General features: G+C 48.3%; 1 long non-coding RNA gene across 1 annotated transcript; it reads left to right on the top strand.

Moving 5' to 3' along the window:
* Positions 1–38,405: 38,405 nt before the first annotated feature.
* Positions 38,406–115,385, top strand: LOC138582794 (uncharacterized). The gene is made up of 3 exons (XR_011305080.1): positions 38,406–38,475; positions 38,580–38,612; positions 114,178–115,385. It is a non-coding gene; the product is annotated as an uncharacterized lncRNA (long non-coding RNA).
* The last annotated feature ends 17,438 nt before the right edge of the window (positions 115,386–132,823 follow it).

The raw sequence follows: 132,823 nt of genomic DNA on the forward strand, positions 1-132,823 counted from the left end.
GGACTCCATGCTTAACATGGGCCCGATGCTCGGCAGAGCCACAGAGGGTGTGTATCACCTGGGGAGGCGTGTGCAGGAGGGGAATGGAGTGATGTCTAGTATGTCTGAGTCCATTAACATGTCGGTGACCGCTATAGCCGAACAATGACACATCATCACCCCACTCGCCCAATCCTCTAGCACAACACAGACCAGCTCCATTCAGAGTAGCCCTTTGCGTCACAGCGACTAAATCGGCCACCAGAAGCTCACCCCCATCCTCAAAAAAGGGCCCGTAAATAGGCCAAGTGACTACTGCATGTGGGGATGGAGTAGTTGGGAAGGAGTAGTTGGGAAGGGGTAGTGGGGGTAGTGGTGGAGGGGGTGTTGGGGTATTGGGTGTGTGGGTAGTGGGTCTTGGGGTATGGGGTGTGGGGGTAGTGGGGGAGGGGGTGTTGAGGTATTGGCCATGGGGGTGTGGGGGTAGTGGGTGATGGGGTGTTGGGCAATGGGTGTGGGGGTAGTGGGGGAAGGGGTGTGGGGTCAATTAAATGGGCTAGAAGTGTTAGGTTAAAAAGTTCAAATGTGTACATAGTTAATCTTCATTCAATACACCTGGTGTCGCAAACAAACATGACTGGACATTGCTTCTTGAGTGTGTGTCACTTTAATCATGTACAGCGTCCAGTGCGACCCATGCCCAGTGCCGTGTCTTCTCCAGTCCATCAAAAGCAGTGGTCAATTAATTCTTGACGTGTTGCCCATCCATCAATGCTATTGTGTCGCTGAAGGATTCCAGCATCTCCTTCATCCTCACCCTCATCCTCAGGTGGCATCATGTCCATGTCAGGGGGCAGGGAGATGTTGCGCCGGATGCACATATTGTGTAGCATGGTACATACTAGTATGATTTTTCCCACCTTCTCTGGCCCGTATATGAGGGCTCCCCCCGACCTGCTGAGGCAGCAGAACCAGGTCTTCAACAGGCCTTCATCTCATACTGCGGCAGTGGGACCCTGACCAGTATATTATTAACAGTGCGGTCTTGTTTGAGGTGGCAGTATGTCTGGGGATGAGGCAGCAGGGCTCCTTGGCTCCCCTCACTGAGTTGGATGTGGATGGCTCTCCTACGGGCCTAGGCCCATGGTGGAGTATGTGGCTTGAGCGCCTTGACATGTACTTTGATGCCACGTGGGAGCTCGAGGTTCGGGACAAAAAGTCCATGCTAATTTATTTGGCTGGCCCCGCAGTTCATAAGACTCTTCATCTGACTGATGACTCCTATGTGGCTGTTTTTACTGCTCTCAATGCATATTTTGCCCCCATTGTGAATACTGACTACGAAGGATTCGTTATGAGTTCAGTCGCTCAGAAGACCAGTTAGAGTTTGGATGCTTTTCACGGGTGCCTACTCCAACTCGCATCCACGTGTGCATGGACCAATGAAGATGAGGAGGTGAGGCAGCAACTCATACATGGCTGCCTCTTGGTCAGATCCTGCGTGAGCCAGGCATCACTAAGGCAGGCATTTTGGAGACAGGCTGCTCACATGAACTAGCAGACTTGAGAGCGTCCAAAACGGAATCCGCCCTCACGTCCATAAAGCTGGAGGACGCATGTGTGGTAGGCAAGCAATATACTGGGAGAGCACGTAGGAGGCCTGGCGGGCCAAAAAGGAACCTCGACCTGCTCCCAGTCTGGTGTGCGCTCAATGTGGCTATGATCTTCCTCATGCAAACGAATGTCCGTCCAAGGGACACACATTTGGTTGGTGTGGGATACCAAACCATTTCGCTTGGGGGTGCGGAGTGTCAGTGCCGACCACTCATTCGAGGGCAAGGAACACCCGAGGGTGGCGTTCCAAATATGTTCCTCTCAGGTAGCGACTGTCGAGCTGGCGGTGTGTGATGAGGACCCTCCTCCTCTGGGTGATGATGACGGAGTGGATGTGTTCTTCATATCGACTGTGATAAACCTTATGGGTAAAATGAAGCGCCAACCCAGGTGCATGGTAGAAATATTGAACACAAGCACCTTGGTACTCATTGACACTGGTGTGTCAGTCAATGTGATGGCTGACGCGCACTACAAAGCATTGCACCATCCTCTGCCACTAAATGACACCAGAATGCGCATATTCACTTTTGGGGGTAAGTCCCTGTTGCCCCTCAAAGGCATGTTTGTGGTGTCGGTACAGCATGAAGAAGAGACTATTAGAGCACATTTCTTTGCATCGAAGGTCAGTGATCAGACCCTGTTGGGGTGTGCAGCAGTGGAGGCACTCAAATTGGTCCAGTTTGCATTTGGTATTTTTGTGGAGGATGTGCAGTCACTTGTGGGGCGATTCAAGGATGTCTTCACTGGCATTGGACGTCTGTCAGGAGAGCCTAACCAGCTTCACATTGACGAGACTGTGCAACCAGTGTCGCTGAAGCACAGGTGGGTGCCATTTCATCAGCGTGAACAGGTTGAACAGGAACTTCAAAATCTTGTCCAACTGGACATCATTGAACCCGTGGACGGGCCCACCCTGTGGGTTTCTCCAATTGTTAATGTCTGCAAACCTAAGCAGCCTGAGTCAGTCAGGATTTTCGTGGATATGCACCTCCCTAATAAAGCGATCAAAAGGGAGTGCCAAATCACACCCACCATTGATGACATTGTGGCAGACTTGCAGGGCGCCACATTTTTCTCAAAACTGGATCCACGGGCTGCATACCAAGAGCTGGTTCTCCATCAATATTCAAGGTATATAACGATTTTTACAACTCATATGAAACTCTATAATTACAAGAGACTCTGCTTCGGAATTTCATCGGCTGACAAAATCTTCCAGAATGCCATCCGCAGAGCACTGGTGGGTATCCAAAGGGCACTGAACATCGGTGATTACATTTTTGTGTTTGCCTTGTCTGAGGCTGAGTACCTTGTGCACCTAGAGAAGGTCTTAGAAAGGATTCGCTCATTGGGATTGACACTTCATGAGGACAAGTGTGAGTTCTTGAAAAGACAAATTGCGTTTTTCAGCTTTATATTCCAAGAGGGAGGCATCTTGGTGGACCCTGCTAAAGTGAAAGACATTCAAGAGGCCAAGGCCCCTGAAACTGTGTCTAAGGTCAGGAGTTTTCTCGGCATGGTCACGTATTGTGGCCGGTTCATCAAAGACTTGAAACCATTTGGGAGCCTTTCAGGCAGCTCACAAGGAAAGAGTCGACGTGGCAGTGTACACCCCGGGAGCACAGGGCTCCCGAAGACATAAAGGCAGCCCTATCGGCTGAATGCACATTGGCTTTCTTTGATCCCAGTCTGGACACTGAAATTGTTGTCGATGCAAGCCTGTTTGGTCTATGGGCTGTTCTCACTCAGTATGGTTGGAATGGGGAAGTCTAGTCAGTGGGGTACGCCAGTAGGGCATTGTCCACGACAGAGCAGCGGTACTCCCAGATTGAACGGAAGGTGTTGGCAATGCTGGGGGCTGTCACCACTATCATCTGTACATTTTTTGGAAGACTTCCCATCATGACTGGGGCATCGGCCAAACCCCCGGTACGGATTTAGAAGTGGCTCCTTGCTCTGCAGGAGTATGATGTGGCATTGGCGTATCGGCCAGGCTCAGGGAACGCTGCTGATTCTTTGTCGAAGCACCCGGTGCTCGAAAGAATTAATGGGGGATGAAGCTGAAACAGAGAATTTTGAGAGACTGGTCACTACAGGGATCGTCCCGAATTCGATGGAGGTGGCAGAACTGAGGGAAAAATCTGCAAAGGATGAATGCTTTGGCCTATTGAGGGATGCCATGATGAGGGGTGAATGGAAAACTGTCCTGGGGAGTGTCGAGAGAAGAACACAAGAGGCTAGGATGACGCTAGAACAGTTGTGGCATGTGAAACATAGGCTCACGTTCACGGATGAGGGTCTTCTTTTGCGAGGTTCCTGTATGTAACTCCTGGACAGGAAAACAGCGAGAGGGGGGACTGCCACCAAAACCAACACCATTGCTTCGCATCCCACACCCTGCCAGGGAACAAAAACTAGAAACGTAGAAAAAGCACGGGCGTATTCAAAATGATACACACAAAAGTATGGCCAGGCCGTGCAGGCTAGCAACCAATTAAAACATTGCATCACAAAGCTCTTACAGAAAAAGTACTTGGCAAAAAAAAAAGGAGGAAAGCAGCAGCAACAAGCTCAACCAAAACACAAACATCTACGACCACCTACTAGAAGGCGATAATAGACCAGTTCTTGGTAATCGAGGCCTTGCTCTCAGAAGACTACACATTGACACAGTATAAAGCTACGCCTCCTAATGTCAGGATCGCTCTAGAGAACGGTGAAGGGAAGAGAGAAGGTATTGCTCTCATTCACAAGGTCCATATTCCCACTTAAATACCTGCTACCGCAAGGATTCCAGACTGTGACTCGGCCCTAGTAAAATGCACCAGAGGCCACTGACACACACAGTCATACACCTTGTAGTGGACTCCTAGCCTCCTAACCTGACAGCCCGGCACCTCAAGCAAATAGTGACAGGAGTGACACATTAAGCAGGACACATGCAGAATAGAATGATCTGCAGTGGGGATCACATCACTGTGACCAAGCTGCTTGAATTACCCCTCGGGCAACCACTTCACAATCTTCTTACAACCTACCAAACTACAAGAAAGCCTCCCCAACAGCTAGAAGAGCATGGAAGAATCTTAATCTAGAGGTCATAATACAAATATGGAGACTCAAAGCAAACTACACTGCCTTGGTTCCACCACTGGCCAGGAAGGGTATTGCACTTAATAAAGAATAGCCTCTAGAATCCTCTGCAATTGTTCTGACCCCTGAAGAAACACAACCCTCCGGAGAGGAGCATATGGCCACATGACACACCCCTGTACTGAACAATCATAAGAAAATAATTGGGAATTAGATTTAAACTGGAGAAAGAACAAAAATAACAAAGTGTTTGGATGTCATAAGTATAGAGAACACACTAATCCAGACACATAGAACGTTGCCTGGCCCACAAAAAGAAATGTTCAAACTGATGAAGCCAATATGAAACCCGCCCTCATGGAGTACAAGCTCTTTGCGATGCCATAACCACTCGTTCATAACGGCAGAGTTCAACTGAGTCACCAATGCTTAGATGAAAATCAAGCAAAGGTCCTGCAGCCAGTTACAGTCAACAACATATATGTGGCACACACGACCAAGCCCAACTTAGAATTTGAAAATAATGATGCTTCAAGCAAAGAAACTCACTTCTTCTGTGGAATCAGTGGCAGGGCGCAAAATCTGCACTCCCCACTAGCCATTGGCTAGTGACAACCAACTCTTGGCGAGGAAGAAATGTGATAAGTGTATGTGTAGAATTGAGGTGGCAAGCGACATTTTATGGTTGGCTACTAGCTTACAACTTGAACGTTTTACCCCTGCCACGAGTTGTACTCCTCGACTTAACATCAGCAAACCTTGTGTAAAGAGCATGATAGCAACACCACAGGACCTGCTTAGCTATTGTCCCAAATCCACAATATCCTTCCTCACCAACAGAGCAAACACCAGTTTCCTACCTCTTTTTTCATTCGAAGCCATGCAACATCACCTGAGGAGTCCTTTAGGGATCTAGCCTATCCCATTTCACTTACGACAATTATGCCAATGATCCTCAAATGGTTGGCTGGACCTTACCAGGTATCTTCCTAAGTGGACACTTAGATGACCAACAACAGGCTAAAGTGATGTAGCACCACTAAATCAAGAAGCACTGCAACGATGTAATGGCCAGAGGGGATAGGACATTTCCCTGAAACCGACAAGTGATATAACAGAACTAGGAATTCCCATGGACAGCCCCTCAATCTGGAGGCACAGATCAAGTCACTGGCCATCAAATGCCTTTTCTTTGTTTAATTGGCTTATACAAGCTTTTAAAAAAGACAACATACATATACAACAACTCATCCAATCACAATTTCGAAAAAGATAAGAATTCCAATTCAGTGGGCAGAAGTTGTATGGGCCATCATCCATATACATTACAATTAGCATCACCACAGATGAGAACTAAATGTTTCATCAGTCTTCTCTTTCTATGGGCCTCATTCCGAGTTGGGCCCAAAGGGATTACCGGCACTGGTAAGGACCCCGGTGCCGGTGACCCCTTTGCGCCCTATTCCGAGGTCCCTTAGCGGGTCCCTCCTTTAACGCCTGGTCTGACCAGGCGTTGTGGACGGGACCCGTTAAGGGACTTTGGAGCTAATAACGGTACCGCAAATTGTGGTACCGTTATTAGCGCCTTCCCCATTCCCATTGAGCCCTATGGGGGCTCAAATGGGCACGGGGAATGGCATTTCCAATGGGGACTTACCGGTCCCGCAAAGGTCGGACTACACCGGTAAATCCCCATTGGACGAGACCGGTGCCGGTACCTTTATTGGTGGCAGTCATGGCGCTAATAGCGCCATGACTACCACCAATCTCGGAATGAGGCCCTATGTCTGTGGTTGCTAGAAGCTTTTCTACTTTTGTCCCCACCGTCAAACATCGCCTGCCACCAATTTTCTGCACTCAAAATACAGTGCTTTATCATCAGCAGTCCCAGATGTTTTGTCCTTTGAGCTCGTAATGCAGTACAGAAGAGCGTTAGATGTTTTAGTGTTTCTTCCTTCTGCTTGCAGAATCTGCAGTTTAGGTTCATGTCGCCCATGTGGGGCCAAGTTCTTAGCCTGTCTTTGGTTTTGAATGCGTTAAGACGAAAGCGCATATACAAGGTTCTTCTGTCTTTTATCCGGAAAAAGTTCCACGTATCTTTGTAGGCTGTTAAGTTCTCTAGCTTCACTGGGAACATCTTTCATTAGTCTACTATTCATTCTTTTGTTCCCAGTTAGATCTAATTCAGTCTCCATACTTTCGTTTTTTGCCAGGTTCGGGTTTTCATGCTGGGTTTTCAAGTCTATTTCACAGGAGTCCAGAATGGCCTTAAACCAGTTGTTGCATAGCGTCAGCAGGCAGTCAGGGTTGCCATTGCCAGGATTATACAGGATTTTAAACTGTGAAGCAACATCTTTCATTGTTGTTTTCCGAAACAATATTAAGGTGTTCCAGCTAATGCAAGCGTTACTAGAGATTAGGCTTAGCTCGTAAAGTATGCAGGCCGTAGATGTTCCCTTCAGTAACTGGAGCACTTTTACCCAGAATATATTTTCAAGGGTAGACCACAGCTCGTCTGAGCAACCAAACGCATTTTCTGCTCCAAATATTAGTGTTGGCCCCACTTTTTGGCAATAAAAGTTTATCACAGGTTTTAGGGAGAATTTCTCATACTTTTTGTTCAGTATATTTGCTTGGCATGCAAATTGCCGACACTTTGTTTTAGCAATCTCTGCCCAGAGGCCATCATTTATGGTTGCACTGATTTGCATACCCAAGTATCTTGTATTCGTTTTCGTTACGGTACTGAAAGTCTCCTTTCCCAGATGCCATTTGAAGTTTTTGTTGTTGCATTTTTTAGAAACCTTTAGATTTTGCAGTTTTAATATCTCGCTCTTCTCTTTATTTATGTGTAGGCCATTACTTCTCACATAACTTTCCACTGCATCCATTTTTTGATGCAGCCCAATTGGGGTGGCATCCAACAGGATCAAGTCGTCGGCGTATAATAGGCAGTTTACCAAGGACCCATGCATTTTTGGAGAAAATGAGCGGACATCTTCAATTGCTCTGTCAATGTCTGAAATAAATAGATTGAATATGATGGAAGCCAGGGGACAACCTTGTTTTACACCGCAGAACGTGTTGATCACCGCCGTTAAAGTGCCCACCTGGTCTAAACAAATCTTGATCTTTGTTTCGGTGTGCAGATCACTGCTAGCAGACTTGGAGGACAGTCCGACTTCTTCATGTTAGCCCAGAGTAATTCCAGGTCTATACTGTTGAAAGTGTGCAAGAAATCAATGAACGCTAAGTACACCTTTTGCCAGTTCTTATTGCTTCCATTTTGAGAAGATTTATTAGTAGAAGGTTCAAGCCACAACCAACTCCCTTCACAAAGCCAGCCTGTCTCGGGTCCATGTGATTACTTTCCACAGTCCATTTTAGAAGTTTTTGTTGCAGAAGCATTGCATACACTTACCCCAAAATGTCTAAAAGAGCTATTGGACGATAGTCCTTTGGATTTGCTTGGTTCCCTTTCTTGAATATCGGAACAATAATAGCACTTTTCCGGGATTGTGGGGTTGCACAGTTGTTAGATATTCTGCTAAACAACTCAGTACATATGTCGGCCCATTTCTCTGGATTTTTCTTTAGGGTATAGTTGGTTAGGCCGTCCGGGCCAGGCGCCCGTGAAGTGCTAGCCTTTTCAATTACATTCCTGTCAGTCTTTAGGTTCCAATGCTCGAATTTTGGCTCCTTCCATTTTCCCTTTTTGCTATAGAGTTCAATGTAGTGCTTTATCCATGCTGTTTCGGATACCATATATGTCAGCAATGCTGTTTGAGGTGCGCCCTCATTGTTTATTATTTTCCAAAATTCAGACAAGTTTTTACTTTCAATTTTTTCCATTATTTGCTCTGAGTCTTTTTGCAGCATAAGCGCTTTGTGTGATCTGATCCAATTTTTGTATTTTTGTTTTACTGCACGTTTAGCCAGTGTATAGAATTTAGCATTGTTTTTTGGTATTTGTCTAATTTGAGCTCGCATTTCTCGTTTCTTCTTCAAGACGTCAAAGTCAAATTTGTGTTCAGCAACAAATGCTCTTTTTCTTGGCCCATGTTTTTTTCCACAAATTGCGTTAATAAGTGGTTATATTCAACCTCTTCTTGTTCATGAATGTACGCTCTAGCGATTTGACTCACCTCTGCTTTCTGGAGCTTTAGCCTCACCCTGTTTGATTCCACCATAATAGGGAAATTCCATGGTGTGTGGTTTGCCTCATCTGATGTTAATAGTGTCAGCATCACCATCTCGTGATCACTATGAATCATAGGGGTCACCTGTAGAGACACATTTTTTTGATGTATGTTCTCAGACACAAAGAAGTAGTCTATGATGGATTTCTGCTTGCGTCTAGTCCATGTTGGATTGGCCAGGATGTCTGCAGCGATGTTTCCATTTAGCATGACCAAGTTTCTTAACTCCAACTCCAGACACCATCTTCTTGCTAGTTGTACCAAGGCATGGTTGTCATTTTTGTATGCTTGGTTTGTAGTTATGCAGTTAATGTTTAAGTCACTGCATAGCATAATGTCTGGAGTTTCGTCTTCTCCAAGCATTTTGTCCACTACTGCTGCGACTTGTTCTATAAAGGTAGATGTACCTGTCGCTTTGTGGTTCCAATATAAGTTTTTGATGTGAATGGTCCCACCATCCACATTCATTTTTTTTTATTGTCGTTACCTGTATGTACGCTGATATATTCGTTGATTTGATAATTCGGTAACCTGAACTTGTTTTGACAAGGGTTTGGAGGCCAGCCATTGGCCTACCCTTTGCTCTTTTGAGGGCCAGGTTAATGGCTACCTCATATTCCCGAGAGGTGGGGCAAACATCCAACCACGTTTCCTGAAGGTATACCACGTCCAACCCATCGAGCCAATGTTCCTGGAATAAATGTGTGAATCCCCTAGTGTCCCATGTCCCAAACTTGTGCACTGCCTGCTCTTTTCCAACTTGGCATTAGCTTCGAGCAGCTCTACTCAGCACTTCGGCCAGCCAGCGCCAGTCATTTAGTTTATCTGCTTTGTTTTTGGGGTGTGTGCCTTCACTGATGTCTGTCTTAGTTGCATTATCGCAAGCTATTATTATTTGGATTTGTTCACCTCTGCATGATGTCTCTATTGTTTCTGATTCATCACCTGTTCTGATTGAGAATTTCGTGTTGTTCGGATTTTGTGCAGGTTCTCTAGGGCTCCTGGGCACCCGACCATCAGTTGCTTCGTTGCTGATGTGTTTCACGAGTGGAGCAGTGCTCGTTTTATTTTTTACTTCCTCACTTTTTGGAATGTCAAGTACTTCAACTATGTCAAATCCCAGTGACATAAGGGCAGGCGCTGCGTCTGTGACGATGTTTAGAATGATTTTGGATCTGAAGTGCAGTATCACTTTATCATTCTGTTCCTCTTTCACAAATTCAACTGTTTTAAAATCGTCAGATTGAATGGTCCTGAAACATGGCACACGGTGAAAGAGGCGTAATACGTTGTTACGGTTCATTATGAGATCATCACAGTACAAGAAAATGTGGCTTTTTTGGTACAGCTGGTCCTATGGGCGACTCCTTTATCCTTCCTATTAGCTGGAGTAATTGCAAAATCTCTTGTTCATTGAGGTTACTGTCATAAATTGTCACAGTTTTACGGAGTCAACGGTATAAAGCCTAAGCCGTTGAAGGTTAAATTGAAAAATAGAAAAAACTCAGTGACTCTGCGCCAGATTAGTCACACTTGGTTGAATTATATTATGTTATACGCCCTTGATAACACGTGTTTCGACTCAGCAGAGCCTTTTTCAAATCTGGGCTAAAGAAACACACTGGGGGTCATTACGAGTTGGGCGGGAGGGGATACCGGGAACCGGTAAGGACCATAGTCTGGGTCTTGATAAACAACTTCCTCTTCCAACATGCCGATAAAATGATTGGCTAATGCAGGGGCAAATTCGGTCCCCATGGCAACCCCTTTTTTTTGTTGGTATATCTTGTTGTCAAAAGTGAACATGTTGAAATTAAGTTTCAATTGTAATAGATGCTAAAGGAAATGAGAATGAGAATTAAATTGTGGAAGAGATATATTGACGATATTTTACTCATTTGGGAAGGAGCAACAGAACTTTTTTCCAAATTCACTAACAGACTGAATCAGAATCATTTTGGCATTGAATTCATAGGAGAATGTAATACGAGACAAATCCATTTTCTGGATCTCACAATCAAAGTCACAAATCATCATTTAGAAACCTGGACATTTAAAAAAGCCAACAGAGGTCAATTCAGTGTTGCACGCCACAAGTTGTCATCACTGGACCATGATAGACAATATACCATTGGGGGAGTATATATGAGCAAGGCGCAACTGCCAAGAACAGAACAGATTCTAACAGGAATGCAAACTACTGAAAACCCGCTTCGTAAACAGAGGATATCCAATGTCCAGTGTCAGGAAGGCTTTTGAAAAACAAGAAACCTAAAACAGGGTGATACTTTACAAAAGAAAACCGGACTACCAGATTCAGGAGTAACAGAAGTAAGATTCATCACTCAATTCAATAAGGATCTCAACAAAATACAAAAGGCGCTGCAGAAACATTGGTATTTACTCAAATTGGACGAGCACATTGACACATTTATGGGTGACAAGCCGTCATTGATTTACAGAAGAGCGGATACTCTAAAATCATTAATCAGTCCGTCATTATTTTTAGGGGAGCCAAGTGAGCAGCTGGGAGCCCTGTCAGGAGAGCATTTGCTCCATCAATGTGCAAGACGACAAGGGCCTGCACTATGGTCTGGAAGTCCTGCGGCGGGATGAAGGATTTGATTTTTTCAAAGTGTAACGATTCGAGACATGCTATTTGGGCCTTCTTGGCTCTGTATTTCTGGAAGGACAGATCGTGGTCAATGGCAAAGCCTAAGGATTTGGCTAAGTTGTGGATCACATCCTTCTAGGCTCTTATCATTGAGCCATTGTTGGACAAGTTGTTTTTTAGCAGGCAGACCGATGAGAACGAATTCAGTCTTAGATGGGTTTAGTTTGAGGTAGGCAGTCGACATTCAGGACTGGATGATGGCAGGTAATCGCAGGGATAAATAATGTCCTGCATGCTATTTACTCTCATGTACAACTGACTATCTTCTGCGTATTGGTGAATGGCTATATTGGGATCTTTGAGAAGTGTGTCCAAAGGCTTCATGAAAAGGTTAAAAAGGATTGGTAAGTGATGGAGCCTTGGGGGACTCCAGAGGAGTCCTGGAGTCGATTAGAACAGGATGAAAACCAATTCAGGACAGTGACAGAGAATCCCATCCTGTCAGCAAGGAGGGAGAAAAGGATGAGTGTTGAATGCAGCCAAGAGGTCAATGAGGACAAGGAAGCATAAGTCTACATTATCTATGATCTCGAGGGCATCATCCACCACCTGGATGGTGGATGTCTCGATGCTGCAATTGGGGGCGGAACCCTGACAGATAGTCATTTAGGAGGTGGAGTTGTTTGATTCTGTAGAGTAGTTGTCTAGTACCTGATTTTTCCAAGATTTTTCCAATAAACGGCAGGGTCATAGAGGGCCGGTAGTTGGCTAGGTCGTCTGGACCTAGGTTTTTATTTTTTTCAAAAGAGGTCACTCGACTTTCGAATCTCCTGCATACTTTTTAATATGGAGATGCTTATCTGCAACACAGCACTGTCTTGGAGCTGTGCCGCACCAACATTTGTAAAACCTCAAAAATGCACTGCTCCCAATACCCCGTTCGTCACTCAACCGCCTCTCTTAGAAGACCCAAAGTGCCAATAGGCCGTACAAATGCTATCAGCTTCACTACAATAAAATAACAGGTACACATAGGAATGGATCACCACACCCACCTTCCATAATCCCTTTTGCAATGTTTGCTACCTTATGCAATTCATGCGCCATTGTGCGATGCCTGAAAGGTCATGCGATTTGTGATTTTGGTGACTTCTTCTGTGACCAACTACGCATCTCAACCATGTACTCTAAATGACAAGACATGCCTCTACACTAAGACCATCCACTAGCCTAATGACTACCAGGGTTTTACCCCAATGTCCCCTGAAAATCTCTGGGACCGTTAGTGGGCGAGGCCTTTTTGCCCCCTGCCTCCATGTTCGAGGGATTCCCTAGCAGGAACATCATCACTCTGGCTGCTCTCCCTCAAACTGTGCTCAATCTGGCAGGGCCTACAGAGCTTCAGACATGTACACGATACCAACCTCCCAGAAGCAGAGATTTCGGGAAAAGCTCTCCACAGGGATCAAAATCCCATATCCTTTCCCACGGACCACACTCGAATTCAGGAAGTGGGGCAGAATAGCACATCCATTCACTGGCAGGGTCTAATCTACAGACACTGCCACCGCAGATAAGCGTAATTGCCTCATTTGTGTGCTAGAGTGAAACTGCAGAGAACATGCAACTACCCTTTGGAAATGTGTAACTACAGAGAATCCAACTACAGTAAATATAATGTTCATGCTCCCAGACTAATGATGTGATGTGATCCTGCACCCAGACTAAAAATGTGATGATATTCCAAAGCTCAGATAAACAGCAGGCGTTTAAATTCTGCAAAATAAATCTGATTGACAAATGTGATTTTGGATACTAGTAGCGCAGAGAAATCGCTCCCACCCAAAGCCTCAAGTACACTGCTGGGGAATGGACAATACACATTTGTTCAATTAGACAATGCACAGCAGTTTATTGTCGAGCAACTAAGATAATGCCACAATTGTTAGAAAGGGATTCATTAGCCAGCATGAGTGAATGCTGAACGTGATAAATGCACTACTGCTTATGGGGCTATCTCAGAGTGAGTGGCGAACACAGTGAGTGACCCAAGTGAAACTCAATAACAGACCAGATAAGTATATGATGGTTTCCAGAAATTGGCAGGCACCATGAGCTGAAGAGCATGTTTCCCCTTAATACCATCACCCATCTCAATAGAAGAAAAAAGACGCTGTCCCCCTTTCCAGTTTTCCTCAACCACTTCATATATCTTAACCCTCTTCCCTCACAAGGGGTGGGAAGGGATAACTCTGTTTGGTGTTTCCGAGATCTATTTATGGAAGACTGGGTGCTTGCTAATCCTGCTAATACAATGTGAGCTCTGAACATTCACAGAGCTTCACAAGACAGAAATCATGATTACATCCGATGACCAAGGAACTAACCGGTACGTCCCATGGCCCACAGAACTGGGAAAGCCACCCACACCATGCAAAGCTGTCAAAAACCTTGGAATCCTCATCGACGACGAGTTAACACTAGAACCCCAAGTAAGTGCGTTAATCCAGAAATTCTTCTACCTACATACGATTAAAAAGATTCTACGGTTCCTCTCCTTCGCACACAAAACACTGGCCATCATATCTCTCATCATGTCCAGGTTAGACTATGCTAACAGCATATATCTTGGAGTGCCAAACGACCTACATCCCCCATATGCGGTAGCCAGACCTTTCCTTAAACTCAACAGAAGAGATCATAGCACACCAGCTCTGAGGATGCTACATTGACTCCCCGGTCAAAAAAAAGAATCACCTTCATAAAAAATGTGCATAACGCACAGAGCAATCCATGGCCAGGGAACAGAATGTATTCAAAAGGAACTCTCCGTATACAAACCAACCAGAATACTCTGATCCTGCAATGGCATCCATCTAGAACCCAAACCATACATCCGGGAGCAAGGGGGCTGGTCCACAGGGGCTTGCAATGGCGGAAGACGGTACGGAGACATCCAGGTTGTTGGTCTCCACAGAGGAGGAGGAGCCCGCTACTGAGCCGCACATGGGGCCTGGTGGGGGTAGTACCACTGGTGCAAGTGGTGCAGTCCAGGGCCAGGGTCAGGAGGCAGCACAGGTCACCGCGGAGGGGCCTGTACATGTCCCTGTCCTTGACCCAGTGACTGCACCACCATGCACCAGCAGGGATGCCCCGTCCCAGGCCCGTCCGCAGGTAGGGGAGAGTGCCATGTCATCTGCCTCTCCACTACCTGCGGACGAGGGGTCCCATGACTGTATGGGCTCCGTCCTGATTGGTGTTGCGTTGCGCACGCGTGACATTCGTGATGACGTGCGTTCGTCCTGGGCGGAGAACGCACGCCATCACGAACAGCAGCGTCGCGAGGTGGCACTGTTGGGAGGGGCCCTGGTCGGTGGGTTCCTACATGTGTTGCTCACTCTGGTGGACCTCTCCTCCTCTGTGGACACTATGCGCCAGTCGTTCCGGCCCAGATTCCACCAGTGCCCCCTGTGGACCTGGCCCTGCCAACACAGCCAGCTTGGTGGAGCTCACATCCCTGCCACAGTCGGGAGTCGGCGGTCCAGCAGGGGTGGGCACCACAACTGGAGACCAGCTGATGGAGGATGTGCAGGCACCATCGGACAGGGCACATGGACAGCAGCAGCAGCAGGAGCAGGCTGTAGGTGGGAGCAATGATGGCTCGGGGCCATCAACATCGGAGGGGCAGGCATCGGCCAGAGGGCAGGAGGACCCAGGAATGGGAGTGTCTTCCGTGTGGCAGGGGTTAGGCCAGCGGATAGATGCGGAGCGGTGGGCGGAAGAGGCGCGGCTCACCATGGTCAGGGCAGAGTTCTCCATGCGTCGGGCGTTGAGGTGGGCAGAGTGCCTCGAGGCAACTCGCAGGGAGTTGGAACAGGCCATGAGTGCCTCCCTGCGAGACCTCGGGGCCAGGGCAGAGGCCCACCTCTGGGACATCGACATGGAGTTCGATGATGCCCTGGCCCGGGACAGCACAGAGCGAGCCGCAGGACTTGCCCGCCACCATTGTATATAGTTAGATAGTGTTAGGTTTCCTTTCTGTTTTTGTTTATTTTGGGGCGATTGGACAATGCACCACGTTTTTGTATATAGTTCTTTATTAGGTAGTCTTTTTTGTAGGTTTCATTTCATTTGTTGGGCTCATGGACCCCGGATTGGTGATTTGTATATAGTTGAACAGTGGATTTTTTATTTTTTTTCATTTCACCATGGAGCAATGAATTCCACTTATTTTTTTCCCTTGGATTTGCTTTGTTGGACTGAGACTTTGGACACATTTTCATTTGGATTTCTTTGAATTCTGATTTCATATTTTCGATTATTTTCTGGACATGCTGGGTTTTATTTCTTCTTCACATTATTGTGTGTTTTCTTTTCATTACATTCATTTTGGGTTCAATACATTTTTGTTTCATACTTCGATGTGTGGAATTCTCTCATTGATTTCATGCATGTCATGATGTGGGTTTTCACATTCACTTGCACCCATTGTGTGTGTGTGTGGCGGACATGTGTTCATTTACATACTTGCCATTCGGGTTGTATCATGTAATGGGCATTTCTATGTGGGTGGATGCAATACTTGGTTGGGTCTTTGGGCTGGGGTGGCGTGGGGTGTGATGTGGCTGGCCATTAGGCCCATGATTGAGGATCGTCATGACGTGGGTGCAGGGGGACATGTGTGGGGGCCTGCTGGCAGGTGCCCCTGACTGCTGGGGGGTGGCGGTACTGGGGGACATGTGTGGGACATGAGTGGGGGCCTGCTGGCAGGTGCCCCTGACTGCTGGGGGGTGGGGGTGCTGGGGGACATGAGTGGGGGCCTGCTGGCAGGTGCCCCTGACTGCTGGGGGGTGGGGGTGCTGGGGGACATGTGTGGGACATGAGTGGGGGCCTACTGGCAGGTGCCCCTGACTGCTGGGGGGTGGGGCTGCTGGGGGACATGAGTGGGGCCTGCTGGCAGGTGCCCCTGACTGCTTGGGGGTGGGGGTGCTGGGGGACATGAGTGGGGGCCTGCTGGCAGGCGCCCCTGACTCCTGGGGGGTGAGGGTGCTGGGGGACATGAGTTGGTGATCAGTAGTGCAAGTTGACATGTGGTTTGGCTGGGGGGCATACCCATGGTGGATGGGCTGCCTGCGGGACATGACCAGAGGTGCAGGTTAGTCCCCTGTGGTGTGGGCTGCCTGCAAGGGCCGTGGAGGGTGTAGAGGGAACACCTGGGGGGACCACACTGCCAATTCACGTGTAGGACTCCCCGCGCACCCCTGAAAATCAAAATAGCAAAATCGCATGTGAAACTTCCGGCGCACCCCAGGACTACACGTACCCCACTCTCACAGGGCCTATCGCGTGTGAAACTTCCCGCTAACCCCCGAAATACACATTCCCCTCTCCAATCGCGTGTGAAACGTCCTGCGCACCCCAGTTATACACGTACCCCACTCGCACAGGGCCAATAGCGTGTGAAACTTCCCGCGCACCCCCGATTTACACGTACCCCACTCCGATCGCGTGTGAAACCTCCTGCGCACCCCAGGAATACACGTACCACACTCGCACAGGGCCAATTGCATGTGAAACTTCCCGTGAACCCCCGAAATACACGTTCCCCTCTCCAATCGAGTGTGAAACTTCCCGCGCACCCCAGTTATACACGTACCCCACTCGCACAGGGCCAATCACGTGTGTAACTTCCCGGGCACCCCAGGAATACACGTACCCCACTCGCACAGGGCCAATCGCGTGTGTAACTTCCTGCGCACCCCAGTTATACACGTACCCCACTCGCACAGGGCCAATCGCGTGTGAAACTTCCCGCGCACCCCCGATTTACACATACCCCGCTCCGATCGCGTGTGAAACCTCCTGCGCACCCCAGGAATACACGTATCCCACTCGCACAGGGCCAATCGCGTGTGAAACTTCCCGCAAACCCCTGAAATACACGTTTCCCTCTCCAATCGCATGTGAAACTTCCCACGCACCCCAGTTATACACGTACCCCACTCGCACAGGGCCAATCACGTGTGTAACTTCCCGTGCACCCCAGGAATACACATACCCCACTTGCACAGGGCCAATCGCGTGTGTAACTTCCTGCGCAACCCAGTTATACACGTACCCCACTCGCACAGGGCCAATCGCGTGTGAAACTTCCTGCGCACCCCCGATTTACACGTACTGTGCTCCGATCGCATGTGCAACCTCCCGCGCACCCCAGGAATACACCTTACCCCACTGGCACAGGGCCTATCGCGTGTGAAACTTCCTGCAAACCCCCGAAATACACGTTCCCCTCTCCAATCGCGTGTGAAACGTCCTGCGCACCCCAGTTATACACGTACCCCACTCGCACAGGGCCAATAGCGTGTGAAACTTCCCGCGCACCCCCGATTTACACGTACCCCACTCCGATCGCGTGTGAAACCTCCTGCGCACCCCAGGAATACACGTACCACACTCGCACAGGGCCAATTGCATGTGAAACTTCCCGCGAACCCCCGAAATACACGTTCCCCTCTCCAATCGAGTGTGAAACTTCCCGCGCACCCCAGTTATACACGTACCCCACTCGCACAGGGCCAATCGCGTGTGTAACTTCCCGGGCACCCCAGGAATACACGTACCCCACTCGCACAGGGCCAATCGCGTGTGTAACTTCCTGCGCACCCCAGTTATACACGTACCCCACTCGCACAGGGCCAATCACGTGTGAAACTTCCCGCGCACCCCCGATTTACACATACCCCGCTCCGATCGCGTGTGAAACCTCCTGCGCACCCCAGGAATACACGTATCCCACTCGCACAGGGCCAATCGCGTGTGAAATTTCCCGCGAACCCCTGAAATACACGTTTCCCTCTCCAATCGCATGTGAAACTTCCCACGCACCCCAGTTATACACGTACCCCACTCGCACAGGGCCAATCACGTGTGTAACTTCCCGCGCACCCCAGGAATACACATACCCCACTTGCACAGGGCCAATCGCGTGTGTAACTTCCTGCGCAACCCAGTTATACACGTACCCCACTCGCACAGGGCCAATCGCGTGTGAAACTTCCTGCGCACCCCCGATTTACACGTACTGTGCTCCGATCGCATGTGCAACCTCCCGCGCACCCCAGGAATACACCTTACCCCACTGGCACAGGGCCTATCGCGTGCGAAACTTCCCGCAAACCCCCGAAATACACGTTCCCCTCTCCAATCGCGTGTGAAACTTCCCACGCACCCCAGTTATACACGTACCCCACTCGCACAGGGCCAATCACATGTGAAACTTCCCGTGCACCCCCGATTTACACGTACCCCGCTCTGATCACGTGTGAAACCTCCTGCGCACCCCAGGAATACACGTACCCCACTCGCAGAGGGCCAATCGCGTGTGTAACTTCCCGCGAATCCCAGTAATCCACGAACCCCTCTCACACAGGGCCAATCGCGTTTGAAACTTCCCGCGCACCCCAGGAATACACGTACCCCACTCGCACAGGGTCAATCGCGTGTGTAACTTCCCGCGCACCCCAGTTATTCACGTACCCCACTCACACAGGGCCAATCACGTGTGAAACTTCCCGCGCACCCCCGATTTACACGTACCCCGCTCCGATCGCGTGTGAAACCTCCCGCACACCCCAGGAATACACGTACCCCACTCGCACAGGGCCAATCGCGTGTGAAACTTCCCGTGCACCCCCGATTTACACATACCCCGCTCCGATCGCGTGTCAAACCTCCCGCGCACCCCAGGAATACAGACACCCCACTCGCACAGGGCCTATCACATGTGAAACTTCCTAAGCACCCCCGAATTACACGTACCCCGCTCCGATCACGTGTGAAACTTCCCACCCACACCCGAAATACACGTACCACGCTCCAATCGCGTGTGAAACTTCCCGCGAACCCCAGTAATACACGTTCCCCGCTTGCCGTGTGCTGTGTGGCGGCCTTGTATACTGGTACAGGGTTAGCGCAGCCCTTTGCGGTGGATTGGGGATTTTGATGGCTTTTCCTTGCGCGAGGGGCGTTCTTGGGGACGTAACTGGCGCTGCTGCAGGGTCGCTGCACCACTGTGCGCCACGGCTGGTTTTGGTAGCTAAAATCCATGAATACGCTGTGCGCGGAAATGGATTTTAGCGCACGCGGCTGGCGCAGAAAGTCGCACGCGCACACTGTGCGCCAGCCGTGTGTGCTACTTGTGCGCTGAATTCTATGAATTACTCCCCGAATCTGTTGGTTGCCTCCATGACCATCAGTCTTGCTTCAGAGCTGCCAGAGGCACGGAAACTGATCTCCTGAACACCCTTGAAGATCTGCTCTCCAACCTTGATTCCAGCATTCCGTCTGTCCTAATCCTCCTTGATCTTTCCTCTACTTTTGAGACAGTCAACCACGCCACCCTGATCAATCGGCTATGTTAGAACCTGGGCATCACGGAGCAGGCCCTGGAGTGGCTGACCTCCTTCCTCTTGGACTGCCCCTCCCAGGTCCAACTTGGTCCCTTTCTCTCTGCCATCTCTCTCTCTACCCGTGACATTCCTCGGGGCTCTATCCTCTCACCCTGGTTTTTCAACCTCTACTTGGCCCCTTTGGCCCACCTGATCTCTACCTTCTCCTCTAACGTTCAGTGTTATGCGGCTGGCACTCAGCCTTCCTTCAGGCTCCTCTCATCTCTCGCTCATTCCTGACTGTCTATCCGTGATTCAGAATTGGTGCGCCTCCAACGATCTCAGCCTTAATGCCATTAAGATGTAGATCCTTCTCATTCGGACCCCTGCCCCTGCTTTTCCTCTCTCACTCAGGCCGACCACCTTGGGCTCTTTTCCTTTGCCTTCCAGCGAGGCAAAAAACCTTTAGTGTCATCTTCGACTCCACTCTCTCTTTCTCTCCTCGCATCTTGGACATCACCAAGAAGTCCCACTACCTACCAGCTGCTCCTCCTCAAAGGGAGTCTTCCCTTTCTCACTTTCCCCCAGAAGCTCACTGTCTCCAGAGCCCTGTTCTCTCTAGGCTGGACTACTGCAACAGCCTCTTTCTCAAGCTGCCTTCCTCTACTCTCTGACCTCTGCAACTAATCCAGAACAGGACTGCGAGACTTATTCTTGGCCACAAGCCCAGGGATCATATCTCTCCAGCCCTGAATTCTCTCCACTGGCTCCCGGTGGTTGCAAGAATCAAGTTCAAGATCCTTTGCATTGTCCACAAGGCTTTCTGGGGTCGGGCCCACACTACATCCAATGCTTTCATCAAAATACCTTCCTTCTCGAGCCCTTCCCCCAGTTACCTCCAACTCTTTAAGGGCTAGATGCTTCGCCAGGCAGAAGTGGGGGTAGATCTCTCTCATCTGCAGATGCCTCCCTCTGGAATGGCCTCCCTGCCCCTCTCAAACTTTAGCGGATCACCTGATGTTCCGGAAGCAGCTCAAAATTGTCATCTTCTCTGCTTTTGCTCTCTCCCTCCCCTGCTGGAGAGGCGAACTGACCTACCTGTCTGCTGTACCGACTGGTTGCTTGGCTACCCTCACAGTCTCACTGAGTCCAGGCTCTTTCTTGATCAGTCACCCTTGCACTGCCTCCGGCCTAGCACACACTTAGGGGCTGTAATTATAACCCTACAGTCCCTTGTTCTCCTTGCACTACCCAGAGCCGCACTGCCCTGGCTGCACTTAATCAGAGCATTATTGCCCTGTTTTCCCCTCCCCTCTTCCTTGCACTTACCCCCTTCGTTTCCCCTTGCATTTCTCATTCTCTCACATGCACGATCTGGATGACACAAGGACTAGTAAGATCATTTGTCTTGTCCTCCCTCTATCTTCCCTCCCTTGCTTGTCGTGCCTAGAAACACATGTGTACTAGACTTATATCATATAATTTTTATCACAGATGCCCAAAAAAATATACAATGCCGCAGTAAGAAACGGCTAGACTGGCAGCACCCAAATGCCAGTCTAGCCAGGTAATTACACTTAGCAGGACTGCTTTATCAGAAATGCGTAGCTAAAAAAAAAGTCATACCAAACTGAGGAATAACTAGACTGGCTACACCAAAATGCCTCTCTAGCCACTAATACCACATATCATGCCTGGTTAGCCTGGACATGGACAACCATTATGATTGATCATACAATCTCGCCCCCCATACATCCCCTCACCCTCCCATGCCCTACCCCAACCTCCAAAATGGCCTCCCTGCCCCTCTCAAACTTTAGCGGATCACCTGATGTTCCGGAAGCAGCTCAAAATTGTCATCTTCTCTGCTTTTGCTCTCTCCCTCCCCTGCTGACCGAACTGACCTACCTGTCTGCTGTACCGACTGGTTGCTTGGCTACCCTCACAGTCTCACTGAGTCCAGGCTCTTTCTTGATCAGTCACCCTTGCACTGCCTCCGGCCTAGCACACACTTAGGGGCTGTAATTATAACCCTACAGTCCCTTGTTCTCCTTGCACTACCCAGAGCCGCACTGCCCTGGCTGCACTTACTCAGAGCATTATTGCCCTGTTTTCCCCTCCCCTCTTCCTTGCACTTACCCCCTTCGTTTCCTCTTGCATTTCTCATTCTCTCACATGCACGATCTGGATGACACAAGGACTAGTAAGATCATTTGTCTTGTCCTCCCTCTATCTTCCCTCCCTTGCTTGTCGTGCCTAGAAACACATGTGTACTAGACTTATATCATATAATTTTTATCACAGATGCCCAAAAAAATATACAATGCCGCAGTAAGAAACGGCTAGACTGGCAGCACCCAAATGCCAGTCTAGCCAGGTAATTACACTTAGCAGGACTGCTTTATCAGAAATGCGTAGCTAAAAAAAAAGTCATACCAAACTGAGGAATAACTAGACTGGCTACACCAAAATGCCTCTCTAGCCACTAATACCACATATCATGCCTGGTTAGCCTGGACATGGACAACCATTATGATTGATCATACAATCTCGCCCCCCATACATCCCCTCACCCTCCCATGCCCTACCCCAACCTCCAAAATCAGCTCCTTGGCTCAGAATTACCTTCACGTACCTCTTCCTTTTCCCAGAGCTTACGTTTGAGGCTTGTTGCCTCATAGGTAAGTACTGTTATGAGGAAGAGTGGGATTAGGAGTAATGAAGATACAGGTAGCTAAGTCAGGCATTACCTCCATGTACCTCTACCTCATTCCAGTACTTGTGTATGAGGCATATTGCCTCATACACAAGTACTGCCTCATACACAAGTACGTGGATGAGGAAGAATAGGGCTAGAAGTAATGACAATTACCAATATGTAATTAAGGCATTAAACACAAGTACAGGCTTAACAATATTGAGTTGACTGGGCTTCAGCACTTACCTCCAGACATTTTGGGCTATGTTGAATCAACCTGGCTGACCTTCAGAGCAGTTGCCGGACAGAACAGGACACAGTTTTTATACCGCACCTGGGTTTCGCTGTTAATAAGGGCCCAGCAATTACTAAAGTAAAGCATTTCACTGTTAGTACCTGCATTCAAATGCCGCATTTTTTAGGCATTTTAATTTGTGATATGGGTTTAGCACTTTCATGCCAGGGAAATGATTGGAAGGGTAGAAAGGGAACAGGAGACCATTCATTCTCACAGCAGTTCATAAGTGGGTGCTTTCACACTTAAAGGAGAGAGTTAACTACTTGTAACATTGAAGCTGCACTACAATAAACTCATTAAAATGCGTGAAGAAGTTAGATGCCCCCACACAAATACGTTTGCCCGTCCCCCACCCCACATGAAGTTAGACCCTCTCCCAAGATTTGAAGGATCAGCCTCCCAAAATGTAGGTTTTTTTGTGCCCTTGAACACAAGCACAAACACCATTCACCATATACATGCACGCACACCCAACCATCCAAACATTTAAGTTTGCACTCTTTCACCATACAGGCACACACACCCAGGCACCCACCCATAGATGTAAGTGTGCACCTATTCACCTTACACTCACACAGGCGGCCACCTATACATTTAAGTGCGCACCCTTTCACCATGCAGGAACACTGAGGCAGCCACCCATACATGTAAGTGTGCATCCTTTCACCATACACGCACACACGCACATGCAGTCACCCATACATTTGTGTGCACCCTTTCACAATACACTCACACAAGCAGCCACCTAAACATTTAAGTGTACACCCTTTCACAATACACTCACACACGCACACGTCATGGGGTTGAGGGGAGCCCTATTACTTCAAAAAGAAATAGTTTCTTTTTTAAATCACTCTGACTTCATAAAGAAATTATTTTCCGTTAAGGACCAAACCATAATGGAAATCATTTCTTTATGAAGGCCGAGTGACTTCAAAAATAAACTATTTCTTTTTGAAGTCATGGGGTTCCCCCAGCCGGGGTCTTCCATGTCAAGGGGTGGGGGGAGCCCTCGAACTTCAAAAAGAAAGTTTCTTTTTGTAGTCACTCTGCCCTCATAAAGACATTATTTATGTTACAGGAATAATGTCTTTATGTAGGCAGAGTGATTTCAAAAAGAAATTTAAAAAAAAAAGATTTTGAAAAAATCTTTTTTTTCATTTATTTTTTCTCCACGTGGGGCACCCTCCCAGGACATGTGCTAGTGGGTCCCCAGGACTGTGGGGACTGCGGGGGCCCCTGTTATGCCAGTGCATAGGGGGAAGAACAAGGTTAGGGAGTACAGAAACAAGGCAGTGGGTTCTAAGAACAGAATACAGAGGGCAATTGTCAGCAATGGATCTTCAACTAACTAGGGGAGGAAAAGGTGAAGCTCAGATCACCCAGTCTCTGGTAGGGTGTGGTGTGGGCTTTATATGGACTTTGATGTTATGGAGGCGCCATTCCTTGAAGAGGAGGCCCTTCAGCTCCTTTCTGAACTGTAGAAGCGAGGGAGCGAGTCACATGTTGATGACAGGAGATTCCAGAGTCTTGGGGCGAAGACAGAGAAGTCCTGTCTGCGTTTTTGATCCTCCCTGCACCAGTTCAAGTCTGCACATGTCCTAATGTCTGGTTGATCGTAGGCCTCTGGAGATGTTGAGTTTCTCCGAGAGGTAGGTTGGGGACTTCAAGGTGACAGCCTTGTAGATGATACAGAGGTTAGGGCTAGAGTAAATATGTTGGGGTTTGGTAAATGGTTAGAGTAGATTAAGTTTCAGGGTAAGTGTTAGGGTCTGGGTTTGGTTAAGTGTTAGAGGGATACAGAGATTGGAAAGGGCCAGTGATTTTGGTGTAGGATAGCGGTTAGGATAAACCTGGTGGTTAGGGTACAGTAAGCAGTAAGGTAAGTGTTAGAGTTGCAGTTAGGGGAATGTTAGTATTACAGCAAGGGTTTGGGTTAGGGAAAGGGTTATGTAATTTGTGTCTGTTGATGGGGTTGGAGATAAGTTCACTGTTTGTTTCCTATTTATTTTGCATTGCAAATTAAATGCTTCAGTGCTCTGAAGGGTGGTGTTCTGTAAGAGTTAACGATAGGATAATGGTTGTTATTACAGTTAGGGAAACGTTTAAGAATGGAGTTAGGGTGATTGTGGAAGTTTCGTTAGAGATTTGGGTCATGTTTAGGGTTACAGCCTTGTACCTTAGTGTATTTAAAAATAGCTTTTTTGGCGACCTCATTACTGGCAACATTTTCCCACTTTGCATGGCTTGTATTGAATGACTAAATTTATTAAAATGACTTTTTGCTGACTATATTTTCCTGGGGACATTTTCACATAGAACCGTTTCAATCGTACAGCAGCTGAGTTGATTCAATTCAATTCAATTTATTAGATATACATATAGCAACAAGGCTTTGTATAACACATGACATACAATATATATACAAAAATTATACAGATCACCTATAAAAAGACCAAAATGAAAATCAATGCTTATTGGAGACACTTAAAAATATCAGCAATATGCATATAAAATCGAACAATAAAATAGATCAAATTTATATCATTTCCCTGCATAAAAACCATCCATAAAAGAGATATTTCATTCATAATAGTTGCATTATTATATGCTTTCAAAAACTTAAAGCGCAGTAGAACTAGGCATTCACATTCGATAATCAAATGATACACAGTTTCACAAACCAGGTTTTCACATAAACGACAGAATGTGTGTGGAAAATATAATTTATTTTTCCTGCACTTTGATGAGTTAATTATATTAGATATCCTGACAGGACGAATATAGCAATGTACGTCCAAAACATCTATATATTGTATATGAGACATAGAGAGCCACACTTGGTCATTAACCTTTTCGGGAGCGGGATAACTCTTTCTAGCAGCACATCTTTGACTGTGTTCACTAGCATGTTCTAAATATCTTTTGGCAGATTTGAACCCGGTCTGTGATGAATTTGGCCCCTGTGGGCACTTTTGGGATTCCAATATGGGAATGAACTTTGGATGTATTCCCTCAGGTACATGAAATTGGGTATTGTGACTGACAGTATGGTAAGAGTCATTACATACAGTAGTCGAAGTGAGCGGGAGCGGTCGGGAGCAGTGCTCCTATACTTTTTTTAATTACCTCGTACAGCTCCTATACTTTTATTTTAAAAAGAAACCGTTCCGGAATAGTTTTGTTTAAAAATAAAAGTGTAGAAAGAAGTTGAAACCTTCACTTTCAGCGCACTGCACTGAACGTTCCCTTAAACAGCAGGTGCATGTGTTTGGGGGGTGTATTGTGTGTGGGAGGGGTTGTGGCAATGGGGTTTGTGGGGCGCAGGGGCAGGCCAGCAGGGAACATAGTTCCACTACTTCTTTTCGTACACTTCGACCACTGATTACATGTGAATTCAGCCAAAGGTAATAACTTAACCCAATCCTTATTCTGGTCTGTAAAATAACACTGAAGGTACTGGCCTGCAGTCTGGCTGGCTCTTTCACTTTGGCCATCACTCTGTGGATGCCAAGCTAAGGAGTAGTTCAGTTTGGTACCAAGGAGGTTATTGATTTCTTTCTAGACGACTGATACAAATCCAGTTCCTCGGTCTGTGATTATACTGTCTGTTAATCCATAAATTGCTGCAAAAATCAATGCGCCAGAGTAGAAACACATGGGACTGTTTTGAGAGCTACAAAGTGAGCCATTTTCACGAAGGAGTCCACAATTGTCCAGATAACTGGATACTCTTGGGCTATTGGAAGTTGTTATAAAGTGCATTGAACAGATCTGCCATGGTCGTTCTGCAATTGGTATGTGACATAACTGGCCGATATCTTTACCTTGTGGATTCCTGGCTCTGGCACATAAACCATACACCACAACCTTGGATGTATTCCTGACTGTCTTTCTTCATGGTTTTCCACAAAGCGTACCGTTGCATTCTGTGTAAAGTTTCTGAACCCCAAATGACCGGATCCCGGCAGGTCATGGCATCATCCTAAAAGATTGAGTTGAGTTTCTTGGGTGGGGAGCCATACCTTGTCTTCATGGAGAAGGAAGCCATGGTCCTCTCTGTGGCCTGGGTGGTTTTCTAAGAATGTTCTTTTCTGAGTTGGAGTATAACTCTTGCAGAGAAGTTCTTGATATGACGACTAGGATGAAGTAGTTAAGGAAATTGTCTTCTCAGTGGGATGCAATTCCTCCAGATTCTTACATATCATCCTTGTAATCTCAGGAGAAGACATCTGCTCTTGTATTTTGTACACCTGGTTTAAAAGTGACACAAAAATTAAAATTAAAAAAGAAATGTATCCATGATTCTGCCTTTCATTTAGTGCCTGGGCGCCTTTCAAAGCGCTAAGATTACTGTGGTCTGTTGTCACTATGATAGCATCACAAGCTCCTTAAAGTAGATGTCTCCACATAAGAAAAGCATCCTTAACGGCCAGTAATTATTTTCTTGAAAATACTGCATTACTTTTCTATGTCTGTAAAAGTATGTGTTGTTATGTTAATCGGATTTGTAGCGCACACTTTCACCCGAGGGCATCTTGGCGCCACCCTAGCTGCTAGGTGTTGTAGCAATTGCATGCAGTATTGCATGCAGTGAATGGTACCCATAGGTTGAGCCACGTAGAGTGCGTTGCAGTAATCAATGCGACTGATGATTAGCGACGCTACCACCAGAGGCCGAAGGTGATTGGAGAGAAAAGGGAATACTTTCTGAAGCACTTTAAGAAGAAAATGCCTTGCACACACCGCTCACTTGCAGTATCACCGATAAAGAAGATGACAAAAGAATCCCTAATTTCCTAACCATTGTCACAGGGATAGGAAAATCACCCAGAATGGGGGACCAGAAGGAAGGTGTCCACATAGAAGCTTTAGTAGAAGAACCAGCCACCAGGACATCTTGTCCCCATTCAGCTAAAGCCAGTTCTCACTCATCCCTTCCCTTTTTGACTCAGGGACACGTGTCCCATCGGCCTCTCCTAAGCCTAAGCTACCTCTCTCAGTTTCCTCTGGTTCACTTTCTTCCTTAAAATAGGGAAATATAGCCTTCTAAAGAATTCCCTGTGCAATTGTGACCCCACTGTGTATTTCAAACAGGGTTTCGCCATGTTTCTGTAAGAGGACCTTTATGTCTCCCCTAAAGTCTGGACCTATAAGGCCTGCTAGGACATCTAGGCCAAACTTTCAGGCCATGCCAGATATTGGGCCAATCTTATATAATATCCCGCAGGGGGTATTAAGACTAAGTCTGTGGGAATCATCCCTCTTTTCCCGGGAGTGATAGTGGCTTATCGGCTTCTACAAATATCAAAGCCTATGGATTCTTTTGTGGTGGCAGAGGGGTCTGAGGATCTGTGACCAAGTTTCTGGAATTTTAGGGTCCCTCAATTTGTCTCAATTGAGTTGTATCCCACTTCTAACACCATATATAGGGGAGGCATGTATCACAAGTATGACACGGACACAAAAGGTATACAGGATGTAGGTGGGCACTACGCTAGATAGTTTTATATTTTCCGCTCTTGTGTATACGATATTTAAAAAAATGTATTTTGATTGCTTTGGCCTGGAGCTACCAGTAGAAAGAGGTCCTATGGCATCAGGACCACTAAACAAAAAGAAAAAGAAAAATAGGGTAGACCCACCCTATTAAAACTGGTGCTCTCAGTTCGCCCAAACTGGGCTGCACATATAGGCCAAGTTATAGTTTTGTGGTTTCCAAAATCAATAATTTCGAAATTCCATTAATTGAAGTAATCACAAAAGGAATTGTTTATTCATATTCCTCTATATTTTTCATTGAATATTGTTGCTTCATATTCAATGAGGCCAGACAAATGTTATGATTAACATTTCTTGTACTTTTGCCAATGCATTTCGGTTAATAACCTTCTTCAGGGCCGTACATAATATATTAATTCTATAATGACCAACATACACTTCATAGTCAGATTAGACATTAGACAAATAATATATTGTCAATTCATTCAGTACATGCACAGAAATGTTCAATTACATACCGATCGTAATGTTATCCATCAACATGTCCCAATGTGTTGATAAAAGAAAAAGAGAAAGCTTCATGTAAGTATGGTTGTTAAAATCCAAAATGCATGGTGTGTAAATGAAAGGGAAGTTGCTGTACCTTATGTGTCAAAGGGATCTCCTACTTGCGTGTGTAGCACACGTATAGTCACAGCTCCTGTCAATAAGAATAGGAGATCGTCAGTGAGAGGTCCGAACTGTAATGGTTTGCATATCTAAATGGCACACAAGCGCTTACCTTGCTCGTTGGAGACGCGGTTATGGAATTAATTGCACCCGCGAAAACGGGAGCGCGAGTGATTTCAGAAGCATTTATTGGTTGCCATGGAGACAGGGGTACTGCGACGCACTGCAGCGTAGCTGTAGTATGTTCGCCTCGGGCCCCACCCATCCGTGGTGACGGACACAAAATGTACCATTTGTAAAACCTTTATTGAAGTTTCTGGGGTTAGAAAACTCCTACTCTGCCTTGTAACTAAGATGGGAGTTGTCTCGACCATCAAACGACAAACAAAACAGTCTGTCAAATCAAAATGGCCTATGCTAACAAAACCTAATGCCTGGCCTATCTCTTGTACAAAAAGTGTATGAAGAGGAAATGTATGGAAAGGAAACATCAGTGTTCAAATGTAATAAAAATAGCTAAATCAGCTCTACTCCCCACGTTAGACCACAGAGAGTAAGGCGGTCCTTGTAGGCAGGATGACACACTCTGGCTCGGGTTTTCAGTATACTAAACAGTTCCAAAACATGGATCGAGGCCTGTCTGGCCTTCCAGATTAAAGTTTCTCTTTCAGATATCCAAATAATGTTTGAACACAAAGTTTACATAGGTCCCCCTCTGTCGGGCTCATACCTCTTCAAACACAGTTTACCTGGGTCCCCCTCTGTTGGGCTCAGACCATTTCAGCACAAAGTTCAACAAAACTTGCAAAGGGGCGCCCTTCACCAAGTTTAGTACACTTCTGGTCTCCCTCAGCCCAGCTCAGACCACTTTCGGGTGTCAAAGACTTTCAAATGTGTGTGGCTTTCTTTACAGACCTGTGCAGGACCACTTTGACTATAATTCAAGATTTCAACTTCCACTCTCCCCTTCTCTAGGAGGTAATTCTGCTTACTTTGCTTTTTCACTTCATTCGCTTTATCGTTACAAACAATGCACTTTTCACAGAGACTTTTGCGTGGGCTACTTCATTTTGCCGGACCACTCTGTTACTCAGTATCGCTGATTCCACAGGTGTCTTTTACTTCAAAGTTCATTCACAGGTCTAACTTTCCTCAAATCTCATCCACACTCATGCAGCCTTCACTTGCAGTATAATGTTGCCACTTCAAACTCTCTTGAACACACACTGGTCTCTGAGGTCGCTTGCCAACTCATCGGCTATGTGAGTTTCGTTCTTAGTTTTATGATTTCCAATTCACAAGTCAAGGTTAGTACCACAGGCTTGTCCTCGCGTCCCCAACTCTGCCATTCACCCGGGTGGGTCGCTGGCATCCTTGAAACACAATGCAGTCTTCACTTGCAGGATTTGGCCTTCTCAATGTGTCTTTCGTGGCCTGTCGGAGGCAACGACCTCCAGTAGGGAACTCTTGGGGTTTTTGACCAGCTGCTCTCATCCTTTGGTCTGTCGCTCTGCTCCAGTAGGTTTGCCTTCACCCATGAAGTCCTGCTCGTACTCGTGTTAAGCCTTGCTCAGAGTGTGTCTTTAGGTGTTGCCTTTTATCCGTGTAAGGAGAGCTAATTGGTATCAGGTGTATGCACTTGAAGTCAAGTGCCGGACTTCACCTGACCCGATTTACTGGACATGTCCAGTATGATGTATGAGAGTTAGTTTTGTTGCTCTCAGTCACCCTCTTCCTTGGCCCAGTATTTGTGTAAAAGCGGGGGAGTTGGGACCTCAGAGAATCCTACAAAATAGGATGGGGTAAATGAACAAAAAAGGAGGGACTATCACATCTCACCATCGGCTGTCTCACACCCACACCCCAAAGACCACTCACCGAGGTGATCTTCCAGCAGTGGTCCACCCCCAGGGTCTGAATCAAAAAGCGATGGCCGTGCCCTGGCCAACTGAGAAAGAGATGCCCAGGGACTAGAGAGTGAGACAACCTCTGGTTTCTCATAACAATAAATAAGTATACTCTCTGCTTTTTTACAAGTTTTTGAAAGCAGCAAGCAACTTGATGCATGGAAAGTATCAATAATAACTCCTGAAGAAGGGAAGGAATTTCCCGAAACGCACAGAGTATGGGATTTTTGTATTGATGACATATGAATTGTTGATGTATGAATTTTCGACTAAGTTTGAAAAACAGCAAAAAACATAAATATACATACAAAATAATTATAACCGGGTGTTACCGCATTTTTGTGAACAATCGTAACTATTGATTTATAAATTGTAGAAGAAAGTGACTTCAGAAAATTGCATGATCAGAACTCAATTTAGATGGTCTAAAATATTGATTGTACTATATTACAATTTGGTGAGCAGAGTACGGGAGTGTTCCACAAGGTTGTGGACACCCGTTTGTTTGTTAAATTATTGATACAACCTAGCGTCAGGGTTGTCTTTCTCCCCTGCACCCTACTACCAATTTGAGGAAAATTACACTTTAGATTTAACAGAAGGTGTGCTCCTAGCCCATAGGGATTAAGATTATTGAACTGGACATTGCCTCCAATATATCCCAGATTTGGCAAAGTGCCCCAATTTACACAGGCCTATGCAAAACCCAAACAAAGCCAGAGGAAGAAGGCATGGCACCTGCCTCTGATGATAAATTATCAGATAAATCTGCAGACTCTGTCCTTGACAGGAGTCAGGGAACCCATATCCAGAGAAATATATGACTTACGTAAGGCTATGGCTAAAGATGTTACTCTGATAAAGTCTGACCTATAAGAGATGAAGAAATACTTTGGATTGGTCTACACCCAATTCAACAAAGCAGAGGCAGACATATCCAAACTGGTGGATGACTTTCAAGCTGCCACAGGGTGGAACCATGAGTCGCTAAGCAGATAGCCCTGCTGAATGACCACTTGGACGGACTGAAATCTAGAAAGGGATGTAATAACATAAAAGTCTTTGGTGCGCCGGGAAGTCGCAGGACAATCCATCAAACCCTTTGTCTTGAAACTCTCGTCTTGTCTTCTGTGCCACAAATGGATATTGGTGACAACAGGGAAATTGATAGGGTGCATAGAGATCTGAGATCTGAAACAGATCCAGGTAAAGTGCCTAGATTGATAATCATGTGCTTCCTAAGATATTCAGTGAAAGATAAAAGAATATAACTAGCCAGGGAGAAGAAAGAGATGTTGTGGGTAAATTTGAGTTTTACCAAGACATCGTGGAGAAACAGAGGAAGTTTAATGAAGTCAAGAAAGAGCTAATTAAATGTAAACTATGTTATAGATTTTTCCGGTATCTCTTAGATTTCAAACAGGCAAAAAAACTCAGACAGGACTCACTCCTGAAGACTTCTGCAGGATCTTACATGAAGAAATAGAGGACTTGGGTCTCCACAACTATTTCCCAGGAGCAAGCCAAAAAGGTGCAGGAAAGGTTTGCGAAGAAAAAAGTACAGAAGCAGCAGCCACCCCCAGAGGGGGATGGAACACTGGACTGATCCAGCTATTCCCTTCAATTAGCATCATAGATTTGTGATTATCACCTTGGTAACATGATGCCTGACACTACAATTTTAGTATTACCTTGAATATTAATTGGATTAACAACCTCATTAAAAAGACTAAGGGCCTCATTACACGGTATGCGGTAACCATGGCGCTATTAGCGCCATGGTTGCCGCCGGTATTTTACCGTGTCCGCCTTGGTGGATGGCAGAATTACCGCCCTACTCCAAGGTGAGCGGTGGTAATTCCCCATTCACCAAGGCACTTCCCCATTCCCATTTTTGCCCCCATAGGGCTCAATGGGAATGGGGAAGGAGCTAATTACGGTACCGCAAATTGCGCTACCGTAATTAGCACCAAGGTCCCTTTGCGGGCCTGTTCATTAACAGCTGGTAAAACCAGCCGTTAAGGTCGGGTCCTGTAGTAAGGCGGTAAGGGTTTGCCGGTGCCCTTACCGGTACCGGTAAACCCTTACCGCATTCCATGTAATGAGGCCCTAAGATTACATCCTACATACATAAAACCCAGGCGGATGTCATTTTACTTCAAGAAACCCACCTGAATAGTGCAGACTCTTTGAAAATGGCCAGCAGGTGGAAGGGCCAGACCTTCGTTAGTTATGCCGGTCACAAGAGGAATGGAGTCATGGTTTTATTTATTTAATTGGTTATTTATAACACACTTAATACCCAGAGGTTTCTAAATGCGGACCAGGGGATCGAACCTGTATAGCTCCACGTTGTCTTGTTTCCAAGGCGAGCGCGTTGCCCCTGAGCTATCCTCCCAGCCCTAATGGTTCTCATCAGGAGTATTGAAAGATACTGAAGGTCGTTTGGTGCTGATGGTGAGACAATTTGCCAGACATGATTTTTTATTAATGTCTGTCTATAGGCCCAATGTGGATGATTGCTCCTTTTTTCATTCTGTTCAGAACTGACTCCAGCCATACTTACTTCCTCGCACGATAGCTAGAGTACACTGAAATGAAGTCCTAGACCCCTAGCTAGACAGGTTGGGGATTCCGAAATGCCTCTCTCTGCCACCTATTAGAGCTTTCCAGAGGATGGTCAATGAAGTTTCCTTTATTGATGTTTGGAGGATTCTACACCCTACGTGTTGCGATTATACCTACCAGGCTCCAAGTCATTGCACTTTATGCAGGATAGATGCAATCTTCCTTTCTAAAGGCTTTTCTCAGCATTTGCTGGAGGCTTCTATATTGGGGTGAGCCTTGTCAGACCATTCCCCTAATACTGTTATGGTTCACAACTATATGGTGGCTAATCTCATAGCCAGCTGACAATGTAACCCAAGTATATAGATTTCAGACTATGAGACCCCTTTGAATGCTATAATAGACTTAATGGAACTCTATGACACAGTAGCTACAACTCCCCAAACACTATGGGATGCAGCAAAGGTTACGATGATTATGAATATGGAGAAGAGGTCTTTAATCAAACGTGACAGGGCATGACTGATGGCTTGGAAGACTCTGTCATGTGACTAGAACATGAGTCCAGGGAAGCTCTGTCACCATTGCATACCCTTTTGTTGCTGAATCTATCCTGGATTTAACTAAATGCAAATGAATGAAATGTATACTAAAAGTGTGGTATTCTTACATAAAACAGCTGGCTGCTCGTTCCATGAACATGGTAATAAGGCGGGCAAGCTGTTAGTGTAGGTTTTCTCTAAGTGTATTCCCACTGTTAAATATAATAATACCAATATTGCGACTGATCATGAGGGAATTTCGGACGCCTTTAGAGCCTTTTATCTATCATTATACACGTTCAACCAGACCCAGCAGGCGACATTAAGTGTGGGGAATTCTTTCCTATGCTTGACATTCCTAAGTTGTCTAGGGAGGCTGTCAGGGGAATGGTGTGTGCCATTTCGGAGACAAAGGCAGCTGTGGCTATTTCTCGATTTCCAAGGAGCAAAGCTCCAGGCCCAGATGGCTTCTTTGATGGATTTGATAAATTCACTAGAGAGACAATTGTCCCCCACCTGTTTTTAGATCAACAAAGACGTTTGGCATCTAGGCACCAGGCCTGCATAACACTGATTTTTGAAAGAGGGAAGGGTCCCTTTTGAGAGGGTCAGTTTCCAACTGATCTTCTTGTGAAATACAGACCTGAAGATCCTTACTAAAATACTACCAGAAGGCGTTCAAAGATACATTAGAAGTATAACACATAATGACGAAATAGACGTTATTGTGGGTAGGCCCTCGGGAGACCATTTTCCTAGATTGTTCCATTTAAAAGACCTTGCAGATATTGTTGGAGACAAACTCACCCTGATTTCTATAGATGCTGAGAAGTGCTCTGACAGAGTTGAATGGCCTCTTCTTACTAGGAATTTGAGGGTGTTCAGGTTTTACATCACTTTTGTAACTTTGGTCCAAACCCTATATACCACAAACCTATATCAATGTTGATGGAGTGGCCACCGTACCTTTTTCTCTCTTCTGCGGCACTGCCCCTGGTCGCCTCTTATATTTGCTCTAGTGCTTGAACCTCTAGCTTGGTGAATATTGATGCAGCGTTTGGTAAAGGGGATTGTAATGAGCGGAGAGGAGAGTAAACTTCTTCTGTACACCAATTATGTACTCTTTCACTTACCCATCCTGAGAGGGCCTTACCGCACTTGGTGTCCATTACTTCGGATTACAGAACTCTTCCGTGATATAGAATAATTTGGGATAAGACAGAGGTACTCGCATTGAGATCTAGAAAGCTGGCATTGGGCCTGTCTATGGTCCCCCAGTTGTGTGTTCAGTCCAATTTTACTTATTTGGGGATCGAACCTAGGAGTACATTGAGCTCTATTGTTAAGGCTAACTTGAATGCAGTGTGAAAGGAAGTTGAAGGGGGTCTGAAAACTTGGAATATTTTGCCTCTTTTTTGATGGGTAGGTCCCCTTTGTTTAAAATGGATTCCCGTCCTCGGTTATTTTATGTCTTTAACAGGCTACCATTGATAATCCCATGGAAATATTTTCAAAATATTTTTTAAGAATGACTAAAGCACTGCAGACCATTCTTTGGCAATGGGCCAGGGCAATGATACAACTTATCACCCTTTTGAAAAGCAAGTCAGATGAAGAACCTAATTTGCCAGATGTTAAATTATACTAGTGGGCATCTAAACTCACACAATTGCAGGGTCAAATATTGAGGATAATTAGCAGGCAGCACAGGCTCGATATGAAAGATTCCTCTTGGGGTCTTATTCTACTATTGAAAACCTAAATACGCATCAGCAGATTACCAAGCCAAATACTATCCTGTCACACACTAAGCTGATACGGTCAGGAATATATAGGAGGGCTGGTCTCAAATTGAGACTTACAGCAAACAGCCCACAATATAATTATGATTATCATTTTATACAGAGACAACCGATCCACCGAGCATTGGCTATCTGAGTTATTGTTTCACAGACTGAATGTAGATTTCTTTGACATTTTAGCTTCTAGGTTTGGTCTTCCTAGCAGGGACATTTGGAGACATCTTCAGCTCTGATGTTGTTTGCAACTGTACATGTGGAGGGAATTATAGGGAGGTCCCAGACCCTCTTCATGAGACACCTACTTAGTGAAATTTGCTAGGGCTAAAAGGGCTATTTCAGTGGTTTGCTCCTTACTGCATGTGAGCACAGATAAGCCCTTACCGCGTGTATGTTAAAATATCTTGTGAAGCAGACTTGGGTGTGGACATTCCTGGTGATCAATGATTGGATGTGGTGCGGAACTGGTCAACTGGTCCTCGGGGCAGTAGCACTTGTCTGATCAAGTACAGAAGTTTACACAGGGTCTGTTGGTATCCCGACCATTTACACAAAACTGCTGATAATGCATTGGACCTTCGTTTGTGGGGTTGCTTACAGAAGGGCACATTTGTAGCTATGCTCTGGTCCAGTAAAATTGTTGTTGGGAGATTTTGGAAGAAAGGATTTGACATTGTCACTTGGGTTTTGGCCTTTCCCCTTGATGCATCTCTAAGTTTAGGTTTGTTGAGGCTGTCGTCCTAAAGACCAAACCTAATAATCAACGTTAATGGAGGATTGTGGTGCTGGCCATGGCAAGAAGAAGAATTGCTAGGCACTAGAAGGAAATGCTTCCTACCTCTATTCAGAGTGGGTGCACCTTATGGTTGATGTTGCTGCTTTTGTTATCTTATCCAATATTTATACTGCGCCCATCTCCGCTGTGCTGGTCTTATGACACCTGGCCTTGGTCAAAAGGTGGCATTTTGTGACCCAGCCAGTGTGTTGCCAGACCCTAGTCTGTGGAACGGAAGGGGAAGTTTGGGGAGGAAGTGATAGGAAATAGAAACTAGACAATAGAATGACGAAACACAGAGAGGAAACACTATTGGGATGAGCGGAAGGGGATGTGTTTGTCAAAGTAGGGACACATGTTTCTCAGATGTGATAGGTTACTGGTAAGCATGAGTGTAGGACTCCGGAAAGTACAGCTCCGATTAGACCAGAATTTCATTGTGATGGCAATATCAAGAACCGATGAAGCATGTTACTAGATGTAGTTAGATGGTGAGTGGATGCGTGATGGACTTGATAGGTACTCAAGCAGACCCTAGTAGTGTGGAGGCTTACGCCATGAATTCATTATTTTGAAAAGAATGCTCGCAGAATGCAGAGTACTTCCCCTTTTGGGATATTTTCCTGCAATTGATGTAATACTACTTTTTTGGAGATCAAGTATTTTGGAATGTTTATTTTTCCTTGGTTGACTCTTTAATCTTTTGTACTAGATGTGTGCTATTGAATGCTGGTTTGATTTTTCCTTTGTTATGATCCTAAATAGAGAATGAAAAGAGATTCTTAAAAAATAATTAGTGAAGTTAATGCACATTCCTCATGATGTAATTTTCAGGGCAGCTGTGTCTGCTACTTCACACTTTACTACTCCAAACCCTTTCTGCAAGTACTGTTCATTTGTTATCTGCCCTATAATGGATTCCAATACATCAGAGCAAAGGGTTAGAGCATATGGGCAAATAGATGTTACTCCCTTGAGTACGTTTTCTTCAGATGCCCCGACGTCCATGCTCTTTGATATGAAAGGTTATTTATAACACGCTTAATACCCAGAGGTTTCTAAGCGCGAACCCGGGGATCAAACGCTCTGTGTTGTCTTGCTTCTAAGGCGAGCACGTTGCCCCTGAGCTATCCTCCCGAGACTCTATAGCTATCACTGTATATTGACAATGTGGTGTAGATAATGAGAGCAGAGGAAGAGAGTTAAGGGAAGCCAGTGGAGTCGTTGGGCAAAGGACTTTGGCCCTGGGGGCAGTACATACGCGACAGAGGTCACAAATTACTTTGACTTAATGCTTTGCAAATTTCTCTCCTTTCGCTCTCCCTTTCAGGAGAATGTGACAGTAGAAAGAGTAGGAATTGTATGATTAGGAGTACAGGAGTCACTACGCTGGGTAACTTCGATTTAATGTATAAAATGGGAAACTAAGCGATTTGACCACAAGCGCATCTTTTTATGGTCCAATCGCATGACGGTATTTTATTCCTATCAACAGTAATTCACTGAATCTAAACTCTGGCTGCTTGACACTAATGAAATGTGGCTTACACGGTCCATGATCTAATTAGAACACCGTAGAAAAGGAAAAGAAACTTTGCCATCCACTGGGGCCTACATTTTTATAATATCATACTATGGACTCTGTCTGCTGTAGGAGGGCAGAAACCTGATGAAAGGCTCCAGTTGGGTCAGAGAAGTGTGTAGCAATGAAAGGAAGCCAGGGCTGGGAGCTTTCTGACTCGCTTCATTTGTTCTTTCAGTACTGCTTGCAACAGAATCCCAGCCTGGACATGCAGGGGCAGCGTCCACTGCCCATCGAGTCAAAGTAAGTATTCAGGGTCATCTGACCAGTGCACAGAAACATGTCTAGCGTCCTCTTCTGTGTCCCCCCTCCTCTCTAACCCACCGTCTCTCTCTCTTGCTCTGCAGGAATGTGTTCCGCACGTTTGGCTCGGCATACAGGTAAGGCAGTTGAGAGAAATGTAGGAGTGTTTTATATTGTTCTGTTTTTTTACACAATATTAATATTTGAGGGAATAGAAGACCTCATACACATGTGCAGCACTGAGATAGGGGTGACCTGGGGCAAAGGAAGTGATATAATGAGTAGAGGGATCAGTGAAGCTCCCTAATCACCTAAATTGGTGCACTTAAGTGACTCCATCCTCTGTGATCACATGAGGGCTAATATGCCCAACAACAATGCCAGATATTTCTAATGCCCACCTGAAATGTCTCTTAAGACAAAGACAGTCCACCGTACACGGGTTTTGCAGGGCTGCCCTGAAGAGTGACACCCCGAGCATTGGCAGCAGGAAGTGTGTTTATAAAAAAATGTCTTTGAGATGCATTTTGCTCAATGTCGCTCTGTATTTTGTTAAGTTGTTTATTGTATGTGTTGGTAAGGTTTTCCACAAATGTGTTCGTTTTTTGGAGGCATGTAGTGCAAAGGCAGATTTTATCAATGGTCAAAAACCTCAAACAAGCAACAGGAGGAGAAAGCCGAAGAAGAAGCCTTTGGCTTGTGATACTCATTCTTTGATAGAGACTCCGTAAATAAGCAGCTGTGCAAGGAATTGAGGACTCATGCTGGCAGACCAGTAGTCAACCACTGATGATCTATTTCATTCTGGATGATTAGGTGCTATCTCGTAGTGATGGTGATTTTAAACATAATAGTTACTGTGAATTAGGGCAGGGCAAGTAGTAATATGCACACGGTGGACCCCCCTTCTATAATGGAACAGAAAAGCTAAAACATGATGGAATGGAAAGCTAGGCAGGGAATTATCTGTGCCCCAGTCATTCAGGTGCTCGCAGACACAAGCATTCACATCAATACTGAAACAGACACACAAATACGAACACTCATTAAAAATTACACACACACACACCCCGCATCACATTTTAACCACACAAGACTTAGGGCTTCATTACGACTTCGGCTGTAGCCATGCCGCTGTTGGTGGCATGGCTGCCACCGAAATCGGGTCCGGGTTCGGGTTCCCAGAATGGGGAATTACCGGGCCATTTCGAGTTTGGAGGGCCCGGTAATTCCTCCCTCCAGGAACCCGGGCCAGACCTTCCCCATTCCCATTTCAGCCCCCAGAGGGCTGAATGGGAATGGGGGAGGGAACCCGGGCCAGACCTTCCCCATTCCCATTTCAGCCCCCATAGGGCTAATTGGGAATGGGGGAGGAAGCTAACAACGGGCCGATTACGAGCGTCCCGTTGTTAGCTCCCTCTTCCCCACGCAGGACCCGGTAAAGACGCCTGGTTTTACCAGGCGTCCTTACCGGGTCCCGCGAGGGGACCTCGTAATGTGGTAGAACAGGTTTAACGGGTCCGCCTCCTTTAGCGGAGCCCGTTAACCCGTTCCGCCAGGGTCGTAATGAGGCCCTTACACTTTCAAAAAATAACAATCAACTAACCGTACCATGAGGCTTTAGTCTTCTCGCAGGTCCGCTGTGCCTTTGGGTTTCTTAGTAAATCTCCCTCATTGGAATGGAGTGACTGCTTGGGTCCATTGATCACTTTACATTAGAAATGAAGCAGGACATTGATGGTTGGATGATTCTACACCCTATTGTTTACGATTATACCCACCAGTCTCTTTGCCACTGCACTTTATGCAGGATAGATGCAATCGTCCTTTCTAAAGACTTTTCTCAGCATTTACTGGAGGCTTCTATATTGGGGTGAGCCTTGTCAGACCATTCCCCTAATACTGTTATGGTTCAGAACTATATGGTGGCTAATCCCATAGCCAGCTGAAAATGTAACCCAAGTTTCTGATGTTTGTTCATCTGCTTGGAATCACATGCTGTGCATAGTCTGACATCCAGTGGTCACTGCAGAGTATTGCATTTTGTTTTTCGTAGTCGAAAAGGGGACATCGACAAGGTGTGTCTGTAACGCTATCCCTATAGTGACGTGCAGTGTACCCACAATCCCTCACGCGTCGAGGTCCCTCAGATTGTTTTTTTCTGCCCAGATATTGGTCGCCTTAACGCGGATCTCGTTCGAGAGAAATTGCAAAACATTTACTCGACCCTTTGGTCGTTATTTATTATACATTACATTAAATCCCTCCTTCGACGGCGAAGCTGTTTCACCGCCGAGTAAGAACTTCGACGGCGGTGTCTTAGACAGAGGAGATCCTTCGGCGCTGCCGAACACGTGGCCCAGCCTCGCCGGCCTAAAACAGATGGGAGAGTGGGGGTAGTGGGACATTTCTTTCTACTTCTAAGAATGCCTTTCTCTTTCACCCCCCTTTCCTTCGGGGTCGTTATCACTTTTAATTGTATCCTCAGCTATGGAGAGGACTCTGTTTAGATTTTGCCCACGATGTATGGGCATATTCACATGGAAAGATAAGCACAAGCGGTGTAACGGTTGCTAACCCCTCAACCACAACGAGGACGGCTGTGCGGCCTGTAAACTTCTTTGCCAAAAGACCTTAAAGGACCACAGGGTCAAGAGGGGGGCAGCCTACACTATGTCTAGAGCTGATTCCTCACCCGCCGCCGTCGCCACTGAGTGTGACGAGGACAGTGATAACCCGACCTCTGTTTCAGAGGTTGTAGACCTCTCTAAGGAGCATACCCGCTCCTCAGCTTCTGTCTCCGGCCCCGACAAATTGGGCTCACGCCCTATTTATGGGGATGAACACCCCGGTGACACTGACGAACACAGAAAACATAAACATAAGCACACAACCCAGGGCACTTCTTCGTCGAAGATGAAGAAAGCCCTAGCGCCAACGGAGACGCCAGGCCCACCGGCATCCTCCACCGACCGCAAGGGTTGCAAGCCCTCCCCGCCACCGCAGACGTGACTAGCGAGTGGGCTACCTGCAGACAAGGACGCTACCACCAAAACACCAGGCAATGCGCCTTGTAAAAGTGCGACCGTCACCTAAAGAGACTCGGCACCGCCCAGCACGACGCCAGACGAACCCTCAACAGAGAAATTAATCATCGAGAGCTTGGCTCGTATAGTTTCCACTGACAGCCAGAGACAAACGGTGAGTGATACGCCGAAGCCCGCTCACAAGGCCAGGGAGACGCAGAGAATGCCGGAAGGGAGGCAGGGACCATTCCCGCCGTCGAAGGAAGGCCCTAGCCTACGAGAAGGTTTCTCAGAAGGCGAAGGGACTTTATCCTTGACGTTATGGGACAGATCTAGACGGCTACAGGCAGAGGAGCCTCCTTTTTCGCCTCCAGACCGTCTGGGTTACCACATTGGACATTTGAGAGATTCCAATCATGTATGGACAAGCTGGATAGATTTATGTCCACTCCTGAACATAAAACACCCAAGAGGCCAAGGGAGGTACTTCATGAGGACTCCAGGGCTAAATATCCTACACTATTTGACCCCCTTCAAGAGGAAACTAATACTTATGACCTCACTGAAGAAGACTCTCACTTCCAAGAAGAGGAGGAGTTCTTAAATAGTGAAGACCAACAGAACCTCGAAGAAGAAGGTTTTGAGGAAAACCCTGACATAGGTTGGGGGGCTTCGAAGAAGACCCAGATGAAGGTGGCTCACAGCCTTGGCAGTCCCCAGAGATCCTGAACCTTTTCTCTCCTCAAACCACACCGGTCAGGAACCCATCACCTATAGATGACCAACCCACTTTCAACGCGCTACTACGGAAAGCAGCAGCTCACTTTGAAATTGAGACTGGGGAAACTACTCCCGATATTGATTTTGTAGAAAAAATCATTAAGGAAAAACCTCCCACTAGCCAGAACATTCCCCTCCTCGCCTCAGTTAAGAGACAAATCATCCCATTGCTGTCTACACCTGCATTGGTTAGAGGGGTCAACCCTAGAATTGAAAAACTGTTTACTCCCTCTCCTTCGGACCCATTATACATTAAGGGTCACTCAATACCAGATTCCTTGGTGGTAACTACTACAAGGAAAAGGGCAGGGGTTCCGCTATCAACTAGCGAAGCACACCCGGACAAGGAAGGAAAGAAACTCTACGCCATGGGTAAGAGAATTACAGCCTTGGCAGCTTTTTCCACCAAAATTGCCAATAATAACACCTTACTGGCATGTTATGCTGATGCCCAATGGGGAAAGTTATGCCAAGATCTCGAGGAAGTCCCTGAGCCCTTAAGAACCCGCTTGTTAACCACCGTAACGGAAGGAACTCTGGTTAACCAGACTATCATTGAAAACACACTTGATGCTGCAGAAACGGCTGGCCGTTCTTTAGTCCAGGGGATACTTCTGAAGCGTCATGTCTGGCTCCGCAACTCAGGTTTTAAGCCAGAAACCCAGGTGTCACTCATTAATAAACCAATAGAGGATTCTAACCTCTTTGGGAAAGTGGTGGACGACGCACTGGAGACCACGAAGAAGGATTTTAACACCCTAAAGACTTTAGACCAGATCTCAAGGCCTCCCAATAAGCTAGGATTCGGCAACAAACGCTTTTTTCGAGGCCAACGTCAACAACCGCAACAACAACAGCAGTACACTGCAGGCAACTGGTCCTCTACTCAGGGAACCAGTGACCAATACACTCAAAGAGGACAACGCCGTGGCAAGGGTAGAGCTTGGCGCCCCACTCCCAGAGGTTCCCCGGCTACCAACACCAAATGACCCGAAGGTTCGTGTCCCCTCCCATGCATCGCCGGTTAGGGGCCTGTTAACATCTTTCCTACCAGCATGGGAGGGAATAACATCAGACCGCTGGGTATTGTCAACTATAGCCCACGGTTACTGCATAAAATTCAGTCGGTCCCCCATGTACAGACCCCCAAGGGGACGACGCCTATCACCGGAGCACCTCACCATCCTTCTTCAAGAAGTGGAACTGCTGCTACTAATAGGAGCAATAGAGGTTGTGCCTCTATCACAGGTAACGGAAGGTATTTATTCAGGGTACTTCCTTGTACCCAAAAAGGACTTAACCATGCGCCCTGTATTAGATCTGCGCCCAGCGAACAAATTTGTCAAACCTCAAACATTTCGCGTGGTGAGATTACATGACAACACTGGACATGAAAGATGCATACTTTCATATTTTAATGTTGCCAGCACACAGTAAATACCTCAGGTTCATGATAGAGGGCAGACACTACCAGTTCAGAGTGCTACCCTTCGGCATAGCGTCAGAGCCGAGGGTATTCACGAAAGTACTGGCAGTGACCCACCTGCACAGGTTGTCCATCCCAGTATACCCTTACCTCGACGATTGGCTCATAACAGGGGATTCTTACGAGACATGCTTCTCAAATACCCAAAATACTGTAGACCTTTTGTTCCAACTGGGCTTCTCCATCAACGAGAAGAAGTCCAGCCTAGACCCCAGCCAGATCAAACAATTCCTAGGGGCTCTAATTCAAACAAAGGACGGCCTTGTCTTCCCCTCCAACGAGAGGGTCCAAAATATGCTGTTTCAGATCCCTCAATATGTGGCCGGTCGGGAGGTGACGGTACGCAAAGCAATGCGTTTGCTAAGAATGATGGCGTCATGTATATATTTGGTACCTCACGCGCGCCTGCGCATGCGCCCAATGCAAGAGTGGCTCAACAGCCAGTGGTGTCAGGCCAGCGGACAATGGGACGATCTAGTGGTGGTCTCGCAGGCCTTGGTTCTCTCGCTATGGTGGTGGTCGCAGGAAAACCTTGTAATAGGGAAACCATTCGCCACCCCCGCAGTGGAAGCCACTCTAACCACAGACGCATCCCTCACAGGATGGGGGGCTCACCTATCCCATCAGACTGCACATGGAGTTTGGACTCTGAGTGTAGCGTCCAAACACATAAACTTGCTGGAACTGCTAGCGGTCTTCAAAGCATTGAAGGCTTTCCAGGCACACCTGCAAGGGAAGACAGTGATGGTCCTCACAGACAGCACCACAGCCATGTACTACCTGAACAAGCAAGGGGGCACGCACTCTCCAGGACTGTCCAAGCTGTCCCAGAACTTGGGCTCTCAAACACATGTTCCTGTTGTCACAACATGTACCAGGGGAACTCAATCTGCTAGCAGACGAACTCAGCAGAGACTTCCCTCTGCCCGCAGAGTAGGAATGGCGGTTACGAGAAGACATCGTCTTCGACGTTTTCACACAATGGGGATTCCCAGAAATAGATCTGTTCGCAACTCTGGAGGACTCTCAATGCCAAGATTACGCCTCCAGGTACCCCCAGAACCGATCCAAGGGGAACGGTCTCTGGATAACATGGTCAGGGAAATTTGTTTACGCTTTTCCCCCGACTCCTCTTCTCAACAAAATAGTGCACAAGATGCACCAGGAACCAGTCACCATGATACTAGTGGCCCCAATGTGCGCCCGGCACCCATGGTTTGCTCACCTGATGGAGATGTCTCTATCTTCACCAGTGAACCTACCCTGTCCGTACAACATGCTGTCACAAGACAGGGGCAAGACGATACACCCATGCCCACAGACCATGAACTAAGCAGCCTGGCTCCTGAGGTCATAGAATTTGGACATTTACAGCTTCCTCAAAGATGCATGGACATTCTTAGGGAGACTAGAAAACCTAACACTCGTTACTGCTATTCTAGCAAGTGGAAGAGATTCGTCATCTGGTGTAGAAGTAAGAGCATCAACCCCGTTGACTGCTCTCCCACACAGATTGTTCTTTACCTGACTCACTTATTAGACTCAGGATTGGTCTTTAATTCTATTAAAGTTCATCTAGCTGCACTTTCCGCATACACCACTTCTCAACACAAAGTGTCATGGTGGAAAGTCCCAGTTATTAAAGCCTTCATGGGGGGAGTAAAGAGGATACACCCTCCTATAGCTAACCCAGCTCCCGGATGGGACCTAAATGTGGTACTTACCAGGCTTGTGGGCTCACCCTTTGAACCCACGCACAAAGCATCCCTTAAGAACCTCACTCTTAAAACTGCTTTCTTAATAGCTATCACCTCCACTAGGAGAGTGAGTGAACTACAAGTGCTCTCTATACTAGACCCCTTTGTAACAGTTCACAAGGATAAGGTGGTTCTACGAACACATCCTAGGTTTGCACCAAAATGTATTTCTAAATTCCATGTCAACCAGTCAATAGAACTACCAACGTTCTTTCAAAACCCTTCAAATTTGGGAGAAAGGAGCCTGCATACACTGGATGTGCGCAGAGCCGTCATGTTTTATATGGAAAGAACTAGACCTCTGAGAAAGACTAATCAGTTCTTTGTCTAAGTGGCAGCAGGAAGAGAAGGTGATGCAGTTTCAAAATCCACTCTATCTAGATGGATTGTCCAATGCATCACTCTATGTTACACTCTTGCTAAGAGAGAACTACCCTTCAAGCCGAGAGCACATTCTACTCGAGGCACTGGGGCTTCCATAGCATTCATTTGAGTCCATTTGCAAAGCGGCAACCTAGAGTTCTGTACACACCTTTACAAAACACTACTGTCTAGATGCCCACTCTAGATCTGATTCCCAGGTGGGACAAGCAGTATTAAGACATCTTTTTTCTACTGTTCCTTCTCACAACCCACCTCCAACTCCGGGTACTGCTCGCTAGTCTATGCACAGCATGAGATTCTAAGCAGATTAACAAACATCAGAAGACAATGCATTACTTACCGTAAAAGCATTTCTGATGGTTGTATCTGCTTAGATTCACATGCGTCCACCTTTCCTCCCCGCTCGGATGGAAGGAACATAGACATCCTTTATCTCTCTCTCTTTTCTGTACACAATGGGATGCAGCAAAGGTAAGGATTAGGGGCTTGAATATGGAGAAGAGTTCTATAATCAAACATGACAGGGCATGGCTGATGGCCGTGGAAGTCTCTGTCATGTGACTAGAACATCAGCCCATATAAGCTCTGTCGCCATTGCATAACCTTTTGTTGCTGAATCTATCCTGGATAGAACTAACTGCAAATTGATGAAATGTATATTAAAAGTGTGGTATTCTTACATAAAACTGCTGGCTGCTCTTTATATGAACATGGTAATAAGGCTGGTAAGCTGTTAGTGTATCTTATTAAGAAAATGTTATCCTTAGGTATATTCCCACTGTTAGATATAATAATACCAGTGGTGTGACTGATCATGGGGGAATTTGTGATGACTTTAGAGCCTTTTATTTACAAACAATTCCACAAGATCTTAGCCTAAATATCCATCTGCCTCAAACCTAAAACTACATCACCGTCATCCAAGTGCCATGGCTCAAGTCCCTCCACCAAATACCTATGGGCCTCATTACGCGGTAGGCGGTAGCCATGGCGCTAGTAGCGCCATAACTACCCCCTTACCGCATTCCGGTGCCGAGTTCACGAAATAGGGACTTACCGGGTCATTCCAATCTTGGAGGACCCGGAAAGTGCCCATTCCGGGAACCAATCCCCATTCCCATTCGAGCCCCCATAGGGAATGGGGATGGAGCTAATAACGGTACCGCAATTTGCTTTGAAGTCCCTTGACAGGTCCCTTCCATAACGCCTGGTAAAACCAGGCGTTAAGGAAGGGACCCGCTAAGGGACCTCGGAATAGGGTGGTAAGGGATTACCGGCACCGGTGCCCTTACCGGTGCCGGTAATCCCTTACCACCTACCGCGTAATGAGGACCTATGAATTCTCTTGACACTGGTACCAGTGGCAGAGGCAGTTTCTGGTGCCGGGGGAGCGGGTGGCTCTTGAGGGGTATCTGGCATTCTAAATGATTCAAGGTTAGTGGTGGATGGTGGACATTTTTAGCAAAAATATTTCCCCTGAATTAGCACAAGCAACGGAGTGTAGTGAGGGAGCACCGAGAAACTTTCAGGGTTCTCCCACCAAGATTTTATTTTTTAAAGTGTTGAAATGGTGCATTTAGAGGCACAATTTGAGAAGGGTTGTTGAAGTGCATACAATTTAAAGTCGGTACTGTAAGGTAACCCATGTAAAATCCAATGGATGTCATGTCACGAAGAGTAAACAGCAGCATTTTACCACATTTTCATGATGCTGCGCCCAAAATGTTTCTAAGTGATTTTAACAAAAACATTTCAGAGTGGGATGTTTTACCAAAAACCAAAACACTGAAATAAATCACCAATTTTATTTCTTTCTATTTGGGGGGTCCCCCCAATGGGGGTGCCCCCTAAATCCCCTGTTTCCCTATGATGGTAAGCCTACCCCAAACCCCTCCCCATCATTGTAATCCCTTACTGCAGCCCCCATATATAAAAAACTAAACGATTTGGTGTGTTTTCGTTAATATTGTTTTGTTACAAAATACCTCCCTAAAAATGATTTCGTTAAAATCACTGAATACCGCCCACAATATATGCCAGCTAGCAGTGCTACTGTAGCACACTTTTATAATGCTGCACTCACAGTATATGCAAGCATTCCCATTGTAAATCATTACCATGGTGCTGCACACACAACATGCCAGCCACCAGTCCTACTATAACACACGTAATAATGCTGTGCCCATTATACATTATAATTAATTTATAATTATAATTGGTTATTTATAGCACGCTTAATACCCAGAGGTTTCTAAGCGCAGACTCAGGGATCGAACATGTATTGCTCTGCGTCATTTTGCTTCCAAGACGAGTGCGTTTCCCCTGAGCTATCCTCCCGAGACGATTCCATCATTGTAACGGTAAAATATTTTTAACAAGTCACCCACAACATATGTCAGTACTCACACTGTAAAACATTTGTATGATTCTGTGCCCAAACCATATGTCAGCATTACCACTGGAATTCACCTTCATGAAGCTACAGGAACAATATATGTCATAGTTGCAAGGGTAAATCACTTTCCTGAAGATGTACCCGCATTATATATTATTGTTGCCAGGGTAAATCACTTTCATGAAGCTGCACCCACAATATAGGTCAACATTGCCAAGGGTGATCACTTTTATAAAGCTTCAACCACATCATATGGCAGCATTTCCACTCTGAAACATTTCTATATTGTTTGTGCCTGTGTTCCCCCCTCAAATGCATGAAGTCATGCACACACACACACACTAACAGACACATAAATACACATGCACAGACTCACACAGGCTAACATTCATTCCAACTTGTACACTGTGTCGATTCACTTGCTCTCGTCACTTCTCCCCAGAGAGGAGCCTCTTCCCATGAGGCCAGGGAGGTGAGGCTGCTACCTGATAGCCCCCTAAGGGTGGTATACTGTGGGAGGATGTCATGGGGAGTCCCCCCCTGGGGAGAAAGACGACCATCTAAGGTGTAGTCCTTTTAGGAACATCACACCCCCACACACTCTAGCCTCTTCTACCTCTGCTAATCTCGCAGTAGAGACTAGCTATATGTGTTGTTGTAAGGAAGACTATGTAAAGGTCCTGGATACTAATGAGACGAAGAAGAACCTCAGGAATATAGCTAACTCAAGTACTGGGATGAGGTGAGGCACAGGAGCAATGAAGAACAATGCCAAGAAGGAACTGCAGCGGTATAGACTTCCGTAGAGGCGTGGTCCAGCTTATGCAATAAATACCAAAGAAGGACTGTCTGAAGAGGAGATGCAGCCAACCAGGATGAGAAACCGGGAAGAATGAAGGAGACACAGAGAAGGCCAGGAGAGAGCCGAGAGCAGTCCACCCGCGGAGTCAAGAGAACAACGGGACTCCTTCACCCGATTGCGTCCAGGTGGTGCCGGGAGTCTGGCAGATGGTGACGCAAACGCAAAAGCAGTGTCCATAAAGTCACTCCAAGGGCCGGGCAGGATATCCGCAGAGCAAAGGAACTGAGATGTGGAGAAGCCCGCTGAAAACTCTGAGCAGCAGAAGGACCTGAGGAAAAACTTGCCACACATGCTGGGTGCCAACAAGGTAATGAGAAAGGCACAGGGACTGACAGGGGTCAATAGGTGCGGAAACCCTGCACCAAGGTTGTGAGCAGGACTATCTTCCTCGTGTCAGTAATTGGCAAGGAAGTAAACCAAGTGGGTCAAGCCAAACAAGAAGAGAAACAAGGGTGGGTGGATGACCCCACTCAAGAGAGTGATACAAGTCATCTTCTTCATGGCAGTACTTAGCAGGGAAGTGGGGCAAGTGGGTCAAACAAGAAGAGACAAAAGGGTTGAGGACCAAACCCAAGAACGCAATACGAGTCATCTCCCTCGTGGCAGTACTTAGCAGGGAAGTGGACCAAGTGGGCCAAACCAAAGAAGAGAGAAATCAAGGTCATGGACCCCCACAGCACTCATATTTGGGGGTTGTATGTGTGAAACCTAATGAGGAGAAGACCAGGGGAAGGGAGTCAATCCTCTGGTTGTAGGAGACTGTGCCATAACTACCAGGAGCAGGGAGTCACTCTCCTGATAACGTGGACAGGGAGGAAGGTCCAACAAGCCTGGAGAAGGGAGTCATTCCCCCGGGCAACTTGAGACTGAGACCGAACATCAGGGGAAGGGAGGTTTTCTCCATACTTATGAAGTAACTGTTTTATTGGAACTTCATAGCCTGGGGAAGGGAATTGTCCTGCCAGGCCTATTAATTAGAACTTTATTTTGAACTTTGTAACCTGGGGAAGGGAGTCATTCCACCAGGTTGATTTGAGACTGAACGCCCGGAGAAGGGAGGCATTCTCCTGGCCCACTAAGGAGACATTGGGGGTCATTCCAAGGTGGGCGGTAAGGGATACGGGCACCGGTAAGGAGACCGTTGCCGGTAATCCCTTACCGGCCTACTACAAGGTCCCTTAGCGGGTCCGGCCAGGAACGGCTGGTCTGACCAGCCTTTGTGGACGGGACCCGTTAAGGGACCAGGGTGCAAATAACGGGCTTGCCATTCGCGAGCCCGTTATTTGTGCCCTCCCCATTCCCATTGAGCCCTATGGGGACTCAAATGGGAATGGGGAATGGCATTTTCAATGGGGACTTACCGGTCCCGCAAAGGTCAGACTGCACCGGTAAGTCCCCATTGAACTATACCGGTGCCGGACCCGTTATTGGTGGCAGTCATGGCACAAATAGCGCCATGACTACCACCAACCTCGGAATGAGGGCCATTGTGTGGAACCTGGTCAATAACCGAGGAGAGGGGAGGCATTCTCCTGGGTTCAGCACACTGCTTTGTTGTTTATTAGTTTATAGTGTATGGGCCAGAAGTAGGGTTTTCTTGACACAGGATGGTGGACACTTTAACAGACGTCCTGACAGTCACCTTTGATCTTTAGTTGAGGCAGGAAAGTCCCTCTTAGAAACAGGGAAAGACAGGTTTTCTCTTGCTTTACTTTTACTAATAAAAGTATATAGTCCCAAATAGGCCACATTTGTGTCACACACACATTACATCAGATTCAAACCACAAATCCATGCAAGCATACAAATACCAACACTTTCTTTAAAACAGAAATGATATGAATGTACCTTTACACGTGGTGTAAGTCTTCTGGCAGGTCCACTCTAGGTCAGATCCCTGCAGGGTATTAGGATTAAGGAAACCTGGCATTGTAGCGTCATGGCGGGGGGTTCAGGAAGTAGTAATGCATGAGCTGGCGTGCCTGAATTTGGTTGCCTAGCAACATCAGCTGGAGCATGTGGATCCTGTTAGTAACTGCAGCCGTGTCACTTTAGCACTAGGATAGTGCAAAAGTGGCTAGGCACACCTATCGTTAAGGGTACGGATGCACCAGGACACAGAGAAGTGACCCAAGAGGGCTTACCTCTCCCCTCACCCTAACCCTGGCTCTGACACTGCCTGGCACCCAGATATCAGAAAAAGAAAGAACAAGAACAAGAGTAGGCAACATATGGTTTGACAAAGACCTGGTAGACCTCAAAAGGATGGGGATGACAATCAATGGAACCTTGAGTCGATCAGATGTGACCTCAGATAAAACAGCATGAAAATGCCATGAAGAGGATACCAGCGCATGATGAAACAAGAAAGAGGATCTGCAAGGTTGTATGTAGAGCCTGTAGGGCATCCAGGGATGGACTGGGAACTAAAAGAGGCCCTGGAAATAATTACTGAGGACCAAAAGAGGCCCTGGAAATAATGTTCAAAGTGGCCCCATATGGCACATTTTCAGCAAGCCCAATACTTTTCCTATGAGAACATTTGGAAATGCCACACGAAAGAAGCCCAGGGGGCAGAGGCCCACCGGGAAATCTCCAGAGTTCCCTATAGGCCAGTCCACCCCTGAGGGCATCTTGTGCATAGGTTTGGGTTTGCTATTCACTAGTGTGCTGATGACACTTAGCTTTATCACAAAGTGTTGTTGTGGAAGAGGTTTACAGATTGGTGAATTGTTATGCAGAGATTGAGGGGCTGGTGGTAGAAGCTAATGTACAATGTAATGTTGCTAAAACATAGTTCATCCTCTTTGCCCCACAAGGATCAAAGGAAGCTGTGGCTATCAATACCTATTCAGGATGGCATCATTTCTCATTCACTCTAGCAGAACAATCTGTAGGATTTTGGTTGGATAAAAGGTTTTCAATGAGAAAGCACGTAGTGAAGAAAATAAAAACTGCAAACATTCTGATGTCTGTTCAAGAAACCATTTGTTCCCCCAGATCTCTATAGAAATGTGGTGCAGGCACTGATGTTGTCCCATATTTACAGTGGGTGCAGAGAACTGAAAAATGAAATGTAACCAAATTTCCACCATTTTAGAAGTCATTAAGGATACAACTTGCAGCTCGAATGCAATTTAAAATGGAATGCTTAGCCTACAGGGTTGTTGCTCTTCATTGTATGTCATACGTGGCAAATAAATTGCAGGTTGCAGGGAATCCTGGACTAACTTGGAGTAAGAAGCTACTGCGTTTACTACATCCATAAAGTATGAACAGCTTTCACTTCCAACAAGTCCTTTTCAGGGGCCATCTCTTGTGTTTGGAACTCTCTACTAGATCAACTGTGATTGGCCATGTGCCTACAGTGCTTTCAGAGGGTACTATTGTATTACCTAAATAGAACAGCTCTTGGCCTGGACCTCTGGGTTTATGTAGAAGCATATAATGTGCCCAGGGTTAACTCATTTTTAGTTTGGGCTACTAGGTGGTGCTTTAGCACAATGTTGCACTTGCTACCATCGATAGCCAGTTAATACCACTATGGGAGTGCCTGGCAAGTGCCTTTCCCATGCCTACACAAATGTCCAAACTGTTGGCATTGCCAATGCTTGTTGTTGTTATTTTTCATAGTTGTGTGTTCTGCTACCCCACAGCTGTGTTTACACTCTGTTAAATGTTTAAATAAATTGAATAGCAGAAACCAGAAATATGCCCTTGAAGGTATTTAAAATCCTACATAAAATTACAAAACGAACTACAAGCCAACACTCACTTTCACCCAACTTCCCAATGAGCCGAGAAAATTGCTTCTGTCTTCGAAAAAAAAGTTCAAATCATTAGGAAAAAGGCTGGGGCGCGCCAACAGAATGGGCCCCCCTACATCCCAGAATCAGCAACACCAACATTTTTCGCAAATGTTGCTTCAGTATCAGAGGAAGGCCTGCCCATGTTGGCCTCGAAACTGAAATCTTCCTTCTAATCAGACACATGCCCTGCAGTACTTCTGAAAAGAAACCTGCAAATCTTCTCCCACCCGCCTTTGAAACGTGCTGTTCATCATCTCCTTAAGAAGGATGTTTTATGTATTTAGTTGTTTTTCAGTTCATAAAACTATACAACTTTTACATACATTCATAATTTCTCAAAATTAATTAACTACACAAATACTCAAACATACATACTACATATCAATCAATCTTTCATTCAATACTTGAAAAACATATTATATGTTTTTTTCTAAAACTATTTTACAAAACCATTGCAAATATATTAAAAGCTTTCACTTGTAGGCAGAACGTATGTAAAATCCATTCAATATATTTAAAATGTTTAAGTTCATGCATACGAATAAAATTCCTCTCCCAATCAACTCTCTTAGCTTTAGCCTTAAACGCTTTTTTGATTGCAGGAAAATATCCACACTGGTTCACTTTTGCATCCCACTGCAACTCTTGGAAATATTCAGAACAACTAGACATATATTTACACCTAGGTTTGAGGGCATCAATTCTAGTAACATGTGTACCTATGATCTGTAATAGTTCGCTTTCTGGATGACACACTGCTTTCAAGACTAGCAAACCACGCTGTTGACTTACAATAGACCTCAAAGACTGGAGGCCAAGTTCCACCCTAATATATTGGATTGGGCACGAACGAGGCACACCCAGAAAAGTTTGCCAAAATAGACCTTCAATCCTATCTAGAAATGAGAGGTCGGTGATAGTAATGGCTTCAAGACCATAAACTAATACTGGCGTAAACCATTGACGGTATAATCTCAATATCAGAGAGTATCCTGAATACTCTCTTACAAATTTCTTCACCATCATGGTGATTTGTTTGGCCCGTCTAACTTTGTTCTCAATTAGAAATCTATACCCAATTTTGCAATTGAAAAGGGCTCCCAAATATTTATAGACCTCTGTGTATTCAACATTACCCCATGATACTTCAATTTTTACTTTGGTAACTCTCTTGCAAGAAAACAACATAACCTGCAGGTTTTTTTAAGCTTGATAGACAATCCATGTTCTTTCGCAAAGCTGCTCAGTTCTTCTAGCATACCTTTCACCCCTCTAATTGAGTGGTCTATCATCACTAAATCATCCGTGTATGACATTGCAGATATCATGATGTTTTCAAATTTAGGCAGGCAACTGGCTTTAGCAGTTAGTCGTCTAATCAGATCTGCTAAATAGAGATTGAATAGAAGGGCAGCCAAGAGGCATCCTTGTTTTACTCCTCTAGTCACACTTATAGGTTGTGTTAAGTTGCCCTCATAATTAAGGTGAATTTGTACACTGTTGTTTTCGTGTAATCTAACTAGAATAACAACAAGCCAACTGGGGCATGCCAGCTTCATCAAAATGTCCCACAATTTTCTTTGATCAACACTGTCAAATGCAGATTTAAAATCTACAAAAGTCACATACACGTAAGGGCCCTTACTGGTTTTAACTCTGGTCTTTATTGCATTCAATACTCGAATGTTATAAGTCGTGCTTGTACCTCGTCTAAAACCTGTTTGAAATGGATGCAGAAGGCTGTTAGTTTGAACCCAATCGTTAATGTGTTCCAGTACAATAGCCGTGAACACCTTACTAGTCGAATCTAAGATCGATAGTAGCCGATAATTCTCTGGCTGGCAAGGTTCTATCTTCCGCTTTATACACCGGTATTAAAATAGCTTTCTTCCATGATGCAGGGATACATCGCTCCCTGCATACATTAGTGAACAACCTAAACAGCACATTGCTCCATAGGTAGGGATCGTATTTCATCACTATGGTGGCAAGTCCATTAGGACCCGGCGCTCGTGACTTGTTCAGCTTTACAATGATTTCTTCTATGCATTTGACAGAGAATTTTAGCGGCCATCCTCCGCAATAAATACTGGGGAAAGTCTCATCTTTTTTTCTTATACATCATTCTACAAATATACGCATTCCACAGTTTCTCACTATAGGGTTCAAGATACTTGCCTTTTGCTCACTTCTTACTTTATTCAGTATTTTCCACACAGAGCTAGTTTCGTTACGTTGAGGGGTATTAAGCATAGTCTGCCATTTTCTATTCAGCTTGGCACATCTTCTACGCTTGCACCAATTACTATAACCATTTTTCAACCTCTTTTTTTCTTTGGTGAACTCAAGAGATCCCATATTTAATGCCCGCAATTTGCGCAATGAGCAGCGATATTTACGCTACACAACCAACAATTCACCGTCATAGGAGCGGTTAGCCTTATTTCCATTTATAATCTTAGGAGTACCTTTAACTGAAACAACATCTATCTTTATGACTTTAAACATACTCTCCATATCATTCCCGCTCAAATTATCAGCGTACTTATGTATTGACTTATAAAGAGCATATACTTTGGATGTCATTAACTTACATTTTTTTGTGTTCCATTTGATATTTATGATTGGTATAAATGTTACTCGTACAGCTCATAATCTTTTCATCCATAACTAGTTTCAATTTCGCACATATCATGGCATGATCACTATCACCATTATTTAGAACTTCAAAATCGCACACAATGTTAAGCAAGTCAGTATTCCCCCATATATAATCAATCGTGGAACGTTTCTTTCCACATATCCACGTGTATTTCCCAGGGGTATCACTTACAGTTCTCCCATTTAGAAAACTAAAACCCCATTCATCCATATACCTTTTCCATTGTCTCCCCTGCGCATTGCATTTTGTACTCATTAAGGTGTTAGGGGTTGCTAAATTGTTAAAGTTGTCTTTCATATTCATGATACCACATTGTGCATTCATATCACCACCTAAATCAATCATCGAGTTATTTGTGTCAGGCAACCAATGTGTAATGCGTTCATCGATGGTGTAAAAATTGGCCATAGTTTTTACTCCTCCGGGCGGGCCATAGACATTAATGATTAAAATGTTAACACCATGATTTTTCTGTTTCGCCTCTTATGTCCTTTCAATTCTTTACAAGATGTCGTTGTGGAATTGGAGGGATGGCAGGGAACAATTTCATCTTCTTTATTATTATTTTTATTATCTTTATTATTCAGCCATTTTGTTATTACCCTACTGCAGCTTGCTAATACGGTCAATTTTCCTGGACTTTTTTTTAGAGATATTCATAGCAGGCAGCTCTTCAGGGCAGATTTGTTCAGCTATAGGTTCCACAATCACCACTGAGTTTCCAGTCTTCTCCTTCTCAATTGCGTCCTGTACGTCATCTTCGTTTTCCTCATCATGGTTCATCAACTTGCTATTTTTCATAAGGACACATAAATATTCACTGTGTATTTGGGATTGGGAATAGATATTATCGCATAATTTAATCAGAATTTTAAGGGCAAAGTGTAGTAGGTTAAGCGATGGGGTGGATATACTGATCATTGGTATATTGGCGTTGTTATCAAGTTCATTAATTTCCCTCGCAGACCCTTTATGATTGAGGGTATTATTTTCACCCACCTCTTCTCTAATAGTGCTAGGTTGTGTTTCAGGTACATTAGATAGAGGGAAAAGGGAGCGAGTACTAGATAGTCTTGCAGTTGCTTGAGGCTCATTGTGTTCCCTTGCCGTACTACCATTATTAATGTCACCGCCCACATGACTCAAATTATTGCCCTGCTCCACTGCAGCCCGATTAGAACCGCACAGGCAATAACACAACTCCAACAAGGAATTATCATCAATGGTGCCAAAGGAGGGAACAGACGCCACACTCAAGTTGCCTGTTCCCGCCTTCGCATGCACTTGGGCAGTAATGTTTTGATATCTATCGTCATGACCCTCCTTATCCGGTTTGAAGAAGTCTGTTATTTGGATGAGAGATCTACCAGGCAATATGGTAGTTTTCTTGGGACCTTTACTTATCTCCACTTTTTCTCCACAAGCAGGTGATTCGCTACACATAGATGCAGCATTAGATTTAGTTGTTTTTTCATAGGATTTATTTTTGCAGAGATTGTAATGTTTATTCCTTCCTTGTGCTTTCCCAGGCATGTTAGAAAACAATGACACGAAGAGCGTGGGAAAAAGGGATCTCAATTCAAAACACTTCCGTGTCTGTCACAGCACAATGGGTTTACAGTACAGCTATTACTGGCAGTCTGAGATAGTTTATCAATTTCAAATCAATGGGTACGAAATCAAGTAAATTGGGTTTTGTCCAAATTTAAGAGGCAGTCAAAAGAAGGGGGAGTTTACACACTGCTCGTGATCCTCTTCGAACACCGCAGAAAACTCAGCTACTCACTCCGCTACACGCTCCGCGTGTACGGCTGAGTAGATAAAGAGTTGCTGAAGCTGTCAAGAGCGTCGCTGCAATGGGCAGCAAAAACAGACTTCCTGGAACACTGTAACACCGTAGAACACTCAGCTACTCACTCCGTTACACGCTCCGCATGTGCGGTTGAGTAGATAAAGAGTTGCTGAAGCTGTCAAGAGCGTTGCTGCAATGGGCAGCAAAAACCGACTTCCTGGAACACCCTAACACCGTAGAACACTCAGCTACTCACTCTGCTCCAAAGGATGTGGTCATCTGCTTCTCAAGAATATCAACACTGACCCAAGTGTCCTGGCCAACTCTCGCCCCATCTATAAATTGCTGTTTGATGCAAAAGTCCTTGAACATGGTCACAGATCAACTACAACAGTACAGCGAGGTGAATACACTTTTCCACAAACAGTGAATTTTTCGCACTCTCCAGAGAGTCAGAAACAACCCCACTAAACATTACTGTAGAGCAACTCAAAATCCTGTATTATACCTTGCTGGCCATATTGATTCTCCTCAACCTCTGGGCAGCTGTGGCATGTGACATCCTCTTGCAGTGCCTGAAGCAGCTAATGGGATAGCAAGAATAGCCCCCGCCTGGCTGACCTTCTTCGACAAAGATAGATGGTTCCATGTGCTTACATACTCTGGGGCTACACCATCCAAACTGTGGGGTCACACAAGGATTGGCATTATCTATATGATTGTTTGTTTTCTATATGATACTGCTTGCAGCAGATCCTGGTCCACCATGGAAAAAGCAACCAGCATGTCGTCCCCAGCTACCTACCTAATCCAGAACTAGAGAAGGCACAGCTTTCCATGCCTTAACAGCTAGAAGACTCAAATTCTGATTTGTGGTCTGATAAAAATCACAAATATTCGTTTCAACTGCCCCCCCCCTTGATGGGCACTCCCTCAGCACCAGCAAAATAGATAAGAAATCTGGGGGGAAAAGGTTTTACTCTAATCTAAGTTTGAACATGAATGCAGTATATAGGATTGTTCACTACCAACTACATAGATTTCTTAAAATTCTTCCTTATCATGCGTTCTGCTAAGGTTATCCATACCCTTGCCTTTTCCAGAATGGAGTGCTATAATGTCCTTTATTTGGGGTGCCCAACCTCACCCTCAAACATCTACAGTTGATTCCAAAATAGAGCACTACAGATGATAGCAGTGCTAAAAAAAACAGGGATATCATTTCAACAGGCCTGACAGACTTCGAATGGCTTTGAACAGCCATTGAACAGAAACTAGAGTCCAGAGCCCCGTACACACTTCACTGTGAAATCTGGTGCATTATCCCGAAATCCTAGGTGGAGAAAATAAGTTGCCACTTATGTTATGTTATTGGGCATTTGCATAGCGCTTCCACCATTGGTATGATTCCAACGTGCTGTGGGTTGAACGCCCTTGGGGACCGTAGTCCAGGTCAGTGGAGAAAGTAAGGTGGTAAATAGTGAATGAGTGCAGCTGGACCGAATCTTTGTGTTGGGTTGCTGCAGTCTAATGCTAAGAGTGTGTGAAGGTTGTGTGAGACCAGTAGTATGTGTGCAGCTAGGTCGAATTGTCTTGCGGGTAGCTGCATTGTAGCGGAGGAGCTGCTTGTATATGAGATTATGTGTGCAGCTAGGCTGATTTTTGAGTGGGGGATAACTGCGTTCTAAAGATCGTTGAGATATGCATGGTGGTGTATAATTATGTGCGCAGCTTGGCTGAAATTAATCATGGGGTATAGCTGCATTCTATTGTTTTATGGTGTAGAGGCTGTCTAGTCAAATGGTCGAAAACAAAGGATCGAATGACCATTTGATCGAAAGTCAAATGGTCGAAAAAAAAGGTCGAATTTTTTTAATTATTTATTTATATATATATTTTTAGATTAGGTTGAAAACGGGAGGTTGGAAGGGACCCCCCCCATAAAAAAATAAAAAATAAAAAATTCGACCATTTTTTCGACCATTTGACTGTCGATCAAATGGCATTCGATCATTTGGTTTTCGACCAAATGACCTACAACCGTGTAGAGGAGAGAGTCAGCATATTGGTAGGTATGTGCTTGTATCCGTGCAGTTGGAAGAGGTCCCCTGTTCCTGATTACCTTCCTGTGCCTGCCGAATTAACTTTTGCTCTCTATTAAAGAGGTTTGGCGCTTTCGTTCTCCAGGAACCTCTCATTCTAATATGGACTCCATTCTGTTTCGCCAAGCATGCCATACTTCTTTCTGGCTTAACAATATAATCAATGTTGAGTTTGGCTGTTTCCAAAACCTACTTTACCAGGCTACTCGCTTCCCTCTGCTTTGGAGTGTTGAGTTTTTAGGTCTAGGTATGTTAGGGCCTGCCGAGGGTAGTGGCCATTTTAGTGGTCCTGGTGCATTACTGGGCCAAGCCTCTACAGTCCACCATCCATGGGTCTACCTGAATGGGCAATTGCTCATTGGTTAACACCTTCTCGACATCCTGTTCTGTTCTGTGGGAATTACGAGTACTTCCTAGATGCGTGGTTGGGTACTCTAAGAACCTGAAAGGTCCAGCGTCAAACCAGGCTGTGCTATTAGTGCTGTGCTTGTCTGATATGTTTAGGTGCAGCAGATGGCTGAATATTCCAGGTATAGTGTACGGTTTGAGTTGTAAGGGACAGCTCATTGTTGTCACGTACAAGAGATGGCCTCACCAGAATCCTCACCTGATTTAAGAGCGTAGTACATTGCCAGTGAAAACAAAAGCCAGCCCAGTCAGAATGTTAGATAATAAGTGCTAATAGGTCCAAGTCCCAGGTAGCCCAAGTTCCAATTGTAGTTTATAGTTTGAGTTATGAGTGACACTGCATCATTGTCCCTTACAAGAACTGAACTTGCCATCTTGAGATCATAACGTTAAACACAAGTGTTATTGGTAGCTGGGCTCCATGTTTCAGACATTCTTACTTGTCTGTAGTAGTGGATTATATGCCATTTCTTAGCCGTGGAGGGTTGGTCGGGAGGCATAGTTTCATGGAGGTGCGAAGGCCAGATTGGTCCTTTGAACCATTTAGGGGAAGAGCCAGGTTTTGAGTGCTTTCTGGAATGCCATGTAGTCTTGCATGTGTCGAATGAGGGGACAGAGAGTTCCAGATTGTTGGTGCAGTGTTGAGTAGGCGGACACTCCCATCCCGGCTGATTGGAGGCAGGGACCACTAGGAGGAGAGCAGTGCTTGATCTTAGAGTGCAGGTTGGGAGGTACGGTGTAATCTTTTATGCACAGCTCAGTGAGTAATGAACAGGATTTTGAAGGTGGCCTGTCACCCAATTGGGAGCCAGTGTAAGGTACGGAGAGCAGGTGAGATGTGATCCCTTCGTCCAAGGGAAATGAGGAGCCTGGCTGCAGAGTTTGTTTTGTTGGTAGGCCGGTGTACGCAGGGAGTATAGGGAGTTCACAAAGTCAAGCCAGGATATGAGAATGGACATAATTTCTGCCAGTCTATTCTAGTAGATGAGGTGGGTGGGGGGGCAAGGGACTGTGGCCAGGGAGACGGTTGTGGGAAGATAGCTGTTTTACCACACAACATGATCTCTGTCTTCCCCATGTTGAGAAGGAGATGGTTACTCGTCATCCAGAGATCAATTTCGGTCAGGCATGTTGCTAGGTCAGGGTGAGGGTCGGAGGTCGATTTGGGAATCCTCACGATTATTTGTGTGCCATTGGCGTAGTTATAGCAGGTGAGGCTGTGAGAGCGGGTGATCCTGGGCAGAGGGGTCATGTAAAGGGTGAAGAGAAGGGGGTGAGAGGCAGGCACCTTGGGGTACTCCAGTGCTCACTGGCGTGCGGTGGAGAAGAAAGGGGGGGAGATGATTTGCTGTCTGTTGGTGAGGAAATAAGCGATCCAGTTGAGTACTGAGTCTCCGATTCCTACGGAATTTAATCCGTCCTCTTGAAACCTTAGATCAGCAAACATTGGTCCCACTTGCGTGTGCAGAGCTAAACGGATTTGCAGGGATGGCATCAATGGAGGTGTGTTTGGCCCCACCTGGGACAAGCTGCCCCTGAAAATCAAACTTCAGGAAAGAACTAAAAAGCCTCCTCTTCGCAAAGGCCTTTGCAGCGTGACTCTGAACAACTTGATGAATTATCAACAATCAATGGGGTTCGGAAATGGCCGACCCATAGTGCTATAGAACAGTCGGGTGATGTGCCACTGTGAGGTCCGGTCGCCCTTCCAGCAGAGGCATTGCTGCCAGATCATGATTTCTATGCTCTTAATTGTGGTGCATCTGATTCTTGGCATCTATTCAACTAAATCATCACATTACCTTGCTGCATAATTGGTAGCTCTACTGGCATCCCTTGCTTTTCTTAGTCCTGAACACCCATAAAAAGTACTTACAACCTGAGGAGGCCCCCCGTTTTACGCCTATGCTTGGTTGTTAGACCCTCAGACCCTCAGGAAGCCAGCCTTTGGAATCATTGCAAATAGAGAGTTATCCACCCTTCCCTGCACCATCCCCTGTTTCATGCCATATATGTTGGCACACTGCCTCTTCTTTGTAATTGGTTATTTTCTAACGCGCTTATAATGGGGGATCGAACCTGTGTTGCTCTGTGTCGTCTTGATTCCAAGACGAGCGCATTGCCTCTGAGCTATCCTCCCGAGACTCCTTCTGTCCCCCCAACCCCTTTGATTCTCTGAAGCAGTTATCACTGCGTCTAGCACTTTAAAATAAATAAATGGCAGGGGCATGTAGTGCTTAATATGGACTACAGCTGCACTTCACTGATGATGCACAGAAAAGCTGATATATGCCTCCTGTATGGTGGCTTGCGTTGATAAGTAGAGGAGGCATAGCCATGCAGTTCCGATTGCACCCCTCGGTTTGTAGTAATGCTTAGATTTGATCTGTTTATGGTTGGACATGTTCTGTAATGGCGCAGGCAAGATAGGAGGGCTAGCCAGAGGAACTCTTAATGGGCAAGAGGCATTGGGTCAAGCATTTCCTTGCAAGGTTTGGGTTTTCTAAATTAGGAGACTTACCATAAATAGAAGGCAACTCGAAAATCACTGCGAACAACAAAGGGCAAGATAAATAGGCGAATGTGTTCATTTGGTTTATAGAGCACTAATAATGTCATCGTGTGGCCATTTTAGGGGGCTTTCCAGAGCAGAGGGTTGTTAAACCAAGTTAGCTACATAGTAACAACAGTGAGGTCAGAGGATACCTGGCAGGTGTACCTTAATAATAGGGTGTCTGGGGAAATAGTGAAGTAGAGTCAATAACACTGTCTATAATTGTGTGAAAAGTACTACATGTTAAATATTATATTAAAAGTTTGAAATGCTATGATTGTTCTTAAAATGTATGCCACTGTTGTTCTTATATAATAGAATTTTGGGTTAGGAGAAATGCAGCTCCAGTGTAAAATCCAACCATGCGGACTATGATGCTAGTGTAAAAGCGGGGTGTACACACCTCATTTTCCGCAATAGATGCATTATGTGAGTTTTCAAGGGGGAACATTGGACCGCCGTGGAAGGCAGCATAACGTGTAAAGGCAGTGCGGGTATGCCTCATGTTTACGCAAGGTGATTACACCACAGTGTGTCATTTCCACTTCTGGACCTGTGCAGGGGTGGACTGGCCTGTAGGAAACTGGGGTTTTCCCGGTGGGCCTCTGCATCCTGGGCCTCTTTTGTGTGGTATTTCCACATTTTCTGATAGGCAAAGAATTGGGCTTGCTGAAAATGTGTCACTTTGAGCTTTATTTCCAGGGCCTCTTTTGGTCCCCAGTCCACCCCAGGACCTGTGGAAAAAACAAGTGGAGTTCCAGAGAGAAACGATGCACTGCTGCGTACTCCAGAGTGGGCTCAAAATCCCCGCCTGTTAAGCTGTGCGTCTCTGGAGCGCTGCGTACCTGGGGTTTCAGTTGCTGGTCTCACTGGTGACGCCAGACTGGTAGTTTCCAAACCGAATGTAGATATCGCAACGCTAGGAAGCGACCCCGACCCAACCCTAATGGAACAGGGATGGATTGGAATCACCTCCCAACGCCACTGGCTCACCTCCCTGTGGATTACAGTGACGTCGGGACAGTGCAAGGACTGACAGGGAGGTGACTAGGTTGAGCTGGTGCGGTCCGGTAGAAAGCCACAACTGGAGGACGAGAGGTCTTCAGCACGATCCACCAAGGCAGTTGATAATCCGGAGGGCTGGCACCCAGAGCCAAAGTGACAAGAAGTTCAAGGCAAACAAGGAGGTCAGGAAGAGAGAATGGACCCATGAACAGGGAGACCCAAAGAGAGGGAGAAGGCCAAGAAGGGAATCCCCCCCCCAACCTCCTAAGAGCCAAGGAGCCAAGGGAGCTAATCCCAAAGGAATTGGACCCAGGGAAGGGAGAGGAACTGGCGGGTAGCAGGAGTAAGGCAGCCCGTAGTCGGGGCAAAGAAACAGGAACCAAGGAGCAGGGACCTGATGCAAGGCACCAAGCGACGGTAAGTGGGGACAAACCGCGTTAAGACGCGAACAGTAGAGGGCTGGACGCTATTTACAGCGTCCAGCACGAAAGCGAGGCGTGGACCGCTAGCGGGACAGCGCATGCGCGATGGCCGAGCGGGCACCGGAACGAAGCTTGGAACACAAGCTTGCCTGCCCGTTCCTGGTTACCCGCGGGGCTCGCGCACGCAAGCGAGTGCCGACCCGCTGCCCACAGCCACGCTTCCCAAGCTGGTAACAGGGGTAGAACCGCCACGTCCGGGAACGGATGCGACGAGAAGGCCAGGTAAGTGTCCTAACACCATACCCCCCTCCGGAAAGTCCGGAAGAACCTGGCTTCCAAGGAAAACGGGCATAGAACTCCCTAACCAAACGAGGGGCATGAACGCTCCCAACAGGCTCCCAAGTGCGATCACTGGCAGGATAGCCCTTCCAGTCAATCAAATACTGCAATTTACCCCTGAAGAGACGGGAATCGCAAATCTCCTGCACCTCAAATTCAGGGAGACCACCCACATCAATAGCAGCGGGCCGGGGGCAGGCACGATGGAAGGGATCAGGAAGATAAGCTTTCAAAAGAGACACATGAAAAACAGGATGGACCCTCCAGGATTCAGGCAACTTGAGTTCAAAAGCCACCGAAGAAATCCTCCTGACAATCGGAAAGGGACCCAAATACTTGGGGGCTAGTTTCAAGGGTATGTTACGTGCGGGCAAATGTCTGGAGGATAACCACACAAGATCACCCACCCGGAACGGTGGCTCAGGGCTCCGGCGTTTATAGGCCTGTCTCTTCATGGCCTAACGTGCCTTGGCCAGGGTACCAGCCGCTCGACGCTGTAGATCCTGGATCTCGGTAACAAGGCGATCCGCCGAAGGAACATTACTTGGTAGCACTGGAGTGAATGGCAGCAGTCTGGGATGAAGGCCAAAAGTACAAAAAAAAGGACTTAGTCCAGTTGCAGAATGAACCGCATTGTTGTACGCAACTTCGGCCATGTCGAGATGCGACATCCAATTAGTCTGGGAGGCATTGGCAAAACAACGGAGGTACTGCTCCAACGTTTGGTTCGTCCTTTCTGTCAGTCCGTTGGTCTGGGGATGGTATCCAGAACTGAGAGCCCTCCGGATGCCCATATGCTGGCACAATCGACCCCAAAAGGAAGAGACGAACTGGGAACCACGGTCGGAGATAATCTTAACAGGCAATCCGTGCAGGCGATATACACAGTGTAAAAAGGCACGCGCCACTAGGGCAGCCGATCGGAAGTCCAGGGAAGGGTATGAAGTGGGCCATCTTGGTGAAACAGTCAATGACGACCATGATGCAGGTATGTCCTTCGGAGGGCGGAAGGTCGACAATGAAATCAGTGGCAATTGTATGCCAAGGAAAAGGTGGTGTTTCCACAGGATGTAAAAGACCCACAGCCTTCAGGCGCGGAACCTTGACCTGGGCACAGATGGGACAGCATTCCACATATCGTCTGACTTGCAAGGTCCATTTAGGCCACCAAAAATGCCGGGAAACGAGCTCCTGCGTAGACCGTATACCACGGTGACCCCCAATCTTGGAATCGTGAAAACTCTGTAGGATTGTCTTGCGAAGCTCATCCGTGGGTAGGTACAACTTGTTCTGGAAAAAGAGCAATCCGTCCTTCTCCCTAAGCTGGCGACGTCTTACCAATGTATCCCGAGAAGAGTCCGCCGAAGTAGCTTGTACCACCCTCTGCAGGAACGACGGCACGGCCAGTAGGAAATGCTTGGGAGCGATTACAGGCAGGTCCCGTCCCTCATGTTGCACATCAGCAGCCAAAGAACGGGAAAGAGCATCCGCCTTCACGTTACGGTTACTGGGTACATAGGTGATACGGAAATCATACTGTGAGAAGAAAAAGGCCCATCGTGCTTGGCGGGAGGTCCGACACTGTAAGGAACGTAGAAATTGCAGGTTTCGATGGTCAGTGCGTACCTCAACTGGAAAACGTCCTCCAAGAAGGTGATGGCGCCATTCCTCAAAGGCGGTTTTGATGGCCAGTAGTTCTTTTTCGATAATGGGGTAGTTCCGTTCACTAGCCGTGAGTTTTCTGGAATAGTAGGCCACAGGAAACTCCATTCCAACGCTCGGATCCATCTGAAGCAGAACGGCTCCCACAGCAAAATCCGAAGAGTCGGCTTCCACGATGAACGGCTGGTCTTCTTGGGGATGGTGTAAGATAGGCGCGGAGCTAAAGGCCTTCCTTAGTTGCTCAAAAGAGGCGGCAGCATCGTGCCCCCAAACAAAGGTTCTCCTACTGCTGGTCAAACAGGTTAAAGGTGCAGACAGCAGTGAGAAAGACGGAATGAATCTCCGATAGAAATTAATGAAACCAAGAAATCGTTGAAGAGAATTCCTGTCGCTGGGAACCTTCCATCCTAGGATAGCACGAACCTTGGCTGGATCCATGTGTATACCCGACGCACTGATCACATACCCAAGAAATTCGATATGGTCCTGATGAAAATGACATTTCTCAAGCTTAGCGTAAAGGTTATTCACATGTAGCCGCCGGAGTACCTCCTTTACTTGGACAATGTGCTCTTCGAGATTTCTTGAAAACACCAATATGTCATCCAAGTATACCCAGACTGAGGTCCCGATTAAGTCGGAGAATATGTGATCCATTAAACGCTGGAAGACAGCAGGGGCATTACATAGCCCGAAAGGCATAACTCTGTATTCGTAGTGCCCGCTTGGGGTCTTGAAGGCCGTCTTCCACTCGTCCCCGGCCTTTATTCGTACCAAATGGTAGGCTCCACGGAGGTCAAACTTGGAAAACATCCTTGACTCACGTAAAGATTCCAGGATGGATCGAATCAAGGGAAGCGGGTATCTGTCCTTTCGTGTAATGTCGTTTAGTTGGCGATAATCAACACACGGGCGCAGGGTGCCCTCCTTTTTCTTTACGAAGAACAGCGGGAATCTGCCGGGGAATTAGAAGGGGCAATATACCCTTTCTGAAGACATTCATCGAGATACTCCTGCAAGACCTCCCTTTCTTGAGCGGTCAAGGAGTACACCTTGCCGTGTGGAATCACAGCGTCTGGCAACAGGTCGATGGCACAATCGAAAGGTCTATGAGGTGGTAAGGGTATGTCCTTAGGATCAGAGAAAACCTCATGAAAGCCAGCATATACAGAAGGAACAGAAGAAACAGAGAGTAAGCGTGGCACACCAACCCCTTCAGTCTGGGTGGCGACTGATGATTGCGTTGGAGAAGAACTGACATGGCAACAGTCCTGCACACAACGCTCAGAGCTGAAAACCAAGGTCCGAGTCTGCCAGTTGATGTTGGGGTTATGATGTAACAACCACGGCAGCCCTAAGATGATCGGATAAGAGGGGGTCTTGATGATATCAAAAGAGATCTGTTCATGATGTTCTTCAATCCATAAACCTAGTGTCTCGGAATGTTGATGGACCGGACCCGAAGACAACGGGGTACCGTCAATAACTTCCACCACTGAAGCGCAGTTCTTTTCGATCAAAGTGATACCATTCCTGATGGCAAAATCTGCGTCCATATAATTTCCAGAGGCTCCGCAATCCAATAATCCAAGCACCCCTATGGGCTCTCTTCCTGACCAAGAGACCCGGAGCGTTAAGACCATAAGCACGACTGATTGCATGGGTTGCCGAACCAGTACCGTATCGGGAAGGACTGTAGAAGGAGAGGGGCCCATCGTCGCCTTACCCCTGGACGACAGGCCATTCAGTTTTCCGACCTTCGGAGCGGCCTTGATGGGCAAGCACTGAGATAATGACCAGAGGCCCCACAGTACAGGCACAACCGTAGGTCACGCCTACGTTTCTTCTCGGCATCTGATAGGGGGCCTCTAACCGCTCCTAGTTGCATTGGTTCGGGGTTTGGTTCAGACGAGGTAGATGCTTTGGTTGGTACTGGGACGAATCTTGAAACCGTCCTTTCTAAACGGCGCCTCTCACCCCTTCTCTCCGACAACCTGTGATCAATCCGCATCACTTGTTCTTGTAATGCTTGCAGGGTTTCGGGTTCTGGTATATGGAGGAGTTCATCCTTATATTCATCTCTCAACCCCCTACGAAAAAGGGTCTTTTGAGTAATCTCGGGCCATAGTGAATCGGTGGCCAGCTGACGAAAACGGCTGATGTAGGCGATTATATCACTGGATCCCTGCTTCAGGTCCATGAGCTGATTTTGCGCAGCAGCGGCAAGGTTGGGAGACCGGAATACTTCCAGAAAAGCCTTCTCAAAGGCCACAAAGTCTTCCAGGACTGGACTCTCGGCAGCCACCAAAGGAGTGGCCCTGATCCCATTCCTCAATTCTTCGGAGTCTTCCATTACAGAACCAGAGCTGGTTGTAAGGCGTCTTAATCTGTTAAGCTGTGCGTCTCTGGAGCGCTGCGTACCTGGGGTTTCAGTTGCTGGTCTCACTGGTGCCGCCAGACTGGTAGTTTCCAAACCGAATGTAGATATCGCAACGCTAGGAAGCGACCCCGACCCAACCCTAATGGAACAGGGATGGATTGGAATCACCTCCCAACGCCACTGGCTCACCTCCCTGTGGATTACAGTGACGTCGGGACAGTGCAAGCACTGACAGGGAGGTGACTAGGTTGAGCTGGTGCGGTCCGGTAGAAAGCCACAACTGGGGGACGAGAGGTCTTCAGCACGATCCACCAAGGCAGTTGATAATCCGGAGGGCTGGCACCCAGAGCCAAAGTGACAAGAAGTTCAAGGCAAACAAGGAGGTCAGGAAGAGAGAATGGACCCAGGAACAGGGAGACCCAAAGAGAGGGAGAAGGCCAAGAAGGGAATCCCCCCCCAACCTCCTAAGAGCCACGGAGCCAAGGGAGCTAATCCCAAAGGAATTGGACCCAGGGAAGGGAGAGGAACTGGCGGGTAGCAGGAGTAAGGCAGCCCGTAGTCGGGGCAAAGAAACAGGAACCAAGGAGCAGGGACCTGATGCAAGGCACCAAGCGACGGTAAGTGGGGACAAACCGCGTTAAGACGCGAACAGTAGAGGGCTGGACGCTATTTACAGCGTCCAGCACGAAAGCGAGGCGTGGACCGCTAGCGGGACAGCGCATGCGCGATGGCCGACCGGCCTTCGGAACGTGGCTTGGAACACAAGCTTGCCTGCCCGTTCCTGGTTACCCGCGGGGCTCGCGCACGCAAGCGAGTGCCGACCCGCTGCCCACAGCCACGCTTCCCAAGCTGGTAACAGGGGTAGAACCGCCACGTCCGGGAACGGATGCGACGAGAAGGCCAGGTAAGTGTCCTAACACCGCCTCTGTAAGCCCCGCTGATCTGTGCAGCCCCCTTTCCTCCCTGATATCCCTGATATCTGAAGTCCCTTGCCTGCCCTCCTGATCTCTGCAGCCCCCTTTCCTCCCTGATATCCCTGATATCTGAAGTCCCTTGCCTGCCCTCCCGATCTCTGCAGCCCCCTTTCCTCCCTGATATCCCTGATATCTGAAGTCCCTTGCCTGCCCTCCCGATCTGTGCAGCCCCCTTTCCTCCCTGATATCCCTGATATCTGAAGTCCCTTGCCTGCCCTCCCGATCTCTGCAGCCCCCTTTCCTCCCTGATATCCCTGATATCTGAAGTCCCTTGCCTGCCCTCCCGATCTCTGCAGCCCCCTTTCCTCCCTGATATTCCTGATATCTGACGTCCCTTGCCTGCCCTCCCGATCTCTGCAGCCCCCTTTCCTCCCTGATATCCCTGATATCTGAAGTCCCTTGCCTGCCCTCCCGATCTCTGCAGCCCCCTTTCCTCCCTGATATCCCTGATATCTGAAGTCCCTTGCCTGCCCTCCCGATCTCTGCAGCCCACTGTCCCCCAAACTAGGCAGCCCATTGCCCTAATACGTGAAGCCCCCACCCCACGGATTCCTGTCGCACCCTGCCCTCCTAATGTCTGCAGCTTTGTGCCACACGCACCTGTGCCGCCACCTGCCACTTATGATTTTTGCAGCTCCCTGACCCCCTGACTACTGTAGCCTCCTAACCCCCCGATTTCTGTGGCTCCCTACCCCTCTGATTGCTTCAGCTCCTTGCCCCCTGGAAATTATAGTTTGCATACATATTAGGAACTAATGCATCAAACGCTGCATGGAAGTCACATGCATATACATGTTCAAGAAACTGGCCTGGTGGAGCAGATGGTGTTATAAGCAATGTCAGTATTTTGTTACATGATATACATGCACTGAACCCAGGACAACAAAATATCTTACAGGGGAAGCAGAGCACGTGCTTAACCTATTTCCTACCTGTGTGTATGCAGGCGTCTGCAATCCGAGTAATCCGTAGAAATGAAGGCACATGTGACTTTCAAGGGGTTGACATGCACTGTGTCCTCACTCAACACCCCTCAACAGATACCACATGTTGTGAATGCAATATAGTATAGGAATGTATCTGTGCAATATCTGGATGTCAATCCAACCAAATCATGCCATCGCCTACCTGCGCAATACTCACCACTCCTCGCATGATGTAAGGCTGAGGTTTCCGATGTATGCATAAATTTGCCTGTTGTGTCTCTTCAACATTGGCTTTGAAACGTCTGCAAACCCCTCTGACGGTTATTTTAAACATTTTTGTTTTGCATTTATTTACAGCGCACATAACCCTTAGGTATCTAGGCGCTAGTTTCATTGTGGAAGCGCAGGTTATTTATAACGCACTCCTTTACTCAGCGTGCTCTTGCTTCCAAGACCCGAGCGTTGCGGCAGAGCTATCCTCCCGTCCCGTTATATGTGATTTTACCGACGAAAATTACAGTGATAATTAATTGCGGTCAAAACACTGAAAAACACTGAATTTTCTTGTCGTTTTAATTTGGAGGGGTCCCCCTCACAAACCCAGCGATGTTCCACCCTTATAATGCCACCCCAACCACATCCCGACCCATTTTAACTCCTTACCCCACTACCCTTTATATATTTATTTAATGGTTGCAGTGTTTTTTGGTGTTATTGTCCGCGGTGAAATTAAGCACTCTGTAATGTTTTAGATGAATTGAGTGGGTACCCCTCTGGCCACTATGCCTTTGACCAATTGTACTGTCTGGCTGATGACCGCAGAGCTGGAAGGGGAGAAAGCCTAATAACTGTCTGCATCCAGGCCTGCATAGACACATGGGAGAAAAGAAACGGAAAGATCAATGCCATGCCCACTCACTACAGCCATGTATAAAGATGACATTTGGGCTACTGCTGCAAAATGTGCCACGAACAGATGTAAAGGTGCAACACCGGCCTCAGCCCATTTGTTTATGGACCAAGGCATTGCTGTGCATTTTGGAGGAGAATGGGGGAGGGGACATTGAACAGGAGTACAGTTTCCACATCCCATTTCTCCCCGCCTTCACAAATTCATGGGCTATCTACCAGCATGCTGTTACCAGGAAACTAATGCTTTACCATGAATCGCCTTGCCTTTGACACCATATGAAAGCACGTGGCTGCCGCAGGAATCCATTGTATATGCTCCCTAGAATATGTACATGGCAGGTAGCGTGCATTTTAAACAGAATTGGTGCCACAAAGTGCAAGAACAGGGTGTCAAGGCCAAGCCATTTCCGTGTACCTTCTAGAGCAAATGACAACACAAGTGTGTATGGGACCTGATGGTATGTATATGAATAAGTGAATCTACACCTCTGTGCTATTTCAACCAAATTCAGCAATAACTCACCACACGGAAATAAGATACACTATGCCATCAAATTGTCAGTGGAATGGTTTCATCGATTCAGGTCAGTGTAGCACCAAAAGGGGTTGCCACGACATACCTTTTCCATGTATAATACATGGAAGAAAAAGAAGACATAATTTTATTTGGAAAGAACCTTTAACAATTAAAACAATACAATATAAGCAATCACAATCAACAATGAAAACAGAGTACCAATCCCCCAAAGAGCTCTGACGCATCTTTTAAAAGCAGCTTTCACAGATTGATAACCATCATAAATTAAATGTACATAGTTATGATTCATAAGAAACCTCATTCCAGCCACACAGGTCCTAGCTTTATATTTAGTAAAAGTGGATCCAAAGCCACTTCCTTCTCAAATCAATACAATGATGGCAAATCAATAAATAAAATGAAAAGATCCTCCTCAAAGCCAGACATAAAAGCACATTTCTGAATACCACCCAACCATTTAATGCAATCTTTAAGCGGCAGAACATTGAATCGAATCATTAATAAGACCCTTCTACATTAAGGCATTTTTATAATGCCTAGGTCACCACAACTGCCTATGGTCTGATGCATAAAAGCATAAAATGTCATTGCAGAGAGCTTGCAAGCTCTCAACATAGCAGACTCATATCCCAAGTGTGCGGCCTGCATTAAGCAAAGCTTTCAACGGATTCTGATAGACCGTATTAAAAGCCCAGGCAGTGACGAGGCCCCATTTCCGTAGCAGAGGAGTCCAACTTATGTGCCAGTAAAACGTATCATGTGCTGGTGATGAAACTATCTCGGATACCTCATTTTTAATGTTTGAGTTCACAATAAGATATAATTGGACTTTGAGGAAAACCTCCCAAAAATACTGGGAGCTTCACCCCCTGTGCTACGCGCTACACATTCTCATCTCATAACATTGACTCCTTTATTCATTCGAAAGTCTGAGGAATATTCACTAGTTCTAGAGCAGCATATCACGGCTGAGGATTCTCCATACGTCAGATGGATTAGCTGTAACAAACCCAAAAAATCTCCCAACCTTAGGGTAATTCCGAGCTAAAGAAGTGAAGGCTTCAGGAAAAGTCCACGAAAGCCGAAACACAACATCCTCTAACATATTTATCAATGATGATATTTAACAGAAACTACGCGTCGATTTTGCGGAAGTTTTTCCTGAAACCTGCTTGTGAATCTGGCAAAATGTTATCGATAGCCTATTCCTCCAACCTTAAAGTAAACATTTGGAGAACATTTTCCATGAAGCCTCTAAAAGGAATATTGGGCAATAGCAATGGGGACCAGTAATCAGACCTTTTTTAAAAAGCTTGACAATCAGGATCCTTTTCCAGGATATCGGCAAAACCCATGTCTGTGCAATTGCATTAAACACCCATACTAACAAGGGGGCCCAACACCCCCGGAACCATTTAAACACTTTTGGCCTAAGGTCATCCGGACCACCAGCCACCTTACCTTCCTTGTCCAACATGCAGGCACCAATTTCCTCAAAAGTAAAATTAACATTTTCCACATCTTGTAAGGAAGGCATGGTATCAACAGTAAGACACACTCAAATGACCACAGTTCAAAGGTGTTTATTAAACTTCTATTGGGTTTGAAAAAGGCGATCTAATCGTAAATCTAAAGATGGGAGTAAGCTACGACCATCAAATAATAATAACGCAGTCCTAGTGTGTCTTGTCAAAATAAAAGGGCCTATACTAATAAACCTATTGCCAATCCTTACCTCTAAATACAAATAGTGTGGGAAATAATGTTATGTAAAAGAAACGTGTTCAAGAAATGATATGTCGGGATATTGAAGATGTTGGCTTCCCTTCCCCACGTTTTCAGCACGGCACACTCGAGCTTAGCACAGCCTCTGGCTTCTCTAGCACAAGGGTGCAGTTTAAAACTTCTACATCATGGCCTTCCGTGCCAAAGCCTTTTTTCCATTCAAAGTCTCTTATTTCAGAGGGTCTGATGCAACAAGCAAACAATACAGTTCCTTTCCTTTTTGTATTTCACACAAACACAATTTTCTTAGGTGATTTTACTATTCACCTCAGATCCCCCTCCGCCGGGCTCAGATCCCCTTTAACACAATGTTCTCCAGATTTACATGTATCCAATTTCTCAGGTGATTCACTGTTCACCATGGGTACCCCTCCACTGAGCTCAGATCCGCTAGGAGACAAAATCTTTAATAAGTCTCCCTCTGTCAGGCTCGGACCAATTTATCTATTGTAAAACAAAGATTCCTTTATTGTATCAACATCAAAGACTTTCGATTGTGCGCAGGATTTTGCTTGACCCATTGCAGAACCACTTCGATTCACAATCCTTTGCCACTGTTTCAATTTTGTGAACTCTCAGCTGGATACCTTACAGAGATCTTTGATTGAGCACACACGTGGTGCCAAACCACTCTGTCAAAGGTATTGTATCTTGATTTAAAAGTTCAATCAATTATCTCCAGTTCAACTTTACTCGCGTTGGTTATCACACGTCTTTCATACACTGTTCTTTATAGCGCTTGCCATACAATGATGCCGCTTGCAACCTTGGCTTCAACACAGAGAGGTCTTGTATCGATCTCCCTAACTCACCGGCTGTGTTGATTTCACTGACGCTGCTTTGTTGTTGGAGCCAAGCACAGTACCACGACAGCTGGTGATTCTCTCCACTTTGATTATCGATGCAGGAGGGCCCCGGGTACCTCCGACACACAATGCAGGATTTCTCAGCCTGGTTTCCTGGTCTTGCCCTTTCTTTTTTTGAGGCTTTGTGAAAGTAACGGTTCCTTGTCGAAAAGGTCAAGAGAACATCCCTCCTTGCGATCCCCTTCTGTTTCGCCGTCTTTTTCCTCTTGTTAAACTGCCATCTTGGAACTGCTCTTTCCTTGTGTGCTTTGCCGCACTCAGAGTGTGGTTTCGTGCTCTGCCTTTTATCCATGTGGGAAAGTGTAATGGAAGTCAGCTGTGTGTGATGGTCAGTAATGGCCTGTCCTTGCCTGACCATTGTATTGGGACACGTCAGGTATGCGGCTCGGGTGTTAGTCCGTTTTCTCTCATAGCGAGTTATATTTCTGTGAGAAAGTGTTTGTGTTGTAAAAGGGTGGAGGGGGTCAAGTTCCCAAATATCCTACCTGGTAGGATGGGGTACAGGTGCAGCAGGGACGGGCATACCACGTCTCACCATCCGCTGTCCCACTCTCCGAAGACTCCCCACCCAGGTGATCCTCCCGCAGTGGTCCAACCCCAGGAACTGGATCCAAAAGCGATGGCTGCGTCCACCTGAATGACAGATCCCAGGGACCAGTGGTGAGACACCTTCTGGTTTCTCACAAGCTCCAATGAACTTCTAACAGACCTTTTTGACATGTGGCATATCTTTATAAAAAATATTTTTAAAATGTGCACTTCAAACCACAGGAAAGATTGAGCTTGAATCACCCTCATCGTTGTCATCAGAGCCCTTTGCAATGAGCTTCTAAACGGTCTTAGTACTACTTTCACACACAGCCCTGTCCAATAAATCCCACTGTTTTTCAGAAAACTCTCGCTTTGTTTTATTAGCAGGTTTTTGTTGGACTGTTTCAATGCATATAATTGTCCCGCCTGGAATTTCCCAATATGTACCTCTATATTCAATCTACACTTGAATCTCTACATTCGGTGTCATACCACCATGCATCACTTTGCCTTTTAATCTTAACCACCATAAAGTGATTTGACTGGGAAGAAACCTCTTATATGCAGTAACTAAAAGTTGATTTAATGTGTGGATACATCTGCTGGAATAATATTACCCATAGGAATGGTCCACAAGTGCATAGAGCACTGTGCATCCATAGTCCTATTGTACACACATAAATAGCATACTGGCTGGCACATCAACAAGACTACGCATCCCACAGCTAGCGATGGCTCGCCTCCCAACTGTGCTTCAAACTTCTACTCTGAAGGATGCCGATAAAGGGAACTACGAATGGATCTTAATACCTTTTAAAAAATCGGTCAGTACTCAGCCGCAGAAATACCACCAACATACATACAACCAGGAAACGGCTGAAAGGAAAAAACTCTTAACCAAATCACTACGTCACCTGAACAAAACCAAATCTGCAGCAAACAAAGCATTAGTAAAAAAAACAGAAACAAACATACTCGAACTGGATAAAATCCCACCAAAAAATCCTCCAGCAATCTGACGCGGAAAACATTATGAAGACCTACAAATCCCATGACACCAGAGAATTGTGGAACTTGATAAACGATAACTCACAAAACCAACATAAACTGATGGCCAACGTTTCTCAGGAAACCTGGACCATATACTTTTCAAACATCTATAAATTTCGTCCAACGCAAGCTCCCGCCAAAAGGACTTCGAATAAACCAAAATGGCAAGTAAATGCAGACTACGATGATTTCATCCACATGATCAAAAAGCTAAATGCTTTAAGAGCGCCAGGACCAGACGGCACTTTCAACGCCATCATCAAACAAGACACGCCGGCCTGGGCGACATTTATGTGCAATCTGGTAACCTTGATAAACGCACTTAACCAAATTTCCAACTCATGGAGGACTGCCACAATTGTCCCCATCCACAAACAAGGAGCCCGCGACGATCCAGCGAATTTTCGCCCCATCACGCTACTCGACCCCCTCGGGAAACTATTTGCGTCAACACTCTTAAAAGAACTGACCATCTGGGAAACAGATACTGGCAGATTCTCCGCCAGACAAACTGGCTTTACTCCAAATGTGGGAACCAACATCAATTTGATACTAATCAACCTAATCAAACATGAGGCCATCAAAAACCACTCCAATGTACATGCCGCCTTCACCGACCTCCATATGGCATTTGACGTCATATCAAGAGATAAACTTTGGTCCAAACTGGAAGCATGGAAATGCCTACCAAACATCCTGGAGCCAATCAAAATATTATACTCCGAAACATCAATCAGGATCAGATTGTCGAAACAAGGTGCAACCACTAATTCCATCAGGACGGAAAATGGACTAAAACAAGGATGCCCTCTCGTGGCAACCTTATACAACCTCTTCACTTCGGACATTGAAGAACACATGCTCAGCAACCTAACAAACCCACCAAAGATAAATTCCATCTCAGTTCCCCTCATGGCCTACGCGGATGACATCATTCTCCTCAATAAAACCTGCTCAGGATTGCAAGTGGCCTTGACAGCACTAAGCAGATACATGACTATGAACGAGCTGGCTATTAACATCACAAAAACCAAGACAATGACACTAGCCAAAATTCCAGCCAAAAAAGGAAACAACCCAACTTCATCCTCGACGGAAAACAACTGGAATCTGTTACCGTCTTCAAATATCTTGGAGTTTCAATAAATCAATCGAAAAATGAAGGACAATGGCTGGACAAACTTGAACAAAAATCACAAACGCTCGCACGTCAAGCATGCTTACTTCATCGCAAATAAGGAACATTTTCCTTTAAACCAATCATCGCTTTTTACACACAAAAATTCATCCCCATCATCACATATGGAACAGAAGCGATGCTAAATGCAGGATCAATAAACTGGATGAAGTCTGAAGCAATTTTCTGGCGTAAAATCCTACACCTGCCACCATCCTACCCGATGACAAGAATAAGATTCGAGATGGCAACTCAATCAATGCCGTCCATCGTACTCTGGAAAAGACAGGATCTATTCTGGAAAATCCTGACCGATCAAAAAATATCGGCCATACAAATGCTGAGAGCCCACCCAAACACTTTCAACAACACAGTGCTCAACAAATGGAAGCAGACTCTACTCGAAGATATGATCAAAGAGGACATATCAAAGAACTTCTAACTCTCCGGCCGCAATATGCAAAAATCAAACTTCAACGCAACAACTGGATAAAAACCATTCAAATCAAAAATATTTATCAACAGAATCGCCAGTGCGCCACAGACTATTGAACAATCCACGAATTACCTCTATACCTCCAATTGTTTCCAGACCTGACCATCAGAGTGACGTTCCTAAGAATACGCCTGAATGTGTTACCTACCAACACCAACCTTGCTGTAACCAGTCAGATACCCATCACAAACAACTACTGCCGGTTTTGCAAGGTAAAAACTACGCCCGAAACTCTATTCCACCTCGCGATAGAATGTCAGTTGCTCTCAACTCAACGGAAACAATTTGGCATATTTTTTGAACTTTCGGCACAACAAATGACCACAGTGGAAAGATGGGCGGCACTACTTAGTGGCAAAAACAACAAATGTACAATCACACTTACCTTTTTCCTCCAATCCCTCCTGGAACTAAACAAAAGAACTATCTGAGACACCCTTTCATTCTAGAAACTTTAAATGCCTTTCCTGTCAAAAGAAAAAGTTTATAAATAAACTAAATATTTTAAAAAAAGCATACATCCATGTCTTGTGTGCCACCATGCATTGCATGGCCAATTATAGTACAGCACTGTAACTTCCATATGCAGTGCATCCTGTTACATCCAAGACCTATGGATTCACATACATATTCCTGTGAATCACCATTACTCCAGCAATGAATCATCTAGCGGACATCATACAGAGCACACCATTGACATGCACACATGTCTGTTACACATGTGTATCATGCTCACATTGTTCCATGTACCTCATACACCGATATTGTGCCATTATTCAGGTGGGACCCAGATGAGACGGTTGAGGAAGAGGATGCAGAGGAAGATGACAGTGACACCATGGAGTGGGCAAGGCAACATGGTTATGTACTAGAAAATGATATTTAAGATCCACGGGACACAGTACCACCACCAACCAATACCATTAAGCCCCAGCCATCCTCCAGCAGTAGTCAACAACTATGGTGATCTGGACACTGCCACCACTGTTATCACTATTTAAAATATCACCATGGCCCCATAAGACATCCCAAAGCTGAGGCCCGGGGACACTCTGGCTGTGGAGATCACCATCACTCTCCTGGAGACGTCTCTTCCTATGCAAGGTAGGGAACATGCTGCACTTCCTCCAGAGACCCTTGAATTACTCCCCAGTGAGAAGCAGGCATCAACCATCCCTACCCACCACCTGTACCCATTGCACGTGCCTCTATGGCTGGCGATCTCTAAGCAGACATAATTGAGAGACTGGGAGCTATGGAGTCACACCAGTCCTAGGCAGAGGAGCGTGAGAGAGAGATGCTGGAAACCTGTCTATCTCTTGCCCGTATATTGAGGGATGCCCAACAGTTCCTGGAGGATGTGCAGCATGTATTGGAGGCAGCAAACCAGCTCGGAGTAGATTTTCTCAAGGAGGTACGGCCAGCAAGGCTAGAGGCCAGGGAGGATGCTCAGCTTGCTGGGGAGCTGGCTACAGCTTCTGAAGCAACCTGTGCTCAGGCATGGAAGAATGTTCAGCTTTCTCATGCTCAGACAGCTGCACTGGCACCAGAGGCCCACACTGGGGCCAAGGAGGATGCCGACTGGCCCAAGAGCAGGCCTTTCTGAAGAGGTCTACACTGGGGCCAGGGAGAATGTTAGAATGGCCTGGGAGCAGGTTTCTTCTGTGCCTTTGTCTGCCCGAGAGGGCTACACTGGAGCCAGGGATGACGGCTGAAAGGCCCAAGAGTGGGTCTCCAGACACAGACAGGCTACTTGCAATTCTGTCACTGGCTCCTCTGCTGCAGCGCACCATTTGACCCGTGTCAATGGTGCCCTCTGCCGTCGGATGGTGGAGCCAAGCCTGCAGCATAGCCAGTCATAGATCGCACTGGCAGTCCTTTACCCTCATGCATACGTATGTGTGTGTAGGAATTCCACACCCATCTCTACCTAATCCATCTCTTCATCTGCTCCCCCCTCAGCACGGCCGACTCCTGTGAGTCCTTCCCAAACTTGCCACTCATGTGGTCAGCGGTTTCTCCTCCCATCAACACCTACAACACAGGGCCCACAGAGAAGCGGTCAAGGTAGGGTAGATGACCGACCGTCCGTCTGATGTACCTTTCCTTGATCGTCTTCCCCGTCCTATTTTGGAATTGCATTCATGTTTTTTCTGCTGTAGCCTGGATTGTTTTGCACACTCTTTCAATGTGGACTTTTTGGACCTCACTCCTGGATTGTCTTTTAGACTTCTGTTTTTTTTTTTTACATGGCGTTTGATTTCTTGGACTTGACAGATTGCCCCCAAAAATGTCCTGGCCCCAGATGGTGCAGCAGGAAATCAACCCTCCCACCCAGTTCGATAAATCCACAGGATTCAAGAGCTGTATTGGCTGTCCTTTGGTGGTGTTTGATTTCAGGACAGGAGAGGTGGCTGGTGGTATAGGCCAATAAATTCAGTCATGCTCTAACCTCTATATGATGAAGTTGTTGTGGATTTCCGCTTGCAACACAAGCCCATCAACTCTGTCCTGGAGCTGGCCATGTCATGTCCGTTGCCATTATCATCAGAGTCAGCATCTTCATTGTCATCGTCTGGCATGCGGAAGTTGTGCCTGATGGCTGTGTTGTACAACATAGAGCACATCGCCATGATGAAGCAGACCTTCTCAGGCTAGAACATGATGGCACCACCTGTCTGGTTAAGACGCCAGAAGCGATTTTACACTAGACCAACTGCCCACTGGTGGAGGTGTGGACATTGTCGTAGAGCTGCAGTCTTTAATTTTAAGGATTGTGTAGTAACATCATCATCCCAGGGCACATGGTGCATCCAGACCCACCTGGAGAATCTATAGCATAAATGAAATGTATGTACCTTAGAGGTTGTGTTGGATAGAACAGGATGTAGATGAAATTGAGTGGAATCATGTATTTCTTCCTGTGGTTCCATGCTACAAGGTGAGGACCATTCCTCTCATACCTCAATGGAACACAGGTGGCACCCATGCATCTCTGAGGAACCAGGGAGAGTTGTGCATGCACCGCTGGTGCATGCATGGTATGTTTTGGGGTTCAAATGGAAGATGTGATGTTGCACTAGAGGTTCTGGGTCTGTGAGATTGGCTGTGGCTCACTATGTCCATATGCATGGCTCTGCATTCTCCTCAGAACATGCCTGAATGCGGGTGCAGGTCCTCTGCCCTGTGTTTTGTCATTCATAAGACTGCAAGTGTGGTCAATGGCAAGGAACTATGAGTTTCTGGCGGTGAGAAATGGAAGCTGTACAGGGTGCCTTACTCACATGTGGCATTGTGACAGACAGGAGCACAACGACAAGTGGTATATTGGGTCAGTATAATGGTGGAATTTTTGATTTTCAGGGCAGGAGTAAATGGCATATTCATAGTACAGTATTTCATTTTCGGTGGAAGCACCAGAAATGTGTCTTACTAGTATTTGGGTGGAGTGTTGGCCATGAAGAGTGTTGAACAGTGCAGTTATTCAATGGCAAAGAGGGAGTCCCCTCTCCCAGCTCTGGGGCAGAAAATGTATAGGTACCTGCAGAGAGCATTCAGGGACTTTGCTGCTAGTGGTACAGATCCAGTAAAGGGACTGTAATGGTCACCATAGAAAGAAAATAGCAGCAGAGGATTAGTGACCACTGTTTTGTTATGAAACTTGTATGGTGGTGACTGTTGAGCACCAGGCAGTGTTGTTATCGCAACCAAACTGAGTGCTTCTCCACCCACTCATGACAGCCGCCACGTGCATCTCATCACCTCAGGATGCTGCCAACCATATGCATGTACAGTAGGATATGGTAGAGTTATACACAGTGTAGGTATGTCTTGGCATGCATTTGTGTGGTTGTGTGTTGTCATGTATATACTCAGCAACCATGCCCGGCTTTTCTGAAACCCTTCATGATATTTGACAGATTGCATGGGGCTGGGCTCACGGAGCCGTGTTGAGCCAGGGAATCTGGCACACATGTGTAAAGAGCATGCTTGCATCACAAACCATCTGCACATTGATGGTGTGCTGAATGCATCTGTTGATGAAGATATGCTCTTGTGCCCTGGGTGGTGTGCAGTCCTGGGCTCCAACCATTTCAGAGATGCCTGTCATAGCCCTTGACATGATTTAGGACACAAGGGTATGTGGGTAAGAAAATGAGGTGCCACAACTGCCTGACCATGAAGGACAGCGCCAGTAAGAGGATGCAGAAGATGAATGGCTGTATTATGCCATGCATCAGGGCCAGTGAAGCTTCCTGTGGCACAGAAATGGAGCTCTGTGAGGACTTCAACAGGGAGGGATTGTTGTGGGTGCCCACCACTCATGCTCAGTGAAGTGCTCGATTTCTGCTACGTGGCTGAAGAAGGTGGTCATTTCCAGGCTGTAGGTTGTGAGAACCTGCCAGGGTGTGGGGTCTTGGTGGAATAATTCAGGGCATTAAACCATCAGTAGGTAGGGCCATCAAGCTCTCCTACCCCTCATCCTGTCCAGATGTTTCTCCTGGGGTGTTGAATGGGTCAGCCTGGTAGAGTGCCTCAGGTTGGAGCCAGCATGGTGGGCTGCCTGGCACGTTTCCAGTTGGCCCACTAGCTTCAGCTGCTTCTGGAACAAAGTGCTTTCTCCTTAGCTGCCTCAGTTGGAGCGAAATTTGGTAGTTCTTGTTCCATGGTGCTTTGAAAAGTGGGCCTGCTGTATTCTGGGATTTCTATGCAGTTCTGAGCCCATAATCACTATTATTATTTTTTGTTTGGTTTGTTTATTGTGTTTTAGTACACAGAGTACCTTACACAAAAAATAGAAACACACTATTTACATTACACAAAATATAAAATAACTGCATGCAAGCAACCACAGCTCTTTGATCTAATGGTCTTAAAATCGATAAAATCGTCAACTATACAATAATTTCAAAGAAAGAACACATTGTATATGTTTGTGAAATTCTTATACTATTCTGATGACTACAAACCAGATGATGTTACAGATTTGAATTCAGGGACTCTAAAAGTGTTTCTCCTTGATCTACTACTGCCTGAAGGTCCACAAATATGTTCTAAAGAAATTTTGCTAAAGCCAATGTTAGAGATGTTTGGGAACCCATCATTAGTCTGTCCCAAAGGCATGTAGATAACACTTCTGATGTGGAGTGCACATAGGGTCCCAACAGTTCAAGCCTTGATTTACGTAAACTAGAAAATTCGATTACCACGTGGTAACGGAATTCCAAACTTTCAATCTTGCACAGCCTGCAATTTCTGAGTTCTCTCAGAATCCCTAATTTAAGTCCAATCACCTCCAAAGTCAGTAGGCAATTCAATCTAAATTTTAAAAACCAGCGACAAAGCAATCTAGAGGGAAATATACGCAGATAGGGTCTGGTACCATTGGTAGTATAATAAATGCTGTCGTTCTTATATAGCTTAAGCCTCTGTATATCCTAAATATCTGCTATCCTGTCCTACCTTATGATTTTTGTTTTCATCACCATCTAAGAGTCGGTACGGGCTATATCAGCTAATTTAATACATCTTTCACATTGTTTTTGAAATTTAAGGAGGAAGCTAATGGAGTCCTTCTTAAACATTTCACTCAGATGGAAAGACATAGAAGATTTTTCAGAATTCAAAATGTTCTTATAAATTAAAAACATTTTTTATATATTGAACACCATAATAGCAGAACTGTCTCCAGGTGAATGACACTGATGGGCACCAATCTGGGCTCTCCTAAAACCTCTTTAAGAATACAGCCCTCAAGGCAGTCAAAATACTTTCGGTTGGAGAACATTATTAATTCAGAGCCGTAAAGTCACATGGGGGTGACCTTTAAATGATAAAACTCTTTAAGAAGTAAGAGGGAAAAAGCACAAAGATTAGGCTTGATGACTTTAATTAGGGATAAGCAAGACCTAATTTTCTCTTCCAGTTTCACCTCAAAATTAAGTAAGGCATGTCTAGCTGAGAACACAAACCCAAATAGCAAAAGGATTCAACCTCCGACACCCGTGTATTGTTTACTAGCAGGTGTACCGGTGCTTCACACAGTAATTCCTGCTTCAGTCCTAGTTTGAAGTTTATTTAATGAACCAATCCAATGCTTCTCTGTAGACAATATTGCTAGTGTTTCCTGTAGGAGCTAGTGTGAACAAATTGTCTTTTTTTCCAACTATTTAGCAAGCCACATAAAGGTGACCATGAGAAAAGCATGAATTCCGTAAACCAATTCCAGCTACTCTGAGTCGGAGCATTGAGATTGCGCAGCAACATTATTGGTGTCCCAGTATGTAGCCGAGGCAGCAGCCACCTCAAAATCAGTGCCGTATGTATAGGGCTGAAGTGTGTAAGCTTCGTACTGTTGAGATGGCATACATTCATCAACTTCTGTGGGAAATGAAGCTCCTGTAATTATCATGAAAGATTTGCCACGATGTGCTGGAAAGCGCCATTCCGGACACTGTTGAAGAGACACCGTTTTCTGTCACTCGTATTACTACAAAAGCACTGTTTTATATCACCTGCATGACTTCAAAAGTGAGTTCTGCTAATGTCAGCTAGAATGCTGATAGTGTGGACAGTTTAGGAACTGAGGTTTCCATAAACTTCTGAACTTTAGGAACAATGAACATAGAACTACGGCACAAAGAGCCATATGGCAGGGCTAAGCATTGCAGACTGCTTAAAAGAAATCAGAAAAGGCATATATTATACTTGTTACATTGTTTACACAATGGAACCTACCCACATGCCACATTTCAGGTTTGCAGCATGCTGGAGTGAAGTCCATAAACATAATATCGTCTGCATATACACTACAAGGCGTATGCAGAGTCCCACATTTAGGAGGATAACCACCCCTCAGACTGCACTCAGTCTAGAGGTCTGCCATGTACAGGTTAAATAAAGTTGGAGCGATAACACAACCTTGATGAACTCCTCAACACAGAGGCAATGATCTAGATAATGCCCCAAGAGTGTTTAGTCTGGCACTGGCCACATTGTTTGAATACAGCAGCCGAAGCATACGTAGCAGCCCCGGATCGATACCCAACTCTGCAGGTTTATTCCACAGGCGGGATAGGTTTACTTTATCAAACGCAGAGGACAGATCCAGGACAGCCACGTAAAGAACTCTGCCCGTGCAGCCACTAACTAGTGACATGCACAAGTCCAGGGCCATACCACTCTCTGTGGTTTCCACACCCCTTCTATAACCAGTCTGGAAAGGACTAAACCGGTTGATGCTCTCTGTCCAATTTGTTAGATCTTTTATTGAATAGATGCCAACATTTTCAAAGACGCATCTATCAGAGAAAATGGGCGATAGCTAGTGGGATTGCTTCTTATACCGTTTTAAAAAATCCGAACAATTATGGTTTGGTTAAAAGAAGTCGAGATTACACCACTATTAACTACTTGAATAAACAATCTGAGGAGGATATCTGCCCAAAAACCACTGTTATTTTTCAATAACCCTATGCTTTCTGCTCTGCAGGAGCCAGATGTCTTTAACTTAACTATTAGACCATGATATCATTTATCTCAAACTTATGTTACCATATATTCCCAGTGTCTTGATGCTGAATTTCCTCCCCAAATAGATTTTTGTAGCTGCTAAATTTAACTGAGAAATACTGGATCCAATCTTCCTCTGTAACACAGGAAGATTGAAATGTAGATTGTGCCTTTTCCATATTGTTGAAGGTCCACAAGATCCACAGCGCGTCCTTCTTCATGATGTCAAGAAGGTCCTGGTTAGCCTTAATGTAACTCTGTAGACTATATATATTTTAACCAGTTTTTAAATTTCTGGTTCAACATACGTGTTTCGCTTTTTTATCTTTACGATCCTTGTTTTTAGATTTAATAATGTTCCTAATAGCAGGACATAACTAATGCTTCCTAGGCTAAGGTTTATTACTGGATCATGTTTAAAATGTTTGTTTTCAGCAGAAACGTGTTGCTTCCAACAGTCCTGTGAGAGAATGGATGTTTTCAGCCTCCCAAATAGGTTCTGAAATTCTTCAGGAGAGGAGTGAGTTAGTCTTTCCTCCTCTGTAAGAGTGTTCCACCACGTTGCTAGATTAAAATTGACCTTCTTCCTATTTCTGGTCCCCTGAGAAACTCGATTTCCTGAAGAATTAGTGACCAAATTATTGCAGCGAGACAGATGTGTCTCATCCCCTCTTAATGGAATCTCAAAGGACAGTTCCAGCATTGCGTGATCGCTGCTGTCCGTCCTAGTTATCCCAAAGGATCTTATCATTATTTGGCCAGCATTAGCAAGATAGATATGCAGGGTAATTCATAGAATTTCGCAGAAAAGTGTCGCAAGCGGCTGGCGCAGAGTGTCCGCGTGCGATTGTCTGCGCCAGGCACGTGCGCTAAAACCGATTTCCGCGCACAGCGTATTCATGGATTTTAGGCTCCCAAACCAGCCATGGCGCAGAGTATCGCAGCGACCCTGCAGCAGCGCCAGTAACGCCCCCAAGAACGCCCTCGCGCAAGGAAAAGCCATCACAATCGCTAAATCATCGCAAAGGGCTGCGCTAACCCTGGACCAGTTTACAGGGCTGCCAAACAAGGAACGCAAAGCGGGTAACGTTCATATCAGGGGTATGCGGGAAGTTTTACACGCGGTTAGCCAGGGTACGTGTATTACAGGGGTACGCGGGAAGTTTAACACGCGATTGGCCAGGGTACGTGTATTAGAGGGGTACGCGTGAAGTTTTACACGCGATTAGCCAGGGCACGTGTATTACAGGGGTACGCGGGAATTATCACACGCGATTTGGCTGGGTAGGTGTATTACAGGGGTACACGGGAAGTTTTACACGCGATTTGGCTGGGTACGTGTATTACAGGGGTGCGCTGGAATTATCACACGCGATTTGGCCAGGTACGTGTATTACAGGGGTGCGCAGGAATTATCACACGCGATTTGGCTGGGTACGTGTATTACAGGGGTGCGCGGGAATTATCACACGCGATTTGGCTGGGTACGTGTATTACAGGGGTGCGTGGGAAGTTACACACGCGATTAGGCTGGGTGGGTCCTCACAGGTGTTCCCTGTACACCCTCCACGGCCCCTGCAGGCAGCCCACAAAACAGGGGACTACCCTGCACATCTGCTCATGTCCCCCTGCACCCCCACCCCCCAGCCACCAGGGGCAGCCTCCACCAGGCCCCCACTCATGTCTCCCTGCACCCCCATCCCCCAGCCACCAGGGGCAGCCTCCACCAGGCCCCCACTCATGTCTACCACCTCACCCCCACCCCCCAGCAGTGCAGGGGCACCCTCCACCAGGCCCCCCTCATGTCTCCCACCACCCCCACCCCCCAGCCACCAGGGGCAGCCTCCACCAGGCCCCCACTCATGTCCCCTATCACCCCCACCCCCCCAGTCACCAGGGGCAGCCCCCACCAGGCCCCCACTCATGTCCCCCTGCACCCCCACCCCCCAGCCACCAGGGGCAGCCTCCACCAGGCCCCCACTCATGTCTCCCTGCACCCCCACCCCCCCAGTCACCAGGGGCAGCCTCCACCAGGCCCCCACTCATGTCCCCTATCACCCCCACCCCCCAGCCACCAGGGGCACCCTCCACCAGGCCCCCACCCATGTCTACCACCACCCCCACCCCCCAGCCACCAGGGGAAGCCTCCACCAGGCCCCCACTCATGTCGCCTATCACCCCCACCCCCCAGCACTGTGGGGCACCTGCCAGCAGGCCCCAACCCATGTCACCCACCACCCCCACCCCCCAGCAGTGCAGGGGCAGCCTCCACCAGGCCCCCACTCATGTCTCCCACCACCCCCACCCCCCAGCCACCAGGGGCAGCCTCCACCAGGCCCCCACTCATGTCTCCCACCACCCCACCCCCCAGCCACCAGGGGCAGCCTCCACCAGGCCCCCACTCATGTCTCCCTGCACCCCCATACCCCAGCCACCAGGGGCAGCCTCCACCAGGCCCCCACTCATGTCTCCCACCACCCCCACCCCCCAGCCACCAGGGGCAGCCTCCACCAGGCCCCCACTCATGTCTCCCACCACCCCCACCCACCAGCCTCCAGGGGCAGCCTCCACCAGGCCCCCACTCATGTCTCCCTGCACCCCCATCCCCCATCCCCCAGGGGCAGCCTCCACCAGGCCCCCACTCATGTCTCCCTGCACCCCCATCCCCCAGCCACCAGGGGCAGCCCCCACCAGGCCCCCACTCATGTCCCCTATCACCCCCACCCCCCCAGTCACCAGGGGCAGCCCCCACCAGGCCCCCACTCATGTCCCCCTGCACCCCCACCCCACAGCCACCAGGGGCAGCCTCCACCAGGCCCCCACTCATGTCTCCCTGCACCCCCATCCCCCAGCCACCAGGGGCAGCCTCCACCAGGCCCCCACTCATGTCTCCCACCACCCCCACCCCCCAGCAGTGCAGGGGCACCCCTCCACCAGGCCCCCACTCATGTCCCCTATCACCCCACCCCCCAGCAGTGCAGGGGCACCCTCCACCAGGCCCCCACTCATGTCCCCTATCACGCCCACCCCCCAGCCACCAGGGGAAGCCTCCACCAGGCGCCCACCCATGTCCCCCTGCACCCCCACCCCCCAGCCACCAGGGGAAGCCTCCACCAGGCCCCCACCCATGTCTACCACCCTTCCCACCCCCCAGCAGTGCAGGGGCAGCCTCCACCAGGCCCCCACTCATGTCTCCCAGCGTGCTACGTGTATTTCAGGGGTGCGCGGGAAGTCCCACTCGCGAATAGCCTGGGCGCGTGTATTTCAGGGGTGCGCGGGAAGTTCCACACGCGAATAGCCTGGGCGCATTCATTTCAGGGGTGCGCGGGAAGTTTTACACGCGACTTCAGCAGGGTACGTGTATTTCAGGTATGCGCGGGAATTCTCACACGCGATTTGGCTTGGTACGTGTATTACAGGGGTGCGTGGGAAGTTACACACGCGATTAGGCTGGGTGGGTCCTCACAGGTGTTCCCTGTACACCCTCCACGGCCCCTGCAGGCAGCCCACAAAACAGGGGACTACCCTGCACACCTGCTCATGTCACCCACCACCCCCACCCCCCACCATCCAGGGGCACCCTCCACCAGGCCCCCACTCATGCCCGACTCATGTCTCCCACCACCCCCACCCCCCAGCACTGTGGGGCACCTGCCAGCAGGCCCCAACCCATGTCACCCACCACCCCCACCCCCCAGCAGTGCAGGGGCAGCCTCCACCAGGCCCCCACCCATGTCTCCCACCACCCCCACCCCCCAGCAGTGCAGGGGCACCCTCCACAAGGCCCCCACTCATGTCCCCTATCACCTCCACCCCCCCAGCAGTGCAGGGGCAGCAGGCAGTCAGGCAGCAGCAGGTGGGAGCGTGCTCGGGCTCTGGGGGGCAGTAGTTCGGCCTTCCGGGCAGGAGCGTGGTATTCCGTGTGCGTACGCGTGGCCAGCTTGGTACGGAGTGATTTTGCACGTGAAAATCCTGCACGTCAGCGTGAAAACTGAGGAAAGGCCCTCAGCGCGTAAGCGCGTCTGTGACGTGACCCGCACAGGTGTTTCCCACACAGCACGTGATGACAGAGCACACGTGGAAAGACTGCACGTCAGAGTGTAATCGCGTGTGATTGGTGGAAATGGCCCTACACGCAGAAGTGACAAAGCGTGTGATTGGTGGAAATGGCCCTACACGCAGAAGTGACAAAGCGTGTGATTGGTGGAAATGGCCCTACACGCAGAAGTGACAAAGCATGTAATAGGTGGAAATGGCCCTAGCGCGTACACGCCGCGTAAGTGACGCTGGACGTGTGGGCCTGTATAAAAGGTACGTGTAGAACACGTTTTCCTTGTACGTGCTTTTCGTGGAGAGCGAGTGGGTGAATTCTGTACTTCTTGTCGTTTCACACGCGATTTACTTCACGGCGTTTCAAGTTCGTATTCCCTGTTACCTCTGACAGCTTTTTCTCTTTTTCTCTTTTACTGGTTTACCTGGGCCTGTTCCCTCAAACAGTGTTCCCTTCTACTGTTGTCCTGTCTCCTCAGACAGCGGACAAATCTTCTTTTGGCGGGGGTGTTGCCAACCAAACGTGCTCCTTTTACACGCTCGTTTACCAGGCAGACGGTGAGTCACGCACGTATCTAACATCTGTGCTTGCCCCGTGTGTAGCCTACCCCTTCAGAGGTCATTCTAGGCTGCGTGTGACACGCATACGTTCATTCTTGTGTTTCTGGGTGCCACAGCGTAGTGCAGGTTTTTCTTTCTGCACACGTGGTCTAGGAGGGGTTGCGTGCACGTCATCTCCCTTTTTTGGGCCTCCTGTGCATTGCGTGACCCGTCATCTTTCCCCAGGGGTTACATTCAGCCTTGCTAGAGCACTAGGGTACAATTACCATCTGGTACCCAACCCCTTTGACCCCCAATTGCCCAGGACAATAGTCTACATCCACTCCCATACGCACATTAACATCAGTGCCATGGCTGGGAGGCGAGGATTCCGTAAGGGTGGCAAAGGTGGAAGAGCCACAAGTGGTGGCCGTGGTGGATCCGGTAGGGGATGTGGTCGTAACTTGCAGGGTGAGCCTGTCCCCCCATGTGTGGAGGACCAGTCACGGGCACCCATAATCCCCCCCCCCTCCCATTGAGGCTGATGTGGCTGACACCATCCATGCTCAGCCCTTGTTGGACCAGCCCATTGTGGCACCAGACCTGGCTGACTCCATGGCTGACTTCCAGGTCAGCAGGGCTACGACACGTGCGCTGGTGCACGTTGATGCCATCATGCCACGTGGATCTGGGGCAGCAAGGTCATCTGCTGCACAAAGGAGGCAGGGCGGAGAGGCTGCAGGGGCAGCTGCGGCTCCATCCACCCCAGCCCTCACACACCCAGCCAGGACAGTGTCGGTCCTAGTCCATGCTGCTGACATTCCCCCTGACACCATCACACTAGAGCCAATGCCTGCACCAACTCCCATGCTGAGTGTGCAATCCCACACTCCTGATACAGAGTCCACCAGGGCTCCTGCCCCTAGTGTCCAGAGCGGTGCAGGACACTCAGGATCACCACCACCTTCCAAGCGGAAGAGGAAGAGTGCTCGTCCGGCACAGGCTGATGCCCCAGACACGGCTACACAGTCCACCCCGTCCAGGAAGCCCAGCTTCACGGATGACGAACTGAATGCACTTGTCGAGTATGTGTCCGGACATGACAACGAGATGGTCATTGTTGCAGGATCCAAGACCACACCTGCACAACGCCAGGCACACTGGCAGACCGTTGCGGACATCGTAAGTGCCCTTGGAATCGTGAGGCGCACAGCCAATGATTGCTATAAGCGCTGGAATGACCTAAAGCGCAGGGCAAAGAGTAAGCTGGCCTCAAGTCATGCCGCAACTCTAGTGACTGGAGGTGGGTCTCCAGTAGTAGACATGGAACTCACTCCACATGAGTCAGTCGCTGGGACCTACGTCACGGAGGAACAGATCCAAGGCGTGGGAGATCTGGGTGATTACGAGGCATTGTCCGGTGAGTGCACATGCATGTGTGTGTCATCCATGTGCATGGTGTGTGTTTGAGGGCTTCTGTTCGGGTGCCAGGTGAGAGTGTGTGCGCCTGAGTCGTATGGGTCAGCCATGTGCTTCATGCAATCCTTCCTGCGCAGCTGCATTTGGCCATAGCAGTATCCCTTCTGCCAACAGTAGACATCTAGCCCAACTGCACGCCAGTTGCCCTTGAAGTGTCACCTTGCCACAACATATTTGCTTCTTTTTCACTGTTCATTCAGTCAGTTTGTTTGCATTCCACCACTTTCACTAGGCATGTCGCTGTCCACTAGTCACATGTCTGACATGGGTATGGTAAAGTGGAGTGACTTTGTTACCTGGATATCATTTGTACACACATGTCCCTGTGCAATTTGACCATTTCAGACTGGCAGCTCCAGGTGAAAAATCTGACCTGTTAGAATTAGAAAAGCAATTACATGCGGGAACTGGACTGAATGAATAGGTGCTGCCCTCCTCTCCATCTTCACTCAATAGCAATGGTACATGCCATCTGTGTGATGGCATGTGTGTTTCACCTGCCAATCACAGGCCAATGTGTGATGCCACTGCCAGGCAGCATGCAGAAAATGTGTTCATCTTCCATCTTGGTGTCATCAGTGTGTGCCATTTGCCTGCACTTCATACGCAGTGAGGGTGCATGCATGGGAGGGTTTTAGTCATGTGGGACATGTGTCAATCAAGTACTGGTTCTCTTGCTTCTCAGCCCTCAATGTGTGCCATGGTGCTAATGCCTGTTTCCATTTCTTTGTTTTCATGTCTTTGCAGGGGAAGACGCACCTGATACTGCTGGGGTTGTGGAGATGGTGCAGACCCAGGAGGGGTCCGAGGGCCGACCAACCACCAGTGAGGGACGTGGTGTGGTGGTGGGGGAGAACCCACAAGTGCTGCAGGTCGTGCTCTCAAGGGGTGTCTCTGGCTGCACCTCCCCCGAGCTGTACTCAGGTGTTGATTTGGATGAGACCTACGTGCCGTCGCAGGTGAGTGTTCCAGGGAGGGATTCTGTTCTGTCTCACCCACCTGCACCAGGGTCAGAACCCCCCATGGGGATGTCAGTGTTGGCAGCTACGCCTTCGGTGGTTACGGATGCAGGGTCACACTCCGCGACATCTGATCCTGTTCCTGGGCCAGCAGATCAGAGGGGGAATGCAGTCCTGCAGCCTCAGGCAGTGCCGGCACAGCAAGGCGCAGTTCGCCTTGCCCCAGACAGGTGTGGTGCCCGCCGACGTGGTGGCCGTACGCCACCCGGCAATACCGCATGGGAGCAATCCATTTACGGTATGGCTACCCAACAGGCTGCATCGTCCGAGATGATGGCTCAGGCCATGGATAGGGTGGCCACTTCCATTGTCCCCCCAGAAAGGCTGATGGAGCGACTAGAGCAGGCAACCGACTCCATCTGCCAGTCACACAGGGAGGACATGTTGGGGTCCAACAGGGACAGGCGGGCGGCACTGGCGACTCTGCAGGAGGCCATCTCCATTGAGTCCCAGGGCCACAGGGAAGCCCTGAGGCAGGAGCTCCTTCACCTCAGGACGACTCTTGTTGAGCTTGAGGCTTCAACACACCAAAGGACAGAACAGCAGCTGGAGCGTCTCACCCGTACGCTCTCAGCTGAGATGCAGGCAACAAGGGCGGAGGTCCGGGCATCCCGTGAGTTGTTGCATGGGGACCTCCGCACACTCATCCTCCAGAACCAGACCTACCACACCCGCATGCTTGCAGCCATGGAGGAGCAGACTAGGGCCTTGCGTGGGCTGCCTCCCATAGTGCAACCACCTCCGGATGCAGCTGCACAGGGTGATAATAGCGACAGCAGTGATACTCCCACAATAGGGTAGCCGTGTGGGCCATGAGCCCATGGAGGTGTTTTATCTTCCCAGGATCCACGCAGGTGGGTTCTGGTGTGCATCCTGTCCTCGGACCTCCTGGGTGGCCTCCCCAACCCCCCCGGGCCCATCAATGGCCATTTTTGATTGTTTCTTATTTTTATTTTTATTTTGATTTCTTTTATTCCCAATTTTTTTGGGACGATCTGTTGGCTTCCGTGGTTCCTGTGGGCATACGCTGCATTGTGGCTGGGCACATGCAGGCTTGTAATGTATTTGGTTCAGATGCTTGGGTTTGAGTCACACACACCCCTCCTGCTTCCCGTTTCCATGGGCTTGCAAAGGGTGTGCCCAAGTGACAGTGAATTACACAGTGACGTTGGACTCCCATGAGCTGTGTGGGCAGTCTGTAGTCAATACTGTGTATACATTCCTAGTGCATATTGCTGTTGTGTTGTACACTGCATGTTGCATTGATGTGTAACTCTTCTTCAGTGTCTACCTCCCAATTTGCAGGTCCCTTCCTCATGTCCACACAAGGACCTCTAGTCTGGAGATGGGGTCCATGTTGGCAGCAGTGCACCTACAACTCTACATGGCGACAACACTGCACAGTTGGTAGTGGTGGGAGTGCAGGCATTTCCAGGTGGTGAGACTACTAATATGTAACATTTGTGATGTCATGTTAATGGTACTACGTGCTCAAGTATGTTGTTGGTCCGGCATTGCTGTGAGCATTTCAGGTGTTTCAGGTTTCTAATAGTGCCACTGTACATAGTGAGACTGATGTCATGTTGTGGGGATTACTTTGTTTACCTGCAATTAGCATGACATGGCACGGTGTGTCGTGTGGCGGTGCTGGGGTTGGGTTGGCTGACATGGCACTGTCCTCTTGTTGCATTTTGCAAGTGGGTATTCATTTTAGCTGCTTCAATGTGTAACTTCACAAAACTGCATTGGTGGTGTCTGTGTGGGTAGGGATGCACACATTGTGACACTTCCAGGTGAACAATCTCAGGCTGACATGGTATTCCCGGTTCATTCTCCAGACATTCAGGATCAGTGTCAGGTTGAGTCATCATTGATTGTCAGATGGAATGTGCCAGGGCAGTGTGCACTCCACAGGGGTGTGATTTCTATGTGAAGTAATTAGCCACTAGCTGTGTACGGGCTGCCTCCCCCCGTGCCCTTTCCCCTCCCATGCGCAGCGGCTGTGCATGTGGTTGGGGATGTGGGGCCACCACCATGTCCACGGCCAGGCCCCGGCGTGTTGCAACGTTGTGCAGGACACATGCTGCCACTATGATCCTGCACACTACTGGGGGAGCGTATAACAGCTGCCCGCCAGAACGGTCAAGGGAGCGAAAGCGTGACTTTAGCACTCCAAATGTGCGCTCCACTATGCCCCTGGTTGTAATGTGGGCTGTGTTATATCTTACCTGGGGTGGCGTGGTGGGGTTCCGAATTGGCGTCATCATGTGGGGGCTGAGAGGGTAGGCACTGTCCCCTGTGGAGGTGGTGATTGGTATCATTGGTGGGGTTGTGACCTTGCTCAGTATCCAACATGCATGCATGTGCAGTGGCATACATACTCACCAAGCAGCCATGTATCGCCATGCCGCCCAGCTTCTAGGTCCCGGTTTAGGGTGGACATTCGGTAAATGAAGCTGTCGTGGGTGGAGCCGGGATAGTTGGCATATACTGAGGTGATGATTCCCTTGGCATTACATACTACCTGCACGTTGAAGGAATGCCAGTGCTTGCGGTTCCTATAGATGTGCTCAGATGCCCTGGGGGGACGTAGAGCCACATGGGTGCAGTCGATGGCACCTAGCACTTTGGGGAATCGTGCCACAGCGTAAAAATCCAGGGCGGCAGCATGCCTTTCTGCAGATGTTCTGGGCAGGTATATGTGCCTGCGGACTGATGGGCGTGCAGTGATGATGTTCAAGACCTGGTGTAGGCAGCGTGACTGGGTGGCCTGTGACACCCCACCCACTATGGCACTTGTCCGCTGAAATGATCCAGTGGCTAAGAAGTGCAGTACATTGAGGACCTTCTCCAGGGGGCTGAGTGCTTGGGAGCACAGGGTGGGTGATGTGAGGTCATCCTCCCACTCACTCACCAGGTCCAGTATGATGTGTGGTGGAAACCTGTACCTCCCATACACCTGGTCATCAGGCATCCCGAAAAGGCTGGTTCTGGGTGTGAATATTCTGGCCCTGACTATCCTCCTCCTCCTCCTTTGGTAGCCCACTGCCACTGCTGCTAGGAACGGTATGTTCATCCTGGCGTCTGAGCTTGTTATTGTTAAAGTCCGCAAATTTATGCTTTGCGCGTGTTCTAGGCGAGCGTGTGACCTGCGCACCCCTGGAATCCAGTTCCCAGTCCAATAGCGTGTGGAAATTCACACGCACCACGGGATACAGCGTGTGACCCGCGCACCCCTGGAATCCAGTTCCCAGTCCAATAGCGTGTGGAAATTCACACGCACCACGGGATACAGCGTGTGACCCGCGCACCCCTGGAATCCAGTTCCCAGTCCAATAGCGTGTGGAAATTCACACGCACCACGGGATACAGGTTCGCTGACGTACTTGCGTGTGTAAGTGGCCGCGCACCCATTAAATACACGTACATAGGCCAATCGCATGTACGCGCACTTTTGTCCAATTACACGCGATGACACTCTGACGTGCAGTATCTCCACGTGTGCCCCGTCATCACGTGCTGAGTGGGGAACACCCGTGCGGGTCACGTCACAGACGCGCTTACGCGCTGAGGGACTCTGGTCCAATAGAATCGCGTATGCGTGCTGACGCGCTTACGCGCTAAGGGCCTTTCCTCGGATTTCACGCTGACGTGCAGGATTTTCACGTGCCAAATCACTCCGTATCAAGCTGGCCACGCGAAAACACACGGAAGACCACGCTCCTGCCCAGAAGGCCGAGTTACTGCCCCCCAGTGCCCCGAGCAGCCTCCCACGTGCCATCTGCTGCTGCCTGCCTGCCTGCCTGCTGCCACCGTGCCCTGCCATTTGGTGCCTGCACATCAGCCATCTGCAGGGGTCCAGTTGCTGTGTCCACCCCTGCTGGAACTGAAGACTCCCGACTGGGATTACATCGCTCCACAGCCCAGCCCCAGGACCCAGTTGCCCACCCACACCTGCCTCTGGGGTTGCCATGTTGGGCACTTCCACATCTGGCACCAGTGGCAACCCCAGGCCAGAGGGGCAGAGGGGCACCAGCTTCACTGTCACCGAAGTTGGTGTCCTGGTGGAGCATGTCCTGGGGCAGTATGATGCCCTCTTTGGATCGTCCCGCGCCAGCAAGGAAGGACGGCAGAGGATCTGGGCCGACTGTGTGGTTGCCATCAACGCGGAGGGGGTGGCAACCCGCGACGTCCTGAAGATCAAGAAGCGCTGGGAGGACTTGAGGTCCAGGACCCTTGTGAAGGCCCGGCGCCTCGTGGAGGGGGGCCGGGGCCGCATGAGTTCCATCCAGATGAGGGTCCTGGAACGCGTACGCCCAGCGCTCCACGCCCAGATCCTTGAGAGGGAGGCCCGTCTGGAGTTGAGCGGTAAGTGTCCATGCATTACTGTGTGAGACAGGGCATGTTGCGGTGTGCTGGTTCTATGATACTTGCCTGTATGTGTGCCATAGGCCATGTATGCATGTATGTGTGCAGGGACATCATGGTAATGCATGTGCGACCAGTGATGTGTGATGCACATGGTTGTTGCATGTGTTGAAATGCCGCATGGGGAGCCCTATGCAGATTTTGAACATGAGAGCATGCCAGTCTATGTACCTGGACATGGGTGGGGGTGAGGGATGGGTGCTGATGCCAGGTACATATATGGTAGCCATGTCTGTGTGCCTGACCTGCGTGTCTGTGACTTGTGCATGCCATGGATGCATGACACATGTGTGTGACAATGCACAGATTCAGTAAAGCAGCCAAATTACCCTTGTATCCGCTGTGTTTGGTGTGTTTGGGGCCAGATGGATGTGACTGAGGTGAAGTGTGTACATGTGATAGGCATGAGCCATGATGCATGTGAGTTACATATCATTGAATGTTTCAAGAGTCCATTGGACATGCATGGAAATGTCCATGGCATGCACCATGCCTGTTACTGTGTGTGTTTTGCCTGGACTGACCCATGTGTTGTGGAGGGACATGATGGAAGTGTACTTTGACAGTGGTGCTCATCTGCTATTGCTTCCTGTCTAGGGGACCATTGTACAGTGCCCTGATGCTTGTGTTCTTTGTCTCCCTCTACGCAGCGGCTAGTGAAGAAGAGGGCGGAGACGGCGCTGTGGAGCAAGGCGGCGGGGATGCCCCCACGGCTGCAGCGGAAGGGGTGGGTGAGCCCCCACAGGGGCCTGCTACGGTGGGAGATGGTGAGGAGCCATCCAGGTTGGTGGTTTGCACAGAGGAGGAGGAGGCCGCCACTGGGGCACACATGGGGCCTGGTGGGGGCATCCCTGCTGGTGCAAGTGGTGCAGTCCAGGGCCAGGGGCAGGAGGCAGCACAGGTTACCGTGGAGGGGCCTGTGCATGTCGCTGTCCCTGACCCTGTGAGTGCACCACCATGCACCAGCAGGGATGCCCCGTCCCAGGCCTGTCCGCAGGTAGAGGGGATGTCCATGTCACCTGACTCCCCTCCACCTGCGGACGTGGGAACCCCTGGCCGTGCGGAGAAGGTCCTGATTGGGGTCGCGATGCGCACGGCTGTGATTCGTGATGCCGTGGGTGCTTCCCGGGAGGAGCATGCACGTCATCACGAAGTGCACCGTGCCGACGTGGCCCAATTGGGATCGGCCATGTTCGGGGGTTTCCTGCATGTGTTGGCCAATGTGGCGGCCCTCTCCTCCTCTGTGCAGGCTATCCACCAGTCATTCTCCTTGCCGTCTTCCAGCCCAGATGCCACCAGGGCCCCCTGTGGACCTGCCCCGACCAATGCAGCCAGCTCGGTGGGGATCCCATCCCTGCCACAGTCGGGAGTCAGAGATCCAGCAGGGGTGGACACCACAGCAACTGGACCCCAGCAGATGGAGGATGTGACGGCATCATCGGGCAAGGCACGTGCACGACGGCGTCGGTGGTTTCCATCAGCCTGGATGCCGTCGTGCTGGCACAGGCAGTTGCGTCGGAGGCAGCAGCAGGCTCAACGTGGGAGGCATCATGGCTCGGGGCCATCAACATCAGGGGTGCAGGCATCGGCCGGAGGGCAGGAGAACCCTGGAATGGGAGTGGCTTCCGTGTGGGAGCGGTTGTGCCAGCGGATAGGTGCGGAGCGGCAGCGGGCAGAGGAGGAACGGCTCACGATGGTCAGGGCGGAGGACTCCATGCGGAGGGCGCTGAGGCGGGCTGAGTGCCTCGAGGGTCTTCGCAGGGAGTTTGAGCTTGACACTGCGTTATCCCTGCGGGACCTCGGGGCCAGGGAACATGCCCGCCTCCAAGCCATTGACCAGGAGTTCGATGATGCCCTGGCCCATGACAACAACCAGTGAGCCGTCCGAATAGCCCGCTGCCTTTGTATATAGTTGTATAGTTAGGGTTAGGTTTCCTTTGTTTTTTTGATTTTTTTTTGGTTGCGATTGGACAATGCACCACTTTTTTGTATATAGTTCAGTTTTTAGTTAGTAGTCATAGTTAGGTTTAATTTGGATGGGCTCATGGACCCAGGGTGATCTTCTTCATGGTTCTTCATTGGCTTATTTTAATTTTTCAGATTATTTTCTTGGACATTCATCTTGTTTTGTTTGATTTGCTTTGTGTTTTTTCTTATTTCATTTCCATTCTACTTGCTGTTCAATACATATTTATTTTTTAATCTTCAATGTGTCGTATCATCTCATTGCTTTCAGGCATGTCATGTTGGGTGTTTTGTCATTCACTTGCAGCCATTGTGTGTGACAGACATGTGTTCAATTGCATTATTTGAATTGGGGGTGTAACATGTAATTGCCTTTGATATGTGGGTGGGTGTGATAGTTGGTTGGGCCTTTTGGCAGGGGAGGATGGGCATTACGGACATGATTGGGGAATGTTGGGACCCAGGTGCAGGGGGGCATGGATTGGACATGGGTGGGGGCCTGCTGGCAGGTGCCCCACAGTGCTGGGGGGGTGGGGGTGGTGGGAGACATGGGTGGGGGCCTGGTGGAGGCTGCCCCTGGTGGCTGGGGTGTGGGGGTGGTGGGAGACATGAGTGGGGGCCTGGTGGAGGGTGACCCTGGGGGGTGGGGGTGGTGGGAGACATGAGTGGGGGCCTGGTGGAGGGTGACCCTGGTGGCTGGGGGGTGGGGGTGGTGGGAGACATGAGTGGGGGCCTGGTGGAGGGTGACCCTGCACTGCTGGGGTTTGGGGGTGGTGGGAGACATGAGTGGGGGCCTGGTGGAGGGTGCCCCTGGTGGCTGGGGGGTGGGGGTGGTGGGTGACATGAGTGGGGGCCTGGTGGAGGGTGCCCCTGGTGGCTGGGGGGTGGGGGTGGTGGGTGACATGAGTGGGGGCCTGGTGGAGGGTGACCCTGGTGGCTGGGGGGTGGGGGTGGTGGGTGACATGAGTGGGGGCCTGGTGGAGGGTGACCCTGCACTGCTGGGGGGTGGGGGTGATGGGAGACATGAGTGGGGGCCTGGTGGAGGGTGCCCCTGGTGGCTGGGGGGTGGGGGTGGTGGGAGACATGAGTGGGGGCCTGGTGGAGGGTGACCCTGGTGGCTGGGGGGTGGGGGTGGTGGGAGACATGAGTGGGGGCCTGGTGGAGGGTGACCCTGCACTGCTGGGGTTTGGGGGTGGTGGGAGACATGAGTGGGGGCCTGGTGGAGGGTGCCCCTGGTGGCTGGGGGGTGGGGGTGGTGGGTGACATGAGTGGGGGCCTGGTGGAGGGTGACCCTGGTGGCTGGGGGGTGGGGGTGGTGGGTGACATGAGTGGGGGCCTGGTGGAGGGTGACCCTGCACTGCTGGGGTTTGGGGGTGGTGGGAGACATGAGTGGGGGCCTGGTGGAGGGTGACCCTGGTGGCTGGGGGGTGGGGGTGGTGGCTGACATGAGTGGGGGCCTGGTGGAGGGTGACCCTGCACTGCTGGGGTTTGGGGGTGGTGGGAGACATGAGTGGGGGCCTGGTGGAGGGTGACCCTGGTGGCTGGGGGGTGGGGGTGGTGGGAGACATGAGTGGGGGCCTGGTGGAGGGTGACCCTGGGGGCTGGGGGGTGGGGGTGGTGGGAGACATGAGTGGGGGCCTGGTGGAGGGTGACCCTGGTGGCTGGGGGGTGGGGGTGGTGGGAGACATGAGTGGGGGCCTGGTGGAGGGTGACCCTGCACTGCTGGGGTTTGGGGGTGGTGGGAGACATGAGTGGGGGCCTGGTGGTGGGTGACCCTGGTGGCTGGGGGGTGGGGGTGGTGGGTGACATGAGTGGGGGCCTGGTGGAGGGTGACCCTGGTGGCTGGGGGGTGGGGGTGGTGGGAGACATGAGTGGGGGCCTGGTGGAGGGTGACCCTGCACTGCTGGGGTTTGGGGGTGGTGGGAGACATGAGTGGGGGCCTGGTGGAGGGTGACCCTGGTGGCTGGGGGTGGTGGGTGACATGAGTGGGGGCCTGGTGGAGGGTGACCCTGCACTGCTGGGGTTTGGGGGTGGTGGGAGACATGAGTGGGGGCCTGGTGGAGGGTGACCCTGGTGGCTGGGGGTGGTGGGTGACATGAGTGGGGGCCTGGTGGAGGGTGACCCTGCACTGCTGGGGTTTGGGGGTGGTGGGAGACATGAGTGGGGGCCTGGTGGAGGGTGACCCTGGTGGCTGGGGGGTGGGGGTGGTGGGAGACATGAGTGGGGGCCTGGTGGAGGGTGACCCTGGTGGCTGGGGTGTGGGGGTGATGGGAGACATGAGTGGGGGCCTGGTGGAGGGTGACCCTGGTGGCTGGGGGGTGGGGGTGGTGGGAGACATGAGTGGGGGCCTGGTGGAGGGTGACCCTGCACTGCTGGGGTTTGGGGGTGGTGGGAGACATGAGTGGGGGCCTGGTGGAGGGTGACCCTGGTGGCTGGGGGGTGGGGGTGGTGGGTGACATGAGTGGGGGCCTGGTGGAGGGTGACCCTGGTGGCTGGGGGTGGTGGGAGACATGAGTGGGGGCCTGGTGGAGGGTGACCCTGCACTGCTGGGGTTTGGGGGTGGTGGGAGACATGAGTGGGGGCCTGGTGGAGGGTGACCCTGGTGGCTGGGGGGTGGGGGTGGTGGGTGACATGAGTGGGGGCCTGGTGGAGGGTGACCCTGCACTGCTGGGGTTTGGGGGTGGTGGGAGACATGAGTGGGGGCCTGGTGGAGGGTGACCCTGGTGGCTGGGGGGTGGGGGTGGTGGGAGACATGAGTGGGGGCCTGGTGGAGGGTGACCCTGCACTGCTGGGGTTTGGGGGTGGTGGGAGACATGAGTGGGGGCCTGGTGGAGGGTGCCCCTGGTGGCTGGGGGGTGGGGGTGGTGGGTGACATGAGTGGGGGCCTGGTGGAGGCTGCCCCTGGTGGCTGGGGGGTGGGGGTGGTGGGTGACATGAGTGGGGGCCTGGTGGAGGGTGACCCTGCACTGCTGGGGGGTGGGGGTGATGGGAGACATGAGTGGGGGCCTGGTGGAGGGTGCCCCTGGTGGCTGGGGGGTGGGGGTGGTGGGAGACATGAGTGGGGGCCTGGTGGAGGGTGACCCTGGTGGCTGGGGGGTGGGGGTGGTGGGAGACATGAGTTGGACATGGGTGGGGGCCTGCTGGCAGGTGCCCCACAGTGCTGGGGGGTGGGGGTGGTGGGGGACATGAGTTGGACATGGGTGGGGGCCTGCTGGCAGGTGCCCCACAGTGCTGGGGGGTGGGGGTGCAAGGGGACATGAGTTGGTGTTCATTAGTTCAAGGAGACATGTGCCTTTGCTGGGGGGCATGCCCATGGTGGGTGGGCTGCCTGCGGGACATGACCAGGGATGCAGGGTAGTCCCCTGTGGTGTGGGCTGCCTGCAGGGGCCGTGGAGGGTGTACAGGGTACACCTGGGAGGACCCACACTGTCAAATCACATGTGGAACTTCCCGTGCACCCCTGATATACACACGCCTAGGCTATTTGCGTGTGGAACTTCCCGCGCACCCCTGAAATACACGCGCCCCCAGGCTATTCGTGTGTGGAACTTCCCGCGCACCCCTGAAATACACGCGCCCAGGCTATTCGCGTGTGGAACTTCCCGCGCACCCCTGAAATACACGCGCCCCCAGGCTATTCGCGTGTGGAACTTCCCGCGCACCCCTGAAATACACGCGCGCCCAGGCTATTCGCGTGTGGAACTTCCCGCGCACCCCTGAAATACACGCGCCCAGGCTATTCACGTGTGGAACTTCCCGCGCACCCCTGAAATACACGCGCCCAGGCTATTCGCGTGTGGAACTTCCCACGCACCCCTGAAATACACGCGCCCAGGCTATTCGCGTGTGGAACTTCCCGCGCACCCCTGAAATACACGCGCCCCCAGGCTATTTGCGTGTGGAACTTCCTGCGCACCCCTGAAATACACGCGCCCAGGCTATTCGCGTGTGGAACTTCCCGCGCACCCCTGAAATACACGCGCCCAGGCTATTCGCGTGTGGAACTTCCCGCGCACCCCTGAAATACACGCGCCCAGGCTATTCGCGTGTGGAACTTCCCGCGCACCCCTGAAATACACGCGCCCAGGCTATTCGCGTGTGGAACTTCACGCGCACCCCTGGAATACACGCGCCCCCAGGCTATTCGCGTGTGGAACTTCCCGCGCACCCCTGAAATACACGCGCCCAGGCTATTCGCGTGTGGAACTTCCCGCGCACCCCTGGAATACACGCGCCCCCAGGCTATTCGCGTGAGGAACTTCCCGCGCACCCCTGGAATACACGTAGCCCGCTCCCCCAGGCCCGATCGCGTGAGGAACTTCACGCGAACCCCTGTAATACACGTAGCCCGCTACCCCAGGCCCGATCGCGTGAGGAACTTCACGCGAACCCCTGTAATACACGTAGCCCGCTCCCCCAGGCCCGATCGCGTGTGAAACTTCACCCGAACCCCTGATATACACGTAGCACGCTCCCCCAGGCCCGATCGCGTGAGGAACTTCACGCGAACCCCTGTAATACACGTAGCCCGCTCCCCCAGACCCGATCGCGTGTGAAACTTCACGCGAACCCCTGAAATACACGTAGCCCGCTCCCCCAGGCCAGATCGCGTGAATTACTTCACGCGAACCCCTGTGATGCACGTACCCTGCTGAAATCGCGTGTTAGACTTCCCGCGCACCCCGGTATACACGCACACGTATTTTTTGTCAGCGGGTGTCCGTGTTTGTGGGTACCCCTTTGCACGTCATTTTTCCTGGAGGGCACAGTATGGGACATTCATCATGGCAGTATATAGGTGCTATTTGTTGGCGCACCTTTTGGCGCACATTTCTTACAGCCGCAGAGACGCTACCGCCTGCTTTCTTGTGGCGGTCGTGTTTGTGCCTGTGCGCTGGTTTGAGCGTGCGCTTTTTTGCCCTATTCTATTCCATGAATACGTGTTGTAGGCGAGCGTGTGGGCGTTCCGCGCACTTGTGCCCTGTACTTCCCCCGTGACGCCCACGTTTTGGCAAGTTGTTCCCCATTCCGAGTGTTACGCCCGTGTTCCGCCTACTTTTGTTGCGTGCGCCGCGCTATGTGCGAATTTCGCTGTGGCCTGTGCGATTTTCGCTGTGACCTGGCGCACGCTGTTAGATGGCCTGTGCGCCAACGTGCGCCGCGCACTTTTTTATCGCACATCCGCTGGTTTTCTCGTGCACGGCCTTCCATGAATCGACGTGCGCTGCTTTTCGTGCGATTTTCGCAATTGCACTGCGATTTTCGCTATTCCACTGCGATTCGCACGTTTTTGCCCACTTGCGCCGCGCTAATTATTCCATGAATCGGCCTGATAGTCTATAACAGAGCTTGAAGCAATTGTAAACCAGGTAGGAACCAAGATTTGCTATTATTTGCATGTGTAGCTTTATGAAGAGGGTTGCATGACTTGTTAGGATGATTGGTACCTCCTTTGCCAAAGGTAATTTTACTCTACCTGGCCTGAGTAATTGCTCTTTTATTGAGTCAAAATTTGTGTAAAAACCATTGTAGTGTTCCAGTAGAATTCCTATTTACATAATCGATAAGTGTACTTTTTTTTCATAAGATGACTGCGTAAAATGAGTGGAATAAATTACATACAGTTGGTACACCTCACACGCACAGTTTTTATGCATGTGTTTGGTAGTGTAAAGTCAGAGGACAAGTATGCGGCAGAGCGTAAATACAAGGCGTAAACTGTTTATGCCTTGAATTTACACTGCTATTGCAAACACCAGGTACCTGGAAAATGAGCTACTTTGTGTTTTCAGTTACTGAATAGATACTATTTATTTGGATTTCGTGCCATTGCTATTCTCTTTTTATGAACTTTATTTAATCTATAATGAAGTGGATTCCCAGGAAATAACATTACATCAAGCACAGAATGATTATTCTTTTTAACATTATAATTTTTGTAGAGTGCTTCACGCCTGCAGACCTCAGAGTGCACAGGAAACGAGACAGGGACAGACAACAGAGAGCCGTCAGAAACCGTGTGGCTAGCTGGGGCTTAATCAGAAGGGGATTATTGATGATCAGGCCTTCCCCAAGACACTGCTTTATAAGTGCTTGGGAAAGCAATGTAACACCCATATGACCGCCATGATAGTTTGGTTGTTGTATAGTCACTTTTGTTAGAATGAAAAACATTTCTAGGGTCTGTGGTGTGTTCACTTGGCCTTCATCTGACCTTGATAGGTGGTTGGTGATCACAACCTGAAAGAAATTATCTAGCCATTGATGGAATGTGGGGTGTATTTCTGTATCACCACGGAGCATATTTTGTCCAGGTCATTGCTTCCTGTTCTTTGGATTCTTCCTCCCGCTCAAAATCCTCTTTGGCTTTTTTTCTCCTGAAGTGCATTTTTAAATTTCACTTAATCTTGGTTTTGGTGTCTCTCTAATCGCTTCCTACAGCAACATCTCCTAAATCTTCAAGATCACCTTTTGAGGCAATGCTCAACGCTGCAGTTGTGGATCACAGGGTTATTCCGGGCTCAGATTTTCGGGGAGGATACTTCTGTCCCATAGTCAGTTCCCAGATCAGTTAACATTTATGTAAGTGAACAAAAAACAGCTGGTATGACATGGATTGTAGAATAGTCAAGCAACATATTGCTGCCAGCCTATCCACCAGTCCTCAGGTGGACACAGTGCACCTGCGTCTGTGAAGAGAATATTATAAAAGAATAATTAAAGAGAAAAAGGAATCCTTTGTTAAATCTAAATGGGATCATCGCCTAGAGGCCTATGCTAGGAATTATAGCTTGTCCTATTGGAAGCTCATTTCTGATGCAGAACTAAAATACGATGTGGCTCTCCAGAGTAACATCACCCATGCTACTTGGTGTAGTCATTTCTCTAAGCTTTATGGGGTGGTATGGATGGCCCTATTTTCAACAGCCCAAGTTCGATTGACAGAGGAGGGGGGGCTAACACTACGTTTACAAGAGTTGATAGAGGCCATCACCTCTCAAAAAAGTGGTAAAGCTCCTGACCAAGAAAGGCTTTGCATTGATGTCTTTAAAGATGAACCATTGGTATAGGTTCCAGTTTTCTGGGGGGGGGGGGTTAATGCATGTATCAAAACTAATATGGTCCCTGAGTCTTAGCATTCAGCTGAGATCGTGCCCATATAGCCCATATATAAAAAGGGGGAAGAGACCACCAGCAAATTATCACCCAAACTCATTATTGGATAGCACAGGAAAAGCTATTCTTAACCACATCCAAATCTGGGCAGACGACAATGAGATCAATCATACTCTTCAAGCCGGATTTCAGCAGGGCAAGTGTACGAATGACCAGAGATTCCATTTGCTACTGCTCATCCAAAAATACAGTGCGGATGAAGGTCAAACTTTATGTTGTATTTGTGGGCCTGAAAACAGTGTTTGAGTGGTCCCTCGGGCCCTGCTTTGGCTGGTCTTAAGTAAAAGGAAAATGCCCCACCAGCTGATAGCCATTTTATGGTCTTTATACTTAGAAAGCAAGGCAGTGGTTCAGTATGGGTTAGCAGGGGAAACTGCTGAGCCTTTTATTCTTTCTAAAGGGGTGAGGCGATACTGCGTCCCTGCACCACTCTTGTTTTGCATATATATAGAGGAAGCAGTATCTGCCCTGTTGATTGAATGCTTAGATCCACCTAAAACAAGGACAGAGATCCAGCGTTATTTTTGCTGATGACGCCGTCCTTTTGTGAAACTCCCATCAAGGCCTCAGTGTTGCCCTGGCTGTTTTACTGAGGAAATGTGAGGTCATAAGACTGATATTAAACATTGAGAAAAATCAAAACCATGGTCTTCAAGCCTAAGTTTGCTAATCAAGTCATAGAGGTTAGAGTAGCGGATAGTAGGCTTGAGCAGGTCTCATCATTTGATTACTTAGGAATCAGATTTCATGAGAATGGTCTGTGGACCGCTCAGCTCAATAAAGCTTGTGTCATGTTGGAGAGGTTTAGTAGAGCAGTGAGGGGTTTCTTTAATAGGCATAGAAGGGGTGCTATATCACCTGCCCTTGAGTTGTATAAAAAACAATATTGTACCTCTTCGTTGTTTGGGCTGAACTATGGGGATATTCTAGTGCTAAAACAATGTCAGAGGTTGAAAACAGCTTTCTAAAAAACCTTCTAATGCTACCACAGGGAAGGCCTAATGTCCTCTTGCAGATAGAGACTGACATACTTTCTATAGGGATATACAATGAAGATTGTCAGGGTAAGTCAGATATCCACAGCGCTTGTACAGTGAATTTAGAGTCAGCACCAGGCAGCGGGTGTCTTGTGAGGTGTGGGTACACTGCGAATGTACTACCACGAAGCAATTATGGAAAACAGAGGGTTCACAGACACACTGCGCTAAGGAAGTGCAAACATTAGCTGCGGTCTGATGTTTATTCAGAAAGGTCGGAACATCCTGACACGTGTTTCGAGCTCATACATAGCTCTTCATCGGAGGCTGATATGTTACATTCATATATCCAACACAATATTTCAATATTTCAATCATGCATAATCCAAATATAAAACAAATAACATTAAATCCAAAAAGCACACCCAAATAGGTGGCAGTAAGGGGCAATGGTTAAATAAAATAAAAGCGAATAAAAAGAAAAATATGCATTCCGCACATAACGTATACAGATTAGATATTCATTCAACATGGTAATTCAATAGACAAATGAAATCAACATTCGGTGAGTGGAAAAGAAGATAGTGAAAAAGAGAATAGACAAAACAAATGGAAAAAGAAAACCAACCCTTAGTCATGAGAATAATGTTTGCAGCGAGTTCCGAGACACTTCTTGTCAAATAACAAAAAAGGTGAAAAGGTACCTTGTAGTTGAATTGGGTATTTCAGAGCGCTTGACGGCATAAATTGCCTGAATTGGCGACAGCTAACATGAGGAGATAAATTAAGGAACCAATGATTAATGAGCCCGAGAAAAGGAAGTCCAATGGTGCAAAATTGGTGCAAAAGTAGAATTTACCTCTAATGCTTCGCGGATGCGGTAAATATCTAGATATAGAGAATCACACATTAGGAGAAATTAGGACTTGGTAAAACTGACAAAGCCCTATATTTGTGCAAAGAAAATTCCCGAAGTTATCTAAGTAGAAAGAAAATTCTCCTAATGTGTGATTCTCCACTGCTCACAGCACAGTCGTGGCCTAGAACAATAAGGGAGACTGCACAGTTTAGGAACTACTGTGGTCCATGCAACACCCTGGGGAGAGTGTTTAGGATAATGGGATATATCATGAAAGGACAATCTGGCATGTCTGGCAAGCTAGGTAGGGGAGAGGGGAAAGGGAAAAGATCAAAGTTGCAATTTACACAGGAAGGTTGACCTGTCAGCAATCACCACCCACGCCTATACATTTCCTCCGTTTGTAAACTCAAGATGGTGTTCCAAATTGTAACCCATTACGAATCGCCCTCTCTCTGGGGGGTCAGCCTCTTTCATTCATGGGGCACCAGGGCTAGTGGCTTCCAGGGCCATCAGGGTAGCTTCCATATCAGCCATTTCTTGTCCTCCTGACGCTTCAACTCAGCAGGCTGGCACCTAATTGTTCCTTGCAGTTTCTGTTATTCCCTCTTTCCACATCACCTGAGGTACTTTCTGGAAATGGGAGATGTGGCGGGTGACAACCTCTTGTCCTCAGGATGCCGTCACCATGGTGTGGTCAGTCTCTATGGCGGTCCAGCGGTGTGACTCATATGACATTGCCATTTTCTTGGGTGGAGACCGGTTCCTTACTAGTACAGTGTCTCCGGCTTGGATCTCTCAGTGTAGTGCCTGGCGGGACCGGCTCTCTACCTCGTTGTGCTGCCTCTGTGTTCTCTCTACTTGCTCCATGTCCATCTCAGGCACCACCCAATTCGGGAGGAGGGGAAGTTCGGCCTAAATTGGCACTCCCAACATCGGTGCTGCAGAGCTTATCCGAATGTCAGTGTGAGGGGTCTGCCGGTAGGACTGTAGAAAGCGGTATACCACTGGCAGCAACGGTTGTTGTTGGTCCTTGGCGATTCGTATTACCTTATTCAGTGACCCCATGAACCTCTCAGCATCCCCTGTGGTCAGCATGGGTGGATTTTGTGGTGGCGTATGTTGAGGTTCTCCAGAAAGTGAATGGGGGTCCGTTGTCACTCTTCATTTTACTTGGCAGGCCGTGAACTGTAAACATTTTCTCCATGGCAGTATTGACAGAAGATGCACCTGTGGACTTCACGGGTCCTACTTTTGGGTTACCGGCTGAATTCGTCTATGGCCACCAGTAGAAACTTTCATTGGCTACCGTGCAAAATTCCACACTGATCGACTTCCACCTTTTCTGGCTCCTGGGGGCATTGCCGATTAGTTCTGGGGCCATCTGCCGCTGGGAGGATTGACACGCCACACAGGCTTTGATGAGGGCGAGTACTCGCTGATGAATCTTGGGCATCCAGATTCCGGATTTTAGCTATGCCTCGGTCATCACTACCCCCTGATGCCCTTTGTGTGTCGAGCGGAGTGCATGTTCTTCCAGCACTCCGGGTAGTACAATGCAGTGCCCTTTTAGAACACCATCGGCTGAGATGGTCAACTCATTCCGAATCTCAAACAGGGCCTACAGCTTCTCTTGTGCTGCTGCAATACGGTGTGTTATGGCTGACAGAAAGTTGTTCCAGTCTCCTGACTGCATCCTTTGTTTTGTTCGCTGCAGACATGAGTCTTTCTCTGTCTCCTCCACTATTTCTGGTAAGGTCATTGCCGTCGGGCGGGCTCACGCTACTACATGGCACACATGTTCTTCAGTCTCTTGCCCGTGTTCCCGCTTTTGTTGTGTTACTGGTCAGGGTTGCTGGTGCAAGTAGTCCACAGGGTTGTCTGATCTTGCTCAGTATGTGACTTCTATGTCAAAAGGCTGTAGTTGTAGCATCCACTTTTCTAATCAGGCTGTTGGGTGCAGTGCTGATCCCTTGAATATCGGGATCATAGGCTTGTGGTCCATGAATATTTTGGCTGATTGACCCAGGAGGTACACCTGGAAATGCCAGCACCCCCATAGTATTGCCAGGACTTCCGTCTCTATGTGCGCATAGTTTTGTTCTGGTTTGGTGAGCGCCCGGCTGGCGAAGGCAATGTGGTATATGGTGCCTTCTTGGTCTACGTGGGTTAAGAATGCTCCCAGGCCCATGGGGCTGGCATCCACCACCAGTAGTTCGGTACTCTGTTCAGTGTTAAAGAACGCCATGTTCGCCTTTCTTGTTAGTGAGTTTTTGATCTGCTGAAAAGCCTTTTCTTGTTCTTCTCCCCACTTCCACACTCCCAGAGCACTTCTTTCCGTGTTAGTTCTCTCAGTGGGGCCACGACTTTAGCCAGATCTGGGATGAACCTGGCACAGTACGTGGCCATCCCCATGAAGCTTCTGATTTCAGAGGCCGATATGGGGGCTTTGGCTCCTTTAATGTCTGCGACTTTGCCGGGATCAGGTGACACCCATTCCACGTTGAACAGATATCCAAAGAAAGCGAGTTTGCACTTTCCAAACTCGCATTTCTCGGTCGGCATGCAGTGTCAGTCCTGATTCTTCCAGCCATTGTAGTACAGCTCCCAGCCGAGCATTGTGTTCTTGTGGCGCCTTCCCATAGACCAAGATGTCATTGCTAACATTGGTTGTGCATGATAGATCGTGTAGCACTCTTCAAATCTTGTTCTGGAATACCTCAACCGCTGATGATATCCCTAAATTCAGCCTTCAATACCTCTGGAGGCCGAAGTGGGAGGAGAAAGTTGTGATGTATCCTGATTCATATGCTAGCCATATCTGGTGGTACCAAGAACGTAGGTCCAGTTTACTGAAACTGTTGCTTCTGCCAGATCCACGATCAGTTCGCCACGATCAGTTCGTCAATGGGGTTCTATTTCATTTCATCGCCGTATATTTCAACGCCTGTCATTTATACGTGTATATTATTAAAATAATGTTCATAGAATTTTTTTTTGTTTTTTTGGGGGTGTTCCCCCTCCCAAACCTCCTTCTTCCACCTATTTTTACCTATTCACTACCGATCCAAACCCTTATCTGCCCTTTCCCACTGCCCCTAAAAAATTGGATTGACGTTTTCGTTATAATGTGCATGTTTAAATACCGGGCTTTGAAATATACGCGATGAAAGGACGTTGTACTGTCAATGGTTAGTGTTATGTGCCGTTCACGCCCTATCACCACATTTGGCAGTCGCATATCTATACAAATGTGGACGGCATTTGATTTTTTGGGTTTTTGTGTTACTACCATGGGGGACACCCATGGGGTGGGGCCAGACGTCTTCCCAATGATCTCCATGTTTTCCATTTTCTCTAGTTCAGCTGCTTCTGCTTCTCACAGGTGAAAAGGGACTTGGTGGTGTCTGATTGCTCTAGATTCGAACTTTGGGTCCCTGTGCAGCTTGACTGTCAGTCCCTTCAGGCACCCAATCCCTTAGAACAACTTGGCATCCTTTTCTACAAGACTATCAATTTCGGTTGGGTTGATGCCAAATGCAAAGTGTATCAGTTTCAGTTTTTCAGCCATCCTACAGCTTATCAGGGTCTCCATTCCTATGTCAACTTCATAAATGCAAGTCCTGCAGGTGGTTCGGTTATAGGTCAAATCTGACCAGAATGATCCTACTACGGGCAGAGGCTTCTTGCATCCGTAGGCAAATAGCTACACCTTCTTGTCCTGGAGCTGAGGTAATGGCTTCAGTTCTTCGAACTTCACCAGAGGCATTACGTCTACTGTTGCTCCGGTGTCTATTACTACTTTTGTGGGGATCCTGTCAGCTAGGATCAGACAAGTCGGTTGAACGGTTTTCTTCTTGCCTTGTGTCCTCTTACTGGGCTTAATGGCTCAGATCATGTGGACTCGCCCACTGTGTTTCTTGGGCAGACTTCCAGGCCTTTCAGGCAAAGATTCCTCTTCTGATGCCCTTTCCTCATCACTGTCACTGATTGTCTCTGGTTCGCTGCTACGGCTCTCGCCTTCCCTCTGTCTCGTCATTTGTATGTGTTGGGGCGTGTTCGCCCTCTTTCCTTTTGAGGGTGGGGGTTGAGGCAGACTGCTGCAAAGTGGTTGAGCCATTTGCATTTTTGGCAGGTGGCTCACAGCACTGGACAGGGCTTCCCCACTGTGCCATGCGCCTCCACGCCATTTGCAGGATTGCTGTAGTCTATCTTGCCTGCATGGTGGGATTTTGGTAGTTCTTCTCCCTTCGGGCTTGGACTTGATGGCAGCTATGTTTTCATCTTCTTTGGAGATGTCGATCGGCTGTCTGCTCATGGCCACTTCCATTGCTGCGACTTTCTCATCAGTGCGTTCCCTTTGTCGACCCATTGCTAGGATCCGGTCTAGTGGTAGGTTATTTTCGGATGAAATCTCCCTCTGCAACTTCTTCGATGATATCCCATGAATGATTTTCTGACGCACTGCAAAATGTTCATCCCTAGTGCCATCTCTCTGATGCAGGCATGAACATCATGTATTTTCCCTCCTGGTGTTTGTCGGGCCATACTCAGCTCGAAGCATTTATAATCTGGGGTCAACTCCGGTTTCAATTTCCCATTCAGGGCTGCCTTCTCCGCTTCATAGTCAACAGCTTGGCCTCTATTCAGTAGGGCATTGAACAGTCTTAGTGCTAGCGTGCCTAGGTTTAGCATTAGCAGTGTCCGCCATTCTTCTGCGTCTGTGATTTTCTTGGCCTTGACATGGAGCTCAAACTGCTGGAGCCAGAGTTCCCACTGCACTGCCGCTCCCGTTGCATAGGGGTCAGATAGCCTCATGAAGGTGCCATGGCTTGCATCTACCCCTGGAATGGACCCTTCTTGTTCTGCAGCCCCTCTTCTTGTGGTCCTGGGGGTATCCCCCCGGGCTGTGACTGTGTGTGGACAGTCCATAATTCTGGTGTATCTTCCTTCCACCTAGGAAGTGGTGGTGTGTTAATAGATATTTGCATCTCTCTCTAGCGTTGCACCACAAATTGGATGGAGGAAGCCGTTTTGTTGGATTGACCCCTGAACAGTGAGAGGGTGTCCCTGCATCCAGTTCTCCCAGTATGCATAGGTTGTTCAGGGTCAAACCTTGCTGAGGCTTTTTCTCCCTCCTAGGCTATGTGGATCAAGGTGTTTCAGCTTTGGTCTGTTGGCCTCTTAACTCTAGCTCCCTGTAATGTGCACGTGCACAGTTCAATCTGGCCCACCCTTGGCCATGTCACTCTTTGATCAGGCCGCAGGTCCTCCTATTCAGCCTCCCCGTCCGCCTCCTTGCCGTGGGACTCTTACCGGTGTGGGGGCGGGCACTCTGTTGCAATGCATTCCATTATCCAGCATGCTGAATGCATTCCATTATCCAGCATGCTGGGGGCCCTGCTCTCCACTCGCGTATCAACGCTTGCCTTCCTGCGGTGCTACGTGCTGTGTGTCCAGTCTTCGTTTCTTTTCTCGAAGCCCGCCGAGCACTGCCTCCCAGGCATGTCACTCTTGTGCTGCTCGGGGCACTGTTATGGGCGTCATGCACTCAGCCAGACGCACAGCGGACCAGAGCTGGAGCCAGTGTGTTCTCCGCTGGCACCTGCTGCCACATGGGCATGCAGCACAGCGGGCTGGACCTGGAGCCGGCGTTTCATGCAGGTTCCTTCACTCTGTTGGTCGCCAGTGTGACGTCCCTCACTCGGGCTTATGAATACAAATGGGGGAGATAACAGCCTTGGTAGTGGGCACACAACAAAGACACCGACACTCGTGCAAGCTTCACTACTCGCATTGCCCTGTTTCCTGTGCGCATGCATATTTTATTAACTTGTTCTCCTCACCTTCCTTACACCACGTGGGGCAGGCTCCCCCTCCCATCACGTGTTGTCCAAAAGGGCACAACACCACAGCCGTCTGACAATCTTACTACTTCTGCTAAGAAGGAAGTTCAGCTCTGCAACAAAACTCTGAAAAGCTGTGAAATGTATGATGAAAATGTACATGCATGTTTCTCCTTTTAATCACAGTAATGTTAGCATTTGCAACATTAACATGGACCTGCTGTGTTTATTCATATACACTGAAATGTTTGGAATGCAGGCGTTTGAAATATGTCTTTTCTGCTCCCCCCCCACACCTCTACTCAGCCCATTGCCTATCCCTCAGTGTTCCTTGTCGTGATGCCAGAGTTTGGGCCTCTCTAGAATGTTTGTCACCCTCCAACCATTTACTCAACCTGCCACGTTCAGTTACACAAATGGCAGACACGGCAGTGTATCCCTCTCTTTCTGGGCAGTCTGGTAGAGCCTGCTGGGTAACCGATCAACTAGAATTGGTTGGCATTCCTAAACAGGCCCACTGTGGGTTTGCCGACTGTGAAGCCCAGCCCCAAAATCATTTCTGTTGCCATTACTGCAAATTAGTCCCTACATCAGAGACATATTTACTGCTAGTCCATACCGACTCCAGTCATTGGCACTTGAGGTTTCTGGTTTGCTCACCACGCTAATGTTTCCAAAGAGCCAAGTGCATCATCGATTTTGGCTGTCTGTAGCAATTAGTCTGTTGGGAGCGCATATCTTTATCACCTGTGTATGTTTTTCTCTTCACAGCCGTTTAGCCTATCTTAAACCATGGCACTGACGAGAGAGGATGGAGAAAGGGTGAAAACGGGGGACGCGATGAAGCAGCTGAGAGAAGATACAAATAAAATTAATGGAAACAGGATTTCTTTCTGTGTCGAATTGCTTGATCCATGTTCTTACGATATGCCAAGAGTCTACCTTTGGCTCTCTCCAACTTCACCAATCCCTGACCTGCCTTCTCTGTGCCTGTTTGCCTCTTTTTGCTCCATCTCTCCTCTAACTTGTCTTCCTATGTGCCTGCTCTTCGTTGTCTATCCCTTCTCTTTGCTGCCTGCCTCTGAACTGCGTCCGCATCTCTTGCTCTCTTTCTTTTGCTTTGATTGGTCTATGTTCTCCTTATCTGTCAATGTACTCTGCTCCCTTCCTCTGTTCATGTTCTTCCTCTCCTTCCACTTATCCTTCTCTAACTCCTCCCACTCTACTTCTAGCATACGTCCTCTGGTCCCAGTTTGCCTTCTCCTGCTCCAGCATAGCCTTGCTTAACTTTCCCCACCCATGGCTTACCACTTGCTGCTTTATCTACTGCCCACCGTGTCTCATTCAATCCCAGACTTCTCTTCCCCTCCCACCTTCTCTTGCTCTGTTCTCATGCTACACTCTCTGATTTCCCCCTAAATGCTTTCATTCAGTCCCCTGCTCTATGATCCCTCCTCTTATCCCTACCTGCCTTCCCTACCTGTAGACAACCATCTTTATCTCTGTACCGGGCCGACTATCCCTTGTCTCATCCCTGGCCTGCCCTCACATTCTTTGTCCCTTGCCTTAATTTCTTTCTGTGGCCCCTGTGGTCCCTAACTCTTTGTCCACTGGCTGTGTGATGATCCACTGCCAACATACATAACTTTCTTCTGTGGTCTGCATAGAGCCCTCACCCACACGCCCTCTGCACCTCCGGTAATGAATGTTATTTCGAAGGTGTCTCGTCTGTCTTCTTCACTAGAGTCGGATTTATTTTTGGTGTGGCACAAATGTGTTCTTCTTGCGGCACATGGATGTTCTCTGCTTGACCTCTGTCTGGTGTTAATGTATATCTACGTTGGCAGGATGCACAATATACTACACTAGTAGGTGGGTCATACCTCTTATGGAAGCACAGGTGATCCCATTTCTAATACCATGTGACTCTCATATTGAAGTAAAAATGAAGGTGTATTAAAGATTTTATTGAATTTAAAGTGGAACATAGTCCTTGTAGTTCCTCTCTTTGTCCAAGTTTATTGAGTACCATGTCCACATCTCCCCCACCGAAATACGCTACAGCGTAATCGATTCACTCTTTCTCAGTCCTTCTTGGCCTTGAATACAGATCTTTTACGTCATTCCCCCAGTATATTTCACCTGCTTCATGTTCACTCCTTCTCAGTCTTTCATGCATTTGCCATGATTGAGTCTCTCCCTTCCTCCCTCTCTTTCATAGACCTACCACCAATGATTCCCTTCCTCCTTCAGGCTTGTCATAGACCTGGTACCAATGGCTGAGCCTCTCTGTGAGTCTCTTAGACACTTGAGCCAACTGATTCCTTCATAAGCTTGCAACCAAATGTTCTGCCCCATCTTTGCCCTTTCCATATACTTGACACCAATGTTGGAGTTTATATATAGTTGAAACAAATGCTTGAGCTTAAGGTCCCTCTTTCAGACCTTAGCAACAAAGGATTATTGCTCCGCCTTTTGTAGACTGTCAACCAATGATTCCATTCTACTATCATTATTGTCATACACTTGGAACAAATGGTTGAATTGCTCTTTCGGATAATTCGAATGACTGATTTTCTGTGTTTTTAGTTTTTCCTGACAGTTGCAGAAGCCAACTTTGCCTAAGTATTCCCATGTATATGGGCTTTCACGATGGTGTAAGGATACATTGTGGCCTCTTTGTCCTTTCTGGTGTTCAGTGATCCAAGTTTGGTGTATTAATCATGTCTTGCTGTTTTTGGTTTTGTCACATATGTCATTTCATTTACTGAGTGTCTATAGCGCTTTCGTCAGAGCGCTCAAAAGCAAAAAAAAAGAAAGTACAATAAAATGCATCTGTAATGAATTACCAGAAATTATAGGGAAAGTAGGTAAGCTTTGAGAAAAGAGCGAAAATGTGGATATCGAAGGCGCAGAACTGACAGCTATACGTAAGGAATTCCAGAACGTAGGCGCTAGCCAGGAGAAAGACCAAAAACAAGACTACGCACAAGGAGGTTTCGGTGTAGTAAAAAGAACTTGAAATTGGGGAAAACGGGAGCGAGAAGGAACATAGAGGGAAACCAGGGAGGAGAGATTAGGTGGGGCTAAGCTGCATGTCCACTTAAAAAGGAATGTACAGAACATGGAAAAGAAGGTGAAACTCGAATTATATAGCCAGGAAATAGAGCGCAGAGCATTAGACATAGAAGAACGTGGAGGAAGAAGAAAGAGCGTGTGAATAGAAGAGTTGTAAATGGAGCAATAGGGAGCAAGGCGGTAAGCAGGAAAACCAATAAGCATAGTCTAATCTTGACAGTACCAGTGTAAAAGAAAAGTGTGGTGGCTGGAAATGAAGTCAGAGAGCATAACTTATATTAACTTAAATTAAAGAGCTGAAAGTGACAGGGACAGGAAATGTTAGTAATATTAGTAATATGGGAAGAAAAAGAAAGAGCAGAATCAAATGTAACACCAAGGTTCCAAGCAGAATGGGACATGAAAATATGTGAGGGAGGAAAGGAAATTAAAGAAAAGGGTGGGGGAGGGAAGAAATTGAGGTCGAACGTAAGAATTCAATTTCCTTTGTGGACAAACTGAGGTGACGTAAGCATGAGTGTGTCCAAGATTGAACAGACAGCAAGCAGGAAGAAACGTTCTCATGTAATGCATCAGTCAAAGAGGAAAAGTAAATAAATATCTGAGTGTCGTCAGCATAGAAGTGAGAAGATTAACCAAAGGGTTTAAACCCTTAACTGCTAAGGGAGGGAATTTTTGTCCTGCATTCCCATAAAGAATCATTGGACGCTCTGCCCTCTCCCATACTTAAGTGGTTAATGATAACATACAGAGGGGCAGTATAGAGAAAAAAGAGAAGGGGCCTGAGGACCGAACCTTGCGGGATACCGTAATATACAGGAACGGGTGGGGGAAGTTTACCAGCCCAAGATATTGAAAAGGAGCGGTTAGAGAGATAGGAATGAAACCAGCAGAGAACAGGACCAGAAATCCCAAAGGAAGAAAGAGAAGATAGAGGAAGAGGATGATCCACTGTGTCAAGATCAAGTAAAATGAGAATATAAAAAAGTTTAGGGTGACGCGCTAAGAGGAGAGCGAGCAATATCAAGGAGAACAGTTCCAGTGGAATTGAGTGGAAGAACCCCAGATTGGCAAGGAGAGAGTAGCAAGTTATGATCTAGAAATGTGGAAACCTGGGGGTAAACAATACACTCTAAAACTGGACAGAAAAGGAAGACGTGAGAAAGGACACACGTTAGCAGGAGAGGAAGAGTCCAACGAAGGCTTCTTAAGAATTGGAAGAATGACTACATGATTAAAGGTAAAAGGGAAGGAGCAGGTAGAAGGGGAAGGATTCAAAAGTGTGGTGATATAGGGGAGTGGAAGGGGAAAACCTTGGGAATAAGGGAAGATGGAATAGGATCCATAGGCGAAGCAGAAGGATGGGCTTGGCAGTGAAGTTAGCATTATTGCTATCAGATAGCAGAGAAAAGGATAAAAGGGTGGTGGCAAACACTGCCACCTTGTGGCAAAAACAAATCTGCATAGAGTAGAGAGATGAGAAAGGGTGTTGGGAATCAAAATATTTGGTTGGAATGAATTATGACAATACTATTGGCATGCATTGGCTGCAAAATATTTTGCAATTTCTTGCATCCTTCCACTCAGCATTCCTTCTTTTAGTCCTTCTACTTCATTTTAGCCCTTCATCATCACATCCTTGTGCAGCTACAGGAATAGAAAGATGTGGCAGTACAGAGGATTCTACTTCCAACCAACAAGAATGATTTGTGGGCTCCCTCCATTTGGTCGGATTCATTCCTAAATTCTAAAGCACTGCTGGACCCCAGACAGATCAACTCAGTGCTTCACAACTCAACCACCTGCGGTAGAAGAGACACAGCCAGGAAGTCTTTGTGGATTTTCTTCTCTATGCCATCCACCGTTCCACACCAGTTCCGACTTTCCCCAACCATCTGTCCTCTGATGTTTCCCTGGTAGGGCTGGGGGTACTGCTCTTACAAGAGGAAGCAGGTAACACATGTGCTATTTCGCAGATCTTCCCCCTCTAACATGGCATGGGATGCAGGAACAAAGTCCTATATTATAAGGTGGTTTCTGGCCTTACGCCGCTGTACTTCCGCTATCAAGCAATGGCAAGGACACCTACAGGCGAATGTCGAATTCAAAGTGCTTTACCCCTTAGTAGATACAAGGGGGAGATGCAGAAGGGTGTGTGTGGTGAAATAACATGATTGAGGCTGAAGCATGGGAATGGGATGACCCTGAGGGCTGGAGACAGCCACCCAGTCCTTGATGCATAACCCGCAGGCAGTAAGCTGGGATCTTCCAGGTGCCCCATCCTATGCCTAGCCTTGTGTGTAGGAGAACTCACACTGCCTTAAAGACATTATTATTGCTTGGCAATTACATGTGAATGAATGCAATTACAAATAACATGATCAAGAAGCAAACCACTTGAGGATCTGGCTTTGCTTGGCAAGAGTCTGCGAGCTGTACCTCGCCCCACAAGGAATCATGCAAGCCAAATAGAGAGATGTTCAGCGCAACGCTCCAGGAGAATGCACAGGCCCCACTCGGATGCATTTCCAGGTGCACGTGGAGGTCAGAGGACGTCTCAGAAACTAAACCGGGGAGAGGCTCCGACGGCCTTCAGGGCCGATTGGAAGAGCAAGTACAGAGTTCACACTACTTCTAAGATGGCAGACATATATTTTATAACCTCTGTAAATGGAGCCATGGGGCAGTCCACTACACAATCCAAGTCAGCTGGGGAATTAGTAATTCTACAAAGGTTTTACCCGCTCAGCGGACACACTCACACCTTCCACACACTTGACATCATTCACAGAGTTACTCAGCCCATCCCAGCCTCACAGTCCTAAATAAGTGGATTAAGGCATGGGTTGTGTGGGAGCTAGGAGTTAACATGTGGAGATGGAGGCACAGACTGGATTGTGGTGGGGTGGCGAGTAAGTGGAGAGTATAGGGAGAGGAGTGGAGGAGGCAGAGAGGGGCAGCGGAGGCAGAAAAGAGAGACGAGCCCAATAGAGAGGAGCGGACGGGTTTGGGGGAAGAGGCGGAGAGGAGGATGTGTAAAAGTGACTGGGGAGGAGGAAGTGCAGAAGAGAAGGAGAATAAGAGGACTGAATGAGGTCGAGAAAAGATGGGGAGGGAATGGGGAGGGGATGGGGATGAACAAGCAAGGAAGAAGAGAGCAGGGCAAAGGAGTGTAAGAGGGGCACTTCTATGACCCTGGCATAATAGGATTCTTGATATGGTGGAGGAGGAGCTTAAACCTAACACAGGCAACGTTGAGACCAGGCCTGCAATCCCAACCAGGTGGGGAATGGGTGAAAGCACCCTGGAATCCAACCAGCATAACCTTGCCTGACCCCTGCATGAGGATCCAAGGCTTCCAGAAGGGACACCTGGCTAGAGTCCATAAGGGAAACAGCACACATTCCTGATGACATTAGCAGCATCCAAAACAAAGACTAAAAAAACAAATGAACGACACTATACATCTTAGAGAATGTGAGTAACGATTTTCTGTGATAGGGGTCCCTTAAAATAAGAGGGCTGGAAGAGAAAAACTGAATACCGCGATACTAAGGAGGTACGAGATGGACATCAGGGTGCTGATTACCCTGACACTAACCTTGCTTGGTGTTAACACAAATAAACCTGATTTTGATCTTTTACCTGGCCTTGCGTCATCTCTAGGTCCTTCCGCTGTTACACCTTACTCTTTTTCCAGCACTGCATTCCTCAGTCCTTTCCTCTCTCCCTTAGTTGGAGAACTCCTTCCTGGCAAATCAAACAGTCGCTCACATGGTCAGGGATTTCATAGTGCCCCGGCACGTCTTCCTTGACTTGTTCTTGTTTGGTGCACTGGTCTTCCAGGCCCTGCGTTGGTCCGCCTGGTCTTCATGTACCACCCCCCGTACCCAAGGTCATCTAGTGGGGGTCCGGCATCAGACACTACAGGAACAGATGGACCCTGGTACTTCCAGCTTCTCCCCATGTGAACCTTGGAATTATGCCCGATTAACTATGAGCTGGGTTAGGGATCACCTCCCACTTGTCTTGGTTCTTCTGCTTCATTCAGGGCCATTTTACAGCCCCTTTCCACCAGTTTAGGAGCAGGTCTCTGATCCAGGTCTGAAAGAGTTCTGCCACTCCAACCCCCATGACCTGTTCCCCTTCTCTCAGACTTCTAGTCTTCGCCTCTCTCCACCAGTTCTCTAATCAGTGCCGGCTCTCCCTGTTCCCACTTGTTCCTTTCCCTCAACTCTCTCTGTTTTCAGCTCTTTAGCCTCCGCCCCTTTATCTTGGGGGCTCTTTCCTTCTTCCTTTCCTTACTTCCCAAATGATCCCTTTTCACCTGCTTTTCATCCTCAGCCTTTTCTCCTTTCTTACTCTCTAGGGGTGTGACATCCTTTTATATTTCCCTGCCTTTTTCCCAGCTTATCTCCTTCCCTTCTTTTCAGATGTTTTGCTCCTCCTCCTCCTCTACTCCCTTTCCCTTTAGATGCATCACCTCCTCCTCTCTGCTCAGATGTTTCAACTCCCATCTCTGCTTTATATACTCCTCTTGTACCACTTCCCTTTCTCATCCCTTTTCTTGCCTTCCCTTTCCTCTCCACTCACATCACTCTGACCCCTTCAGCAACCCCTTTCCTACCACTCCCTCCCCTGTCTGGTTGTCCCTTCTCTTATTCTCTGCTCAGGTCTGGAGTGCAGCTTGTTATTGGGAGATGCGCAGAAGCTGTCTGTTAATTTGGAGTGGGGCTCTTAGAAAATGGCAATATCCCCAGGTGATGATCCCCAACAAGGGTGAAACACGTGTATGGGGTTGCTGGTGGTACTCTTGTTCAGATTGGAATTGCCATTGTATTTCGGTGCTGGACTGCCCCTGGGCAGGACAAAGACTGATATGCAAATGGATATTTCCCATCTGTGAAAGGCACAGTGAGTAAAAGCAGTGGCTGCGAACTCTCAAGTGGTTAATAACCACTGAACAGGTTATCATGTCTGTTCTTGCGAGAGAGGGGCGCCCGCTACCTTTGTAAATCTATTTTTTAAGGAACCTGGGATTGGTAACCCTAGGTCTCCTGGGGGCAACCAGACGTGGTCTCCCTCTCACTGTGCTTAGAGAGGCATCAGCCTCACCTCACTGATGATCCCCAACAAGGGTGAAACACGTGTATGGGGTTGCTGGTGGTACTCTTGTTCAGATTGGAATTGCCATTGTATTTCGGTGCTGGACTGCCCCTGGGCAGGACAAAGACTGATATGCAAATGGATATTTCCCATCTGTGAAAGGCACAGTGAGTAAAAGCAGTGGCTGCGAACTCTCAAGTGGTTAATAACCACTGAACAGGTTATCATGTCTGTTCTTGCGAGAGAGGGGCGCCCGCTACCTTTGTAAATCTATTTTTTAAGGAACCTGGGATTGGTAACCCTAGGTCTCCTGGGGGCAACCAGACGTGGTCTCCCTCTCACTGTGCTTAGAGAGGCATCAGCCTCACCTCACTGATGATCCCCAACAAGGGTGAAACACGTGTATGGGGTTGCTGGTGGTACTCTTGTTCAGATTGGAATTGCCATTGTATTTCGGTGCTGGACTGCCCCTGGGCAGGACAAAGACTGATATGCAAATGGATATTTCCCATCTGTGAAAGGCACAGTGAGTAAAAGCAGTGGCTGCGAACTCTCAAGTGGTTAATAACCACTGAACAGGTTATCATGTCTGTTCTTGCGAGAGAGGGGCGCCCGCTACCTTTGTAAATCTATTTTTTAAGGAACCTGGGATTGGTAACCCTAGGTCTCCTGGGGGCAACCAGACGTGGTCTCCCTCTCACTGTGCTTAGAGAGGCATCAGCCTCACCTCACTGATGATCCCCAACAAGGGTGAAACACGTGTATGGGGTTGCTGGTGGTACTCTTGTTCAGATTGGAATTGCCATTGTATTTCGGTGCTGGACTGCCCCTGGGCAGGACAAAGACTGATATGCAAATGGATATTTCCCATCTGTGAAAGGCACAGTGAGTAAAAGCAGTGGCTGCGAACTCTCAAGTGGTTAATAACCACTGAACAGGTTATCATGTCTGTTCTTGCGAGAGAGGGGCGCCCGCTACCTTTGTAAATCGATTTGGTTTGTGGCCTCCATCTTGGAGCTGGAGACCAAGGTTATGTAAAGGACAGCTGCCATCTTGGGGTCAGGCAGCCCTTCTATCATAGCTGCTCAGGACTGTTCTGGATGAATGTTCTGTCCATGTGATCGCCTGCCTCCAGCAGATAACCACAAGCTTTCTTTTTATGCCACAGGCCTGGCTCATGGTGTATTCTGCTACCCAAACTCCATCCAGTAGCCCTCTACATGTGACCTCATCACAGGCTACAATTTGAGGGAAGAGCATTCCAAAGCTTGTGGGGTAGAAAGGAGAAATAACAGAAACGGGACTAAGCAGAAGGGGCGGGAACAGTAACTAGGAAAAGAGCTGATTGAAGGGGCGGGAACAGTTACTAGGAAAAGAGCTGATTGAAGGGGGCCTGTAGAAGGCTCAAGAACATGAACACTTTTAATCACAATGGAGAGCTAGTAAAACTGAAGTTGAACTGGGAATGAAAGCCAGCAAAAAGTAGCAAGAGAGAGGGGTATGGCAAAAGGCAGGGAGCAGAAAAAAAAGCAAATAATAGAGTTGGAAATGGAGTGGAGGCTAGAAAAAGTGAGAAGGGCGACCAAGAAGAAGTGAGGAACAGTAGTGAAGGCAGGAAAAGAAAAGTGTAGGGATAAGCCTTAGCGTCAGAAAAGCTGAGAAAAGGGTAGAATGTACATAAATCATCAACTGGAAAGTGACCGGTGGTGAAAAAGGAATACAATGTTGTTAGTCAATGAGAGTGGAATGAGAGTGAAGAGTCAGAAACTGTGCCAAGGGTAGGCAGAAAACGAGAGGGGGAGAGAATAAGGGGGAAGCAAATAGAATGAGGAGGACAGCCAGGGGGTGCAGGAAAAAGGAGAATTTCCGTCTTTGGTGAGCTGAGATGTAGTTAATGGGCAAGTATCTAAAGCTTGATAACAGGGTGCTAATCTGAGATAGAAGTGTGAAGGTCGGCAGTCAAGAAAGGAAAGACAGATTTGGGAATTGTCAGCATACAAGTGACAATTAAAACCAAAAGGTAAAATGAAAGACGAGAGTGGAATTTTACGAAGAGAAAATAGGCAAATAATTGAGCGTTAATGGAGACCGAAATGTAAAGGAAGTGGGCAGGAGGATTCATCAGCCCACGAAACCAAGAGAGAATAGAGTCAGAAATGTCAAGAGAGGAAACAGAGGCGCATAGGATGGAGTGATCCACCTTGTTGAAATCCGCAGCTAAATTCAAGAGAATACAAAGAGGATTGCTTAGAATGAGGAGTGGAAGTAAGAAAATGAGTGACAGCAAATGATCAGCTTCGGTTGAATGAATCCACAATGAAACAGATTGAAATGGGGACACAGCGAGTTGAGTCATAATCGAGAGCTAGTTGGGAATAGAAAGCACATTTTAAAAGTTTAGAATTGAAATAGTGAAACCTAAAGTTATTACCAAAAGTAGGCATTTACAGATATATTCTATTGTAAAGCATACCGCCCAATGGGTTAAAACACTGTCAAAGAAAATTCAGGTGGCCGTTTGCTCAGTCCATGCTGCAGAATAATATTTTAATTAATTTTTGTGCGCTCTACAAATGTTCAAATAAATAAATGTAGCAACCGCTCTCCAGAAAATAGAGTGGTACAAAGATAAGGCACTAATCAAGGGCTTGACAGAAGAGTGGTCCACAAAAGCTAAAAAAGTAATGATGTGTTTATAATGTGGTATTCATATAGCGATTCTGCCAAAAAGCTTTACATTGAACATATTTACATACAATATCACCCAACCGAAGTTGGGACACAAAGTAGGATAGCCTTGGAAATTTCAGTGAAGAGGTTGACACCAGACCGACAATAAATGTATCAAATTGATAGTGAGAAGTACCCAACATGCCCAGATTCAGTTGAGAAACAATTTATTTGAGATAGTTGATGCCCTAGTAGGGTATATAAAAAGGTAAAGAAAGGCCAGCAACAGAATAATAGGTGTCACTGGGCAGATAATGGAGGTGTTTCTGAAATGTTCCTCCAACCTATATGGTACTGGTATTACTGTTGATCAAGATACTGGACCTCATCACGAGTTGGGTTGTATTCGGGCGCATAAACCGCAGAGCGGTATTTGCGTTAACGCTGCAATGTGTGGTGCAAACACGCCACATCAAGAGTTGGCGTGCACACAGACGTGGCGTTAACGCAAATAGCATCCAGCGGTAACATCCAGCGGTAACAGTGGCTGTGACCCTGAAAACCCAGCGCACATTGTGTTACCGTCGGTATAACGCGCTATTAGTGCCACGGGAAATGCGTCACCACCGGAATGGGAAACAAAACGGCAGCCATTTTGGAAATCACAATCTGCTGAAAATCACAGCCCCTGGAAGCCGTCCACTGCAGGAAACACCGTAAAATGTCCCAGGACCATGTCAGGAGCAAGTCTGCCCTGGACAGGGTCAGAAAATCCATGTTTTCAGACTCAGAATTAACTATACTGGTGGAGGAGGTAATGGGCCATCAGGATGAGCTGTATGTCTCACAGCAGAGAAAGACCAGCACACAGCGGCTCATGCATATATGGAAAGCGGTCAGCCAGAAAGTGAGAGCGGTGGGCCGTGTCCCTAGGGATGGGGAGGACTGCTGCAAGTGTTTCAATGACTTCCGGGTCCATGTTCGGGGAATCCAAGTCCAGCACAGGAGTGAGTCCCTGGGGACTTGAGGAGGGCCACCACCACCACTGGAGCCCACACCATGGGAGGAGCAGATCACCACCCTAATCGACATGGGTATGATTGAGGGAGTGGGAGGAGCGGAAGCAGGCACTGGCATCCAGGAGGTTGCAGGTGAGTCACACCCCCCCCCATTGGAAAATGCATTGTGTCTGATGCACCCATCCCTACCCGGTGTGAATGTCTGACATCCATGCACAGTGGCTGCATTGCGTGTGATGTACTGCAGCCACCCATGAGTTGCCCCTTGTACCAGTGCACCCTAGCAAGCCCAGGTATCCAGAGTAGCCTGAAGTACCTCCATTGTATAAATGTAAGCACTAAGACCCACAGATCCATGACTTGGCCACAGCAAAGTGATGTGTGTGTGTGTATCAAAGCCCCCACCTCACTTACAGAGGAATTCAAGCTTTGCATTCACATCAGACATCTGAAGATGCCACACCAATATGTCTGAGCTGTGTCCCCCACCATGTAGTACGCCCCAGGAACCCCAACATTGTTAATAACAAACAGGTTATGGCCTAATCTAAGTTGCCATGTCCTCATACCAGACCCTATGTTCCCTACAGGCACGCAGCCATCATTGGAGAGCAATCTTGAAGAAGAGGAGGCAGGCCTATTCAGACGCACACCCAGACGCGCCTCCACCAGCACCACCACCCCAAGAAGGGGCTGGCATGATAAATCAAGGCGTAGGAGACACCCCAGCACACCCCACCGCAGCACAGTCACACGGCCTCAATGGCCCCAAGCCACCAGGGGGTCACCGCCTCAAAGGCCCCAAGCCACCAGGGGGTCACTGCCTCAATGTCCCCAAGCCACCAAGGGCTCACAGGATACGAGGTAGCCACAAGTGGAACCAACACGGAAGACGTCACACATCCAGTGAGGCACAGCATGGTGCACTGGTGTTATCACCCATTCATAGTCCCGATCAAGAAATGGCCACACCCCAAAGAACCCTGAAGAAAGTGCATGTTGAAAGTCACACTCCCCATGTCCCAGCACGCTGACATCATGCTCACACACCATTGCCCGATGAGGACACCCTCTCCTATGGCCCACCTATCGGCAGCCCCTCTATCCGCGGCAGCCCCACCAGACAGGCCACCACGTCTAACAATAGCACACCCACTACCCTGCATCAACCTGGCAGGGCAATCAACCCAACATGTGACAGACTCATAGATGTGGGAGCAGCAGTAATGGCACACCTGGACGTGATCGAGGCACGTCAAAAGCAAATTGAGGGCATGGCAGTCGCACACAACCATCACATAAAGGCGATAAGCAGTGCAATTCGGGGAGCAACCAAGACCATAGCGCGTGACAATGCCTGCAACCGTAGAGTCATTGAGGGATGTACTGCGGCTCTCACCGGGTTTGGCCAGAGAGCCTGTGAACTCTGTGAGGCACAATCAGCTCATGCAGAGCAGATGTGGGAGGCCAAAAACCTACTCCACTAGCAGCTTCAGTTGCGGCATCAATTCCAGCGACCTCGACAACCCCCACTGAGGGATACCTGCAAGGTTCGCCAGGCGATGTTCCTTGCACCATCCACGACGCTCACCAGAAGGTGCCGGACATGGGAAGCGTCAAGGTCCTTCATATATGTGCAAAGCACTGTTGGGCTAAGGGCCGGGCACATGGACCCACATGCACTGTGTTGGGGTGTTGGTAGGGGGTTGGGGGAATGTGTGCTGGGGTGTTGGTGGGGAAGGGGGGAATGTGTGCTGGGTTGTTGATGGGGAGGGGGTTTGTTCCACACAAATTAAAGCCTGTTAATACTGGACAGAAAGCTTGGACATTCATGATTGTGTGCAAGGGCTCTTTATTTGACAAATGATGTTTGTGACATGTACCCATCCACCAAATCAGAAATAATTGTCATTCAACGCCTGTCTGGCCAACCTCCCCTCCCTCACCCCATCCCAGTGTGCATTTGCCCCGGCTACGGACACATGGTCATCGCCACTCCAATCCCCTGGCGGTTGGGCATCAGCATCAGGGGATAGTGGCACATGCCTACGGCAGTAGATGTTGTGCAGCATGGCACAGGTGAGTACAATTATACCCACCTTTTCTGTGCCCCTCCCGTATGGTCTAGGCACTGGAAACGTGCCTTCAGCAAACCAAATGCCATTTCCCCACAGATGCGTGTACGACTATGGGCACGGTTATATACCAGCTCTGCTGGAGTTCGTGGATTCGGCATAGGGGTCACAAGCCATGTGTACTGTGGATATCCGAAATCACCTTCAGGGGACAAAATGTGCACATTAGGCCTAGGTTGGTTGAGTGGATGTGCAAGGGACACACTTCGATTCACAAAGCACTATGGTCATGTAGGTGTGCAACAGGTACATGCTATCCCATTGCCATACTGGTATGCATCCATCATTTTTAGAGGCATGTATGGCCTGACCTATAAGTGCAGCCTGTGTCAATGAGTAAGGTGTTCTGTGGCAGGTTAAATGTGCATGCACTTGGTTTCAATGGACATGCAGCAGTGTTTCAAGGACCTTGTGTATGAATATGTGTGTGACACACATGTACGGTCATGTTTCCATTTGTCCTTTGATTATGGTGTCTTTGTGTACTTTTCCCTGCTCATCCACAGTGATTTTGTGGATGGGTTTTTAATTGGACTCACTTAGCATTCCGGTGTGGTGCCCAGGGTAGGATTGCTCTTGGGTGTCAGGGTGAGAAGCAGCACTGCAACACAGACAAGATAGACTGTGGTTGTTGTGTTTCCATATGTGATTGTGCATTCATAAGTGTGTGGCCTTCACCTTTTGTGTGTTCTGGTGTGGGGGACGTGTGCAGGTGTCCTTGTGTGACAAACATGCATGGAACTGGTGCTGTGCTGGTGCTGCCTGTGTCTCCTGGTGGCATGCAAGTATTTCTGTGTGTCTGCCCCCCCCCCTTCATCGGGTGAACCTTGGCATGCATTTCATGCAGGGTTTCTACTCACCCAACATCCATGTGTGTGTTGGCCTCAGTGCCTCTCCATGTAGGGTTGGCAGGGTACTGTTGCGCAGCACCATGGAGTTGTGGGTAAATCCTGGCTATCATGCGCAGCAGTGGGTGATAGGTCTGGGGTACAGGTCCTCAGCATGTTGAGCGAAAGGAAATTGTTCTGATTCCTGAAAGCTGCCTCATGGTCCCGGGGTGCTACTAGTGCAACATGTGTGCAGGTGAGGGCTGCAATCACGTTCTGGACTTGGAAAATGGCATGGAACTGTGCCTTGACTTGGTTGACCTGTGCCTGTGTGACTGGCAATGCTATGTGCTCATTGACATGGTGCAGCAGGGCATCCAGCACCTGTCCCAGCACAGCTCTGAATGTTGACTGGGCCATACCATGTATCATAGCAACTGTGTCTTGGAAACTGCCAGTCCTGAAGTACTGTAGGACGGACACAAGCTTCACAAGTGGGGGCACAGGGGTGCTGATGGCTATCCGGCTGCCTATGTCACCTTGGATTGTCTCCAGAAACTGGGTGATGGTTGCGTTCTCCAGCCTGTACTCAGACACCAACTGCCCATCAGTCAGGGCCAACAGTGTTGGCCTGACCTTGGGGATGGCTGGCTGTCTTACTGGTGCTGGTCTCCTCCTCCTCCTCCCCACCCCACCGTGTGCTCCTTGGGCCCTGGGCTAGTTGTCATGCCTCTGTAGCTCCAGGCGCAGCATGTACAAGTCCACATCAAGGCTCCTGGTTCAAAATTGAAACATGGGGCCTCATAACAAGGTTTGAAAAAGAAAAATACCGGCATTTCGTTACTACTGTTTCCATGTAGCACTGCTGCCAGAAATCAACGGTAGATTCTGAGTCCGCGTGCACGCGCATTCCGGCATGCTGGAACCAGTAGCACTGGCATGCCTGTAACGCCCCCAAAAGCCCCTATACCGGCATAGATGATGCCGCAGACACCGACTCCGCCATCCACGACACTGTAATTACCAGTACCGGTATTACCGGCACCGGAAACAACGTCATCGCTCCAGAACGGGAAATGCACAGACGGCCATCTTTAAAAATGCAATCCATTGCAATCCTCATACTACAGGAATCCAACTGGAAAACCAAGTAGATACCGACAAAGAAGACCATCATGTCAGCCAGGCAAGGCGCCGTCCGTCGCCGGAAACTCTGTTTCAACAAGCAGGAGCTCAACATGTTGGCAGACACACTTGTGGAGCATGCCAATGTGGTGTTCTGCGCTGATCTGCGGCGGGCAGCACAACTTGGGAAAAAATGCCATTTTGGAGGAAGTGGCCCGCAAAGTCCCGGCAGTGGGGACAACACCCTGGACCGTCCGAGATTGTCGGAAGAAGTGGGACAATTTACATCTCCATGTCCGCAACCTCCTCGCTGAGGAGCGCATCCAGCGGCTGGCCCCAGGAAGGGTGCGCCATCCCCATTAAACTGCAGGCGTGGAAGGAGACCTGCAGCACTGTACTCAACATGGAGAGCATAGAGGGAGTAGGAGATGCAGAGACAGGAGCAGCGACATCTGATGATGCCGGTGAGTCTCTGTTACCGTAATCCCAAAGTCACACCACACACCTTGTATCGCCAATGCCAATGGTGAAGTCCAAATGTCAAGTAAGAGGCACCAGATCCCGGCTGCATTTGCACCCACCGAAAGCCTCCTCCCACACAAGTACAATGTACCTGCCAGGAAGACAATTAACAAACCCCACTGACACACCTCACATGTCCCCTGTATTGCCGACACAAGTACCATCTGCATGAACACAGACACACATCACTCTCCAACTGCTGCCGTCACCACTGTGCCACCACATGGCCAAAGCCACCTCATGTCAAGATGCACACATCACCCACATCAGTTGCACACCGGACACACCCACCATGTCCATACCCGCAGAGACAACATCAATGCATCAACGTACACAATGGGAACACATCAGTTTGACAATCAAACTCCACATGGCGCACAGCCCCTGTGGCATGGCCACAACACCCAAGCCACTAGACACCAGTACCCCAGCCAACAGACACAGCGCACTCCATGGCCGCACCACAAGGATGCTCTCACTCTGCATCCCCCACACATTCTTGTGTGCACTATGCCAGGCCCTCCAACATGTATATGACAATGCACATGACTTTGAATCTGCTAGCATCAATGTATGTCAGATGGATGCACACCCATTACTAATGCCCTGCCTAAATGTCCCCCACAGGCACATCATCTGACAGCGAGGGTGAACATGCCACCACACTCCGGGCCACCGCTGCACATCGCCGCTGCCGCAAATTCCCTGCCTCTAGCCAGGATCCAGCCACTTCCACGGCAAGACACAAGCGTGCCACAGCATCTACCGCACAGCCCCCCCCCGCCACCAGGAAACACAGGCTGCCCAGCAGCCCCAGCAGCCCCAGCGCCCACCAACAACTGCCAGCAAGGACCCCGGCAGTCCACAACACCTGCCAGCAAGGAGCCCCAGTAGTCTACAAAATCTGCGGAGAAGGACCCCCAGCAGTCCACTACACCTGCCAGCAAGGACCCCCGGCAATCCACCACACCTGCCAGCAAGGACCCCTGGCAGTCCATTACAGCTGCCAGCAAGGACCCCCGGCACTCCACAACACCTTCCAGCAGGGACCCCCAGCAGTTCACAACACCAGCCAACAAGGACCCCCAGCAGTTCACAACACCTGCCAGCAAGGCCCCCCAGCAGTCTACAACATCTACGACCAAGCAGGCACATCAGCTGGAAGAGCCTGAATCCCCATTGCACAGCCTGCAGGAGGAGGCACAATCCCCAGTGCACAGCCTGCAGGAGGAGCCAGGCTCCCCAGTGCACAGCCAGCAGGAGGAGCCAGAATCCCTGCCACCCAGGCAGGCGACCATACATGCAACAGCAACAGATGGCTCTGGAGCCCACAGCACTGTGGAGGCCAGTGGGCTGGACACACATAGCGACGGAGGACATGAGGACAAAGCTGTCTTCACTCCCCCAGGCACTCAGGGCCCATCTCCCTTGCCACTACAAGGACTCAGATACATAAGAGACATTGAGGGGCGCCTCACTAGAATGGAAGAGCGGCAGCAGGCCATGCACGCCTTGATCACCCAGTACCTAACAGAGGTGCAAGTGACATGGCAGACTATGCTGGACTCCATGCTTAACATGGGCCCGATGCTCGGCAGAGCCACAGAGGGTGTGTATCACCTGGGGAGGCGTGTGCAGGAGGGGAATGGAGTGATGTCTAGTATGTCTGAGTCCATTAACATGTCGGTGACCGCTATAGCCGAACAATGACACATCATCACCCCACTCGCCCAATCCTCTAGCACAACACAGACCAGCTCCATTCAGAGTAGCTCTTTGCGTCACAGCGACTAAATCGGCCACCAGAAACTCACCCCCATCCTCAAAAAAGGGCCCGTAAATAGGCCAAGTGACTACTGCATGTGGGGATGGAGTAGTTGGGAAGGGGTAGTGGGGGTATTGGGTGTGTGGGTAGTGGGTGTTGGGGTATTGGGTGTGGGGATAGTGGGGGAGGGGGTGTTGAGGTATTGGGCATGGGGGTGTGGGGGTAGTGGGTGATGGGGTGTTGGGCAATGGGTGTGGGGGTAATGGGGAAAGGGGTGTGGGGTCAATTAAATGGGCTAGAAGTGTTAGGTTAAAAAGTTCAAATGTGTACATAGTTAATCTTTATTCAATACACCTGGTGTCGCAAACAAACATGACTGGACATTGCTTCTTGAGTGTGTGTCACTTTAATCATGTACAGCGTCCAGTGCGACCCATTCCCAGTGCCGTGTCTTCTCCAGTCCATCAAAAGCAGTGGTCAATTAATTCTTGACGTGTTGCCCATCCATCAATGCTATTGTGTCGCTGAAGGATTCCAGCATCTCCTTCATCCTCACCCTCATCCTCAGGTGGCATCATGTCCATGTCAGGGGGCAGGGGGATATTGCGCCGGATGCACATGTTGTGTAGCATGGTACATACTAGTATGATTTTTCCCACCTTCTCTGGCCCGTATATGAGGGCTCCCCCCGACCTGCTGAGGCAGCAGAACCGGGTCTTCAACAGGCCTTCATCTCATACTGCGGCAGTGGGTCCCTGACCAGTATATTATTCACAGTGCGGTCTTGTTTGAGGTGGAAGTATGTCTGGGGATGAGGCAGCCGAGCTCCTTGGCTCCCCTCACTGAGTTGGATGTGGATGGCTCTCCTAAGAGCCTAGGCCCATGGGGGAGTATGTGGCTTGAGCGCCTTGACGTACTTTGATGCCACGTGGGAGCTCGAGGTTCGGGACAAAAAGTCCATGCTAATTTATTTGGCTGGCCCCGCAGTTCATAAGACTCTTCATCTGACTGATGACTCCTATGTGGCTGTTGTTACTGCTCTCAATGCATATTTTGCCCCCATTGTGAATACTGACTACGAAGGATTCGTTATGAGGTCAGTCGCTCAGAAGACCAGTTAGAGTTTGGATGCTTTTCACGGGTGCCTACTCCAACTCGCATCCACGTGTG

Source organism: Ambystoma mexicanum, chromosome 1p (assembly GCF_040938575.1).
Source record: "Ambystoma mexicanum isolate Mex_15411 chromosome 1p, UKY_AmexF1_1, whole genome shotgun sequence".
NCBI classification, from domain to species: domain Eukaryota; kingdom Metazoa; phylum Chordata; class Amphibia; order Caudata; family Ambystomatidae; genus Ambystoma; species Ambystoma mexicanum.